The sequence below is a fragment of the Canis aureus genome, chromosome 10 (assembly GCF_053574225.1).
Source record: "Canis aureus isolate CA01 chromosome 10, VMU_Caureus_v.1.0, whole genome shotgun sequence".
NCBI classification, from domain to species: Eukaryota; Metazoa; Chordata; class Mammalia; order Carnivora; family Canidae; genus Canis; species Canis aureus.
This window is the reverse complement of record NC_135620.1, coordinates 49762568-49906746: the sequence shown is the minus strand read 5'-3', so window position 1 is coordinate 49906746 and position 144179 is coordinate 49762568. Positions and strand designations below refer to the sequence as shown.

The window sequence follows — 144179 nt, the reverse complement described above, 5'->3', positions numbered from 1 at the left end:
TAATCTCTTGAAATCTAATAAGGGTAACATTTCAAGAGAAAGGAAAAGTCAAACATTTTTTAATGCTGCTAAATTGTCAGGTGAAATTATATATATAATTATATATATTATATATATAACTATGGTAATCTATATGTTATAATTATGTAGAAAACAGTCAAAATTAAGGAGATATATTTCAGTGGGATGATATTGAATGTGGGGTGTTATGAAGAGTGAGAAGATGAGAAGTATCAGAAGTAGAAGTCTTAATAGAAGTCTTAATAAAAGGCTGAAAATGAGTTTGGTAAAGATAACTGATGTATGGAAAGTTATTTTTTTCCTTTTCTTTAATATTTTTCATTGTTATTAAAGAAAACTTTTTGATAAAGGTAAGTTGAAGATAATTTGATATTGATATCATTTCCTTAAGCCTCTTTTTTTTTGGAATTTACTTGTGGCAACAAATAAATGAAGAAATAAAGAAAGAAGGAAGGAAAGAGGGAAACAATAAAAGAGGAAGAAAGGGAATGAGTAACAATTTTCATGTTTTAATAAATAGGAAAAGAGCTGTCATCCATAATCACAAAGTGTTACTTGTGTGTGCCATATACTGGAATAGATGGGTCAAAATGAAGGAAATATTGAGATAGAACAATACTTTCTCAGATATTAAACAGTAAAGCCAATTATTTTTTTAGTATTCATTTGAGAGAAAGAGAGAGAGAGTGCATGAACAAAGGGGAAGTGCAAAGGAAGAAGGAGAAGCAGTCTCTATTGAGCAGAGGGTCCAATGCAGAGCTCTCCTAGGACCCTAGGATCATGACCTGAGCTGAAGGCAGATTCTTAACTGACTGAACTACCTAAGCACCCCTAAAGCCAATCATTATACAATTAAATGTCACCAAACATAAATATATATCAAGGAGCATTTGAATAGCTCATTTGGTTAAGCATTCAACTCTGAATTTCAGCTTAGATCATGATCTCAGGATTGTGAGATAGAGCCCCATGTTGAGTGTGCTGGACAGGGAGTCTGCTTAAGATTCTCTCTCTCTCCCTCTGCTCCTCCCCCGCCCTCTAAAAAAAGAAAGAAAAGAAAAAAACAGAAATATGTATCCAAAAATTATTGTTTAAAACAGTGAGATCAAGGGGCATAGACAAACCCCAATTCAGAGACCTAGATTTACATGAATATGTGATTGTGGATGGGAGATAATGCCATGTTTAATAGTCTGTGGGTCAGACTTCCAGACTTTCTCAAAGTGAAAAACGAAGAGATGAGGTAGCAAAGGCCAGATAACATCAAGTGCTTGAGGTTATAAGAAGCTTTTCCAAAACAGCAGTGAATATTAAATGCTAAAACTGAATGAAAGTGAACTTAGAGAGCAAAGGAAATCATATTTGGTGAGATGTAGTTGAGTACAAGTGTGAATTGAAACATTTTTTCTTTCAGTCTTCATCATAATAGTTTTCAGGAAAACAAACCCCATTCAAAAGATGAGTAATAATGATAAAACAATTTCTAGAAACTTATATATGGATATTGGACAAAAGGCAGGAACAAACAATTGCAAATGGCAGATAAAAATATTTTTCCCAAGATTGTTTTCAGTGAAACAAGAGTAGAGTTCAGGAGAAATATTTCTAAAATTTCAAAGAAATTCCAGGTTAATTTTTTTTTTCGAAGAGTATATGACCTCAAAAACAGATTCTGAGAAAAGAGGGATTAAAAAAGTGAAGGTGAAAATATAAATATTTATTTAAAATTTAAATGCTAAGAAGAGTTAAAAGGGAAATTAGAAATAAAAAACCAAACTGACCACAAATACAGTCAGAAAATTATAAGACTTTAAATGGGAAAGAAGAGACATATAATAATTGTAGTATAGATAATAGATGTGGAGAACTACAATATAAAATAAGTATAAAACTTATGTTCCTGAACTAAAAACAAAAAACAAAAAATGTAAACTAACACTTATATATTACATGTAAAGATATAAAAGATGGAGATACAGGCATTAGTGGAAATGGTAGAGCAAGTATCTCTAAACTCTTCTCAAAAAAAGCAATTCATTGGCAAAAATTGTCATAACCAACATTTTCAGAACTTACGAAGTCAATCAAAACTTGCAGCAATCCTGGGAGCATTTAGGTTAAATCTCAGTAAGAATAGTGAGCTTTGTGGCACTGTAACTTTTTCTACTTTAATCCTTTTTTAATTCAGTTCTGGGATAGCTTTAAAAACCAACAGCCAGAAATTATTCTGTAAACCAGCAGCCTAGAAGCCTAGGCGATAATAAACAGATTTAATCTCCTCTGATGCCTCATCCAGAGAGTGATCATTAGTAGACCTGTATGGAACTTCTTTGGAAAACTTTACTTACTGGACTTGTCTTTATTTGATCTCTCTCAGAGACATTCCTGAGCTAACAAATAGCTTTTACCCTAAGTGCTGTCTCAGCAACAATCAGCAGCAATTGGTTAACATTGCAGCTGCCTCAGACAGTAATAAAAGTTGGGGAAAATGTCAGACTGACACTTATTTAAAAAGTGAAAAAAAAAAAAAAAAAAAACACAGGTAAGATGGATGTCCATAGGAGACTTTGAAAAGCTCCAACATATTCCTGGGAATCTAGAAAACTACATGCATGTGTAAGATTGTGCCTGTCCAGAGATGTGTGTATCCTAAGGAAAGCTAAGAAGGCCCTTGTGACTATAGCTGACTTTGAGTCTCTGTGGAGTCAAAAATGAAATCTAACCAAAGCCATAAACTGCATTCCTAAGCAATGAAAATATGCCTTAAAGTGCTAACAGAGTCCCTTGGCAAATGCTAGAAGACTTATTTATTTGAGGCATTTAAGGTAATCTCTATTCACTCATAATCTGACCACTAGACTAATTGAATTACAACTTCAGTAGCTACTGCTAACAAAGGATATAGACTGTACAGAATTAGTTCGGGAAAGGAAATAATTAAGTAAACAACAATAACAACAAACCGTATAGAGAAGAGAGATCTGACTTCCAGGGTTGTCACACTATATTATTTAAAATTGCAAATTTTCAATAAAAAAGATATTAGATATATGAAGAAACAAATTATGGCCCATACACAGAGAATAGAAGCAGTCAACAGAAACTATTCTAAAGTCAGTCCAAATATTGGACTTAATTTAAACAAAACAAAACAAAAACAAAAACAAGATTAAGTTGCCTGTTTTAAATATGTTTAAGAACATGGAAACCATTTCTAAAGAGCTATTGGAAAATATGAGAATGATATCTCAACAAATAAAATGTTATAAAGATACAGAAATTATAAAAAAGAACTAAATAGAAATTATCAAGTTGGAAAGTACAGTAACTAAAATGAAAAGATTCATTGAGTACTCAACAGATTTGAGCTAACAGAAGAAAGAATTGGTGACCTTGAATATATTTCAGTATATATTTTTCAGTCTCAGAAACTGAGAGAGAAAAATGAGAAAAGAAAAAAGAAAAAAAAGACAACACTTCAGAGACCTAACTGGCACTAGCTAGCATACAAACAAAGGCATGAAGGAGTCTCAGAAGAATGAGAGAGAAAGTAACTGAAAAAAAATTAAAGAAATAATGGCTTAAAAAGTCCCAAATTTGATGAAAATCATTAATCTACATAACCAAGAAACTCGATAAAACCCAAGTAGAATAAATTCAAAGAATCATACCATAGAGATGCCATAATCAAACTCTCAAAACCAAAGACTGATGAACCTACCCAGGAACTGAAAGACCTGTACTCTGAAAGCTATAAAACATTGATGAAAGAATTGGAAGACAACACAAACAAATGGAAAGATATTTCATTGTCATTGATTGGAAGAACAAATATTGGTAAAATATCTATACCACCCAAAGCAATATACATATTTTATGCAACTTACATCAAAATACCAACAGAATTTTCACAGAATTAGAACAAACAATCTTAAAATTTGTATGGAACCACAAAAGACCCTGAATATGCAAAGCAATCTTGAAAAAGAAAGCAAAACTGGAGACATCACAATCTCAGATTTCAAGTTATATTATAAAGAGTAATATAGTAATATAGAGTAACATAGTTATCAAAACATATGCTACTGGTACAAAAATAGACACATAGATCAAGGTAACAGAATAGACAGCCCAGAAATAAATCCACAATTATATACTCAATTAATCTTTAACAAAGGAGACAAGAATATGCAATGGAAAAAAAAAAACAGTCTCTCCAACAAATGGTGTTGGGAAAACTAGACAGCTACATGCAAAGGATGAAACTGGACCACTTTCCTACACCATAAACAAAAATAGTCTCAAAATGGATTAAGGACTTAAATGTGAGACCTGAAAGCATAAAAATCCTAGAAGAGAGTAGAGGCAGTAGCAGTAATTTCTCTGATTGGACATTGAAATATTTTTTCTGAGATGTCTCCTGAGGAAAGGGAAACAAAAGCAAAATTAAACTATTGGGACTACATCAAAATAAACACTTCTGCACAGCAAACAACAACAACAACAGCAACAACAAAAAACTATCAACAAAGCTAAAGGCAACCTACTGAATGGGAGATTTTGCAAATGACATATCCATTAAAAGGTTAGTATGTCAAATATATAAAGAACTTATACAATTCAACACAAATAATCCAATTTAAAAATGAGCAGAAGACATGAACAGGCATTTCTTTAAAGAAGATATACAGATAACTTACACATGAAAGGATACTCAACATTACTCATCATAGGGAAATGAAAATCAAAACTACAGTGAGATATCACCTTACACCTGTCAATATGGCCAAAATCAAAAACATAGGAAACAACATCATTGGCAAGGATGTGGAGAAAAAGGAACCCTTGTGCACTGTTGGTGCAAACTGGTACAGCCCCTGTGGAAAACAGTGTGAAAGTTCCTCAAAAAATTAAAAATAGAACTACTCTGTGATCCAGTAATCACTAGGTAAATACTGAGTATTTACCCCAAAAATATAAAAACAGTAATTCAAAGGAATACATGCAACCCTATGTTTATTGCAGCATTTTTTACAATAGCCAAGATATGGAAGCAGCCCAGTGTCTATAGATTGAATACATAAAGATATGAGATATGTATATACACATACACACACACACACACAATGGAATCTTATTCAGTCATAAAAAAAGAATTAAATCTTGCTATTTGCAGCAACATGGATAGAGCTAATAGTATACTGCTGAGGAAAGTGAATCAGAGAACAATAAATACCATATGATCTCACTCATATTTTTTTAAAAAATTATTTATTCATGGGAGACACACAGAGAGAGAAAGAGAGAGGCAGAGACACCAGCAGAGGAAGAAGCCGGCTCCATGCAGGGAGCCTGACGTGGGACTCGATCCCAACTCCAGGATCACGCCCTGGGCTGAAGGTGGCCATAAACCACTGAGCCACCCAGCTGCCCAGAAACAAACTCTTAACTATAGAAAACAAATAGATGATTACCAGAGGGAGGAAGGTAGGAGATGGGTGAAATAAGATAAAAGGATTAAAAGTACACTTATCTTGGGATGCCTGAGTGGCTCAGCAGTTAAGTGTGGCTGCCTTTTGCTCAGGGTGATCCTGGAGTCCTGGGATCAAGTCCCACATTTGGATCCCTGCATGGAGCCTGCTTCTCCCTTTGCCTGTGTCTCTGCCTCTCTTTTTCTGTGTCTCTCATGAATAAATATATTTTTTAAAAAGTACACTTACTTGATGAGCACTGAGTAACATATATAATTGGTATGTCACTATAGTATATACCTCAAAAAAAATATAACACACTATGTTAGCTATACTGGAATCAAAATTAAAAAAAAATAAAATTAAAGAAATACATAAATATGTATAACTTCAAACACTAAGAAGAAAAGGAAGAAAATATTGAAATCAGCCAGAGGGTAGCAACTCATCATGTAAATGGAATCTTTGAGATTAACAGTGAATTTCTCATCAGAAACCATAGAGGCCAGAAGGCAGTGGGATGGTATATTCAAAGTGCTATGATAAAAAACCATCAACCAAGAATTCTATATCCACCAAAACAAACTTCCAAAATTGCAAGATAAGTTGAGACATTCCAAGAAAATCAGGAAGTGGGCAGCCCGGGTGGCTCAGCGGTGTAGTGCTGCCTTTAGCTCATGGCATGATCCTGGAGACCCAGGATGGAGTCCCATGTTGGACTCCTTGCATGGAAACCTGTTTCTCCCTCTGCCTGTGGCTCTGCCTTTCTCTCTCTCTCTCTCTCTCTCTTTTTCTCTGTGTGTGTGTGTCTCATGAATAAATAAAATCTTAAAAAAAAGGAAAAGAAAAACAAGAACTGTAACTATTAGTAGCAAATCTATTTTACAGGAAATACTAGTGGGAGTTTTTCAGACTGAAACAAACTCAAAACTGGGCCATAACTCAAAACTATGTAAAGAAATACAGAGCACAGTTAAAGGCAACTATATAGGTAAATATAAAAGACAACACAAATATATTTTTTGGTATATATTCCCCTGTTTTATTCCCTCCTATGTATGTGAAAGGAGAAGTGCATAAAGCAGTGATTATAAGTATGTGTTACTATACATACATAGTGTAAAGATGTAATTTACTTCACTGTAACTCTACAAAGGAGAGAATAGGGAAAGGAACTTATACAGGAGCAAAATGTTTGTATATCATTGAAATTAAGTTGGTATATATCTGAATTATATTGCTATAAGTTAAAAGATTAAGTTCAGGTATATTGCTAAGACAATAACTGAAAACTATTTTAAAAAAGGAATTAAATGGGTACATTGTAGAATATATCTTTAATGATAAAGAAGACAGTGTGGAATAATGTAAAAAGAAGAGGAAATAGGAAGAAAATGAACAGCATAGTGTCACAACACTACCTTATCTGTAATCCATCTTAAATTAAAACATATTGAATGCTAGTAAAGCAGAGGTTGAAAGAATAGATTTAAGAAATGATGCAAGTATATGTTGTCTATAAGAGACAAACTTAGATTCAAGGATGAATAGTTTGAAAATTAAAGACATACCCTGCAAACAGTAATTAGGCAAAACAAAGAGCAGGAGTAATGATGCTAATATTAGGTAAATAGACTTAAAAGTTGTTACTATATACTCAGAGGATGTTTTTAAAGACTTACTTGTTTATTTTAGAAAGAGAGAGCACACAGCAGGGGGACGGGCACAGGAAGAGGGAGAGAATCTTAAGCAGATGGCCTGCTGAGTACATAGCCTGATGTGGGGCTTGATCTCACAACCCTCAGTCAAAATCAAGAAATGGCTGCTTAACCAACTGAGCCACTCAGGTGCCCTGAGAGGATGTTTCAAGTAAGAAAGATGTCAACCAAGAAGATATACCAACTGTAAACTATATAAATACAGTTAACACCAGCTGTCCTAAAATATATGGAGCAGAACTTCAGAATTGAAAATAGACAATATAAGAGAAACACATCACATTTGATAACTAATAGAATAAATAGATAAAAACAAAGTAGAAGACTGGAATAACACAATATTATAACACAATTAGAGAGAACAGACACATATAGAATACCCTCACAACATTTGCAGGATATATATTCTTGTCAAATGTACACAGAACTTCTTTCAGGATAGACTATATATGACGACATAAAAACATTTCAAGTCTAAAAAGTTTGAAGTCATGCAAAGTATGTTTTTAGGCATCAGTGCAAGAGAGTTAGAAAATAACAAAGAAATTTGAAAAAATCACAGTTTTGTGGATGTTGAAGACAACAATCATAAAACAAAACAAAATCAACAGTTTAAAGAGAGAACCAGAACAGAAATTAGGAAATAACTTACTTGTGATTAATGAAAACAAAACACAGCATACTAAAACTTTATGGAATGCAGCTAAAGCAATCCTAATAGGGATACTTATCTAAATAAACTAGCTATATTAAAGAAAAGAGAAATTTCAAATTGCTAATTGAATGGGTTCAGACACTATGGAATACATTAAGGAAGTTCCTCAGAAAAATTAAAAATAGAACTACTATATAGTCCAGTAATTCCATGTCTGAGTATTTACCTCAAAAAAAAAAAAAAACACAAAAAACAAAACACCAAAACGCAGAGACACCCCTATGTTCATGCAGCATTATAATACGATAGCCAAGATATGGAAGCAATCTAATGTCTATTGATAGAGGAATAGATAAAGAAGATGTGGTATATATAAACAATGGAATGTTACTCCATTATTAAAAATAATGAAATCTTGTCACTTATGACATAGATATATCTAGAAGGTATTATGGTAAGTGAAATAAATCAGAGAAAGACAAATACCATATGATTTCATTTATATATGGAAGCCAAAACAAAACAAAACAAAACAGAAACAGACTTAGAAACACAGAATACAAACTTTTGGTTACCAGGGGTGGAGAGTTTGGGAGGGTAGGCAAAATGTATGAAGGGGATTAAGAACTATGAGCTTTCAGTTATGAAATAAATGATGGTGATATAATGCATGGGGAATATAGCTAATAATATTGTAATAACTTTGATGACAGATGGCAACTAGAATTATCATGGGGATCATTTCATAATGTGTAATAATATTCAATCACCATAATGTACACCTGAAACTAATAGGATATTATATGTTAATTACCTTTCAACTTAAAAAGGAAAGAAACAAAAAACCTAAAAGACCATGTTAAGAAACTTGAAAAATAAAAGCAAACAACCACAATAAATCAAAAGGAAATAATAAAATGAAAACAAAACATAATGAAATAGAAAATAGAAACACTGTACATATATTAACAAGACAAAGTTACTAAGAAAAATACTAGTAAAATTTACAAACCTTTATTCAACTGATGAGCATTCGTGTGTTTAAACAAATAGGATAGTTTGAGTATAGATATCACTATACTTACATGTCTGATGGTTGAGAGGATTTGCATCAAACAGCTCCAGATTTCTATAGAGAGTACAATGTTAGACAATCCTGTGCCAATATGAGACATAGGGTGGAGATCGAGATGCATACATGGGGATTTGAAGAAAAGCAGCTAAGAGTGTAATAGCCATTGCAGTTTTTAATTCATAAGCCAAAAAAAGCATAGTAGAATTTATAGGCAAGCTAGGTTAATGGTCATGAATATTATGATATGCAATTTCACCCATTAGTTCAAAACTGTCCTAGTGTAAATAAGCACAGAGAGATTAGATATTTGTAATTTCTCAATTTTTTGTTATTAATTTAGTTATATGTGTATGTATTTTTTTGGTCAGATAACATGAGATGAAAGGAGTGATAGAGTACTTTTATTGAAAACCAGATACTCAAGGATATTGATTAACTTACAGAAGGACAGTTAATAAGTAATGAAGCTGAAATGTGCATGAAGAGACAGTCTGACAAAAAGAAAAATGGCATAAGCATCTCACCACTATTCCTCCCATAGGAAAATTGACAGGGATTAACATGGCAGCTGCTGCTCAGATTCCATCATCATGTTTCTTTCTCTCTTTCAGAACACAGGTAGGTAATTGTTTTGATAGGATCTTTCACTCTGAGGGTAGAAAACACTTATCTTTATGATGGTGCCAATGCAGTGATTTACCCAGGCTTGTCCAAGGCCACTTGAGAGTCATGATGCAAAACTCTAAAGTATAAAAGTAATTTTTTGAGCAGCAAAGCAAAAACATGTGAGTAAATGCACTGCGTATGAATGTCAAAATATCAGGGACAGCAGATGTGCACAAGAGACTATTAAAACCATCTTTGGAGTTCTAAAATGTAATGTAGCAGATAACAGATAAAATAATGTGCTTTATTTTAATTGAATAACATGAGGGAAGTAAACCCTACACCAAAAAAAAAAAAAAAAGGATTCATCTTCCAATATAGCATTAGAACTACATTTGTATTTTACATTATTTTATATAATAAAATTACAACAGTAAAGAAGTAGATGATATTAGAAGTTTTAGTTCTTCAATAGGCACTTTTAAGGCATATATAAAATACATATCAGCCTTTTCAGTGTTGTATTAAAATAACCAGTTAATAATGGAGATTCCTGGTAAACTGTCTTGACATAGTGATAGGTACAATGTGAGTATAAATCATTTCTTTAAAGCCCTGCTTAAAAAAAAAAAAGACTGAAGAATAAAGTTTTATAGCTTGCCTGCACAATTATTTATGAGCAGATTGTTTATGTTTCAACAGAGGAAAATAACAAATCTTTCAGCAGGAATCTGGACCTATCACTATTTTTATCCTCCCGTTTGAAACACAGCCTAGGGCATCTTTTAGTACTGACATTTTGTTACTTTTTTTTTTTTAAATCTGACTTGACCATTTTCTTTTTTTTTTTCTTTTTTTTTAATTATTTTTTTTGACTTGACCATTTTAAAGAGATAATTAGATGTACACATTGTCAGTTTGTGCAGAATTCCTTGTGTATACATGCCCTCTTTATGTGTTATATTTCATTCTTCCTAGAATTTGAAGTGAATATAAGATTGTGGCAAATTGGGATGGAAGAATAAGATCCCAATAACGCATTAGCTACAGAGTGCATTTCGAATACTCTAGTGCCCTCAGTGTGGTAATGTGCAAATTTTACATTAAAAATATCATAGGACCTCAATATATCATATCTGGAGGGATGTTACTCTGATTAAATTGTCTCTAGTCATCAGACGTTATTTGCATTATTAATATTTCAATGTATCATTAATGTTTTTGAGATTTATTGAGATCTAATTCACATATAATTTTGTGTTAAAGTTGTCTAACATTTTGATTTGATATTCTGAAATGATTACTAGAGTAACATTTGCTAATATTTCCATGACCTCATATCATTACCATTTCTTGGGGCACCTGAGTGGCTCAGTAGTTGAGCATCTGCCTCAGGTGGTGATCCCAGGGTCCTGGGATCAAGTCCTGCATCAGACCCCGTGCAGAGAGCCTGCTTCTCCCTCAGCCTGTGTCTCTGCCTCTCTCTTTGTGTCTCTCATGAATGAAAAAATAAAATCTTTAAAAATAATAATAATAACAATTACCACTTCTTTTTTATGGTTATAACATTTAAGATCTCTTCTCTTAGCAAGTTTCAAGAATATAATATTGTAAAGTATAATCCCCATGCTGTATATTAGCTCCCAGAACCTATTTGTCTCATAACTTGAAGTTTACACCCTTTGACCAACATTTTCCCCACTCCCAACCCCAGCAAGCCCCATCCCACTTTCTCATTCTGAGTTCTGCTTTTTAAAATTCCACATATATGTGAGATCATACCATATTAGTCCTTTGTCTGATTTATTTAGCATAATGTGCTCAAAGTCTATCCACGTTGCAAATGGTAAGATTTTCTTCTTCTTATGGCTGAATGAGATCTATATCTATCTATATCTGTATCTATATCTATATCTATATCTATATCATCTATATCTATATCTATAATCTATCTATATCATCTATATATATCAGTTTTCTTTATCCTTTCATCTGTAGAATACTAAAGTTGTTTCCACAGCTTGGCTACTGTGAATAATGCTGCAATAAACATGGGAATATGATATCTCTTTGAGATAGTAATTGTATTTCCTTTGGATAAATGCCCAAAAGTAGGACTGCTAGATCATATGGTAGTTCTGTTTTTATTTTGAGGAAACTCCATACTGTTTTCCATAGTTGCTACACCAATTCACATTCCCACCAACACTGCACAAGACTTCTCTTTTCTCCATGTCCAGCCAAAACTTGTCCCTTATCATTTTTTTTTTCTTTTTTGATGGCCATTCTACCTGGTGTAAAATGATAACTCATTGTGGTTTTGATTTGCATTTCCCTGACGATTAGCGATCTTGAATATCACTTCACATAAATGTTGGCCATTTGTATACCTTCTTTGAAAAAATATCTATTTACTTCCTCTACCCAGGTTTTAAATCATTGTCTTTGCAATGAGTCTTTTGTTCCATACAAATTTTAAGACTGTATGTTCTATTTTTGTGAAAAATGCTATGGGGATTTTTTATAGGGATTGCATTGAATCTATAGATGAGTTTAGGTAGCTTGGACATTTTAAAAAGGTTAGTTCTTCCAATCCATGGAATATCTTTCCATGTATTTGTTTCTCCAGTTTCTTTAAGCCAGGTATTATAGTTTTCAATGTACAGAACTTTTACCTCCTAGCCTAAATTTATCTCTAGGCTGTTTTTTTTTGTGTGTGTGTGCTATTGTAAATGGGATTGTTTTTCTTTATTTCTTTTTCATATATTTAATTTTTATGTGTTGGAATGCAATTGATTTCTGTATGTTGATTTTGTAACCCACAACTTTCCTGAAATTTTGTATTAGTTCTAGCAGTTTTTGGAGGGTTTATTAGGATTTTATATACTTATCATATCATTTCCAAACAAAGACAGTTTTACTTCTTTTTCTTTTCCTGTTTGGAATGCCTTTTATTTATTTATTTTGTGTTACCTGATTGCTCTGGCTAAGACTTACATACTGTGTTGAGTGGGCACCCTTACCCTGATTTGGAGGAAAAGCTTTTAACCTTTCACCACTTTGTATGATATTAGCTGTGGGCTTATCACATATGGTCATTATTATGTTGAGATACATTTCTTTTATGTTCAAGTTGTTGAAAAAATGGTGACTTTTCTCAAATGTTTCTTTTTTTCTGAATAAGTTGAATCATATGGTTTTTATCTTTCATTCTTTTATTATGATATTTGACATTTCTCAGTTTTGTGCTGAATTATCTTTGTATCTCAGGGATAAATCCCACTTAATCATGGCGTATGATCCTTTAAATGTACTGTTGAATTTGGTTTGCTAATATTTGCATCTATATTTATCAGAAATATTGGCCTATACCCTTATTTCTCATAGTGTCCTTACCTGGTTTTGATATCAGGGTAATTACTGGCCTAAAATGAATTTGAAGTGTTCACTCCTCCTCATTTCTTTGGGAAAGTTTGAGAAGGATTGGTGTAAATTCTTTAAGTCTTTGGTTGGATTCACCAGAGAAAAAATCTAGTCCTTGATTTTACTTTTTGGGAGATTTCGGATTATTGCGTTATTGAGTAATCTCCTTACTCATTATTGGTCTGTTCAGATCTTCTATTTCTTGAATAGCCTTAGTAGGTTGTATGCTTATAGCAATTTAATAATTTCTTCTAAGATTATCCAGTTTGTTAACCTATTATTGTTTATAGTAATCATTTATGATCCTTTATATTTTTGTGTTGTAATATCTCCTCTTTTATTTCTAATGATACTCATTTGATTCTTCTTTTTGTTTTTCTTAGTCTAGTTAAAAGTTTGTCAATTTTATCTTACAAAAACAGCTCTTAGTTTTATTGGTCTTTTCTATTGTTTCTCTGGTCTCAACTACATTCATTTATGCTTTTATTTTGTTATTCCCTTCCTTCTGTTAAATTTGGGATTAGATGTTCTTTTTCTAGTTTGTGGAAACATAATGTTAGTTTATTTGAGATATTTCTTTTTTTTTCTTAAAATAGGCAATTATCACTGTAAATTTCCCTCTTAGAACTGCTTTTATTACATTTCATAGAATTTGGTATATTATGTTTCAATTTTTGTTTCAAGATATTTTTTCTTTTGATTGATTTTTTTAATACATTGGTGATTCAGGAGTACTTTGTTCAATTTTCACATTTGAAATTTTTCAGCTTTTTTCTACATTATATTTAGTTTAACATCATTGTGGTGAGAAGAGATACTTGATATGATTTCAATCTTCTTAAATTTGCTAAGACTTCGTTTGTGACATATTAGAAACCTGTCCTGGGGGATGTTCCATAAGCACTTGAGAAGAATGTGTTCCATTGCTGTTGGATAGAATGGTCTGTATATGTCTGTTAGGTCTATTTGGTTTGACATATGGCTTGAGTCCAACATTCCCTTATTGATTTTCTGTCTAGATGATCTATCTCTTTTTGAAAGTGCACTATTGATGTCCCCAATATTATTAGATTGTTGTGTATCTCTCCACTCAGATCTCTTGGTATTGCTTAATATAATTGAGTGCTTTGATGTTACTTATATATTTAGATTGTTATATATTCTTAAATGGATTGATCCCTTTATCTTTATATAAAAAATGTCTTAGTATCTTGCTACAGTTTTTGGCTTAAAGACTATTTTTCCTGAGGAGCACCTGAGTACATTAGTCAGTTGAGCATCTGACTCTTGATTTTTGTTCAGGTCATGATCTCAGGGTGGTGAGATCAGGCCTCCGGGTAGGCTCTGTGCTCAGCACAGAATCTGCTTGAGATCCCCTCTCTCTTTCTCCCTCTGCCCTTCCCTGTATGTGCTTTCTCTTAAATAAATAAATAAATAAATAAATAAATAAATAAATAAAATCTTTAAAATAAAGACTATTTTTTTCTGATATAAGTTTATCTACTCCTGTTCTTTTTTTGTTTTCCACTTGCTTAGGATATCTTTTTCCATGTCTTAGCTTTGAGCCTATGTGTGTCCTTAAAGCTGATATGAGTCTGTTTTAGGCAGTAGATAGTTGGGTGTTATTTATTGTGGTGGTTGTTGTTCTGTTTTTAATACATCCAGCTACTCTATGCCATTTGAATAGAGAATTCAATCTATTTACATTTAGAATAAATATTGATAGGTATAGACTTAACTAATGCTTCCTGATAGAATCTATGACATAGTTCATAGGTTCTGTGTCCCTTTCATACTTTTTTTTCCCTTTCATACCTTTTGAGAATCTTATCTGACAGTCAATGTTACTGCTCTTCAGTCTTGGAAGCCAGTGATTCAGTAATTTTGATGGAGTGAGAAAGAAATGAGCTCCTTTGGCAGCATTTCACATTGTTGAGTAAGTCTGATGCTCACTTACACATTCTCTTTCCTTCAAAGGGAGATTTACTGGCCAAGAAGGTCCTTAGCCCTGAGCTTTGATACCTTTGGATGGTGGTGATGTGAGTAAAGTCAAACTATTCCTCTTGGCCCTCTCCAGTGTAAACAAAGTCAGTTTGTGGACCACTGCACAGTCCTGTGCCGGGACTGAGATATATATGCTTACTACCTGACACACAGCTAGGCAAGACTTCTCCTGATATTTTGGCATATGATGCTGGATCCCACAGATCTCACATGGGCACTTTTGTCCATGGATGTTTGTCACTTTTTTGTAGCTAAGATGAGGGTCATGTCCAAGGGATTGCCTTATTTGGCCATGAGGCTGATGTCATTCCTCATCATTATTTTTTTAAGTATTAGTTATTTAATCCGTGGTTGTCTGTGTTCCCCCAAAATTTATATGCTGAAGCCTTAATTCCCAGTATGCTGATATTTAGAAGTGGGGACTTAGAGATAATAAGGTTTAGAGGAGATTGTGAGGATGGGGCTTATGATGGTATTTATGTCCCTATAAGAAAACCAAGACACCAGAGCTCATTCTCTGTTCCATGTGAGGGCAGTAAGACAGTGTCCATCTACGAATCAGAAAGAGGGCCCTCACAAGTGGTGAAATCTTTACTTTGTACTTCCCAGGCTCCAGAGTTGTGAAAAACAAATGCCTGTTGTTTAAGTAACCCAATATAAGGTATTTTCTTAAAGTAGCAGAGCAGACTAAGACAATAGTTATTTCCATAAATAAGTTATGAAATATTATAGCCTTCCTCAGTTGCAAGTCATTTGAATGAAGATAATCTAGTTTATACAGGAACAGGAAGCTATAATTGTGTGACAATTTATAGCTGATATTTTAGGCCTTTAAGGATATTAGATACAATCCCTATATAGTAGGTAAGATTCAGAATTTAAAAGGAAGAGGACTTATCAACATTTTCAGCATCATGCATCTACCTGTCTTATTCACTGAAGAGGGATAAAGAAGTTCTTCTGTATAACAGATGTATAGGAATCTCTATAGGGAAACAATAGTATGATTTTGACTGTATTTCATAGTCGTGTGCCTCCATATTTCACTTGCATATTTACTGTTCTGGGTATTCAATTTTTGTATTTAATACTTTTTCCTATTAACTTTCTTTTTATTATTTTATGTTGGAAAGGACATAGTGTGGGATTTATCCTCTTAATTTTTTTAAAATGTAAAATGCATTATAGTTGACCATAGGTACAGTGTTGTACAGCCTATCTCTAGAGCTATTGATCTCACTCAACTGAAACTTTATGCTCATTGATTAATAACTTGTCATTTCTCACTTCCCCCTACTACCTAGAAATGACCATTCCACCCCCGATTACATGAATGTGACCATTTTAATACCTCACATAAGTGGAATCATGTAGTATTTTTCTTTCCTTGATGTGCTTATTTCACTTAATAATGTCCTCGAGATTCATCTATGTTGTGACATATAGCAGAATTTTCTTCTTTTCTGAGGCTGTATACTATTTCATTGTATGTACATACCACATTTTCCTTATTTATTCCTCTGCCAATGAACATTTGTTTCCACACCTTAGCTATTGTGAATGCTTCTACCATGAGCATCGGTATGGTAATATTTCTTCAAGATTCTAATTTGAAATTCTTTTGGATTGGAATGCCTGGGTGGCTCAGTGGTTGAGCATCTGCCTTCAACTAAGGGCATGACCCTGGAGTCCCGGGATCGAGTCCCATATCGGGCTCCCTGCATGGAGCCTGCTTCTTCCTCTGCCTATGTCTCTGCCTCTCTCCCTCTCTGTTTCTCTCATGAATATAAAAATTAAAAATCTTAAAAAAATATTCTTTTGGACTAATATATAGAGGTGGGATTGCTGGATCATATGGTAGTTGTATTTTTAATTTTTTTGAGAGATCTCCTCAAACTGTTTTCTGTAGGAGATGCACTGTTTTTTTTATTATTATTATTTCTGTCAACAATGTGCAAGGTTTCCAACTTCTTCACATCCTCACCGATGCTTACTTTTTTTTTTTTTTTTGGATAGTAGACATCCAGTCAGATAGGAGGGGATCTCTCATTGTAGTTTGATTTGCATTTCCCTGATGATTACTGGTGCTATTTTTTCATATATCTGTTGAAGATATGTCCTTCAGCCCGTTTTTAATTGTGTAACTAGTTTTTGTGTGTGTTTTTTTTTTACTTTTTGTTTTGTAACCTGTTATCAGATACATGGTTTGCAAATATTATTTTTTCCTCTGACATAGGTTGTCTTTTTCCTTTGCTATGAGAAGGCTGTTAACTTCAGTTTTACTAAACTTGAAAAATGTTTCTATTTTAGCAAGCCAATCTATTTTTAGTGCATTTGCTTTTTTCCTTTTTCATTTCTCACTCACAAATATTTTTAGAATGAATTCTCTGCCAAATTAGTTGTGCTACTGTTGAAAGGAACAAGATCAAGAATAGATTTTTTTAAATTTCTTTAAAATTATTCTTCAATCCTTCATAGTATTTATTACTTGTAAGTAATAATATAGTATATTGTTATTACTTCCCATCATATTCACTAGGCTATAATTAGTGATCATTTGGGGAAAACCTAGCTTTTAATGTGTTGGATCTAATAGCAGAAGAAAGGAACTATACTCAAAGGGAGTATAAAAGCCTGGGCATCATAATTTGAAGAAGCAGGAGGGTGCATGTGTAGCAAAACCTAAAATTGCTTAATGAAGGAAGCCCAAATATAAAATAGGGGAGATAATTCTCTGAAGAGACAGAATTGAAAGAATATATCAGTATTTAAGAGATAATATCACTCTAGATCCTAGAAGATGAAAAAAGTGATGATGGCATATTGTCAGAAAAGTTGAAATAACAGGATCACAATGGAAGATGGTAGAGGAAGAAACTTAAAATGTCCAAGAAGTGGCCATTATAAAACAGATAAACTATATAAGTCTAGAAGACACACCAGACTGCACAGAGGATTCCTTATTTACAAAGTATATAAGGTGTTTGTTGGTAAAAAATAATTAGTGGTGGCTCTTTTCTCTGTGGCAGGATTATAGGTAGAAGAGACTATTACAAAACAAGAGTCACTGAAAGCAATGACAATGATAAAACCCTAACATTACAGAGGCCATGTTGTTAACCTAAGAAGTCAGATGGATATAATTGTTTAATTGTTATAAATGACATAGTTGGAGTGATAACCAAATAATCAAGAACTGCAAAGCAGGGCAGCCCGAGTGGCTCAGTGGTTTAGCGCCACCTTCAATCCAGGCCCTGATGCTGGAGACCCAGGATCGAGCCCCATGTCAGGCTCCCTGCATGGGGCCTTCTTCTCCCTCTGCCTGTGTCTCTGCCTCTCTATCTATCTATCTATCTATCTATCTATCTATCTATCTATCTCTGTCTCTATGAATAAATAAATTTTAAAAAATTAAAAACAAAGAACTGCAAAGCATAAGGACATGGTTAAGAGAACATAAAATCCCTAGGACCAAATATATAGTGATCTCCAAAGAGTTATAACTCAACTTTGTCATCAGAAGATACAAGGATGCATAACCAAGAGCCTTGGAACAGTCACCAAAATAAGAAGTGCTGCTCCATTGCCCAATTTCTAGTTCTGAGTCAGTTTTCAATTCCAAAACCCATTTGACTAAAAAGAAACTGAGTCCTAGGAAGAAGGACCTTATAACATCATAAGAGGTATATGCTAGAATTATCTCCCAGTCCTTCCTAAAGAGATGTTAAAACATTTACTCAGGTAACTGTACAAGGGCAATATAAAGTACCCAAAGGTTTTGAGGATTATGAAACATAAGTCTGATTTGACATTGATACTACTGATGGCCCTTCTCAAATTTGGGACAAATTAGAGCAGGATAATATCTGGAGTTCTAGACAGGGTCTGGTTCACATATGATTACATACTCATTTCCGGAATGCACATACTTGGTAGTTGACACAATCCACCCATTGGGTTCATGGCCTTCAAAGTAAGGGTTTGAAGAGAGCATGTGAAAGCCTCTGAAACTGCTATCTCTGGTCATTATAGTAAGTAAAAATTAATAACGTACCTTCAGGAGATTCTGGAAATGAGGGTCACCTTTAAAGATCTAATGATGTATGGTGGTTATCCTCATTATATCCTCATTTTATTAACAACTCTGGTCCTTCAAAATCAGATGAATACTGGAGTATGACAGCAGCCTACAAACTCAATGAAATAAGCCCTTACCACATCTCCTCCACAGTTGAAGCCACTCTGCTAGATTTAAAATGCCTCAGGCACATAACATGTGGCCACTGATTTGAAAAATGCATTATTTTTTTATTCAGGTCAGAAAAAGAGATGAGAAATTTTGCAATCACATGGAGTTTTATCCCAGAAGTATGATTTTATCCCAGAAGTATGTTAATTATCCAGCTATATGTCATAATAGAGTCTGAAGAGATCTGAACTTTCTGAATATTCTGTAGAACATTATATTGCTCAGCCTCTTTCATGGTATTATGCTTATTAGGTTAGATGAACAAAAAGTGGAGAACTAGATAAGACATATATATTTCAGAAATGAAAGATAATCCTTATGAAAAATCAGTAACCTGCAGCATCGATAAAATTTTTAAGGGTCCAATGATCAGATATGAACTGGAACATCCCTTTCAAAGTATGAGTTAATTTATTATACCTTGAATTTCCTTCCATGAAGACAGAGTATAGTAAATATAATACCCAATAAGGCTTTTAATATTCTGGAGGCAGCATATCCCATATATTGAAATACTATTTCAACACATATACTGGGTCACATGAAAGACTATTGCTTGGGTGGGGCTCATAACAAAAAAGAATCAATGAAAGATAAAGATTGGAAACAAGCTTGATGCAATGAACAATAGGCTAGACAATGAACAATAGGCTGGAAGAAGCAGAGGAACAAATTAGTGACCTAGAAGACAAAATAATGGAAAATAATGAAGCTGAACAAAAGAAAGAAGAATTATGCAACATGAGAACAGACTTAGGGAATTCAGTGACTCCATCACCTGTAATAACATTTATATTATAGGAGTGCTAGGAGAAGAAAAGAGAGAAAATAGGGCAGAAAATTTATTTTAAGAAATAATAACAGAAAGCTTCCTTAATCTGGGGAAGGAAACAGATATCCAGATTCAGAAGCCACAGAGAACATCCATCAAAGTTTCTCAATAGCAAGTCAGAAAAGAGTGACATGATATATTCAAAGTGCCGAATGGGAGATATAAAGAGTTTCCTAGAAAATAAATAAATAAATAAATAAATAAATAAATAAATAAATAAATAAAAAATACAGAACAAAAACAAAAGCAAACTAAAGGAGTCTGTGACCACAAAACCAGCCCTGTAGGAAATATAAAAGGGGACTCTTAGAGTGCAAAAGAGATACCAAAAGTGACACAGACAGGAAAGAATCAGAGAACTCTCCAGAAAAAATGACAAAACAAATAAAATGGAACTAAATACATAATCTGTCAATAATTACTTTGGATGTAAATGGACTGAATGCTCCAGTCAAAAGATAGTGTCAGAGTGAATTAAAAAAAAACAGAAAACAAAAAACAAAAAACAAAAAACAACCCATTTATATGCTGCCTGAAAGACACTTATTTTATTTATTTATTTTTAAGGATTTATTTGTTTATTTTAGAGAGAGGGAGACAGAGAGAGAGAGAGAGAGAACAAATGATGGAGGGGCAGAGAGCAAGAGAGAGTGCCCTCTCCCTTGTGCAGTGCCCTCTAGACTCTATCCCAGCTAATCCCACTGACCTTTAAAACTCCAGGCTTTAAACCCTGCTGGTTGCAAGAACTCATGAAATTCAGCCCCTCTCTTTTTCTAAGCCAATGACTTTAGGGAAGTGTTCTCCTTATGAGTTTCCTTGTGTGCTCCTCTCTCTCATCCTTTTCCATGATCACAGCTCCCTCCCCACCACAGCAAAAGCAATCCACTTTTCCCCTAAACTACATCTCTATACTTCCTATCTTCCTTGATGTGGCCTCTTCTCTCCCTTTAGTTGTTGAGTTTGTTCTGTCAGCCTTCAGATCAATTTCTGGGATGTTTAGGATGATTTCAAAACTATATTCATTTTTAAAAGTACCCTTGCTTGCTTTTGAGCCCGTTAGAAGACCACAGTCCACCAAATGACAGTGCAGCCAAACCGGTGTCACAAGAATATGCGTGATATTCAAGTGATCATTGCCCAGTTTTCAGTATGAATGAGCAAGTGCAGCAGCCCTGGTGTTAAATAGGCATGATGACTAGGAGCACAGACTGTTTGGCTTGGAGGGTCTAGGTTGTGCCACTGGTTGGGTCACAAATACCAATAAAAATGTTAGCTGATAATGAAAGGGATCTAGAATGAATGGAAAATAATATAAGTTGACACCTCAAGACTAGTGTCAGTGATGGGGTTGTGGTTTTTCTCACCAGCTTTCTTAGTTTCCCACAGGGAGCAAGGAAACTAGAATGTTGTAGATCCTTTTCCTTGATTGTGTATGAAAAAGTGCATCTGAATAATAGAAAGAGAAATGGTCTCTCCAGAACTCCTCGGTGGTTTGGCTTAGGACTTATTTCTCCAGCAGACGTCACATGCTGGCTACTCTATCTACCTAAACCTTATTCCCCCTTCCTTCTGCAGTTATTAATTCCCAATGAATATCCAGCATGCCAAACTTCTCAGTGTCTGCTTACAGAGAACTGACTTATAACACAGTAATGTAGAGATATGTCTAGCATAAGGACTATTCATATCACATCTAGACTTTTGTGATTGGTTTTAGGAAGAACCCTCTATCTAAGCTCTCCAGTGCAGGAGAAATAAGACACATATAACTATTTAAATATAGTTATTAAATTAAGTAAAATTTAGAAAATTCAGTTCTTCAGTCACATTTGCCACATCTCAAGTGCTCCACAACCACATGTCACCAGTGACTGTCATAATGGAAAGAGTATATCTTGAACATTTCCATTTTCATAGACCTGGACTGTTCCATATTGGACAGTACTCATATAGATGATATAAAACATCTGACACAGATTGTGATAGGTACCAACTCAAATAAAAATGGCTAAAAGAATAGATTGTATTTAACCAAAACAAGATAAGCGTCAGGAGAGGCATGTTAAGTCACTATAGGACATGAGTTTTCAGGGACTTAATTATTATCACAGATTTTCTTACTGATTTCATGTCTCTGTCATGTGTTTGTTTATTATCACTAGTGGTGAATATTCTTATCCTTCTGGACGTAGGTACAAATTAGAGGAAACATGATTTCTGTGAATTACAACTTATATTGCCTTGGATATCTCCAATATAAAAATGGTAATAGTCTACATAGTTAATAATTTTGGTAAGTAAAATATCCTATCAAAAGAAGTACCATCACAGATATCACTATCTGCAAGTTTCTATGTTTTATTAAATAAGAAATGTGATTTTTGAGGGATTCATTAAACTGTTAAATTATCTATTAATCACAAGGGCCAAAAATATAATAGAAATAAACCTATGAATTATGTAAAAGAATCTCTTAAGTAATTATTAATTTTCATAAAATATAAATCCTTACAATTTACTTAAGTGTGTATCAAAATGAATTTCCATTTAATGTGTCTGACTGGAAATTTCTTTTATAAAGAGGCTGCAAATACTGTAAGAAATATCTTTAACATTTCATTGCTACAGATGTATGGATAGTCTATCTTTCATAGATGAGGAAGTTAAATGGTGAAGACAAGTGTGACATACACATGTAAGCATATTACATGTCTGTATTTGTTTATTTTTCTAAGAATCATTACTGCAGGGGCACCTGGGAGGCTCAGTAAGTTAAGCATCTGCCTTTGGCTTGGATCATGATCTCAAGGTCTTGGGATAGACCCTTCATTGGGTTCTCTGCTCAGCAGAGGATTCTGCTCCTCCCTTTCCCTTCCCCCCCCCCCCAGCTTGTGCTCACTCCCCTTCTCTCTCTCAAATAAATAAATAAATAAATAAAAAGAATCATCTTTGCAAAGGGAATTTGGGGTTTAAGTACCACATTTTTCGCTTACAGCAGAATAAAATTTACTTAAACAAGAAAAAAAAATCCACCAAATGAGAAGTTTAAACACATGGCACTGTTAAATATTGCTCTACAATTTTACAACATATTGAAGTTTATTGATTATACCTGAAAATATTTACAACATGATACAATTGTCAAAGCTCTTAGTGACACTGTATAAAAATAAGCCTTACATCATTGATAAATGTTTACTAACTGTTTTCTATTGGATTAGGGCTCAAATTGGGCTTCATAAATAATCCAAGTATTTCACAATAGCATTAATATCTATGAATATCACAAGAATCAGCAAGTATATTTTTGTTTTTTAATTTTGTCTTATTTTTTATTTTTGATCTTCTATTGAAGCCTGATAAATAATGACTTAAAATTAGGATCAGGAATCTTCTAAAAATAGTTGTACTTTTGTGCAAGGCAAAACAATATTGCTTTTGATATTTTAAAATGACTGTAACAGCAACAACAAAAAAGACTGCAACAGGTACTTTGAAAGCTGGTTTATCCTCTGCTATTTGATATAATTGTGGGTTAGTTAAACAAGAAAGCAATATATGGACAAATTAGTTGAAGGTAAATAATAATAGTCTTGAAACTTGCAAATGACCTTTGAGTTGTACATGAAAATGTAGATTAAATAATAAAAGTTATTTATTATCCTGAATAAGTTATAAAGTGATAAGTGAATTAAAGCCTTGAAGATCATATTTACAGTTATGTTAATGTTTCCTTTGATTTCAACTTTGGTGGTTATACAATATGCTATGATGATAAGTAATCTATGGTTGTTTGGGGGGATAAAATTATTTAAAAGATGCCCATCAGAGATTATGGGGAAAATAAGCATTTTTTTCTATCTGGTTTACCATAAGCTATGGAATCTAATGTAGGAAAAAAGTCCTTTGACTAAGGGTGATGGCATTTGAAATCTTCAAAAAATGTTTTCAACTGCCTAAAGAACATAAATATACATGGTAATCTAGGAGGAAAAGAACCAAAATTTGAGACATGAAACAGAAGTTTGAGAAAGGGCTTCATGTTTGTAAAAATATAAAAATATATATCATAGGAAATCGCTCTGTGTCTTACATTGTTGGAAATGCCTTATTTATTATATTATTATTATTTGAAGTAATACTGTGTTGTTGGTATTTTCTTTTCATTTGAAAGGTGATGAACTATCACATAGAAGGCATCAGAGCTAGGACTCTAACTTCAAAACTGTGCGTATTCTCTCCTATCAACTTTAATTTGTATTAAGGAACATACCTTTAGGTTAGATTTACATGTTAGTTTAATATGCTAAGCATATCACATATTTAGGATACATAAAATTAACTTAGGATAATGCTGACAATTGTATTAGAAAGTTAATAATAAAACTACAGTTGTCATGATGATGACAGTTGAGTTACAGTCATAATATCTGTGAAGAATATGCCCTTAAATATCTAAGGTAGAAACAAATTTTTGCAATGGAGCATGTTAAAGGGTTAACTCTGTGAATGCCCAGACTATTTAGAAATGACTTGCATTGATTTGGCTTCTCAGACAGAAAAGTAATCCTCTCCTAAAAGTTTTACCATTAATATACCCTAACTCCCACCAAGAATTACAGTGCCTTAAAAAATTAAATCTACTTTAAATATAATAGATTCTATTTCATTCTAGCAGTGAATAGTCCAGTGGTTACAGGGAATTCAAGGTTTGCATGTCTTCACTTATCATAAGCAGACATAGTACAGAGATTACCTGTGAATGGAATAGGGAAGAAAGGGGGGAAAAAAGCAATTGCTGTTCTCCAGTATTTGAACAGACAGTTGCAATTAGCTTTCTAATGAGTTTGGACAGAGCCTAAGAGGAGATAGGAGCTGTGTATTCTATATGTGAGTACAGGATTCTCATAGACGGTCATTCTTTGCTCGGGTTCATTGCTTCTTTCACTATTACAGAAAGTCTTTCTCTTTCCATTTGCATCAAAATGCTCACTCCACTCCAGTGACCTGTCCTTGTTTAGCTTGGATCTAATTTTAATACTTATTTTCCACGACGTTAAAGAGATGTGCAATTGGACATGGATTGCTTGCCTTGCTTCCCAATAGTTTAACATTAGAAGTAATTTTAAAACTGGAAGAAAAATGCATTTTTAACTCAATTGTATTTTCACATAATGTGCTTAGTTACTCAGGGCTCCATCATTCATATCTTCTATATGTATTAAGAAATAGATGTAGTGAGCATGTAGTTTAGAAAGACAAGTCTCTGAGATAAATTCTGTTCTATAATCTCTTATGAAAACTACTTAGAACAAAGTAATAGATAATCTGTATTGTTCTTCTGTTAAAACAGCAATTGAATTATGCAATTATCAATCTGTTTATTTAATAAAAGCTGTGTAGTTCTCACCAGTCCCTCAAAAATCTTTTTCTCATTCTTTTATTATATTCCAGTTTGGGATTTAAGAAAATTAAAAAAAAAACAATTTAATCTCTCTAACACGAAATCACAAAATGAGGGTGCTTTTCATGTCATTATGTATTGAGAGGTTTCAAATAAAGATTCTGTTTTTACAATTTCCTGCTATTCGAAACAGTTTCTAAAATCTAAGAAAAGAGGCACTAAAACTGAAATAAAAGAAAATCAAACAAGAAAACCCACTAACATTATGTGTCTCACACAGTGCCCTATTCTTGTATACTTAATGTATTTTTTGTTACTTCCTATTATGTATTTTGCTGTTAGAATGATTCATACTATGTACATTAAGCTTTCAGGAAATAAAAATGAATAGGTTTTCTTATAATGAACTGCATTATATTTGAGTGATAAAAGAAGGCTGATATATTGATTCCCATACCCAGCATTTCTTATGACTTCCAAACTTTGACTCTGCAAAACATACTATTTATTTAATTTAGTCTACAATTAGAAATATATCGAACATCAGTAAAACATTTTCATTAATTTTTGGACTCAGGTTTCATTGCAGAATTCTGATACATCATAACACATGCTTAGTCAAGTAATGAATTTCACTAATCTATGTGGTGAAAACATTGAATCTTATAACTGCAGAAGTAGATATCCTTAAATCTTATCCTTAAAAATGTAGATAGCTTTAAATCTGAATATCATAAAAGATTATCTTAGAAATTTCAGCATAGATTAATGCAAAGATTATTAACAGAATAATTTATAAACAAATATAGTTTAAAAGTATGCTCTAAATCCAATTAAAGGAGTCAGTTAACTAACCTATGGTTCATGCATGTAATAAGTTATAATACAGGTATTAAAATATAATAATCACAGAATTTTAAAATACTTTAAAATTTCACATTTAGCTTTATGTTTATATTATTTTTTATTTTTACTTTTAAATAAAGACTTGATAATAAGACACAGTGAACAGACTAAAATCTTTATCTTCCATATGGTTCACATTATACCAGCACTTTTTGTGAATACATATAAACAGACATATACCTATTCACAAATGTTTGAATTGAAATACACCAATATTTTTTTACACTGGAATGTATATCCCTATGTTTGTAGGAGTACAGTTGATTTTTAAAATTGGTTCTTTACTCTTTTTTATATTGTGTACATTTCTTATCAGTGGGTATATATTACTTATATATTACTTTTACTTTAAAAAAGAGTACAAAAATGAGATGGTGAATCAACGAATCAGTTATTTTCATTTAAAGAAAATAAACACTTTGCTTTCATAACAAGCACTTAGAGTCTTACCTTATAAATTAATTTCAGATGAGTAAATTCTCCTGTTGTGCTATTTTGACCTTTCCCAGTACTGATAGGATCAGTGATAACAGAGTGGAAGCCCCCATTTTGCATATTTGATTAAATTTGTATATGTACTTAGGATATGTAGCATGTGTGCCTTGGGTTTGTATTACTCTAATGTGTATGTATTTATACTATACCATAATTTTGATAAAGTGATATGAATTTTATTTTTGATAGAATTGACTTTTGAAAGTTATTTATTTTATTTAGAGTGAACCTGTATTTAGTCAATAAATACATACTGAACAGGTATGCCAAGCTTTGTCCTTAGAGCTAGGAATATAAATAAGAAGAGATTTATCACCTCCTAGTAGTGCTTCCAATATCAAGGGTGTATCTTATACATGAATTCCACTTGATATGTCATTATTGTATTTCTGCACAATCATAGAAGTGTGTGTGAGGTACAGTAGCAAAGCAGAAAAATATATGATTATTCTGAGAAAATGAGAGGTAGGAGTTACTTCTGTGAGGAAAATTTGTAGCTGTCAAAGGTCATTTTGGATAAGTATGGTAAACGAATGTACAAAGAGATGTGAAAAAAATTAAGATAGAATATTAGATATATTTTCTATTATTAAACAATTTACTTTATGCTTCTTTGTTTGCGTGTGTATGTGTGTGTTTGAAGTTATGTTTATGGACAATCTCTGTACCCAGAACTGTCAAAAGAAACATTTTATTCACATATAATAGAACATTTAATGCATAAATTTATCCGTATAATTTGGATTAAATTGTTCTAAGTGATTGTAACTTCCAAAGTGAACTCATTCCTGCATTTTTACAATTTCCTTTCATTGGAAAGAAATGATGTAATTATCCTGTATATGTGTAAAACTATGACAAGTTGTAGAAAGCAATTTTCGCAGGTAAAATTATACTCTCAATTATATGTTAGTAGTTATGCAAAGAAACCTGTGTTAATAACATTCATTTCACAAGTGATAGTCTCTAGGTTTGCAGTATCCTTGTTTTGTGCCAGAATGAACATTTAAAATTAGTAACACTGTTGTATTTATCATTGAAATAACATAAGCATAGGACTAGAACTAGAATTGTATTTATTTCTCATTTACTTATAAGATGATGAAATGTACAAGAAAATTGATAATTAGATTGTTTCTAAAAAGGGAGTAAACAGGAACAAATTGATTTATTCTAGTACTAATTATAAAGAGCACAAGAACAGTAAAATATGTCAAGAGTTTTAAAAACTGATAGCTTAGTAACTATCCAACTTTCCTTTCTGCCTAGCCTCTGGGAACCACCACAGCACTCTTAATTCTATGAATTTGACTATTTTAGGTACCCCTTTCTTTTTAAGTGGGCTCCCAACATGGGGCTTAAAGTCATTACCTTGAGCTCAAGATCTGAGTTGAGATCAACACTGACTGAGGCACATAGGTGCCCCTTTAGATACCTCTTGTAAGTGGAATTGTGTAGTACTTGTCTTTCTTAGACTAGCATATTTCACTTAGTGAAACATCTTCAAGGTTCATCCATGTTGTGGCATAAAGTAAAATATTTGTCTTTCCTTTTTTCTAAGGCTGCAAAGTTTTCCACTGTGAGTAAATATCACATTTGCTCTATCCATTATCTGTCGATGGACATTTAGGTTCCTTTCACATCTTGGATACTACAATTAGTGCTACAATGAACATGGCAGCATTTATATCTCTTTGAGATTCTGATTTCAGTTCTTTTGGATAAATAACCAGAAGTGGGATTGCTGGGTCATATGGTGCAGTTATGTTTTTAATTCTTTGAGGTACTTCAGTATTGTTTTTCACAGTGACTGCAACGTTTTGCTTAAGATGGATAAGCTCTTGAGATCTGCTGCACAACATTGTACCCATAGTCAACAATAATGTATTGTACATTTAGAAAATAGTTAAGAGGGTAGATCTTTGTTGAAAGATTATGTGTTCTTACCAATATAAAATAAAAATTTAAAACAAAAACAAAAACTTTGGGACGCCTGGGTGGCTCAGTGGTTTTAGCGCCTACCTTTGGGCCAAGGCGTGATCCTGGAGTCTGGGGATCGAGTCCCACATCAGGCTCCCTGCATGGAGCCTGCTTCTCCCTTTGCCTATGTCTCTGCCTCTGTGTGTGTGTGTGTGTGTGTGTGTGTTTCATGAATAAATGAATGAAATCTTTAAAAAAAAGAAACCCAAAAGCTTTTGTCAATAAACAAAAATTATTTTAAGATATTGATTGTAGATTAAAAAGCAGGTAGTATAAGTGAACATTTGAGAAATGAAATTGCATTATTTTTAAAAAGCTGTCAGCAATAAGCTGAGTAGCCATCAGTTTGAGGAAGAAAATTTTTCTGGTAGAAATTGGAATTGTAGTAATTATTCCCAATTAGTTAATTTACTAGTGTTTATTCTCTGCATAACAGCATTTGCTCTATGTCTAAGCAACATTATGAGAACATTTTTAAAAAATCAACATCTAATGACTTGTATTTTTTAAAGACATAAGGCCACACTTTTTTGTTATAATTTTTATTAAACTATATTTACAGAAAAGCCCCCAATTTATAAGTATATTCTACATGATGATTTATTTTACAAAGTGAACATTTGCATGTAACCAGCATCCAAAGTATTAGCAGCATCCCAGACCATGGCTTTGTATGTCATCCAATTCATGCTACTCTTTTCCTCCAACTTCCCATAACCACTATATTGAGTGCCAATAGCCTGAGTTACTTTTGTGTATATAAAAAAGAAATCGAATTTTAAGTTAAAAAAAAACAGCAAGAATACATTTGGTAGAATTAAAAGATACAAAATCAGTTTAGCGTTCCTGGAATGCTATATATTTGGATAAATATGACATTATATCTGGTACACTTTCATAGAGTGTACCAAAAAGATAATTCTTTAAATTTCCTATGACAATTTTAGTTCAATTTAATATACATAAAAATACTACGCAAACCCATAGGCGAGGACAGATATTGATTCCCATTCATGCATTCTTTCATTCATTAATCAAAACTTAGCAGAAGACTATGCAAGATTGTGTGAGTTAAGAAAACCCAACTAACATTCATTTTCCTGCTCTCAAGAGGCTCAGAGAGAAGTCCAGAATGACAGGTAAATAAATATTTGTAATTTAAAGAATTGAATGCCATTATAGTCCAGGGATATGTTGCAGATGGCAGAACAAAAGAGATAGGTTAGCAACAAAATGAAACATTAAAAACTTTTTCTTTAAAGATACCTCTAGGGATCCCTGGGTGGCGCAGCGGTTTGGCGCCTGCCTTTGGCCCAGGGCGTGATCCCGGAGACCCGGGATCAAATCCCACGTCGGGCTCCCGGTGCATGGAGCCTGCTTCTCCCTCTGCCTGTGTCTCTGCCTCTCTCTCTCTCACTGTGTGCCTATCATAAATAAATAAAATAAAATAAAAAATAAAAAAAATTTATAAAAAAAAAAAATAAATAAAATAAAGATACCTCTAGACTAACTTTTTAGATGAAATTAAATTATAAGAGATATTAAGTATTAAAACATATAGTAGATTCTTAGCTTATAGGAGTTTTAAGTATTAGATTTAAATAAATGTTAATGCATATGTGTTAAGATAAAAAATACTGCATAGATAAATATGCATAATAACCTTTGTTTTTCCAATTTAAGAAGATTTATAAAGCTCCTGAACTTTTTTGTCAGCTACACCAAAACAAAATTGTATATAATATAAAATATCAGAAAGATTAGTCAATACATAGAAGGAATAAAATAATTGACCATTTTTCCATAAACATTATTTTTTATATTAATTGTTAAGGACAAATAACATTTTCTGATGAGTGGTTTTCCACTTGAGTAACTGCTGGATTATTAAATGAAGTATAACATGTAAGATGCTCTTTATGAACTTAAAAGACATTGTGTATTTTTATTCCTTTTAAAAATTTTTAATTCTTAATAATTCTATAAATATAAGATCATCTAAAAAAAAAAACCAGAAGGAACAGGATGGTAGGTAAAACATAGACAAACCTAAGAAAGTATTTCATATGTTAAAGATATCTGGACCCCCATGTTTATTGCAGCATTATTTACAATACCCAAGACACGGAAGCAACCTAAATGTTCATCACTGGAGGAATGGGTAGAGAGAGTGTGGTATATATCTACAGTGGAATATTATTCAGCCATAAAATGAAGGAAATCTTGCCAGGTGACAGCATGGATATACCTTGAAGATAAGCTAAGTGAAATAAGTCAGAGAGAGAAAGGCAAATGTTGTTTGATCTCACCTATATGTGATTTATTTTACAAAGTGAACATTTGCATATAACCAGCACATGGGAACATGTGGGTTCCCTCCTGAGAACCTTAAGACACTGAAATTTAGGTATAAGACATCGTGCCCCAAATATTATATTCTTATTTGTACTGGATGTTCACCCTTATAGTTTTATCTACACCCCTAACAAAACTCTGCAATAGGTCGCTCTTGTGAACTTGGATGTTCCTTATACTTTGAATGGTCATTAACAGTGTCAATAAAAATATATATTTTCTTAGTTCACCTAAACAGATAGAAACAAAAAAGGAATTCATAGATAAACTGAACAAATTGGTGGTTGCCAGAGGAGAGGATGAGTGGTGGGTGCAATGGGTGAAGGGGGTCAAAAGGTAAAAACTTCCAGTTATAAGATAAATAAGTTCCAGGATATAATGAACAACATGGTGACTATAGTTACTAATACTACATTATATGTCTGAAAATTTCTAAGAGAGATCTTAAAAGTTCTTATCAGAAGGAAAAACAAAATCGAATCTGTCTGTGGTGATGAATGTTGACTAGACTTACTGTGGTGATCATTTGGAATACACACAAATATCAAATCATTCTGTTGTACACCTGAAACTAATACAATGGTAGATGTCAATTATATTTCAATTTTAAAAATCATATTCCAAAGAACTTTTGAAAAATATATGAAAGGAAAAGTTGAAAAAAAAGAAAGAATTTTGCTGAGTCTAAAGTCATGTCTCGACTTGAAAACAGACCAAAAAGAATATTACTATGGAGTTATATTTTAAAAGATTAAAGTATTCCTCCTGAACTAGGGGTGGTGGAAGGGGAGGTGGGTGGGGGGTGGGGGTGAATGGGTGACGGGCACTGAGGGGGGCACTTGACGGGATGAGCACTGGGTGTTATTCTGTATGTTGGCAAATTGAACACCAATAAAAAATAAATTTATTATTTAAAAAACAGTATTCCTCCCTGAAATAAATAAAACTATGGAATTTGAAATGGATGACATCAGCTGGAAAAGATCTTAACATTAAATAGTTGATGAATTGTATTTTGTATTATTTGTGAACTCACATGAATTATCTCCCAGGTTAGCCTTAGTTAAATGTAGATTTTAATAGTGCATAGTGAAGGGCTCTGCACACAGTACTTCCTAAATAAACATGGTTGTTTGAGGGACTTTTGCATAATATGAAAGCAGTTAGTCTTCGGAGTGTAGGCACAAAGGTACAGTAAGATTTTCAGTTGACAGTTGTGTGCACTGGTATCCACCAATATGTACTCACGGAGTGGAATAAGAAGGATCAAATCATCATACATTAAAATGCCAAAGAAGCAGAAAGTAGAAAATGTTGGAAAATGGAGAATATTAGGGAACATACACAGATACTGAGTTGCATGTAATATTTAATCCTTTTTATTCATTGGATGAATTTTCTCTTCAAAAATGTTTGTGTGTGTGTGTGTGTGTAACTTCCAATACACATGGGGAGCACTGAGAAGAATATTTCAAAATAGTTCATATACTGACAGTCTCAAATTTAGGTTAAGGGGAAAAGTAATGCACGTGTTTTTACTCATAAATATTCAACATTCTACCATCCAAAATCAAGTACCACTAATTCAATAACACAGGTACAAGGTGGAAACTAGAAAGACAATAATGACTTCTTTGATATGTAGAAATTAGATTCAAGCTTTTGATTCTTAGAAAATATATGTCAGGGGCACCTGGGTGGTTCAGTCAGTTGAGCATCTGCCTTTGGCTCAGGTAATGATCCAGAGGTCCTTGAATCAAGCCCCTGTGGAGCCCTGCATCGAGCCCCTAGTTGGGCTTTCTATTCAGGGAGGAATCCTGCTTGTCCCTCTCCCTCAGCCCCTCCAATTGCTCATGCTCCCTCTCTCTTACTCTCTCTCTCAGATAAATAAATAAAAATCTTAAAAATATATATATCTTCAGCAATGCACATGAATAAGTAATTACCTTAAGATCATTAATAATCTTACTTTATATTAAAGTCTTACTGATGACATAAGAATAAGTAATGGCCTTAAACTATTAATAATTTCATGTATTAATAATTACCAATTTTATTAATAGCTAATTATTAACAATTTATAATCTGTCTACGTTTTTCTGTATTTACCTATCTACAATTCTCTCTCACTATAAATCTATTTATTTCCAGTGATTACCTTGTCCACTTTCCTTTTAAATCAGTGTCAGTTTTAATTCTTTGATTACTTAAGACAGGTTGGTGAGAAGTAGAACAAGAGAATCATCCACCATGTGTTACAGAAAAATTATTTCTCTCTTTCATCAGTATTAGTTGTTTATATTTTAGTATATGGGTCCTCTGTTGTTTATTCTATTGCAAATATACTTATACATATTGAGACTCATTTTCACTCTCTTCGTGGTATCTTTTACTGAAAGTTTTAAATTTTAATGGAATGTTATCTTTCACTTTGTGGTTATTGTCTTGTTTCACTTGTGTAAGAAAATTAAGAGTAGGAAGGTAGTCTTCTAATGTTTCCTTTTAGAAAACTTATCATGTTTTCATTTGGATCTAATATCAGTTAGGAATTGGTGATGCATGAAGTAAGGTTCATGGTCAAAATTCAAGTTTTCAGGCAGCCTGGGTGCCTCAGCAGTTTAGCATCGCCTTTGGCCCAGGGTGTGATCCTGGAGACCTGGGAGCAAGTCCCATGTCAGGCTCTCTGCATGGAGCCTGCTTCTCCCTCTGCCTGTGTCTCTGCCTCTCTCTCTCTCTCTCTCTGTCTCTGTCTCTCATGAATAAATAAGTCAAGTCTTTAAAAAAAAAAAAAAATTCATGTTTTCCATTTGAAAAAGACACTAGCACTACAGTGCTATTTTTTTATCATAAATGAAATAAAATAAAAAATAAAAATTTTCCTAATTTGGTCTACCTTGATTATCTTTATATCACATTATCTTAATTATGCTAACTTTACAATAAATCTTGATATATGGTAATCTAAAGTTTTCAGATTTAGTCTCCATTTTAAATATTGTTTTAGCTATTTTTAGACCATTTTGTTTCCATATAAATTTTGAAATCACCTTCACAGAAAATATGCACTGGTACTTTGACAAGGATTGCATTAAATCTATATATTATTGAGGGAACGGTATTTAACTACTAATATTTTGTTACCCATACCATTATGCAAAAGACTTTTTTTTTTACATAAGATAAATAAAGAGATAGACAAATATTAGCAATAATGATTCTGGAAGAGTAAAATGTAAATCAAAAGCTATGAGTGTTAAATAGGGCATAGAAGTTTGAAATAAGGATAAGTTTGATAAGCATACGTGGAGGAACAAGATACAGTTGAGGTCATGGGAGTGGAAAATAAATCTGTGTGGTTATTTAGAAAAATAGAAAAGCACAAGGCCAGGATAGTGAAAGAAACATTTTTGAGTGTCAGGCAGTAGAACAGGGTCCATGAAAAAAGTCAGAAAAAAAGTAAAATGAAACTTGTCCAGAAATACCCATAAACTTGAAATTGTCCTTAAAGAAACACTAACATTAGGATGGAAATGAAGAATGGGGACATGTTTTACCTTGGAAATTGAATGAATAAATAAACAGAGGGGGATTACAAACCATAAAACAAGTTGTTATAACTTTTTTGAATTAGCATTAATTACATGGAGCATGAGGTGCTGGATGAGAAAATGCAGTTCAACAACAGACAGCGAGAGAAAGTGAAATGGACAAGTTTATTAGGCACAGGTCCTGGAGGAAGTACACAGCACCTTTTGAGGAACCATTCCAGGAGGTCAAGGCAGGTTGCAGGCAGAGAGAGATAGGATCTGAGGCACATACCTTTATTGAGGTCTGTGGTTGGGTGGAGTGCTTTTGGGTTCCTGGGCTGACTGGATTGGTCAACTCAAACCAAAGAGAGCAGAGTTTTGGTAAACTCTAAAAGGTGCAAAAGAGGAAGACACTGGGAGGCAGGAGAGACTTGATCACAAGGGCTGTTGGGGAAGTCATATCATGATCTTACATTTGCTTGTGACTTTGCAGTCTCCTCTGCAGGGCATGCTCTTGAGTGAGAGGGCTGGTGTCAGTGTAAAGTTCCTGCAGGCCTTTTGGCCAAACAAAATGAATACTGAGACAGTAATACTATGGAGTTTAGCCAAACTCTCAACACAAGCCATAAGTTTGGGAGCTGGTTATGCAATTTGCAGGACTCAGTCCAAAATAAAAATTTGAGCCCCTTATTTTAAAATCCAAGAAAAATATTGTTAACAATACTACAAAATAAAGCTTTTTTCCCTTTCTTCAGTGATCTCTATCTTTCAAATTGTTGTGCTGCTTTTTACTTGCTGTTTAAAATCATTCAAAGTAATGGAAAATTAAAATTGTAAATAATTAGCATGAATTTTACTGTTCATCCTTATATTGTGGAATTCCAATTTTAAATGCAAATATAAGAGCATTTTGCTTATAATGTGGAATAACCAAATTACACAATTTGTGTTTGGTAGCTCATGCATACAAGTATATTGGAAATGCTGCACAAAACTAACTCAACAGTTTATATTTCACTATGTGATTCATGTAAATTCTACCAACACTCTCTACCTTCAGCACACTGGTGAATAAAGAAGGACAGAATAGAAAAGGAAGTAACTACAAGTTATGTTTACTGTGGCAGACACAGTTACTGTACATATCTCCTCTGCTCATGCTCTTGTTTCACTGTCCCAATAGACTTCACTGACAAACACACAGTTCAAAGATTAAGTTGTTAAGAATTTAAAGATAGTGAAAGCAGAGCAAGAAACACAGTGTGAGACATTTCTGAGCCAAGAGCCTGCATAGGTCATGTGTTCATGAAGCTGGCCTGGATACAGTTAGAGTATCTCCATAAATCTGGATGATAGGAGATTCTGAAATGTAGCTGGCTGCCTGACCTACTTTTCATGTACTCAACATTTTATTTACTATACGTGGTCGTAGTTCATTCTATAGCTTCAGTACATTTTTTTTTAAATTTTTCCCAACCCATTTGCTCTATTCATCTAGATTTCACTTGTTTGTTACTGTTTTTGTTTTTCAGTTTGGGCTAACTATAATTAGAGACAACATTTAAATACAATATAGGTGATATATCTTGCTTTCATATTACTTTGAATTTCCAAATGCTTTCAATTTGGCTGAAGCCAAAGGAACAAATGTTGACTCTAAGGTGAGTATGCAATCCCAGGTATTTAAGAAGAATCCAGTTTTACCAGTAAATGAGTAAAGAGTTATGCAATTATTATTGTCAGTTACTTTCTCAACAAATGTGGCGATGAAGATTTTGTGAGGCAGGTTTTTATAATCAATTCATTGATGATAACAGCACTTTAAAACTTAGGTGCCTATTTTACAGCTTTTTGAAAGCTGTGCACTAATTTAAGATTTATGAACTTTGCAAGATGCACTTTGCAAGAACATATTTGTCTATTTTTTATACTTCTAGTAAAACTTTATTTGTGCTGAATATAGAAAATAGGTGAAAAATGAGACCGTCTATTTAAAATTGATGCATTTTACTTATCTGCCTTGTAGTTAGACAAAATTATGATCTAGAAACATTGGTTAAAACAACTCATGTATTTACAACAAAAAATAACTTTGATGGAAATTCTTTGTAATGATACACAATGTGAAAGACATTTTTCTTTATTTCTTCTTTTATCTCTTTAAAGTGTTTGGAAACCTGCATGTGAATGTTAGAGTGGAGAATTTATCCTATAATTTTCTCCTAAACTGCTCTTGGTATTCAAATTATTCGTAAGATTTTTTAGAACTGGGCCTTCTTGAGAACTCAAACGGTAATCATAAGACAGAAATACTAGGTAGGCTTTCTCAAGATGAATATTTCTTTCAATTCAGCATCAGTGAAAAACACAGATAGTTTTGTGACAGAAAACACTTCCAAAGATCTGTTCTTACCACTATATTTTGTTAGGCTTGTTAATTAATAGTGCTTAATAATGATAATCCTTTAATCCACAAACTTTCTGTAATTAAAATAGAATTCATGTTTTCTGGGAAAGTGTATCCCAGTTGGAGTCTCTGGTTGTATATTCATTTTTTATTCTCTCCTCATTTTCATTTTTAGTCAGTATATACTACACACCAACTTTAAAAATTTCTTTGTGGATAGAATGGAAGTAACAACATAGTTTATGATTTAAATAATGAGTTGCCTGTTTGGTTGAACTAATCACTATTGATTTTTTTTTCACTGCTGATTATTTTGGGTCATATAAATGGAAAGCATTTGAATTTTGAAACTATTTAAGTTTTATAAAGAAGTATTACCTACCTTTTTACTTTTACTTATTATTAGATGAATTTATGAAAAAATATTTAGAAAGTCAAATGTTCATTAACATAAAATAAGTGACTTTACCTTTACATTAATGAATAATGGTAAATACACAAAATACATGCTTAAAATATTGTGAACTTGTGATTGAGAAAAACTGACCATGTATCAAATTTATAAAGTCTTTTATTCTTTATTTTTTTATATAAAGTCTTTTAAAATGGAAGACAGGAAAAATTAGAAATAAGAAAAAAATCATCTAAACATTTCTGAAAAATAGGTACAAATATAATGCTTAAATAGTTGAACAAATGCTTAACCATATTGCTCTCAACTTTTTGATAATAAGGTAGAAAAGTGGAAAAATAGGTTATATTTTCTATTATGTTTCAGTTAAATTGTTCTTTAAAACATCTCATTTTCCTCAAATTGCTTTTCTCCATTTTTTTACACATATTGGCTATGGACAAAGAAGATAATATGCTATTAGCTACTACAATTAATGTCTTCTAATAATCAAATGAGTTCAATAAAAATATAAATAACCAAGTTAAGTCCATTTCTATTTTAGATTAAATTGGGCCTTGATTAGGACGATGACCACAATTATGTCAACCCCATGGTCTGAACCATCCAGTGGGTTGTAGAATAGGATTCCTTAGTATTAGCCTTGAATTCGCATTAGAATTATATCTATAACTTAGAATGAACAAAATTTGTGTGTAAGCTAACATGAGTTTCTATTATAGAAGTAAAAATGTAGATTCTATATGATCTGCCATTCAATTTATCTGTAATATTCAGAAAACTACCCAATTGCAGTCAATTTCATTATTATGATTTATCACTTTGAGTCACTGCATCATGATTTAAAATATATTTCCAAATGTCTCCACTTCTCAAGGCTTGCTTCTCTTTTTTTAGTCATCTCAAAGCTTTGACAAAAACTAAATTTTCTAAACTATCTTTTTTTTTTAAAAAATTCTATATTAAGAGTGAAGTATATTCTCAGAATCCTTGGATCCCAATTATCCTTACTTGTGAACTGGTGGATATTTTAATACCTATGCTGAAGATATACAAGTTATTCTTATTAAAAATACAACCAAAATGAAAAGAGATGCATATTTATTGAAAGGTATAATAAAAAACAAGTTTTCCATTGCTTTCAAACATTTAAATGATTTAGACTTCTACTTTAATTAGGAATGTATAATGTTGCAAGAGACTTTACCTCTTACCATATAAAGAATCTGGACAAGCTACAGTATTGTAGTTCTTTTTTTTTTTTTTTTTTTGACTTACTAAGACAACAAATCACAGAGCAAACCTGCACCTATCTGCTAACTCTTCCCCCATTCATTGACTTAGTCTATTCTGAAAGTTTCTGCACAGAAGAGCTAAAAACAAACAAACAAACAAAAAACAAAAAACATTGGAAACTTGTAGGAACTTGCTTAAGTGCAAAACAGTGGCCTAATAATGGCTGTATGCAAAGCAGTAAAGGTATCAGAAATCCCATCAATGCAACTTTGTCCCTAACCAAGCATAAATTAACAGTTTCTGATAGCTGGGGACAAAACAGCAAGAGATGATAAGATATTCTGTGGTCAAAAAGCTGGAATAAGATTAGATAGTGAAGAAAATTCATCTGTGATCCAAAGAGCTGAAAACTGGGTTTTAAAAAATGCAAAAAGCAGAGACTGAGAGGAGAAACACTGATTTCTAGAGTCTTGTTGATATTCAGATCCCAAACACATCTGAAAGGATAGTGATGTATAATCTTGCTACATGTCTAAAGCCAATATAAAAATAAGTCCATCTGAAGATGAAGAAAAACACAAAGTAAGAAAAATACTAATGAAAGTAATTGTTCACCCATACTAGAAGGCTGACAAAAGACAGAATGTCACTTTCTGGAGATAAATATTACTTACTTTGATCTCAGCTGTTCACTTACTTTATTAGCATAAATAAAAAATAATGAGACATGTGAAGAAGCAAGAATATCTAGCACATGGTTAACAAAGGAAACAAACAGTAAGAACAGATACAGAGATAGCTGAGATGTTAATATTAGCAGATAGAGACTTTAAAATAATTATTACAAATCTATCATAGGATTATTTGGAAAAGGAGAATATCATGCATGAATATATGGGGGGGAGGGGAATTGGCACAAATGTAAATGAGAATACAAATGAAAATTCCAGAAAGTGAAATCCGTAATAAAAGGAATAAACCCCATGCCAAGGAATTCAATGGGAAAGGATAGTTGTTTTTCTTTTTATTCTATTTATAAAAATGGTGTTGGAACAACTGGATAAGCAGATGTAAAAGAATGAGGTTGGAACCTCCACACCATATAATAATAAATAATAATAATAAAAGACAAAAATGGAACAGTTATAAAGTTATTAAAGTTTATCATGTTTATAAAGTTATAAAACACTTAAACAAAAGCCAATGAGTACATTTTTATGACTTGAGATTAAGCAAAGCATTTCTAAATACAACACAAAAAGATAAGCAACAAAGGAAAAAAAAGATAAAGATAAAGTGGACTTCAAAATTAAAATATTTTGTGCTGCAAAGATACTAACAGTAAAATCATAACAACTCACAGAATTGGGAAAAAAATTCATGAATCTGATATCTGATAAAAGACTTGTATCCAAAACATAAAAAGTACTCTTAGAATTCAGTTATAAAAAGAAAACATGCTAAGTGAAATAAGTCAGTCAGAGAAAGGCCATATGATTTCACTCATAGGTGGAATTTAAGAAACAAAACAGATAAACATAGGAGAAAGGAAGGAAAAATAAAATAGGATGAAAACAGAGAGGGAGGCAAACCATGAAAGACTCTTTTTTAAAAAGATTTTTTATTTATTAATTTGAGAGAGAGGAAAGAGAGAGAGAGAGCATGACTGGGGGAGAGACAGAAGGAGAAGCAGACTCCCCACTGAGCAGGGAGCAGGACAAGGGGCTCAATTCCAGGATCATGACTTGAGCCAAATGTAGATGCAGAGCCATCTGTGCCCCAAGAGACTCTTAACTATAGGAAACAAACTAAGGGTTCCTGGACAGGAGGTGAACAGGGACATGGGGTAATTGGGTGATGGGCATTACGGAGGACACTTAATGTAATGAGCACTGACGGATCACTAAATTCTACCCCTAAAAATAATAATACACTGTAAGCTAAGTAAATTGCATTTAAATAAAAAAAAATTAAACAAAATTAAAACATTTGCAAAATGTTAGACATTTCTTCAAAGAAGATATACAGGTTTTTAGTAACCATATAAAAAGATGCTTAATATCTTTAGCTATTGGGAAAATAAAAATAAAAACCATAATGACATGCAACTTTACAACTTCTTTGATGGCTGTACTAAGAAAGATAATAAATAGAGTTAAGAAAAAATAGAAATCCTATACACTGCTGCTAGGAATTAAATGGCGCATCCATTTTAGAAAAATCTTTGGCAGTTACTCAAAAGGTTAAACATTGGATTTCATGCAGTCAGCATATCAACACTTAATTATCCTCCCAAGAAAAATGAAAACATGTCCATATAAAAACTCATCTATGAAAGTTCTTAGGAGCATTATTTATAATAGAAAGTGGAACAATGCAATATAGATACAAAATAAAGAGGTATTGCTACAATGGATTATCAGAACCCGACTCAGGGCTCAGTTTCACAACCCTGAGATCATGACCTGACCCAAAATCAAGGGTCAGACACTTAACTGACTGAGGCACCCAGGCCCCCCTAGTCATGAAACGTTTTTAAAAATTTTTTAAAGAATGAAGTGCTAATGAATGCTACAACATGGATGAACCTTGAAAACATCAAGCTAATTGAAAGAAGCCAGCCACAAAAGACCACATATCTTATGAATCCATTTATATAAAACGTTCAGAATAAACATATGTACAGAGAAAGAATAAAAGTAGTGGATGCCTATGGTTGTGAGGTAGAAGGGTAATGGGGGGTAGCTGACAATGAGTACATTGTTTCTTAGGAGGTTGATTTAAAAAATTTTGATTATTATGATTTTACAACTCTGAATATACTAAAAAAAAACATTAAAATGTACATGTTTATCCAATCAATTCTATGGTTTGTAGATTATATCTAATCAAGCTTTTAAAAAGGAAAAGGAAGGAACGAAAGAAGGAAAAGATCAGATCTGGCCCAGAGAAGAAAGTCTTAGTAAATGCGTTATCAGTAGGAATTATACCACACTATGTAATTCATGCCCCAGAGGAGAGAAAAGAGAATAGACCTAAAAATTTTTAACAGATATTTGAAAGTAATTATATTAGTTTTCTGGGTTGCTTTAACGAAGTACTACAGACTGGGTTGCTTACACAATATACATTTATTTTATCATAATTCTGGATGCTAGAAGTCCAAAATCAAAGTTTTAGCAGGGTTGGTTTCTTCTGAGGCTTCTCTCTTTGTTTTTGTTTTTGTTTTTTTTTATTTATTTTATTTATTTATTTATTTATTTATTTATTTATTTATTTAGAGAGAATGGCTGGGACACAGGCAGAGGGAGAAGCAGGCTCCATGCAGGGAACCTGACATGGGACTCGATCCCAGATCTTCAGGATCACACCCCAGGCTGTAGGCAGCACTAAATCGCTGCGCCACCGGGGCTGCCCCTCTCTTTGGTTTTTATATGGCCATCTTTTCCCTGTGTCTCTGCACGCCTTTTCCTCTGCGTCTGTGTCCTGATGTCTTTTTCTTATAGGGGCACCAGTCATCTTGTATTAGGGCACACTCTAATGACTGTCTCCAAATATAGTAACCTCTGAGGTACTAGGAATTAGACCATAAAATATGGCTTTTGTGGGCATACAATTTAGCCCATGACAGTAATTTTTCAAATTTATTAAGGCTACCAACTCAAGAAGCTGGATTCTTAGAGACAGAAATCTTTTTCAAATGTACCTAAACGTATCATAGTCAAAATTCTTAAACTAATAAAGAAAATGATATTAAAAGCAGAGTGGGGAAAATATGATATACCAAGACACCATGATGAGTATCATTATCTTCTTATTAAAAAACAAGGGAGGTCAGAAGAGAATGGTATCATATTTTTCAAATGATGACAGAAAAGTAAATGTCAGTCCAGAATTCCGGATTATTGAAATAGCTAACAATGAAAGTAAGGGAAGTCAGGTTATGAAATGCATTAACTCTCCTTCACATACTAGTTGTAACACTGGACAAAATATAAACAAAACAAAAACCAGGAAAAGAACACCCAACTATTTGAAGTTAGTGAAGTATGAAAAAAAATCTTTGGTATGGGATACCTGAAACTCAAATGAAAGCTTCAGTCTACCTAGGGAGTCAGAAAACAGAGTACAAAACTGTATCTGGAAAGTAAGGGTGGGTAGGGAGGAGGTACTTTAGGAAGGGATATTACAGAGGAAATATCCCCAGAATCTTTATATGAACTAAGTACAGAACTTTGGCTGACCCTTATACTGTTCATGAGTGAAGAAAACTATAAGAAGTATCACAGAAAGTTATAGTCCAAAGGTGGAAAATACTGAGCAGAAGACCCAGAATTAGGAATTTAGATCCAGCCAAGGTAACCACCCATTAAAATGGAAATAAAAGATTTACAGAGGATAATAGCAGTGTCTGGACTGTCTACAGCCCACCATATGTTGTATATATGAAAAATTACTAGACGAGTGAAGAAACAGGAACAATGTGATTCCAGGTCCAAAAAACAAAACAAAAAACGAAAAATAGTCAATGAAAACTGTAACAGGCAAGATAAGAAGCAGAATAGTTAGGACTTCATTTCTTTTTGTTACATAGTTTATCAACCTGAGTTTCATTTTGATGTATAATTTATTAGCATGATAAAATATTAAATAATGATTTTACTATTTTGCAAACTCTCAAACTTGGTACAAACTTTACACTAAATTTATGTAAACATTTTAGATGTTTAAGGTCAGAAAGTGTGCTTGTTTGTATTCATTTCTCTATTGAATGCTTCTTTACTTCCAGGATGTTGAGGGCTCATCTTCTGAAACATATACTTTAACTGTAACTTCTAAATCTACTTTATTTAGAACACACAAAGTCATTTTCACAGACTTAACCACTTACAACTTCTTATTTACTTTGAAGCAATTGGAAATGTCCAGTCTTGGAAATGCTTTCAACAGTTAAATTTTGACCTCTTATTACAGGTATTATGAAAGATTAGCTTTTTCCTTGTGTTTTCGTATTCCGCATTTACCAGCTTTAGAGGCATCATTTTGTTCTCTAAGTACAAGAGCATAGTCTGCTGTAAGAACATATTTAAGACAATGGATATCAAGCAAGTCCTTAGATGAATCTTTTAGTCTATTCCAAATTATACCATCAATGTAAATGATGGACATTTACTCCCAGCTAAACTGATATTAGTAAAAGAGGCAGTTTCAGAACTATAAGGCTATGTTATTACAGCATTTCTAAAATTTGATCTCATATAAATCCATCACAAAATAATTCTGTCAAGACAATCATGGCACATAGATATTGGATAGTATACATTTGTAAATCAGAAGTTTCCAAGAATGGGAGTTGCATGAGAGAAATAGAGCTGTAGTAAGATAGGCTGAAAAAACAGAAACCTAGAGTCCAACCTCACTGTTATGAATTAAATCTGCTTGTGTATGGACCTCCAGTTTTGGAATATGCTCATGAGCCTGCAACATATCTGAATACTCCTTAATCAAGTCCATTCTTTGAGTTTTAGAAAACTGTTTTGTGTTTTTCCCTGTAAATCAATGAAAGTAGACAACCATAAAATCATAAAATCACAAAGGAACAAAATGAGCTTAATCACCTACTTTTACAAAATAGGAAACCAAAGTAATGGAATAGATTTTTAAAGATAAAATTATATGGATATATACATCCACAAAACAAGTATATTTTGAAAACTGAGTTCTTGTTTCATTCTTCTGCACGTGGCTGTCCAATTTTCCCAGCACCATTTATTGAAGAGACTGTTTTCTTACACCATACATAAAGAGAAACTCAAAATGAATGAAAGATCTAAATGTGAGACAAGAACCCATCAAAGTCCTAGAGGAGACCACAGGCAACACCCTTTTTGAACTTGGCCACAGCAACTTCTTATTTTTTTTTTATTTTTTTTTAAGATTTATTATTTATTTATTTATTTCTGATAGACATAGATGGAGAGAGAGAGAGAGAGGCAGAGACACAGGCAGAGGGAGAAGCAGGCTCCATGCCAGGAGCCCGACGTGGGACTCGATCCCGGGACTCCAGGATCGCGCCCTGGGCCAAAGGCAGGCACTAAACCGCTGAGCCACCCAGGGATCCCGGCCACAGCAACTTCTTCCAAGATACATCCATAAAGGCAAGGGAAACAAAAGCAAAAATGAATATTGGGACTTCATCAAGATAAGAAGCTTCTGCACAGCAAAAGAAACAGTCAACAAAACTAAAAGACAACCTACAGAATGGGAAAAGATATTTGCAAATGACCTATCAGATAAAGTGCTAGTATCCAAGATCTATAAAAAACTTATTAAACTCAACACCAAAGAAACAAACAATCCAATCATGAAATGGGCAAAAGACATGAACAGACATTTCACAGAGGAAGACATAGACATGGCCAACACGCACATGAGAAAATGCTCCGCATCACTTGCCATCAGGGAAATACAAATCAAAACCACAATGAGATACCACCTCACACCAGTGAGAATGGGGAAAATTAACAAGGCAGGAAACCACAAATGTTGGAGAGGATGTGGAGAAAGGGGAACCTTCTTGCTCTGTTGGTAGGAATGTGAACTGGTGCAGCCACTCTGGAAAACTGTGTGGAGGTTCCTCAAAGAATTAAAAATAGACCTGCCCTACGATCCAGCAATTAGACTGCTGGGGATTTACCCCAAAGATACAGATGCAATGAAACACTGGAACACCTGCACCCCAATGTTTATAGCAGCAATACCACAATAGCCAAACTGTGGAAGGAGCCTTGGTGCCCATAGAAAGATGAATGGATAAAGAAGATGTGGTCTATGTATACAATGGAATATTACTCAGCCATTAAACAGGACAAATACCCACCATTTGCTTCGACATGGATGGAACTGGAGGGTATTATGCTGAGCGAAGTAAGTTAATTGAAGAAGGACAAACATTATATGGTCTCATACATTTGGGGAATATAAAAAATAATGAAAGGGAATAAAGGGGAAAGGAGAGAAAATGAGTGGGAAATATCAGTGAGGATAACAGAATGTGAGAGACACCTAACTGAGAAATGAACAAGGGGTAGTAGAAGGGGAGATGGGCGGGGGGTTTGGGGTGACTGTGTGACTGAGCGGAGCACTTGACGGGATGAGCACTGGGTGATATGCTATATGTTGGCAAATTGAACTCCAATAAAAAAAAAATAATTAAAACTAAAAAAAAAACAAAAAAAAAACTGAGTTCTTGAAACTTATTTTTAGTCACACCCATACTGAGATCTGCATTAAACAAACAAACAAAACAGAATCCTTGGGGCACCTGGGTGGCTCAGTCAGTTAAGCATCTGCCTTCAGCTCAGGTCCTGACCTCAGGATCCTGGCTGGCATCAAGCCCCATATGGAACTCCCTTCTCAGTGGGGAGTCTGCTTCTCCTCCCCCCCCCCCCAGCCTGTGCTCTCTCTCTCAAATAAATAAAATCTTAAAAAAAAAAAAAACACACAGAATTCTTGCTTTCAGTAATAGAAGACATTGCAATGACCCAATTCTATATAATTTCTTTAACTTTATAACATGATATAATCATAGATGTGTGTAAATGGAGACAGTATCAATGCATAAAAGCACTCCAATATGGTTTAGAGCTCTTTATAGTCATTGTGCAATGACATGGAAATCCACATTAAAAGAAAAACCTAGCTTTTCAACTTAATATGATATAATATTTAAAGTTTTTTTAAAAAATCACCTTAGCACAGTTCTTAGCATACAATCTACAGTATGATTTTAAGTTTGATTTGCAGCATCAACTTTTATTTTATTTCTTGTTTTGATCAGATCATAGAATTGCTGGATTCTAATCAAATGGCAACCTCTATCACTATGAAATGCTCTTTAATTTTGCATAAACATAAAAAACGTTTCAGAGCTTTAATGCTATCTTTGAACTAAGCAATTTTTAACATGCCAATAAAGACCTATAAGAAGAATGATCTTGAAAATGGTGTGCTAAATGGAATAAGCATTATATATATTATTGCATTTATAAAATACTGTGTTATATGGAACTGCTTTATGTCTGTTTATTTTAACTCATATAAGATAAAATAAGTGTATAAAAATACTTGCATAAAAGTATTTTAAGGTGTAAGACAACATAACACCCATTCTAGATTACAAAGTATCATCTATGTAAAATGAAAATGAATCATATATTGGAAAAAACTAGTTTAACTGAAATCAATACAAAATGTATAAAATAAAATACATTATGAATCTCGTTCTAAATTTTTTTTAATGACCAATGATTAAATTATCACTCCACTAGATTTGGAAAAGAAATACTGATTTAAAAAGCAACTTCTTAATAAACTATGATGTATATAAAAGAAATTATTGCTTAGAGTTAGATAAGCTGAAATTCCATAAAGCACTTTATATTTGAATCAAATGCTTAAGCACTTTGTGCTTTATATCTAGCAAATTATCAAATTAGAAGAAGCAAAATAGATCTATCATTTCCAAATTCAGTTTTCTGTGTGTGTGTGTGTGTGTGTGTGTGCGCGCGTGTGTGCTGGCTTTGCAATTTAAAAACACGTTTTGTATGGATGTCTAATCTATTTGCTAAGAGTTAAAAGAAGTAAATGGTTTAGGGTAGGAGAGTCTGAATTCCTATGAAATGTATTTCTGTCACACCTAGAGGGAGAGAGTTTTAATAGAAACAACAAGCTTTCAAAAATAGATTTTTTTAAAGATTTTATTTATTTGAGAGAGATAAGAGAGGGGGAGAGAGTATAAGCATAAGCAGGGGGAGGGGCAGAGAGAGAGGGAAAAGCAGACTCCCTGCTGAGCAGGGAGCCTGATTCAGGTGGATCTCAGGACTCAGGGATCATGACCTGAGGCAAAGGCAAATGCTCAACTGGCTGAGCCACCCAGGCACCTCCAAATTAGATTTTAATTAGAACATTAACATAGAACAAAGGAGTATGTAATACAACAGCTTATAGGTTTAAAAGAATGGAATTAGTTACCAAGTCTTATTATTATGTTTTATTAGCTAGTTGAATTGAAGGAAGAGCATGATATTTGTAGCTAAAGGACCTGAAGTAAGAGCTTCATGCCAGCTCCTATCTCATATATGAAGTGTAATTTTATAAATGAAAGAAACAATAGAAAATTTCGTGGGAATGTTGGTTATGATTTGCAATGTGAGGGCACAACGGTTGAGAGTAATGATACTTACGTGGTACCAAGAAGAGGAACAGATACAAAGAACAGAGGAAGTCTATTTTGTGTGATAAGATAATGCTAAGTGATAGAATGAGAGGAGATGGGATGGCTTAGATATAATATAGTTATCAAGGAGAGGAGGAACTCTGTACTTACATTTGAGTAGAATGACAGGAGAGGAGTAGCATTTTAAGTTTAGTGTGCTGCTTGTATGACTATTTTAGGGTATAGCACAAGGCAGTATTCAATGAGGATAATTAGTATTTTTCTTTTTTCAGTGCAAACATAAAGTAATAAAACCAAGAACTGAGCTTTAAGGAGAAATGGAGTAAAGAAGGGAAGCTTTAATGAATAAATCTAATTAGGAAATCTTTCAAAGGAAGAAATGGCTAATTTAGTAATGGATTAGATGATAAAGAAAAGGGAGAGGTGCCTGGGTGTCTCAGTCAGTTGAGCCTCTGCCTCTTGGTTTCAGCTCAGGTCGTGATTTCAGGGTTGTGAGATCAAGCCCCGTGTTGGGCTCTGCACCCGCTGGGGAGTTTGCTTGGGATTCTCTCTCTCCCTCTGTCTCCTCAACCTGTGTACTCTCTCTGTATTTTTTTTTTTTAATATTTTATTGATTTATCCATGAGAGACACAGAGAGAAGCAGAGACACAGGCACAGGCAGAGGGAGAAGCAGTTCTGTGTGTCTCTTTTTCTTTTAAGATTTTATTTATTTATTTCAGTGAGAGAGAGAACACAAGCCAGGGTGGGAGGAGCAGAGGGAGAAGCACACTCCCAACTAAGCAGGGAGTCTGAAGTGGAGCTTGGTCCCAGGATCCTGGGATCCTGACCTGAACAAGAAACAGATGCTTAACTGACTGAGTCACCCAGGTGTCCCTAGTTCTATATATCTTTTAAATTATCTTTGAGAATTCCTATTAATCCATGGATTGTTTAGAGATGTGTTGTTTAATTTCCAATTGCTTAAAAAATTTCCTGTTTCTCTGATTGATTTAATTATGCTTAGGTAACATGCCTTATATGATTTCATTTTTTAAAAAATACTCATTGGAACATGTTTTGTTGAGATGCCTGGTGGCTCAGTAGTTAAGCATCTGCCTTAGGCTCGGGGCATGATCCTGGGATCCTGGGATCGAGTCCCGCATTGGGCTCACCACAGGGAGGCTGCTTCTCCCTCTGCTTATGTCTCTGCCTCTCTCTGTGTCTCTCTCATGAATAAATAAATAAAATCTTTTTTTTTTTAAAGGAATTTGTTTCATGAACCAGAATATAATCTCTTGTGGTGTCAGAATTGTAAATTATTTGCCTAGTAGTTCCATCAGTTACTTTGAGTGGAGTATTGAATATACTGTTTCAATTTCTTTTCTTTTAGTTGGTGTATTTAAAACATTCACATTTAAAGTAATTATTGATATGTTAGATTTAGGTCTCACGTTTTTATCTGTTTGGCTTGTTTCATTATTTCTCATGTCTTTGTTTTCCTTTTTTCTGCTTTCATGTGGGTTATTTGGGAATTTTTGTAGAATTCCATCTTTTTATATTTATGGTGCTTCTAAATATAGCACTGTGTTGAGTTTCCTTAGTGGTTACTCTAGGGATATAATACATAACTTATCACAGCCTATTCTTCTTGACATTTTCCAACTTTTAGTAAATGTTGAGATCTTATGTCCACTTAGGTTCCTTTCCTGTCCCCATTTCTTAAATGCAGTTGTCTCAATATATTTTCTTAAATACGTTGAACACCACAATATATGTCATGATTTTCTCTAACCATCAAATATGACCTAAGAAATTCATGAAGAGAATATTCTATTATATTTATCCTTCTAGTCCCTAATCTTCTGCTTGCTTTTTTTGTTGTTTTGGTTTGGTTTGGCTTTAGTTTGGGGTTTTGTTTGTTGTTTTTTGTTTTTTGCCATTCCAACTCTCTGACTAGGCAGCTTCTTTTAGACATTTTTAAGGGAAGATCTGCTAGTGACAAATTATTTTAATTTCCCTTCTGAGATTGTCTCTATTTCTCTTTTACTTCTAAATGCATATTTTTGTCAAAGAAATAATTTCCGTTTGGCTGTTGTTTTTATTCAGCAGTTGAAAAATATTGTCTCACTTCCTACTGGTCAGCTTGGTTTCAGATGAGAAATCTGATGTCATTTAAGTTAGCATGTTCCCTCAGGTAATATGTTATTTCTTTCTGGCTCCTTTTAACATTTCTTTCTTTGTCTTTAATCCACAAGTTTAATTGAGTATATTGGCATAGATATCTTTGGATTTATCCTGTTTGCAGTTCTTCCAGCTTTCTGAGCCTCTGTCTTTATGTCTTCAATTTGTCTTCATCAAGATTTTAGCCGTGTTTCTTCATCCTTTTTGTCAGTCTCATGTCTCTCCTGTCCTTTGGGACACCAAAGTATAAATGTTAGTTCTTATATTCAGTAAGACCCTGAACCTTTGTTAATTTTCTTTTTAATTTACCTTCTTTCTCTCCTTAAAATTAAGTAAGTATATTGATCATTATAAATTTTTTTGAGTCTTCTGTCATTTCCATTCTAGAATTTAAACCATCCAAAAAATTTTTTATTTTGGCAATTTAATTAGTATTTTTTAATCCTGCAGTATTCATTTATTTCTCTTTTAAAAACTTCTGTTTATTTTTTGAGAGTTTTCCCCCCTTCATTTGTTTCAGAAGAACACGTAATTTATTGTTGAAGCACTTTTTTGATAGTCTTAGTTAGATAATTCCAGTATCAGATTCATTTTAGTATTGGCATTTGTTGATTGTATTTTCTCATTCATGCTGTGATTTTCTTGGTTCTCAGTTTGATGAGTGATTTTCAAATACTTTAGACATTTTATATATTATATTAGGAGATTCTTAGTTCTATTTTAATCTTTAATTTTAGCAGGCATTTGCCTATTTAATATGTTGGTTTTGACTTAATTTGTGGGCTATAGTTCTGATGGCAATTTAGTTTATTGGGCCCTTACAATGCTATTATCATCTGGTTTCACTGGAGCTCAGATGAGATTCTGCTGGTGCATCCTGTGGGAAAGAAGGTATTTTCCTGACCCACAGCATCCATAGGCTATAGGAAGGTGCTGATAGATTGCAGAAATTCATGACTGAGAGTGTTTCCTCTGACCTTTCCCTGGCCATCCAGCACTGATGGTATTTCTACTCTATCTTTACCAGTAGTACTAGGGAAGAAAGCATGCACCTGAAAAGCCTTCTGACACCAGATGGAGGACCAGGAGCTGTGGAGTTGGGTGGTTCTCTGTTACTGGGTGGAAGTTCAGGAGATTATGGAAGGAATTGCTTCTGCCATTGAGTGGAGTGTTGGTGGTGCTTGACCTGAATCATCATTTGCTTCTGCTAGAATGCAGACGTTACCGTGTCTGACTACTACTCTAACATAGAGGATTGGCAGACACCAGTGTAAGGTTGCTTTTGGCAAGCGGATAGAGGTTCAGGAGGTATTGGGCCTGTTGTCATCTCCAGTTCTATAAGAAGAGCTTGTCTTCTGTCTATCGATGTGAGGCATGGGTTGAATCAGCCTGACCAATTCCACTGTTGTACTATTGTGGGAACATCTTGGAACAAATATTAGCCCTTGTTCTTCTGGCAAATTCAGGGTACTGCTGACACTAGCTATAGATCTTCCATTAGGCACCTCCTCAATTCCTCTTTCCTATTATTTTGGCTAGAGAGTAAAGGCTTTTTCTTCTCATTTTTTCCTTTATTTCCCCTCCTTCCATCTTTCCTCCCTCCTTTCCTTTACTCTTCCTTTCTTCTTTTTTCTCTCTCTTTCTCTCCCCTTCCCACTCTTTCCTGCTCCCTCTCTATCTCTCTCCCTCTTTTTTTTTCTCCTATGCCTGCTGGCCATTCATGTTTGCAGATCTCTCTGATGCTCAGTCTGTACTATATGGAAGATTTTAAAACCCTATGGAACTCACCACAGTATTATTCTTTAAGTGTCAATGTTCCTAGTCAGTCCACTGTCTTCTTTCCAGCTTTTAGATTACTTCTTCCTTTCTATTTTCTGTGATTGTTGGATTAGTCCTAGAGTATTAATTTGTATTTAAAGTGGAAGAACTGTGAGTCTATATCATTTTGTTCCAGAACCAAAAGCATACCCTATCATTTATATTTTAATAAGTCAATGTGTATCAAGAATAAACTTGCAAACAATCATTCTGCAACCACCCCAAATAAATGTTATCATTGTATTGTAATTGATGCAGATACTATTTATTAAAAAATAAAACATTGGGTATAAATGTTAGGTTCTTTATGTTACCTTTTTCTTCACAGAGCTCTCTTTTTCTCCCTAGAGGCAATCGCTATGATGAATTATGTATAGAGCTGGAGATTTCATACTTCTATTATAAAAATATGCATTCACATGTAATATTATTGTTTGAACTTTTAGAAAAATGAATCAGTGGATAGCTTACTATGTATACTATCAGCAGTTAACTGACCAGTCTTACATATGCTCCCACATTCTTCTAAGATACTACACGTGGAATTATAAGAACTACCAAAGAAATCCATATTTTCTGAAATAGCATTAGAGCCTAAGAATGAGGCAGATTGGAACAGCCATGGACCTAGGCCATCTATGCTATGCTTGATGCTTGCTTTACTGTCAGGTACTCTGCTTGGCGGTCTTTCATTTTCATAAATCTTTACACAAGAAGAAGGTGTCAGTCTCTGTGGTCATATATGTCCCCCAAATTCCAAAAGACACATGTTCTATTCCTAAAACTATTTCATCCTACTCTGATCTTTCCTCTGAATGCAAAATGTTAGGCCTGGAGATTCCACTTAAAAAAGGGGTTCAGGGATGCCGGGGTGACTCCGAGGTTGAGTATCTGCCTTCTGCTCAGGGCGTGATCTCGCAGTCCGGGGATCAAGGCCATATCGCGCTTCTTGCATTGAGCCTGCTTCTCCTGTCTCTGCCTGTCTCTCTGCCTCTTTGTGTGTCTCTCATGAATAAGTAAATAAAATCTTTAAAAAGGGGGGAGGGGTTCAATATTAATCTCTTCACCTTTGATTCTTCCACCTTTCCACAATTTTCTTTTATAAACTGTAATTGAAGTGATTTTCTAAAAGCTGATGGTAATATAGTTTGTTCTATTGTTATAGAAAGAGAGAGAGAAAAATCCTGCCGTAATATTTGGATCCTATATATATATAATATGAACTGCATATATTTGGGGGTAACATTTGGGGTATCCATTTTATAGCTCTAAAGATTTAAATTTAAAAAATCTATCTGCAAGTACTTTTCTGGTAAATAGGTGATAAGAAGCACAAAGTTCACATTTTGAAACTCCAAAGTTCTAATGAATAATGAAGACTTTAACTTTAAAATGACTTGCTTTAAAATTAGAGCCATCACGTCTTAGAATCCCACTGGGAGATCTTGTCTCATTTTGAATGCCGTGATGACTACAATTCCTCACCCACCTCACTGTTACCCATCCTCCATGAAGTCTTTGAAATGAAATTTCCTGTGAATTCTTCAACTATTCTGACTTGTAATGGGGGAGATATATTTAGTCATCACCTTACAATTAGAGTGAAATAGCAAATTCACTCCAACTGCAGAATACATCTTTTGTTCTTTTGGCAAAATGTCCTATATAGATGTCTACTGGCACTAAAAATGGTACCATGCTCAGAGCCATGTTTGCCCCCAAGAAAGGAAAAGGGGTTGCATTGCAAGCTATAGTCTCAATCTCTATACAGAAATCAATGCCTATTTCCTAAGGTTAGGATTTAACAATTTTCTTAGCTATCATACTCCTGTTTAAGATTATTTCTGGTATATGCTCTGGAAAGCTGTTCTTCAGGAAAAGGAGATGTTTTAAAATGTGTTGTTCTCATTTCCTTTCATTGTCTTACATCTGGAAGACTTGTGTGAATGCTTTTATTAGTTAATTTTGCAAATGTGTCAGAAAATTGTCCCCACTCTGCCACTGGGAGGAGGGTACGTAGCAGCACGTTTGTGCACAATTTATAACACTGTGCATTTCCAAGTCTGGCAAACTCATCAAAGGAAGTACGAGTGTTAATGTGACATTTTGACTTTGTGAGTTAGAAGGTCACTTAAGTAATTAGTGCTAGATAAACCCAGAGGACATGCTGTGCTAGTGTGATCATTCTAGGAATACCCACTGTGACTAACAAGCACAAAGTTGAAGAAACTCATTTATGAATTATGAAAATATTCTTAGCAATATTTTAAATACTTTGGACTTGCTTAAACTTCAGTACTCTTTGAGAGAAGGGGCTTTGTCTAATTTGATAAATAGCACAAAGAGTTTCAAAGAGTGTTATGTACATCAGATACAATTTGAAGGTAGCTAAAGATTTTATTAATGTTGTGGTTGACCCTTTTGCTCTTCAAAATAGAGCTTTTAATAATAATTTCTCATAAATTGTTTTTTTTTAATTCTTAGGACTCCACAAGGAGTGTGAACAGATTTGGGGGATTACTTTATTCCAGGTAATTAGCAAATATTTACCACTCTCAGTTGAGCTTAATTATATATCTGACCTGTTCTTTTGTATTAATTTTTATCTTAGATATATTTATAAGGATTGTTACATTACTTTCTAGGAACATGAAATAATGAGATAACATAAAATAATTAGAATAGAAAACTAGCAATAATAATAAGAACACACATATACCAATATAGGACATTTTCTTTAAGGAGATTCAGTTAATTTACTTTAAAAAGATTCAGTTAATTCTGAGATTCTTAAAATGGAGGGAATGTATATATATTCACCAATGTTATTTTCCCCGAATCACAGGGCCAGGTATACAATGTATTATTCTAAAGACTACGTTATAATCAAACATATATACTTGGATGGTAGCAGCAAAATAGCAGAATAGGGAGCTCAATGTAGGCTAGATCTTATTCTTCGGATGGGGGAACAGAAAAGATGAGCCCATATTTTTGTAATAAAATTTCTTTTATTTCTTTTCTGTTTTAATCTTTGTGGTTCTAATTTTATAAAATATACTATAATTAGAGAATGAATATATGAATACACTTTTGTTTTATAAATATAATGTACATATGGCTGTGTATGCATATATGTATATTTGTTGATGTGTGTATATGTATGTATGCATGTGTATGTATACACATTCACATGTCATAGCTAAACCAAAAGTTCTCCTTGTCACTATATTTTATCCATGGGATAGAACATTACAAAGCAAGGAACATGGTACTGGTGAATATGAAAGCATTTAGGACAGTTTTTTCTCAAATTAGGATGCATACATCACCTCTCTGATTTGTGAGGTCTGTATCAATTACACATTTCATTTGGAAAAGTTATATTTAAGAATGATGAAATGGATTTCCAGGTGCTGTCAACATGAGTTTGTTTCTGTTTACAAAAAATCAGTAACTCTTTCTGACATGACTCATAATAATAAGAATCCTTGCAGTAATCCACTTTCTTAGTGGCAGACAGATAGGTATACTTTGGATTCTTTGAAACTGCTACTCAGACTAATTGTTGTTCTAGTGAGCATTATTTCCTTGGTCCAAAGGTCAGTGTTCACTTACGTGATGAAGAAAAACAGTTGCTATTTTTATTTTTTTTATTTTTTAACAGTTGCTATTTTGGAAGAAACAAAAGGAAGAAAAAAACAAAACAAAACAAAACAAAAAAAACAAACAAACAAAAAAAGGAAGTAGTAAGGGCAGTAGTCATGCATGCCGAGGTAAACTAGAAAATAAACTGATGGATTCAATTGTAATTGATAGAGAAAATTCAGATGGCAGCTCAGAATATGAATAATTTTATTGACATGTGAGAGTGAGCAACTGAGAGAACATTATATACTGGTCTCTCAACCTTTTTGAAGTGGTTTATATTTTGAATACCTACTCTCAGAGGTAGATATTATGACCTTAGATAATAGAGGAGGAAACTAAGTTAATTAAGATCTCACACCCTGAAAATGGCAGAATGAGGAGTTAAATTTCAGGTAAAATACTGATAAATTCCATAGTTGAGGTAAATTGCTAATACAGTACAACAAACTAATGATTTATTCTTCCCAGTTAATAATCTGTGGTGCATGTAAAGACATTCTGCAAGGTATGACAAATGCTAAGTAAATACATGTTACTACATGTTTGAATTTTTTTTAAAGATTTTATTTATTTATTCATGAGACACACACACACAGAGAGAGAGAGAGAGAGAGGCACAGACACAGGCAGAGAGAGAAAGCAAGGCTCCATGCAGGGAGCCCGACATGGGATTTGATCCCAGGTCTCCAGGATCACACCTTAGGTGGAAGGCAGCACTAAACCACTGAGCCACCTGGGCTGCCCACATGTTTGAATTTTAAGTTATTAATGCTTTAGCAGAAATAATTTTATTTACTTTAGTGGGGTAGTGAAGCTTTATTTGTTTTTGATTATCAAATTTCACACAAAAAGATAAATTCTTGTTAACTCTACTTTGTGTCACATTCTGCATGCTGTAAGTATTTTCTAACAAATCCCATGTCCATGACTGTGCTTCATTCCCCCTCTCTCTTAGCTTCTGGCTTTTCAACTCTAATAAATCTACAATATATATCTAGAAATTTTGCATAGTTAGAGGATAGGGTGTCTTATGGAAATACCTGAGAAGTAGTGGAAGCTTATCTGGGGACTGAGAGTCATGGAGGGGACTTTCGTTTATTCATATCTCCAGAGTTTAGTTTGTCAATAAATATCCTGAATAGGCTTGATGGTTTTGCCTTTCAAGATTTTGTCCTAGTTTAAAGGTTGTAGCATTCAGTAGTGGCCAGATTAATTTGGAAAATCGGTTGTATTGACTTTGACCACACATATAGCATAGCTATTTGTAACAAATCAACCAAAGACAGCTAAAAGTATTAGTAGCAAACTTTTGCAGAAATTTGTGTATCTAAGCCTTTCCAACATTAAAATCCATTCTTATTATCTTTCATCAGATAGCAACCTATACTCTGTAATGACCAGATCTAGTAATTAAAATGGCTCATTGCATGACTTCACACATGCTCAGTCATTTCATATTATTTTGGAGTGAGATGAATTTCCGGGGGTGCTGGAGTCTGCATTTTAATTATGTATCTGTCATTATTATCCTAACTTATCATTGGGTATAATTTTCTGCGCGCTGTTAATGTTAATATTAGTCTTCTGCTGGCTTTCTGAACAATCCAAATACCTTCTTATTTAGAAGTAGACATCTCTTTCATTTAATTTCTTTCTTCTTATCTTGCATAATGGAAAATGCTGACCACTAAAGCCAAATATAAACAGAACAGATGTGTGGCAAAAATTATCCTGGCTCTAATACTCTCCACTCAAGCAATATCAGCTATTCCCAATATGAGTGCGACGCATGTGTCCCCAAGGAGGTATTACTTATCTCTTGATGAATACAAAAGGGAGCTTTAATGAGCATTATGTGCAAGTGTGTCTGTGATACCATAGACATTCAGGGTACATATCTTTATGACACTTATTCTCAAACTTTAGTGGGCATGCAAATTACCCAGGGCTCTTATTAAAATGCAAATTCTGATTCAGTAGATCTGGGATGGAACCCAAGATTGTGCATTTCCACCAAACCTCCAGGTGATATTAATACTGTTTGTCCAAGGACCAATATTATGCTAATTTCTGTAGAAATCTCATGGACTTTAAACTACTTGAATATAATGATTTTCTCTTTATTCTTGGTGTTTTCCTATCTTGTCACAATGCCTAAGAGCTAGTCAAGAAATTTTGATTGGATAATAGGTGAAAGAAGAAACAGGTTAATTATAAGTGAAAATATATTTTCTTTGTTCTGATCTTATTTAATAATTGTACCAAAAAATTAGTTCCTTTTTTTTTCAATTCCTTTGTGAAAAATAGTAAGACAAAGTGAGGAAAATCCAGTATAGAACAAGAAGACAGTATGATGCAACAGAAAGGCAGTATGGCAGGCAGTTGATTGAGAGCACAGATTCTGGAGTCAGATTATTTTGGTTTCAATCCTGACTTCTAAAATTACTGGAAGTGTGATATTATATAAGTAATATAATCTGTTAGTGTCTCAGATTTTTCATTTATAAATTAAGGGTGGAAAAGAAATTCCACTTATAGGTTAGATTTAAATAATTCATGTAAAATGCCTAAGAGAATGCCTGGCCAATAGCACACAATACATAATAGCTATTTTTACAACTGATATATTAATGCTTACTCTTCAAAAACTTCAGTTATGTTCAAAGTTAAGATAACGAGGTTCACAGGTTATGAGGTAACTTGCATACCTATCCTATAGAATCCTATTGAATCAACATTTCTGTTTATACAACTAAGGAATATTTCTAGAGGCTTTTCCATTGGCAAAATTATGCTAGCCTATTCACCAATCCAACAGAATAAATATATCTCTTTATACAACTAAAGACTATTCTTGGAGACCTTTACCATTGGCAAAACTATGCTAGGACTTTATTTATTCACGTATTTTTTTTCTAGTACCTTATTATTTAAAACACTGTAATATAGATAGGGTCAAACCACAAAATGAGTGTGAAGATTTTTATTTTTATTTTTATTTTTATTTTTATTTTTATTTTTATTTTTTGAGTGTGAAGATTGAGAAGAAGTTAAAGGCAGATACTTTTCAAAGCATTACAAATTCCAATTATATCTTAAACCTTCACTTTTGCATATGCATTTAATTGATTCAATTATAATTAGTAGGTGCCTTTGAATTTACGTTGATCTATGGATATGTTCTTTATGAACTAATTGGCAAGGTTCACTGTGATGTATGTTTAAGACAGTTACCTGGTGCAGTATAAAATTTCTCTTTCTTGCTGAGTCATTATAACAGTGACATCACATTTAATAAGTTATATCTGGTTGAGTGTCTTATTTTCAGTTTAATTTTTGCAAAAATGCTATTGTATGAGTTATGAAAGGATTATCTAACACTTGCAAACTTCTAAAGAAACTAGAGTCTAGCTTGCAGCTCATTTTAAAAGTGATGAGGAAAGGGAATGCTATATATAGATAAGCTTGAGGTGGAAATATCTTATTTTCATGCATAAATAAAAATGCTCAGAAATAATAGAGTGAAACAAAGTATAATGATGACTGAAGGGCCTGACTGTTACGAAGATCATCAAATTTTGAGCAGTGATAATGCTAACTTTGTACCTTTGGGCAATTTTTATAATCTCTCTGGGCCACTTTATTTATTTGTTTGATTAACGTGGCAATGAGTTAATTAATCTAGGAGCCCTCTCAGGTCTTTTCTCATAAAATAATGTTCATCAGTTAGCTTCCCCCTCTCCCTAATTTCCCCAGTCAGTTATGTCAGGAAGTCATTCTCCTTCTATCTCTAAAAAAGTTCTCAATGTATCTCTTTCTTTCCTTTTTCACTGCTATAGCTTTAATTCAATTCTCATCTTCATTAAGTTATTCTAAAAGATTCTTAATTAGTCTTCCTTCACCTGCTCTTACCCTAGAACATTTATTATTCCACAAAGTAGCCAAAGCCACTTTTTAAAAGATGAGCCAGACTATGTCATTCCCCTGCATAAAACTTCCAGTAATTTTCCAATATATTTAGAGGAGAATCTATTTTGTATCATGACCTAGAGTAACCTATCTCTTTTTGCCCCCTTCTACATCATTAACTTATTTTTCTGATACTCTCCCACTCACTTGTTGTGTCTAAGGCACACTGACTTGGAACTTGCTAAGCTCTTCCTTCTTATAGGCATTGGGTATAACGTTTGCTTTGCATAGAACACTCCTCCCCTTTATTGTCACTAGACTAGAATTGCTTTGTCATAAAGGTTTGAAATTAAATAGAACCTACTTAGCGAGGCCTTTCCTAACATCAAAAGCAAATTAGACTTTTATTGAGCTTTAAAGCATAGAGTTTGAAAGTTGTCATTCTCATCCTTAAAACAAGAAAAAGGAGGACAAACCAAAAATTTAATTTGGGGGGCCTACCAAAGAACTGATTTTGCAACGCAAAAATGTATCCCAAAATCTGGAGAAACAGGCAAATCTAGAGAGAGCAAAGATCCATTTGCCTACAGTAAATACTGCTAAAGAAATAAATTAGTGGAAAAATTAAATAGTAAATTTGGAAAAATTGCTAGAGGCTTAGTGTGAACTAGTGAGAGAGTGGGAAACTCCTGGAGGCTGCAGTCATAGGTGGGGGAGGTCACACTTTATCTCCTTGAATGCCACCATGTTCTTAAAGAGAAAATTTGGAAAAGACCCCTGCTATGACAGTGAGAGGGAAAAAAGTAACCCTAGTGAAGTATACCCACATTTTTCTCCAATAGAAAGCCTACTACTCTAGGAGAAAGACTTGATCAGAATCTTGTCCCAGAGTGGTAGGGGAAGAGCACTCTTTTCCCTACAGTCCTCTCACATCTTCCTGACTGAACTAAATGAAGGAGAAGAGAAAGCTCTATGGAAAAAAAAACACTTGTAAAGTTCACAGACCAGAGCCAGGGCCCCTCACTCTCACCTGACAACCACATCAACAAGGTTCTAATATATTAAAAGTGTGTTACATCTAAAATTGCTACAGGGCAGACACTGGGGCGGGGGGGGGGGGGAGGGGGCAAGAGTATTTGGTGAAACCCACACAAAGGAGAGGAGACCAAAACAAAGACACTAAAGGAATTTTAAGCCTCTATCATCTACAGCTACAGCAAATATTAAACACAGCCTAAATTCCAGTGAGATCAACATAAATTTCCCCATTAGAGGCCTATTTACCTCAGTTCCTATTATCCAATATAAGTCTAGCTTTCAACAAAACATTATAAGGCATGCTGAAAACAAGCAAAACACAATCTAAAGAGATACAGCAAGCATCAAGACAAGTCTTAGTTATGACATACATGTTGGAGTCATCAAACATGGAATTTAAAATAAATATGATTAATATGTTAAGAGCTATAATTGGAAAAATATAGATGACATGCAAGAATAAATGGATATATAATCAGAGAATGAAATTCTAGGAAATAATCAAAGGAAGCATTAGAAATCAAAAACACTGAAACAGAAATGTAGACTGCCTTTGATGAGCTCATCAGAACATGAAATATGACTGAAGAAATAAGCAGTGAGCTTGAAGATAGAAACTTCCAAAAATGATGAGAACATCTAAGAATTGTAGATCAGTTTCAAAATATGTGATGTATATCATTGGAATACCCAAAGGAGGAGAAAGAAAAAATGGAACAGAAAAATATTTGAACTCTCTAGGCCGAGAACTATCAAAATTAATGACAGACACCACACCACATATCTGGGAAGCTCAGAAAATAAATACAAAACTAACTACACCAAGTCATATCATAGTCAAAGTGCAGGAAATATAAAAATGAAACCTTGATAAAAGCTGGGATTGGTAAGTAGATGGGGAAACCTTATCTATAGGGGAACAAGAATAGGAATTACATCAGACTTTTCATCAAAATTACATCAAAAACTTTGAGAGCAAGAGAGAAGAGTGAAATACTGATAGTGATAAAAGAAGAAAAAGTACACCAACCCAGAATATGTGTGAAATTCTCCTTAAAAATTGAAGGAGAAATAAAAACTTAGACAGTAACCAAGGTAGCTCATTGCTAGAACACTTGCCTTTTAAGGAGTGTTACAAGTTTCTTTGGATAGAAAGAAATGTGATTCTGCATAAAGAAAGAAAGAGTACTGCAGGAGGAATAAATGAAGGTGAAATAGAATACTTGAGTCTTCTTATTCTTTTTTTTTTAAGATTTTATTTATTCATGAGAGACACAGAGAGAGAGAGAGGCAGAGACACAGGCAGAGGGAGAAGCAGGCTCCACACAGGGAGCCCAATGTGGGACTCAATCCTGGGTCTCCAGGATCACACCTCGGCTAAAGGTGGCGCTAAACTGCTGGGCCACCAGGGCTGCCCAAGTCTTCTTATTTTTAATTGATTTAAAACACAATTGATTCTTTTAAACTAATAAGAGTGGCAATTTATTGAATGATTATAGTGTATGAATACCTGAAATAAATGGTATCAACATCATAAAAGACAGGACAGATGAATTGGGAATATTTTGTTATTTGGTATCTGGACTACACATGAAGCAAAATAGTGTTAATTGAAGACAGACTTAAATTAGTTAAAACTGTATACTGTAAACTCTAGGGCAGCCACTATTTTTTTTTTAAAGGAAGTATCACTAATCCACTTAGAGAAGAGATAAAAGTGAATCATAAAATACTCAATGAAAACAAAAGAAGGCAGAAAACCTCTGGGAATGAGTAAGAAACAGGTAAAAATATGGTATATGAAGTATATTAAATCTTACTTTAAATATGAGTTACTTAAATATACTAATTGAAAGAGATTATTAGAATGGATATATATTAGAATGGATATGTGTGTGCAAATATATATGTATATATGTAAAATATCTCCAAGTATATGCTGCCTAAGACAAAACTCACTTTAAATACTATTCTGAAAAACTAAAATTCAAAGGATGAAGGAAGATACACCATCCAAAAACTTTCTAAACAAAATAAAATAGCTATAATAATTCATACAATACAGTCTTTATAACACGGACATTTATTGAAAATAAAGAGAAGAAATATATAATGATCAAGGGGTCAATTCTCTCCAAAGACATAACTATCTTAAATGGGAACACACTAATCAGCAGAACATCAAAATATGTAAGGCAACACAGTTTAATAAGAAGAAATAGATAAATCTCCAATCATGGTTGAGGACCTCAGAACTGTCCCCCATCAGTAACTGGTATATCCAGCAGACAGAAAATCAGTAAGTATACAGTTGACCTGAACAGCAATATCAATCAATGTGATCTAATTGACGTTTATAGAATGTACCGTTCAACAACAAAAGAATATACGTTCTTCTCAAGCTCTCACAAAAAACAGTCGTTCACCAGGAGAGACCATTTACCAGGCCATAAAATACACCTTAATAAATTTAAAAGAATAGAAATCATACAGTGTATGTTCTTAGACAGCAATGAAATTAAACTAGGAATCGATACCTGAAAGATAGCTGGAAAATTCCAAAACATTTGGAAATTATGCAACACGCTGTCACATGACACTTGGATCAATGAAGTCTCAAGTTAAGTTAAAAACCATTTCAAACTAAATGAAAATAGTTGGGATGCAGCCAACAAACAAAACAATTCTTAAAAACTTAGTGCATCAAACACCTATATTGGAAAATATTTGAATTACTAAGCTGAGTTTCTAATTCCCTCTATAGTTCCAAAACCCAGAAGAGTCTGTCACACGTGCTTCTTCCTGATATCATCACATTGGCGGCAAAATATTGTTTTAATTACCTGTAATGATAACCTGAACACAGACAACAGGTCTTGAAGAGGTTATATAATGATAACCTTAACAAGACAACAGATCTTGAAGAAAACAGACTTTCTGAGAGAGTACTTTTGCTTGGCCCACAAACTTAAATGTAAGTTACAGATACTTCCAGAATCTAAAATTAAAGCTATCCACTGAAGAATATAATTTTGTTTGACAACTTTTAGTATCAACTATTTTAATAATATTGAGTCCATATTGTAAGCTACATGTTTGGCCTATTTAACAATATTTTAATTATTTGACCTTTATTTGTAGATAAGTTTCTTTTCTTTCACCATAATTTTATTTTATTATTATTTGTTCTCCCTTTCCAGCCTCAATTTGCATTTAGAATGCTTGTTATAGAAGTACATAGATAGAGTGAAGTTTTGCAAGAGGCCTGAAATGCTGCAGAGGCTGTAGAAATGAAGCCTTTGGGGAGCAAGCAGAAGCTTCTTCTGAAATAAAGCTCGGTTGTAATCTTATTGTGAAATCCAGCTGTTGTCTATGAAGAGTACAAAAAGCTCCTTACTACTCAATAAAGGCAGGTCCTCTTGATTATTCTTGATTTTTAATTTTGGTGCATGATCCAGTGATCTATAGGATTGATGCAATTTAAGATCACAGGCGTAGGGTACTTGGGTGGCTCAGTGGTTGAGCATCTGCCTTTGGCTCAGGTGTGATCCCAGTGTCCTGGGATCAAGTCCCATATTGGGCTCCCCGCAGGGAACCTGCTTCTGTCTTTGCTTCTGTCTCTTCCTCTCTTTTTGTGTCTCTTGAATAAACAAATAAAAACCAAAAAATAAAATAAAATAAGATCACAGGCTCTCATCCTTGGCTGACTAAGCATATAATAAACAAAGAGACAAAGTGAAAAAATGGCATGAACTGCCCTGGGTTATATTTTTTCATCTTCCATAAGCTTCCTCAAATAAGTTCTATAGATCAAATAAAGAAGTTATCTAATTCTTTATATTTGTTGTCATAAAATACGTCATCTTATGTTTTAAACTGTCATAACTTCTTATCCACAGCATTAGTTTGGAAGAAGCTAAAAAAATAGTTCCACAAATAGCTGCACAAGAAGAAAGACATTATCTGTCTCTTTTCAGAAAATCTGTTTTTAAAATATTTTCAAGAGCAATATGTGTTGTTTAAAAGATTCCAGCCATGTGAATTTAAAAGTTAAATTTCTCTTCATGTGGCTCTGGGCAACTTTACTGCCCTCTTCAGAGACAACCTAACACCTACCAGTTTCGTTTGTATAATTGATGACTTTTTACTATGCATCTTTTTTTTATATTTATATATGCACGTATAATATTGTACATATTTTATATTCAGTTATTTAAATAGCTGTAAGTTATTCAATGCTGTGGCAATGATATGAGTTTGGCTGTTTCTGTAATAAGCCACTGTGATAAATATATAAACTGCTACAGGATACACACACACACACACACACACACACAAGCACACACATCACATACCACACATAAATGTTCTTTATAAGAATCTCTATTATATAGGTTCCTGGAAACATAGTAGCAGCACCAAATTATATGTGAAGTTTATACTACTATTGGCTGAGATTATATTGAATACATACAATTTGGAAAAAAACAACAACCTGGTGCCTTTAAAATTAAATTGTCTCATCCAGATAATCATTTGTTTCTTCATATATTCTCCATGTCCTACAGAAATCTTTATTAGTTTTCTTATAAATATCTTTTTGGCTTATTATAAATTACTTTAAAATTGCATTGCTGTGTTTTTTATGATATGCTGAACTCTGCTATGGGTATTTCATGTTATCATAAATGCAGTTACAACTGGTATACTTTAAATATTATTGCCCATGTAATTTTAGACAGAAGTAGTTTTTTCAATTTTTAATTTATCTTTTGATGATATAAAATTGCTAAATATATATATATAGATTAGGGGTTTTGGAGGGAAGAGAAGTGGGAATACAGTTATTGAAATCTCAATTTATTTTAAAAAGGGGTTTGGGAGAAAGTGCCTCAAATATTATTTGTTCAAATAATCAAATTGCTAAGGTGCCTGAAACATAATGGGTGGAAGATAATGTTTATTAATACAATTAAATGAATGAGTGAATAATGACTAAGTTAATGACTAGATATCTGAATATTTCTACCAAACTACACTCTCAGGTTACTATGTTTTAAGATTATCTGTTAACCACAATCTTTCCTCCCTTATTTCTAAGGCAACATGATTAGGCTTTATTTTTGTATTTTTCTTGTAGTTACAAATAGCTAAATAAGTAATTTAGCTCCAGTGGAAGTAGAATATAGGCCCCAAAGCTATTGGTATGGCATCTTCATTCTTTCTCCCATTTCCATTGGCTACAACCTAAACATAATGGAATGCCCTTATGAACCATGCAGTGCCCTGGGTGATGACAGGGCTGCTTGCAAACTTAGGATACTCATACTCAGAGTTGGACATAAGAGCAGGAAAAAAAACCAAACAAGCAACAAGAACAACAAAACAATCTTTCATTGGGTCTTTTTGTGCTAGTCCCCTGGTTTAGTATAATGCTGTAATACCACCTATTTTAGCCTCTCAATGTTATGACCCAGTTGAATATCCTCTACCTGAAATACCTCTAATTTGATTTCATGACACTATACTTTCCAATTTCCCCTTGTGTCAGGATCCATTGTTTCTTAATCTTCTTTTCTACCTCCACTTTTCTACCTAAATTTTAAGCCCAGAGCTTAGAGGTTGGCTTCCTTATACTTTCTACAAACACTCTGGCCTGACAATATCTCATTCATACTTATGGACCAAAATACCAGTTTATGGAAGTGGTTCAAAGTATCTTTCCAGTCTTATCTGTGGAATGCAAGATTCATATAGCCAACACATTACTTAAAAAGTATGATGTAGTTTATAAGAGCATGGATTCTGCATCCAACCCAGCTGATACTTAATATTAAGTGTGAGTTGGGGCAAATCAGTTAACCACTTACTGCCATAGTTTTTCCTCATTGTAATATTATAATAGTAAAAGGTCTCATTTCATGCAGCTTTATTAGGAATGAAATGAGTTTATGTAATCCATCTGTATATAAAATACTCATAAAACTTATAAAACATTAATGAGTTCCTTGATCAGAAGCAGTGCTATGTGGAATAACATAATGGTGAATAAGGCATTTTGTAAGTCTATGACTGATGGTTTTGGCAGAGACATTTGTGCAAGGAAGACAAATGTGTATCCAGAGTAAACATCTATTGCAGTAAGAGCAAAGCAAAACATTGTCCCCTTCCATGATAGAAGTGGCCTGATGTAATCAACTTGCCATCAGGTAGCTAGCTGATCACACTGGGGAATGGTGTCATTGTGTAGGGTACTATGCTGGCCAGTTGGGCACCCACTAGTGTTTATAATTAGATTTGCCTTGGTGAGTAGATTTCCAGGTTACTGAGTGCATGCCTAATCTCCATATCTGCCAACATGGCCACTTCATGAACCCACTAGGCAATGACAGAGGTAGCTGGGGACCGAGGCTGACTGGTAGCCACAGAGTGGGTCATCTTGTTCATTTGATTATTAAAATCTTCCTCTGCTGAGGTCACTCTTTGATAAGCATCTACATGGGGTACTGTTATGACTTTGGTAAATTAAGAAACTCAAGCAGTTCTTTTGGAGTATAGTGTACCTCCTTATGTGTCATACTTTGTATCCACTTTTAGGAGCCTGCTGGGACTTCAGTCTAGTAAGAGGTAGAAGCAAAGAGATGAGGTATGGCTAGGTTTCAGAATTTATCCCCTCAATGGAGCAGAGAGACCACTTCTACTGTGGGTGGAGAGGGTACCTCACTGGATGGGAGTAGAGAGGCCTCTTTCACTGGCAAACACTTATCAGAATTTAGGAGCTCAATGCCCCAGCTTCACCAGCGTCTTCCCCACACATCATCCCAACTTTCAGGATCCTCATTCTTTTTTTCTAAGGTAGTTAGGGAGAATTCAGTCAACTAAATAGTAACGGATTTTTACTTTTTTCATTTTTATGGTTACATTTGATAGCCTTAACATGTTTATGGCAGTATGCTACCATTTTCTTGCATGTATCGTAGAGCTGGCTTACTGAAGGATTTAACTTAAAATTAGTTCTTCTTGGGATGTCTGGGTGGCTCAGTGGTGGAGCATCTGCTTTTGGTTCAGGGCATGATCCTCAGGTCCTGGGATCGAGTCTCCCTTCAAACTCCCCACAGGGAGCCTGCTTCTCCCTCTGCCTATGTCTTTGCTCTCTCTCTCTCTCTGTGTCTTTCATGAATAAATAAATAAAATATTTAAAAATAAAAATAAAATAAAGTTAGTTCTTCAGCATCAGCTTTACCTGTCTCTGCATGCCTGTGCCTTCTGTAGGTCTCTCTCCATGTCTCGTGGTAAGCCACTCACCACTGCTTCGTAACCTGGTGCTAGGTTCCAGCTATAGCAATGGAAGTGGGCTATGTGTTGCCAGCAGAGCCTCAGCCTTAAGTAGGTTCTTTGTGCTTGGATCTCAGGATGGGACTTTGTTCCTGACTATCTCCCAGTAGCAGCCAAACCATTCCTGTGTCTGTGTTTGTTTCTGGCATGGGCCTTCCTACTATTCTCCCAATGTTATTAGATTTCTGACTGGCCCAGGAGACTTTTCTGCTCCTCTTCCCAGGATTAAGTTTTTCTTCCCCTCCCTTTTTAAGCCACAATGATTCCAACAATGTTGTAGCAACTACAGGGTTCCCTTCTACTTCTCTACTAACTGAGGCTTGTGTTTCACATGACAGAGAAGTTAAGGTGATGGTTTGGGTTTACAGGCTTTTTATAAAGTGGTAGCCATTCATTTTCATACCTGAACCACAGAAAGGCACTCTCTAATTCTTCCTTGTAGATTTTTCTTATGATCACCTAATGACAGCCTGTGGAAAAGAGACTGTGAATTCATGCAAAGTCCTCTTGTGTTTGGATACCTGCTTACCCCAAGTGACACATCAGTCCACACGTGACCCCAAAGGGTTCATTAATATTTTACCTTATTATATACTACCTTATTATAGTGCAGTTTCCCTTGCTTTCTAAAATCTACAAATCCATTCATACATCCATTCAGTTATAGTTACATTCAGTTATAGTCATATAGTTTGATATATATTTTTTGATATGTCATTCAATATATAGGGAATTGCCTCATGAATTATAAAGGCTGACATCTCATGATCTGCCATCTGAAAGCTGGAGGTCCAGGAAACCTGCTGGGTAGTTTGAGTTCAATCCCTGCGAGCCAAGAGAGATGATGGCGTAAATGTCAGTCTAAATGCAGAAGACCAATGCCCTAGCTCATCCAGTCAGAGAACAAATACTTCTTTACTCTTTGTGTTTATTCCACCCTCAACAGATTAGATGATGCGCACCCACTTTAGGAAGGACAATCTGCTTTACTCAGCCTGCAGATTCAAATGCTAATCTCATCCAGGAGGATATTCTCAGACACACCCAAAAATAATGTTTGGACAAAGATTGGGATGCTTTGTGTCCTGGTCAAATGGACACATAAAATTAACCATCACATTGCCCTTGGGCTTCAGACTAATTGAGTAGCCAGTGTTCTAAACTCTGTGATGAGCTCTAGAAAATTCTAATTTGTAAATCATCTTTTTGTTTTGTTTTGGTTTTTTTTCAGGAGCAATGCACTGCCTAGCTTTCTACATAATAGGTGTAAGAGGAAATCCCAGATTTGTGTCTTAAAAGCATAAATGATATCATGGCATGTCCATTTACAATCAACCAGTGAATTCCCATTGTGCTTAGCACAAAATTCAATCTTGTTACCATGGTTCTGAGAGATTTTTCTTATGCTTTTCTCTCCTAGCTCTCCCCCTGGCCCTTTTAACCTTTTTTTATTCTCACTCATTCAGCTCTAATATATTGTCCTACCTGTGGTCTTCAAATATGCCATTGTACATGTTCTCTCAAAAATTCATTCTTCAAGTTTAAAACTCCTTTATTGATTACAACATTTAATCTTAATTCTTAGTTTAAATATCATCCTAAAAGCTGTAAGACACTTTAAGTCCATAGCAGTTTGTTTTCTTTAGAAAATGATTTCTAATAATTGTACTTCTTTTTATGTGAGCACTTCCTTGTTCTCCCAAAGCAAGCATCTTGAGAATTGGGATCAATTACATCTTGCTCAACGTTAAGTCTACAGAGTCTTGGGGATCCCTGGGTGGTTCAGCATTTTAGCACTTGCGTTTAGCCCAGAGCATGATCCTGGAGTCCCAGGATTGAGTCCCACATCGGGCTCCTTGCATGGAGTCTGCTTCTCCCTCTGTCTGTGTCTCTGCCTCTCTCTCTCTCTCTCTGTGTCTCTGTCTCTCTGTGTGTCTCTCATGAATAAATAAAATCTTAAAAAAAAAAAAAGACTACAGAGTCTTGAATAGTTTTCCATGCATAGTAGACCACTGACAAATATCTATTACCTGTTTCGGTAAGATAAACCCCGTAATTTTTGGAATTCTAATTGTCTATCCTCTTGTTTCATCAGAGCCAGGGATGATCTTGAAGAAAATAACTTTCCTATAGAACGGTTCATCATAAAGATTAATTTAAAAGACCAAGTAACATGTGGTATAGCTTTTGTTCCTGTTACCCTTGACATAGCTTTTTGTAATCCCATATGCTTAGAGCTGTTAAGTATTCCCTATCGTACTTTATTGTATCTGTTGTGTCTATTTATACTGCGCAGATTCTCAGAGGAAAACACAAATAGGCCAGATGTGAGAAATAAGTACACACACCATATCAGAAATAGTTGGGTATTTTGCAATATAGATTGCATTGAAAGTTATTCATATGCCAATGTCATATGTTCATCAAACTTATCTTTTAAGACAAGTCTGATGACTTATTTTTTTACAGATACCTAAGCCATACTTTCCAGTTGTGTATTGATTTTTAATAATATTTAAACTAGACAGAAGTTCTTTCATAATGATATCTGTTGTTTTATTTGACAGTGCTAACTTTGCACTAAGTGATTCCTGAAAATTTAGGAGCAATGTAGATTTGGGAAGTATTTCTAAAATCTTTTGCTCTTATTTAAACTTCTCTATCATAATTTAAAATTTTCTCACCAGTGGTTAAAAGAGTACATGCCTCTTATATAGACAACATCCAAAATTATGTTCCAAGTCTTGCAATCTATCATAAGTTCTATGTCCTGCAAGTTGAACCAAAATTAAACACTTAAAAACTCAAAGACTTGAACTAAAATTGTATTTTACTTTTGAAATACTTTTTTCTTATTGTTATTCATTGCCCATTATACTACTTCATTTTTCCTACCCCACTCAACTCCCCAAAAGCAAGAATCTGGAAATTCATTAGGTATTTTTTGTCCCTTGTGAATTATACTTTTATTTTTATAGTAAGTTTTATTGGTTCTAATCCCTCTACATTATTGATATGCATCTCCATATCTCTATTTCCAGTACCACATAATACAAGGTGATCAGTCAGGATTGCTTATCTAGACTCATAATTGTCTCTTCAAATTTGTCTCTTCTCTTCCTCAAAATTATTTTATCTTCAATGTATTTAAAAATTCTGCTTGATTATTTATGATTTTTTAAAAATTGTTATTTATTTATGATAGTCACAGAGAGAGAGAGAGAGAGAGGCAGAGACACAGGCAGAGGGAGAAGCAGGCTCCATGCACCGGGAGCCCGACGTGGGACTCGATCCCGGGTATCCAGGATCGCGCCCTGGGCCAAAGGCAGGCACTAAACCGCTGCACCACCCAGGGATCCCTATTTATGATTTTTAAAAAGCCACTCAAGTTTTTTTAGTCTGCTAAGTAAATATTTATACGCTTAGCCTTCCTTTCAAAGCCTATTATATCTATATTAGGAGATGTTATATCTCTATATTATGAGATATAATAGGCTTTGTCTTAGTGGTGTATTTTAGACAACTTCTCTTAAAAATTACTTGTTATAATCCAACCATCTTAATGGTAAAGGGGGAATTATGATCCAAAAAGGTTGACTAGTATCATGAGTTGAGAATCCATTCTTTAAAAAGGCTCCGCTGGAATAAATGCTATCCACTTAATTTTTTCCTATAAAATAATAACTGAACTGTTTTGTACTTTCTGCATTTTAATGAGAGGTAAAGTTATAACAAAGTTATAAAGTTATAATTCTACTTTCACTAAAATTTAAGATTCATTTAGCGCTTGATGCACATACTCTCTTCTATTGTGCTAAGTGCTTTCTATCACTATAGTATTCATTTCTTACAGGAATTTGGTTGAATTAGGAACTACCGCTACTTCCAATTTACAGATGAAACCATGGCTAACGTAGTTTATATCAACTTTTATTGAGCTAATATGTAATAGCAAAAATTTGGACTCCGGTCTTTCTGATCCCAAAGCAAATAAAATACTGTCATGAATCCCTGCTGTGTGTTAGAGAACTACATGTTTTAAAAATGTTATATTATCTAATCTTGATATTAGACAATAATTTTATTTTGTATTTTTATGATTTGTTTATTCATTTTTGAGAGAGAGAGAGAGAGAAAGAGAGGGAAAGTTGGGGGATAGGAGGAGGGAAGGGAAAGAGAAACCTCAAGTAGACTCCTCATTGAGTGTGGAGCCTGAAGTAGAGCTTGACACAGAGCTCAATCTCAGGACCCTGAGATCATGACCTAAGCCAAAATCAAGACACAGAAGCTTAATCAAGTGAGTCACCCATGTGTCCCTAAACTCTGTCAGTTTAGGTTGGGAATTGTAAGGGCTTATTGAAGGCCATATGGGACTAAAGTGTCAGAGGTGAAACTCAAGAGCAGATCTTCTGAGTGCCAAAATCATATGCTATATCCATTACTCAGCTCTATAGTTATGACTCCATAAAGATAGGCACAGGCTTTTTTTTCTACTTTTCTTCACTAGCTTGGAAGAATTCACAGCCATACAGCTTCTTTAGTTAGTCCACCACATTTAGTTCAAAGGGCTTTAATGATGAAAGGTTAGGGGGAAATTATATGGGAATAAAACATTAATTTCCTTTTCCCCATATCATTGTGTCTAACACTGGGATTATAAACCTAAATTGTTCCTGATTTTTAAAACTTTACTATTATAATTTACATACAACTTTTTCATGTTTCCCCAGTGATATTTATACTTTCTTAAGAAAATAGCAAGTCTACACAAGTAAAGGAGTTGAAGAACATTCAAGGAGAAGACTGATCAGATTTGGGGGGAGAATTCTACTTTCACTAAAATTTGTATATCAAGTCTTCTAAGTTGAATAAGATTTATTTTTCAGTTCCTACATTTATAGATTTACTCAATATTTTGTTTTCTCAAGAGACAGATCTCAGTTGTTTGGCATCCTGTTGGCACTGTAAAGAGGATTATAGAGATAAGATAGTTTTGGAAGAATTGCAACTTAAGAGTGTAGCAAATGAGTTTAAATGGTTAATTATCAGATAAATAACTTGCTTTTGTTTTGTTTTGTTTTTATGATTCCATTTTTTAAAGGTTTTACTTCATTTATTTGGGAGAGAGAGAAAAGAAGGTGAGTGAGAGGGAAGGAGAATCTAAAGCAGACTCTGTACTGAGCACAGAGCCTGATATGGAGCTCAATCCCAAAACCACACGGCCATGACCTGAGCTGAAACCAACAGTCAGACACTTAACCATCTGAGCCACCCAGGCACCCCAATAACCTGCTTTTGGATATATGATACAAGTATAACTGTAGAAGATGGAGAGTCAGAATTATGTAAGATCGGAGACTAAATGAAAAAAAAAAGGAATTAATAGAAAGTAGAAAAAATCATATATATAGTTTTACTAAAAAGCAATCATGTGACATTTTGAGGTGGATAGAAGAGAAAAATATGTAAGAGGTCTGCAAAGATAAGATCATGTTAATGTCATGAATATTTTTATATCTTAATACATAGGTATTTTAAAGACATTTATATAGCAATATTGCTCTCAAAACTCTTCTAACAAGTCAATGGATTTATGGATTTTGCAAAATACAGTCTATTTAGGAATATGGCAATGGTCACAAATAATTTTGAAGTGAAAATATGATTTAAATAACCAAGGAAGCCGTCATTACTCAAAAAATAATGCAACCTACATGGATGACTATTTTACTCATAACCTCTTCATTTTAAAAATAACACAACCATTATGATAGGTTAATTTTTATTTTACTTTAAACTTCTAATACTCTGTATAAACCATATGTGAAAAAAATCAGTATCATTAGTAATCAAGAAAATTCTAAAACTAAAAAAATATAAGAGTTGTACTGGTACAGTTGTGGCATAATTAGCATACAGAAAATGTATAGGGATGCCTGGCTCAGTTGTTTAAGTGGCTGCCTTGGGCTCAGGTCAGGATCTCTGGGGCCTGGGATCCAGCCCTGCATCAGACTCCCTGCTGAGTGGGGAGCCTGCTTCTCTCTCTCCCTCTGCCTCTCCCCTTACTGTGCACACGCTCTCTTTCTCTCTCTCTCTAAAATAAATAAATAAAATCTTTAAAAAAAGAATATGTACATTTATTATGGATCTGAAGCTTCAAAATAGCTATGTATTTCTCCTGAGTAGAACATAAGTAGATGATTTTTTAAATAAATAAACCATGGTTCGTGACCACATCATAGAAAAATTAACCAGCCAATTCTATCTCTCCCTATGATATTAAATAGACCTTCTTGGGATCCCTGGGTGGCTCAGTGGTTTAGCGCCTGCCTTCTGCCCAGGGCGTGATCCTGGAGACCCGGGGTCGAGTCCCCTGTCGGGCTCCCTGCATGGAGCCTGCTTCTCTCTCTGCCTCTGTCTCTGCTTCTCTCTCTTTCTCTCTCTCCCTCTCTCTGTCTTTCATGAATAAATAAATTAAAATCTTTAAAAAAACAATAATAATGAAAAATAAATAAATAGACCTTCTTTTTTTTAAGATTTTATTTATTTATTCATGACAGACACAGACAGAGAGGCAGACACATAGGCAGAGGAAGAAACAGGCTCCTTGCAAGAGCCCAACCTAGGACTCAATCCCAGGACCCCAGGATCATGCCCTGAGCTGAAGGCAGATGCTCAACCACTGAATCACCCAGATGTCCCTAGACCTTATTTTTCTCAAATTTAAAAAGAGCTACAAAAAATTACCCTTTTGACTCTGTATAGATTGTATGCAAAAAGTTATGAGGTAGTTTTGGCTTAAAATAAACATTTTGATATTTCAAATTATGTAAGTATTACGGATTCATTACACAAAAAATTTACTCTTTTGAAGAGTAATATTGAATAATAGATGAACAAGTGCACTGAGAAGACCTAGGGTAGATTCTAGTCTTTGCTTTTATAACCTAGTAAACACTAGGGAAGTCCCTTAGCTTCTCTGAGCCTAAGTAATGACTATACAATGGTTCTGATTCATGTTTGTCTGACTCACAAGCCTTTGTGAGAAGTAAATGATATAAAAGGGATAAAAAGAATTTATAACCATGAAACTATGAAAATGTATGCATTCATATTTTTTTCAGCAAACCAAGTTTTCCAGACTTATGTTTCATAAGAGTGGAATTTAAGGGTAGTGCTTTTTAAATTCTTACTAGGATAAAAACACTGGGAACAGCATGTTCCATTGTTTAATATTTTAGTTGGGGATAGGGCTAACAGAAATCAGAGTCTTGTAGATTGAGTGGTTTAGAAAAAGTAACTATTCATTTTTTATACATAAAAATCAGATGTCATTTGCCTATTTTAAACTTCCAATAATATTAATACTACAACTCTTTCAGTGTGCCATGTGAAAATCATTTTGCTTTAGAGCTATTTTGAACTAAAGATTGGCTGTGAGGAAAGCCTGGGCACATACTTCTATCATGAGTAAGCATCAGAAGTGAAAAATATATATTGGTACTTTTCTCTAAAGATAAAGGTTTAAGTCTCATAATGGTGGATAAAAAAAAAAAAAAGTCAGAACTTTATTTCTTAGTTTGTTTTGGATTTGTGTGGTGTAAAGCCCAAAAGATCTTGCTAGAGAATGAATGTACTTTTTTTCCTGCTGGATACAATGACTCAAATCTTATAAGGCAGACATAATAACATGACATGCTTCTCAATACCTTTGATCCGATTTGATAAAAAACAAATCTTAAATTTCCCATATTTCTAATGAAACTACAGCTGACTCCACACCAGAGATTCTGAAATCCTAAAGATCAGATAGCTAGGGAAAAGCTCTCTAGCACTCACTGGTATATCAGTGCTCTGAAGAGAAGTGTGGATCTGAAAGCAAGCCGAGCTTACCTGGGTGATTTCAGTTGAGTAACTCAGAAACATAATGGAATAAGTAAGAACTAAAACTTTAGCTGAGACTACATTTTCAAAAGGTGTTTTTCTTCTTCAACAACCTCTTTTATGTATTCTTTCTGCCTACATTCTCAACTATGTAAGTAGTATGTACAACTGGTTAAAAGTTCAGGTTCTGGCAACCCGGGTGGCTCAGCAGTTTAGCACGGTCTTCACCCCAGGGCCTGATCTTGTAGACCTGGGATTGAGTCCCTGCTTGGAGCCTGCTTCTCCTTCTGCCTGTGTCTCTGCCTCTCTCGCTCTCTCTGTCTTTCATGAATAAATAAATAAAAATCTAAAATAAATAAATAAAAGTTCAGGTTCTGGTATCAACACACATGGCCCATAAAGAGGTTCTGCCCTTATTAGGTTAGGTATCTTAAATGAAGGCTCAATTTCTGTATATATAAAATGACAAAAAATAACAATCGCTACCTCATAGAGTTAATAAAATTGAGACCACGTTTCTAGTGCTTATTAATATAGTTTAATGCATGGCATGACATGAAGTACATCGTTGGTAAATGTTATTAATAAGGGCACCTGAGTGTCTCAGTGAGTTAAGTGTCTGCCTTCGGCTTGGGTCATGATCCTGGAATCCCTAGATGGAGCCCCACTTTGGGCTCCCTGCTTGGTGAGGAGCCTGCTTCTCCCTCTCCCTCTGCTCTCCTTTACTCATGCTTGCTCTCTTTTGCTCACTCTCTCTCTTAAATAAATAAATGAATCTTTTAAAAATAATAATTATATATATTTGATAATATTAATTATAAAAAGACATATGTACCCACTTTTGGGTGGCTCTAATAAACAGATTTTACTTATTTTGTGGTTGATGAGGATTATACTGAATATTTAAGGAACTAATGATTGGCTAGGATGTGGGATGCAAAAGCTTTTTGCCATTTTAGGTCTAATTGGAGAGACTCTGAATGTTGCACTATTAAAAAGTGGACAAGGAATCTCCTTAGTTGTCATGTGATCCACATATTCTCTAAAATGTGAAGAAAATTAGCTGATTATCTCAGCATTTAAAAAGCCAAACTACCAGTTTCAAATAAACGGTTTTGATTTAAAATGTTGTAGGTGGATGATACTCTTACTGTTCAAATCAATCTTGTCTTTTACCTCTCTGTTAAATTTCCTCAAATGATACCTACTATTTTCAGAGCAAACTAAATGGATCTCTGTATGATTGAACCCTATAGTTAGGTTAAATTCTAAGGGGGAAAAAAAGGTAGCCATATTCTAATACCAATATTTTCATTCTCTGCCTCTTGGTTGAAACATTTTTTTCAGAGCATGAAAAAAGAAATGAGAGACCGAGAAAATTATAAGAAGTTTACCTCATATGAACATTAGATGGTGTTTACTCAAACACATTAAGAATGGCACTGAGGGAAATGTCAATTGTCAAAGTACTTATAGGAAAAAAATACAGATTCTAAAGTTAAGCTGATGAGTTTAAATTCTACATCTGTTAAATGCTAGCTGGATGATCTTAGGCTAAGTAATTTTATTTAAATAGATCTGTGCCAAATTTCCTTATCTTAAAAGATGCAAGCACCTACTATCTTACAGGTATGCTGAATGAAATAACTAAAGTAGCATTAATGTTAACTAAAATGCAAATTAAAATAGATCTTTTAGAAGTGTTCATTATGTTCTTGGCACTATGCTTATTAATTGAGCATATCACTTTATTTATCTATAAATGCCTTATACAGTGCCTGAAAATAAGGACTTTTTAATACATTTTTGTCACTCTCTGTATAAAGTCATAGATTACCTCATCTATGTGTGGCTCTGTGACAAGGGAATACAATGTAATACAATTATCTGTTTTTTTATATCTTCACTACTTGACTAGGAGCTCTCGGAAAGTAGGAGAAAGGTGGTTTTATGTGTGAATTTTCAGGGGACTTTTGGCAGACTTTTAGAATATATTATGTCCTCAATGTTTGTTTAGTGAATAAATACAAAGAAGTAAACTCTGGATTGGTAAAATCCAGGAAATAGATTTAGTGAAAGATAGTGCTTTAAAATTCAAGAAATACTGTAAAGAAACAATTACATAGAGCAAGGCAAAGCCTATTTAAATGCTGCACAGCTGGCATAGAGAGAAGTATGATGGATTCAAAGAAGGAAGTCATTGTTATGAGTCAGAATTAGATTTGAAAAAAAGCTCAGCAAGTAGGACCCCAAGATCTGAAAGAGTGATACAAGACAGGGAGGAAGTGTATATCAAAACTTCTCAGGAAGACTAACTATGACGTATTCGTAGTGTAAGGAGTAGACTGCTGTGGCTTCCTAACACTATCTATTTGGGCACGAATGGGGAGATGAGGTTGAAATGGAAACTGATCAAGTTTGACCATGTTACTAATAGTTATCTATTGGTGTCTTTTGAGCAAGAGTTTGCCATGAAGATTGTGTGTGTGTGTCTAACTATTTTAGCTTTGGTTAAGACAGATGGAGAAGGAAATAATTTGGGGACCTAGGACCATTTAAGCTCCTACTAAAATTCTGTATTTGTGGAAATACAAGTCTAGGCTTAGATGATAATACTGAAAACACAAAGGGAAGCATAGACACAGGAGGTAATGAAGTGAAGACACAGAAAGAGTTGATGAAATAAGTCCAAAAAGCTAGAAATATACTTCTATCCAAATGGAAATCCATTAGCAAATTTCATCGTGAATTCAATGATTTCTGAATGTGGCGGCCTAATGTTTCTCACATATGTCTGCCAAATACAATTTTAGGGTGGTAATACAGTTGTTATATGAACAAAAGAGAGATCCGTGGTCAAATAAGCTTAGAAATTCACAATTTAAAAAATAAAGCTGATTTCTTAACTCAGTGATCACTATCACTGATAGTCTAGGAAATTAGTACAGTTATTCTTCTTACTATTAAAACTATTTGGTTACATTAAACTAACCCCTTACTGCTCTTTTTTGTCAGAGCATTTCATATGGGTTGAATCTAGATTTAGGAAATGCTGATCTCCATTACAAAGAATAATGCATTTTTTCTTACAGTCTATTCTCAACCTGACACTTTTATTTTTCAGTTGGAGTTGATGTTATTGCCCTACCTGTCTCCTTTAGGTCTTGAAAGATTTTTTCCAGCTTTTAAATTATTGGAGAAGAACGAGTCAAATTTTCTTATGGAAAAGAACCTTAAACTTTAAGGAAGCTGATTTTCATGTTGTTTCTAACAGAAAACCAATTAGTGAATCATTCACTGCCATGAAAAATTTTTTGTACACCTAGTTTTTGAACGTGTGTCTGAATTCATATTTTCAATATAACAAGGAAAAGGACATAGGAACTTTTTAAGGTGTTTCCATTGAAATTTAATAAGTTTTCGTTGTGTCATAAAATGAAGTGCTTAAACTGAAAATGTATTATCATTATCCTTACTTATTTTTTTTCTTGAAGGTTTATATCATTTATTTGGGAGTGCTCTAACATAACTGAACTTCACTTCTATAAATCGCATTTTTCACTATTCCAGGTATTATATCAAGTGATTAGTGAGGGTATACTTCAGAACTTCCTATGTACTTCTGCAAATGATCCAAAATATTTGCTTGAAATTTCGTCTCTAGGTCCAATTCCACTCAGTCTAAAATGCTGGGTTCATTACAGATCAGATATAATATCTGTTAAAGAAGGCATGACTTAAAATTAAATGATATTTGTATTGTCAATATTGGCTTTTCATCTTCTGTGGCATTCAAAAGATGAGTGACAGGACATTCCTGTACCCTTAGAACCCTGAGTCCCAGGAAACTCTTTAAAAACGCTACCTACTGAAGGCATTGGTTGGTCCCTTTAAATGTTCAACTATTCTCAAGGTATAGAACCAGCTAGTCACAAATTAAGCTATTGCACATCAGCTTTGGTCCCAAGGATAGTGTTAATATTAATTAGTTAATAATATTAACCTCTCAAATAATTCAAGGCAGTTTAGCAAGTTGGGCTTTCACTTCTGTAATGGACTACAGATACTGTCCAGATAATACATATTTCTACTTTTATTTCAAATAATTACTTGAAAATATTTTTGTCTTTTTTAATAAAAGTATTTTTCATTTTTTTTCAACTTGAATTTAGAAACCTTAAAACCATATTTGTAACAATTGCTAGGAATGACAATGGATATTTTATTTTTTTATTTTTTGGCAAAGGTTGTTCATAAGCAGTGAGGATTACATTTGAACACACAGAAGTAAAAGAATATATTTCTTCTCAAGATGATCTTTATTTTTTGTTTTTTAAACCTCACAAAGCTAGAGCTTCCTGTGCATTTTATAGTACTAGTAATTGTTAACCTCTTTTAAATTTATCCTTTGCCAAAAAAAAACACCCCACACATGATTGTATATATATTGTATATATCCTGTCATCCCCATCCCTAATTGTACAATAATACAGTAAAATTCATTGGTAACATTTTACAAACTGTGGCTTCTTCAAGAGAGGCTATATGCAGATGCCCAATATTATATACATTTGCCCAGGGCCAAAATATTTTTTAGTTCAATGGCACTTGGAAAATACATGGTAAAAATCAACTATCACAGAGAAAGAACATTGGAGCCATAAGAGCTATGCCTACACAAAGGCAAAAGATGACTATGTAGTTCTGCAGTTGGCATGTGGAAAATTTTCAAGTGTTTATGAAATTACATTGAGAAAGGAGACAGGATCCTGCATAGTAGATGGAGAGAAGTGGCTCTCCAATATCCTGCCTGTATTCCAGGATCCTTTGTTCTTTGAGACTTAAAATCATAGAGTTGGGCACAAAGGAGCAGTAGTGTGCATTCATTCATAGGCAGCATCTGTCCTGATCTCTATCTCTTGCCCATTCTGAACACTGCTTGTACTTGCCTTTTGGAGTGAATGATCACCATTGCAGAAGATATCTCAAAAGGGACCTCTCACTCATTCTGTTGTTCCTATTACTTCTCCCATGTCTACTGTTAACTTCGTTCTTATTTTAAAAATATTTTGGATAATCACATCCATTTCAAATGCTTCAGATACATTTCCCTTTTACCGTATCTTCTTAGTTCCAGGAAACTGTAGCCAAGTCCAGATTGTCTATCTTTAATAGGATGCTTCATAGACACTTGGAACACAATAGTTCTAAAATAGTATCCTCCCTGAAACTCTAGCCCTTAAATATGCTTCTTTTCTTGAAATTCTGTAAGACTCAGTATTAATGCTATTAATTTAGTCATTCAAGGCAAACAAATCATTGATATTAATACTCCCTTCTCCGTATCAATAGGTGATTAAATTCTAACCATTATATTTGCACACTTTTAATATGTTCCATGTGTGTTATCCTCACTTGTCCTATTCCAGTTATTCTTCAAGGATAATCTCGTACTCACATTACAACTTATTTTGCAGTTGTCAGAAAAATGATAACTTTGGCATGTTCAGAGAACAGAGAGAGAATAGGATGTCTTGAGGATAATGGAATGTCTTCAAGATAGGTGAGTAAAAGTTGGGAAGAGTAGGTCAGGGAGTGGTAGAGGCTGCATGTTTTAACTCTTGAAGGACTGAGTAGATTTTTTTTTTTATAAATGTAACAGTAAACCATAGCAAATTTTTGAGCAAGAGAAAAATAGAAATTTAATTTGACTTATGCTTTATAAGGATCATCTAGTCATATGTATGGAAAAGGGACTGAATAGGGTGTTGGAGAACACATGAGAAGATGGTTAAGAAGTATGTGGGACAGACGAATTAACATGATTCTATAAAAGTTTTATAATCATTTACTAAATTAATTCAGCAAATATTTAGAGATATTTTTCCATGTAATAAAGAGATAAAGCTTTAGCACCCCTACCCTCAGGATAATTACATGCTGATGAAGGAGCCTGCAATAGATATCTGCATAGATCTCAATGTGGACACAATCAGGGAATAAAGAAAACCTCTTTGGAAGAGAAGGCACTTGAGCCCAATTATGAAGTGTTTATATTTGTAGAATTGAGTAAATACTTATCAAGAAGAGCACATGAAATTTATATGGATGTGGAGATAAGGACATTCAAAGGACCTCAAATCAGTGTATTTACAGTGATGTACAGCTAAGGATACACTTTGGTTTCATCAGCGGAATTAGAATAAATATATTCACTAACCTAAAACTCCTTTTAAGAATGAAAAATTGGTAAAATATTTAGTAGAGTACTTGACATAGAGAAAACAATAAATGGTAGTATAATTTATTATTATGGCTGGTACAGTGAGGAATGTTTGTAGCAGATGGTTTAGAGAAGTGGTTGAAAGGAGCAGGGAAAGTGACACAAGGCAACTTTTGGAGATGATGGATATGTTTATTACTTTGATGAGGGTGGTGATGGTTACCACAAGTGTATGCATATGTCCAAATTCATTAAATTGTATATTATATATATATGCCGTGTTTTATTTTTTAATTATGCCTTCAAAAATAGAAGACTAACGTATAATTAATAAGGCAGATATACAAGTATAAAGTAAACTAAACCATAATAGCTATTAAATCTTTTAAAAAGAGAGAAAAAGTAAAACTAGGATCAAGTAGGAATGGTTGTGTTTGCTATGTTAGTATTGACTTAATCATGAAAAAAAACCTAGTAGTCATTCATAGTTTCTATGCAAAATTTATATAATGAGACAGATTTCTCAGAAAAATCATGTGAAAGACGTGGTGGAGAATGTTACATGGCAGAAGGAGGGCTTTTATCAAACTGCCTGGTTAGAAATCTGTGCTAACTCAGATGTGAGGTGCTGACAGTCTGCCCTAAGTTATAGGTCATGTAGACAAAAAGATTATATGCAGAGAAATTTTAGGACACATACTTTACAGTTCTTGGAATTACATAGAATTTCTGTTTTAAGTTGCTGCCAGGACATAAAAACGAAGAAATGGAGTATTTGTTAGAAGTCTGAGTTGACTGAAATTCCATGAGGTTAAATAATAGGTCAAAAGTCATTCAGAAAATAGAAGAGCAGTAATTTAATTTTGATCTGACTCTGGGTCCATATTCATTGCCTTGTTCTTTGCCTTACCGGTCAGTTTGGTCATTAATCTCCCTAGAAGAAATGCTTTCTTCACCCCTTGGTCCAACCACATAATTACTTTTCCTATTCTCTCAGTAATTTGTATAAACTGTTACTAAAGCTTTAATCTCATTATGTTTCAACTGTTTGCTTAGTGTTTTTTTTTTCTAAATAGTTTGGAAATGTCTAGAATTTTGCAGTAATAATATTTATTTTATATAAACACTGTGGGTTCTCAGGTTCATAAAAAAATTGATGAAAGAGTTAAAAATATGGTGGCCAGTAACCAGGAAAGTGGGATATTTTATAGAATCCATTTTAAAATGGCACCATTATGTCCTACTGTTCAAAAGACAGGTCGAACTATCTGAATTCACAGCTCTGCCCTCTTGTATGTAAGCTTTGCCCTGTGGAGAGAAAATATCTTATGTCTTTAGAAGGCTGTGCTGAAGTTCAGCCTTTGCCATTCAGTATCACAGCAGGAATATCACAGCCCATCACTTCTAAAAGTTAATGTACCATCCTTCACAAGATCCTCTCTAGACTAATATTGCCAAAGGTTAAATGACATTAATACTGAAGTTCATGACTGCATAATGCAGTTTATAATCCTGAGGACATACTTTAACAGCAACAGCCATTCTTCTCATATTCCCCTCGTCTTTTGGACATAAAAATTGCTCTTGTGGAAAATTGTCATTTCCCAGAGGTATAGTTCTTGGTGATGGGGCTACATGGGGCACAGAATAGCTAAAACCTGAGTAAGGAAGAAAACAGTAGATAAAGAAAGCAACTGAAATCTCAGGATAGTTAAAGTCTAATAATTGGTTTTCTTATGTTCTGTCTTCTCTAAAAAACAGAGAATGTGAAGCTGTGTTTTATTTTTTCCCTATATTCCTGTGAGTGCATCCTGTGTTTGTGTGTGTTTATGTTTGTGTGATACATCTTGCTGTTTTTCTAGTTATTATCCTCTGATGATAGCAGATATTAAAAATCTCCTAATGATCCTGGATCTCAAGTGACTATGACTTTGTCAATATGTACATTGTAGAGAGAGAGGGATATGAGGAACTCAAGCTGCTTGAAACTCATTATTCAAGACAGGGACATTTATTTAAGTTCCTAAGCACTTCCCCACCAGGAAGTAGACATATAAAGTCTTCAAGGAAACTCTTCAGGCTATACATTCTAGGTAACAGACAGGAGAAAGGGATCTTTAGGATTCTGTTAATCTGGGTATTCCTTGGCCTTGCAGTAAGGAGTGTATTTTATTAACAAATATCACATTTTACTAATCTAATAGCTTATGAGAAAACAAAATCACTCTGCTATAATAACTATTTATTTCCTCCTCCTATAATGCCATCACATTCCAGAATAATGGCCCTAGTCAGTGTTCTTAATAATACCATTTAAAACTTAAAAATATTAACAATATATGCCAAATTGTAGTTAGAAAGTGGCCCCCAAAATGTGTCTTTTTATGCCCATTTGTATAGTTCAAAATCATGATGGATAATTCAGATCATGATAATGCTTACAAATTAGTAGAAGCAAGTGAAGTACAAACATAATTGCAAGAAGTATTTAAAAACAAATACTCAAACTGCTTAAATAACTTAGAAATATTCAGTCTCTTTATTTTCTCATGACCAATTTCCTCATTTATTTCTTTTAATTAAACCAAATAGAAGAGTGGGGGAGGGGGCAAGATGGCGGAAGAGTAGGGTCCCCAAGTCACCTGTCCCCACCAAATTATCTAGATAACCTTCAAATCATCCTGAAAACCTAGGAATTCAGCCTGAGATTTAAAGAGAACAGCTGGAATGCTACAGAGAGAAGAGTTCATGCTTCTATCAAGGTAGGAAGACTGGGAGGTGGGAGGAATAAAGAAACAAAAGGCATCCAAGGGGGAGGGGCCCCGCGAGGAGCCGGGCTGAGGCCGGGACGAGTGTCCCCAGGACAGGAGAGCACCGTCCTGGAGAAGCAGGAGCTGCACCAATCTTCCCGGGCGGAAAGGCCTCGCGGGGAGTTAGAGCAGGACCCAGGAGGGCGGGGATGCCCTCAGGCTCCTGGGGGGCACTAACAGACACCTGAGCCTGGGGAGAGCGCCCCACACCCCGCAGCCGAGCTCCCTAAAGGGCTGCAGCCGGTGCAGGGCTGGACCCAGGAGCTGCTCGAGGGGGCTCCGGCGGCAGCTCCGCGGAGGGGGCTGTGTGGCCCGGGAGTGCGATTCCAGCAGCGCAGGCCCGGGAGCTCAGGGCGCGGGGGACACAGCCCAGGATCCCGTGCTCCCTGCGGGACAGGCAGAGGCCGGGACCCAGGACCGCTCCTGCCGCTGGGCGGCCCGGAGCTGTGCAGATCGCCCCCGCCCCCGGAGCATCCAGGCCCCTGCGAGCTGCGGTAGTTACTGCGGGAGCTGACTCCAGGGCTGGAGAGCTGGCCACCCACTTTTTCTGTTCCTCCTGGGGCCTCACAGGATAAATAACCCCATTGAGCCTCACAGTGGCCTCACAGGATAAACAGGATAAGCAACTCCCACTGAGCCCTGCACCAGGCAGGGGCTGAGCAGCTCCCCCAAGTGCTCACAACTGAGAATCAGCACAGCAGGCCCCTCCCCCAGAAGACCAGTTAGAAGGACAGGGGAAAAACAAGTTATTGACCAAGCAGCACTGGAAGGTTCCAGAGGAAGTCGAGGGATTTACAGTATATAGAATCAGACAATTCTCCCCCTTGTTTTTTTTTTTTTATTTGCTCCCCCCCCCGTCCTTTTTTTTTTCTTTTCTCTCTCTCTCTTTTTTTTTTTTTTCTTTTATATTTTCTCTTCTTTTTCTCCTTCTCCCAGTACAACTTGTTTTTGGCCACTCTGCACTGAGCAAAATGACTAGAAGGGAAAATTCAAGTCAAAATAAAGAATCCGAAACAGTCCTCTCTCCCACAGAGTTACAAAATTTGGATTACAATTCAATGTCAGAAAGCCAATTCAGAAGCACTATTATACAGCTACTGGTGGCTCTAGAAAAAAGCATAAAGGATTCAAGAGACTTCAGGACTGCAGAATTTAGATCTAATCAGGCTGAAATTAAAAATCAATGAAATGAGATGCAATCCAAACTAGAGGTCCTAATGACAAGGGTTAACCAGGTGGAAGAACAAGTGAGTGACGTAGAAGACAAGTTGATGGCAAGGAGGGAAACAAGAAAAAAGAGAAAAACAATTAAAAGATCATGAGGATAGGTTAAGGGAAATAAATGACAGCCTCAGAAGGAAAAATCTATGTTTAATTGGGGTTCCCAAGAGTGCCGAAAGGGATAGAGGTCCAGAATATGTATTTGAAAAAATCATAGCTGAGAACTTCCCTAATTTGGGGAGGGAAACAGGCATTCAGATCCAGGAAATAGAGAGATCCCCCCCCCCCTAAAATCAATAAAAACCACTCAACACTTCGACATTTAATAGTGACACTTGCAAATTCCAAAGATAAAGAAGATCCTTAAAGCAGCAAGAGACAAGAGATCCCTAACTTTTATGGGGAGAAATATTAGATTAACAGCAGACCTCTGCACAGAGACTTGGCAGGCCAGAAAGGGCTGGCAGGATATATTCCGGGTCCTAAATGAGAAGAACATGCAGCCAAGAATACTTTATCCAGCAAGGCTCTCATTCAGAATAGAAGGAGAGACAAAGAGCTTCCAAGATAGGCAGAAACTGAAAGAATATGGGACCACCAAGCCAGCTCTGCAAGAAATACTAAGGGAGCTTCTGTAATAGAAAGAGGAAGTCCAAGGGAACAATCCACAAAAACAGGGACTGAATAGGTATCACGATGACACTATATTCATATCTTTCAATAGTAACTCTGAACGTGAATAGGCTTAATGACTCCATCAAAAGGCACAGGGTTTCAGACTGGATAAAAAAGCAAGACCCATCCATTTGCTGTCTACAAGAGACTCATCTTAGACATAAGGACACCTACAGCCTGAAAATAAAAAATTGGAGAACCATGTACCATTCAAATGGTCCTCAAAAGAAAGCAGGGGTAGCCGTCCTTATATCAGATAAACTAAAGTTTCTCCCGAAGACTGTAGTAAGAGATGAAGAGGGACACTATATCATACTTAAAGGATCTATCCAACAAAAGGACCTAAAAATCATCAATATTTATGCCCTGAATGTGGGAGCTGCCAAGTATATCAATCAATTAATAACCAAATTTAAGACATACTTAGATAATAATTCACTTATACTTGGTGACTTGAATGTAGCGCTTTCCACAATCGACAGGTTTTCTAAGCACAACATTTCCAAAGAAACAAGAGCTTTAAATGATACACTGGACCAGATGGATTTCACAGATATTTACAGAACTTTACATCCAAATGCAACTGAATACACATTCTTCTCAAGTGCACATGGAACTTTCTCCAGAATAGACCACCTACTGGGTCACAAATCAGGTCTTAACCTATACCAAAAGATTGGGATCGTCCCCTGAATATTTTAAGACCAGATGCTTTGAAATTACAACTAAATCACAAGAAGAAGTTTGGAAAGATTTCAAACATGTGGATGTTAAGGACCATCCTGCTAAAAGATAAAAGGGTAAACCAGGAAATTAGTGAAGAACTAAAAAGATTCATGGAAACTGATGAGAATGAAGATACAACTGTTCAAAATCTTTGGGATACAACAAAAGCAGTCCTGAGGGGGAAATACATCGCAATACAAGCATCCATCCAAAAACTGGAAAGAACTCAAATACAAATCTAACCTTGCACCTAAAGGAGCTGGAGAAAAAACAGCAAATAGATCCTACACCCAGCAGAAGAAGAGTTAATAAAGATTCTAGCAGAACTCAATGAAATCGAGACCAGAAGAACTGTGGAACAGATTAACAAAACCAGGAGTTGGTTCTTTGAAAGAATTAATAAGATAGATAAACCATTAGCCAGCCTTATTAAAAAGGAGAGAAAAAACTCAAATTAACAAAATCATGAATGAAAAAGGAGAGATCACCACCAACACAAGGAAATACAAACAATTTTAAAAACTTATTATGAGCAGATATACGCCAATAAATTAGGCAATCTAGAAGAAATAGATGCATTTCTGGAAAACCACAAACTACCAAAACTGGAACAGGAAGAAATAGAAAACCTGAATGTGCCAAACATCTGGGAGGAAATTGAAGCAGTCATCAAAAACCTCCCAAGACAGGCCTTCCAGGTAAGATAACTTGATCTAGACTACAGCCTTTGGTTCTCCTGAAGGCAAGAGACAGCACATGCTCTAAATAATTTTTCTAAAACAAAGAAAGGTTCGCTGAGATCGTCAGCCTCTTGTGGTCTAGGCAATGTGAGCTGACCAAATTATTTAAGTAACACTTTTTTTCTCTAGTTTTTCCATCTCCCTTCCTCCCTATTTTTTTTTTATTTTTATTTTCCAGCACTTTGCTTTGCCCCAAATCTCCAAGCAAGCCTCATCAAGTTCACCTCGAGTCTCTTCAAGGACAACTTCATCAAGGAAACCTTGAAACCTGACAAAAATTTTATTTATTTATTCATGAGAGACACAGAAAGAAGGCCGATGGAGAAGCAGGCTCCATGCCGGGGAACCTGATGTGGGACTCAATACCAGGACCCCAGGATCACGCCCTGAGCCAAAGGCAGACTCTGAACCACTGAGCCACCCAAGCATCCCTAAAATGAAAGTAATTTAGAAAATACTTGAAGAACTCCCACCCACCCACCTACCCACCCTGCAACAATGTCAGAATACAGTCTCCAGGTCTAAGCTGCTCGACTCAAGAGTGGATTGATCCCATTGTATGAAACACCTTTGAAAGGAAAATTCTCCACCACTTCTGCCAGAGGTTGAATAGACGGAAACCTGTGGAATGTCAAAAAGACCGACTGGTTCCAGGAATGGCCAGATTCTTATGAGAAGCACATCTACAGCTCTGAGGACAGGACTGCACAACGGCATCTGAGCAGCTGGGCCATGCGCAACACCAACAACAACAACTCCCGCGTCCTCAAGAAGTCCTGCCTGGGTGTGGTGGTGTGCAGCCGCGACTGCTCCGCCGAGGAGGGCCGCAAGACGTACCTGAGACCTGCCATCTGTGACAAAGCCCGGCAGAAGCAGCAGAGGAAACGCTGCCCTAATTGTGATGGGCCTCTGAAGCTGATTCCTTACCGAGGCCATGGGGGCTTCCCGGTCACCAACTTCTGGAGGCACGAGGGATGCTTCATATTCTTCCAGTCAAAAGGAGAGCACGATCATCCAAAACCAGAAACTAAATTGGAAGCCGAGGCAAGAAGAACAACGAAGAAAGCACACACAGCATCTTCCTCTGTCTCCTTAAAGCTGAAGGGGCGCCCAGAGACAAAGTCTCTTTCAGGTGAAACTCAAAGTTGGGGAAGTTTACCTTTAACTTGGTCTTTCCAGGAAGGCGTCCAATTGCCTGGTAGTTACAGTGGACCTTTAATAGCTAAGCCTCCCCAGCAGAAGTCACTGAATGATTGCTTATTCTTCTCCAAGACTTATTGTTTGGGGGGAACCACTCATTTGGCAGACCCCACTTCCACCTTGGGCCCCACTAAGCTCTATGAGAAATGCAAACTGTCCAGTAGTTGGATCTATAAGAGTGGGGACCTGCTTCATCCTGTTTCTGGAGTCTTCTCTACGATGATTGGCAAACGTGGAATAAAAACACTGCTTTGGGGAGAAATTCTCTTAATGACAACTGTTGTCCCAATTATCCTTTTCCTCTGACCAGCTGGCCTTATGACTTTCCCCCTCCTGGAACTCTTCAGAACCCTTTACCCAGCAGATTCCAGTGGAACCACCTGCAGCTGAAAGTAGCTATTGTCCATTATGGCCAAATCCAGGGGGGGAGCTTTATGTAGAGAAGGTACATGTGGATTATATTTTTTTAAATTTATTTTTTATTGGTGTTCAATTTACTAACATACAGAATAACCCCCAGTGCCCGTCACCCATTCACTCCCCTTCCCCGCCCTTCTCCCCTTCCACCACCCCTAGTTCATTTCCCAGAGTTCAGAAAGGGAGACAGAACGTAAAGACTGCATGTGGATTTTAGCAGCTGCTTCCACCACATTCCATTCACCTCAGGAAGACCCCTTTCTCTTTACCGATACCTCCCATCCCCACCATCAATATTCATTGACAGGCAAGAGCCGTAAGTGGGATTTTGATGAAGAAATGAGGGGCATGGGTTTGGATTACTACAACAATGAAATGCTTCTAAACCTCTGTCCTTTAAGATGATCCAAATCTAAATCCTTGTACGCTATTAGCAGAAATGTAATTTAGTGCAGACACTATGGAAAATAGTATAGAGGTTCCTTAGAACATTAAAAATAGGACTACCTGCACTCCCATGTTCATTGCAGTATCATTCACAATAGCCAAAGTATGGAAACTACCTAAGTGTCCAGCAACAGATGAATGGATAAAGAAAATATGGTGTGTGTGTGTGTGTGTGTCTGTGTGTATACATATATACATATACAATGGACTATTATTCAGCCACACAAAAGCAAGGAAATCCTACCACTTGTGACAACATGGATGGACCTTGAGGGTGTTATGCTAAGTGAGATGAGTCAGACAGAAAAAGACAAATACTGTGTGATCTCACTTACATATGGAATCTTAAGAAACCCAAATTCATAGAAACAGATCAGATTGGTGGTTGCCAGATGTGGGGGGTGGGGCGAGAATTTGGTGAAGGCAAACAAAAGCTACAAACTTCCAGTTTTAAGATAAATTAAGTCCTGGAGATGTACAACATGATGACTCTGGTTAACAATATTGTATTGTATTGTATATTTGAAAGTTGCTAAGAGAGTAGGTCTTTTTTTTTAATAATTTTTTAAAATTTTTATTTATTTATTTATGATAGTCACAGAGAGAGAGAGAGAGGCAGAGACATAGGCAGAGGGAGAAGCAGGCTCCATGCACTGGGAGCCCAATGTGGGATTTGATCCTGGGTCTCCCGGAGCCCAAAGTGGGATTTGATCCTGGGTCTCCAGGATTGCGACCTGGGCCAAAGGCAGGCGCGTCCTCAAGAAGTCCTGCCTGGGTGTGGTGGTGTGCAGCCGCGACTGCTCCGCCGAGGAGGGCCGCAAGACGTACCTGAGACCTGCCATCTGTGACAAAGCCCGCTAAACCGCTGCACCACCCAGGGATCCTGAGAGTAGGTCTTAAATGTTCTTATGACAAGGGGAAAAATTGTAACTAGGTGAAGCGATGGATATTAACTTATTGTGGTAAAAATTTGGTAGTATATATATATATATATATATATATATATATAGGGCCATTATGTTGTACATCTTAAACTTCTACAATGTTATATGTTAATTATATCAATAAAACTGGAAGAAAAAAAAAAAACCTCCCAAGACACAAAAGTCCAGGGCCAGATGGCTTCCCAGGGGAATTCTATCAAACATTTAAAGAAGAAACCATACCTATTCTCCTAAAGCTGTTTGGAAAGATAGAAAGAGATGGAATACTTCCAAATTCATTCTATGAGGCCAGCATCACCTTAATTCCAAAACCAGACAAAGACCCCACCAAAAAGGAGAATTATAGACCAATATCCATGATGAACATGAATGCAAAACTTCTTAACAAGATACTAGCCAATAGGATCCAACAATACATTAAGAAGATTATTCATCATGACCAAGAGGGATTTATCCCTGGGATGCAAGGCTGGTTCAACACTTGTAAAGCAATCAATGTGATTGATCATATCAGCAAGAGAAAAAACAAGAACCATATGATCCTCTCAATAGGTGCAGAGAAAGCATTTGACAAAATACAGCATCCATTCCTGATCAAAACTCTTCAGAGTGTAGGGATAGAGGGGACATTCCTCAGCATCTTAAAAACCATCTACAAAAAGCCACAGCAAATATTCTCAATGAGGAAACACTGGGAGCCTTTCCCCTAAGATCAGGAACACAACAGGGATGTCCACTCTCACCACTACTATTCAACATAGTACTAGAAGTCCTAGCCTCAACAATCAGGCAACACAAAGAAATAAAAGGCATTCAAATTGGCAAAGAAGAAGTCAGATTCTCCCTCTTCGCAGATGACATGATACTCTACATAGAAAACCCAAAAAGCCTCCACCCCAAGATTGCTAGAACTCATACAGCAATTCGATAGTGAGGCAGGATACAAAATCAATGCCAGAAATAGGTGGCATTTCTATACACTAACAATGAGACTGAAGAAAGAGAAATTGAGGAATTAATCCCATTTACAATTGCACCCAAAAGCATAAGGGACCTAAGAATAAACCTAACCAAAGAGGTAAAGGATCTATACCCTAAAAACTATAGAACACTTCTGAAATAAATTGAGGAAGACACAAAGAGATGGAAAAATATTCCATGCTCATGGATTGGCAGAATTTATATTGTGAAAATCTCTATGCTACCCAGGGCAATTTACACGTTTAATGCAATCCCTATCAAAATAACATGGACTTTCTTCAGAGAGTTGGAACAAATTATTTTAAGATTTGTGTGGGATCAGAAAAGACCCCAAATAGCCAGGGGAATATTAAAAAAGAAAACCATAGCTGGGGGCATCACAATGCCGGATTTCAGGTTATACTAAAAAGCTGTGATCATCAAGACAGTGTGGTACTGGCACAAAAGCAGACACATAGATCAATAGAACAGAATGGAGAATCAACTCTCTGGTCAACTCATATTGGACAAAGCAGGAAAGACTATCCAATGGAAAAAGGACAGTCTCTTCAATAAATGGTGCTGGGAAAATTGGACAGCCATGTGCAGAAGAATGAAACTAGACCATTCTCTTATACCACACACAAAGGATAAACTCAAAATGGATGAAAGATCTAAATGTGAGACAAGAATCCATCAAAATCCTAGAGGAGAACACAGGTAACACCCTTTTTGAACTTGGCCACAGTAACTTCTTATAAGATACAGCTATGAAGGCAAGGGAAACAAAAGCAAAAATTATTGGGACTTCATCAAGATAAAAGCTTCTGCACAGCAAAAGACACAGTCAACAAAACTAAAAGTCAACCTACAGAATGGGAGAAGATATTTGCAAATGACCTATCAGATAAAGGGCTAGTATCCAAGATCTATAAAGAACTTATTAAACTCAACAGCAAAGAAACAAACAATCCAATCATGAAATGAGCAAAAGACATGAAGAGAAATCTCACAGAGGAAGACATAGACATGGCCAACAAGCACATGAGAAAATGCTCCACATCACTGTCCATCAGGGAAATACAAATCAAAACCACAATGAGATACCACCTCACACCAGTGAGAATGGGGAAAATTAACAAGGCAGGAAACCACAAATGTTGGAGAGGATGTGGAGAAAGGGGACCGTTTTGCACTGTTGGTGGGAATGTGCACTGGTCCAGCCACTCTGGAAAACTGTGTGGAGGTTCCTCAGAGTTAAAAATAGATCTGTCCTATGACCCAGCAATTGCACTGCTGGGGATTTACCCCAAAGATACAGATGCAGTGAAACGCCGGGACACCTGCACCCTGATGTTTCTAGCAGCAATGTCCACAATAGCCAAACTGTGGAAGGAGCCTCGGTGTCCATCGAAAGATGAATGGATAAAGAAGCTGTGGTCTATGTATACAATGGAATATTACTCAGCCATTAGAAACGACAAATACCCACCATTTGCTTCCACGTGGATGGAACTGGCAGATATTATGCTGAGTGAAATAAGTCAATCATAGAAGGGCAAACATTATATGGTCCAATTCATTTGGGGAATATAGAAAATAGTTCACGGGAATAAAGGGGGAAGGAAAAAAAATGAGCGGGAAATATCAGAAAGGGAGACAGAACATGAGAGACTCCTAACTCTGGGAAACGAACAAGGGGTGGTGAAAAGGGAGGTGGGCAGGGGGTGGGGGTGACTGGGTGACGGGCACTGAGGGGGGCACTTGATGGGATGAGCACTGGGTGTTATGCTATATGTTGGCAAATTGAACTCCAATAATAAATAAATAAATAAATAAATAAATAAATAAATAAATAAATAAAAATAATAAAATGTAAAACACAATTTAAAAGTGAAAAAAAAAAAAAGAATTATGTTAGGTCAATAGTACCTAGAGGGAATTCTTAGAACCATGTCATTTTAAAATAGAGTTCTAGAGGTGCCTGGGTGATGGGAGTGGCTCAGTTGTTTAAGCATCTGACTCTCGATTTTGGCTCAAGTCATGATCTATTGGTCATGAAATGGAGCCCTAGAGGGGACTCCATGCTGGGAGTGGAGCCTGCTAAGAGTCTCTAGCCCTCTGCCCCTCCCTCCACTAATGTGTTTTTCCTCTCAGTAAATCTATCTATCTATCTATCTATCTATCTATCTATCTATCTATCTATCTATCATCTATCTATCTATCTAATCTCCATAATCCTTTTCTATTATTCCCTTTAAGAGGTGGGGCTAAAACTCGCTTTCATCAAAATGGATTGTACTGAGTTCACTGGCTTCTAATGAATAGCATATGACAAAAATGTGTAAATTCCCAGATTAGTTTATAAAAGACATTGTAGCTCCCTCCTTGCTTCACTCTATAGATTGCTTGCTTTCAAAGAATTTAACTATAATGTTGTGAAAACTTAAGCAACTCTGTGGAGAGATCCATGTAACAACTGAGTCCTTATGCCAATGATCTGCACAGATTTGCCAGATGAGTGAATGAACGATCTTGAAATCAGATCCTCCAGCTTCAGTCAAGCCTTCAGGTGACAATCTCACCAGGGACTGATCCAGAACCAGTTAACCAAACTGTTCCCAGATTTCTGATCCAGAGAACCTGTGGGAGATATTACTTTTATTGTTTTTCAATGCTAAGTTTTGAAGTAACAAAAATATGCAGCAATAGATAATAAATACAGATACTGGTACTCTGAAACTTCTCAGAGACTTTAATATTGGTGTGTTGTTGTTTTAAGGAGGTTCTATACCCAATGTGGAGCCCAATGGGAAACTTGAACTCAGGACTTTGAGATCAAGAGCTTGAGATCAAGGCCTGAGCAGAGATCAAGAGTTAGACACTTAACCAACTGAGCTACCCAGGTTCTCCTAACATGTTGATTTTTAATTCTAAAGGAAAGACCTACAATGCATTGTCTAGTGCAAATATATTTAACCGTAGTACCCATTCCTCAAGCCCATTTCTTGGAATTATAATTTTGTAGAACATTCTTTGCATAAAAAAGAGTATATATAAAAATACTATTTATTGGCAGCTAATATGTGCCAGTAATTTTATATGTGTAATATCATTTAATCTCATCAAATAATATATTATTTATCCCACTTAGAACTTAATAATGATATGGATAAAAGATAAAAGTATTTTTTACCTGATAAACCATAGTTATTTTTTTCAAGCACTGTGGTTTAAACCCAAGTTTTACTTAGTGACATAGGGACAAAAGAAGTGGCTTTTCAACTAACTAGATTTGGGTATAAGTTTTCTTTTAGTTAAATAGAGGTGCCTGGGGTTATTCATATGTATGTTCTTTATAAGCACCAAAATTCATTAATTGTAGTATATGAACTGAAAATCAGAAAAAAACCCTATTTTAATCAATATGCCATTTCAATATATATGTAGATGTTAAATGTCAAAATAAGTTAACATTTTGCAAAGTCAAGAACCCACTAATTTGAATCACAAGTCATTGTTTTAAGTTATTTTTCCAACATTTAGTGTCTATGTTAGGTGCTTCTACTGGAAAGTAAAAGAAATTCTGATGATATATTAAAGATACCTATAATCTCAAATAATCAGATGTCCAGAGATAATCTGTTATAGGATAAGTTAATACAATTAATATAAAGTAAGTTAATGATACAAGAGTCTGATCAACTTCTATGTAATTCTCTTGACATGTGTTGTATGGTTGCTCCTTGGATATACCAGCTCTCAACATCATATCTGAACAAAAATATGTGCAAAGCCTAAAAGATAGCCTTTATTTTGTGTTGCTTATAAAAGCAAAGAAAATATTCCTAAAACTCTCCTTTCTATCTCATTAGTTTAGGCTATGTCATCTCTATGATCAGAGGAATAGAATTACCAAGACTGGTTTCCAGTAACATTTAACCCCTTGGTCTGGGGAGGGACCAGGAAACATACATATTCCAATAACTCATCAAAATTAGAGTTGTATTTTTTAAAAAAAGGAATTTGGTGACATGAACTTACAGATTAAGCAACCAATGTCTGTTGAAATATTGATGTTGAATATTACACAATTTAAATATTCCCTTTCTTCATTTTAAGTGAGAATAATGTCTGCCTGAAAGGGCCATTGTGATTATTACATAAGTTAGTATGCTTTTTACTATGCCTCAGGACAATCTATATGTGTAGATGAATTCATACATACATAATGCATGTATATGTGGATAAATGAATATGTGAATTTCTGCTTTCTTTTATTAATGGAGACTGGCTTTCCCTTCCATTGTCCTAAATTGGAAAAATTTGATTCTATTGGAGATATTTGGGCATAACAAAGTATATGGTAGTTTTCTGAATTCATTTTCTCAATTTGCATTTTCTTTTATTTGCATAACCCCTCCCTAGGATCTTAAATATAACTAAAAGGCAAATTTATCTACATGTGAAATCCTGTTCACATCCTTTACTTTCCCCTTTAACATCTGTGACTTGAAAACACAGATTGCTGCCTTGCTGCAAAAGTTCACTTGAGCATAGTTTTATTATTATCTATGAGAACAGGTAGTCTGATACTTATGTACACCCAGGAGAATGCATAGTAAATGCTCCATCATATACTGAGTGGGAGATGAACTGAAAAGAGATCAGTGCCAACATCAGAAAGTGACTAGTGTTGCTATTAGAAACACAATTATGAGTTCCTGCCTTGAATAATAGAATTTCCATTTTAAAACTAGTACATCTGATGAGAAGTGATACATTGTGTATATTTAATTCAAGATGGAAAAAAATCTATGACCTTGAGAGCATGAAACTTAAGGGATTTTGTGAAGAACTGATGGAATTAAGAGATCATTGGAATGTCATTATGTCAGACATTTGATTAGCTATCCTCCCACCTGAGGAACCAGGTTGTTGCTGTTTTGCTTATGTACCGTTACTTAGCAATACCTAGAGGTATTATTTAAATTCAGAAATTTACGGACATAAGTATAATTGATTAGGTGAATTAAACCTACACCATGGTATGAACGAAAGACTTGGCAAGTAATTTAAAAACATATAATTTATATAGCCAATTGAACATAATTAGAAAACTGTAAGTATTTAAACTGGCTTTGCTTTGCCAATCATTCATTTAATATGATTCTCTTAAAATCCAAAGACGTGAGTGACTACAAGATTATGATTTCAAAATGTATTGAACGCTATTTCTACATATGTTTTGGAATCCAAAAAAATTTTGCCATTGAGTAAGTGTCACCAAAACTGTTTACTAGAAGCTCCAGGGAAATTCACAACATTCATATATTGGAAAGTCTGTTTAGCATTATTCGAAAGAGATGTGCTCAATATTATTTAACACAGCATTGCTCAAACTCACTTGACAAATTAATATTTTTCCATTTGTATCTTATCATCTTTAACTCCTTGAAAGAACCATTTGTATGCCCATTCTCTCTAATGAGACCATCAAATTTTTTTTTTGTCAAAATTATCAATGACCTTCAAGTTATTAGATTTAGTGAATATTTCTCAAGTATACCCTTCTATGACATCTAATCCTTATACAGTCACTCACAAAAAAAAAAAAAAAAAAAAAAAAAAAAACAAGTCCCTCACTTGGCTTCTTGGACCCACTCACTCTCTGGTTTTCTTCTTTCCCTGGTTGCCTCTCAGTCTCCTTAGTAGTTCCAGATGTCACAGACCTCTTGGAGTCAGAGTTACTTAGGACTCATTTGGTCTTTTACTGTTGTCTATTATTATCACTAAAAATTCTATTTATCTGTTGATTGTCCATACATTTTATGTTATCTCCAGCCTGAAATTAACACAGGTTTGTCAACTAACATCTCCTTTTGTGTGCCTAATTAATACCTCTAACTCAGCATATCTAGCTGGTCTCCTAATCTTGTCACCATAAACCTGATCCACCTGTACATTCCTTCTCTTCACATGTTAGTAACTCCATCAAACCACAAACCTCAAGCCATCTTTGACCTCTCTCTGTCTCTCTGGACAGTTTCCCCATCACACCCTACACCCAACCCATGTATAAACCTTATTGACCATTCTGATCCGTACTACAATGATCTCTTCTCTTTCAACTAGTTTAATAACTTCCTAATAGTTTTGAGCATATCAGATCACTCTTTAGCTCAGAGCCCTATATCCTGCACTCATTTACCATTTTACCCAGATTAAAAACCTGCATATAGGACTGGCGCTACATAGTCTGGCCTCATTTCACCATTTCCAACTCACGTCTTATTTTCTCCCCCTTGTATACTCTCCACAGCCATACTGGTTTCCTCTGTCTGGCTCAATGACATGTTTCAAGTGCTTATAACAGTTCCTAGTACATGAGATATGGTCAATATGTATTTGTTGAATACATAAGTTAAAATTTATTCATTAATTTATTTAGTACTTAATAAAATCTCCTAAGAGAAAAATACAGATTTTTTCAAAATAATGAAAATATATATAACAAATGATATACTTCTTACTGGAATTACAAACAAAATGTGATTCAATTTTTTTCAACTTTCATTGTTATTAATACTGTGATGTTTTCCTCAATACAATGAGATTTAACAGAGATACAATGCAAAATTATTATCAATTTTAATTTTAGATAATATGAATGAAGATTTGAAAATCACAATAAACTTACTTAAAATATGTGAGTAAATAGAGGAAGTAAATAAATATTCTAGGATGTATTCCATTTTTCCATTTTTCCAGTTTTATTGAGATATAATTAACATATAACATTGTATGCATTTAAGGGGTAGACCATATGATTTGATAGATGTATATTTTGTGAAATGATCACCACAATAATTTTAGTTAACCTCTATCACCTCACATAGTTAGAAATTTGTTTCTTGTGATGAGAACTTTTAAGATATACTCCCTTAGCAATTTAAAATATGCAATGCAGTGTTGTTGATTGCAGTCACTTAGTATACATTACATCTTCAGAACTTACTTATCAGTGGAAATTGGTACTTCTTGACCACTTTCACTCATTTTCCTCACACCTCAGGCCTTGCCTCTGCAAACCATCAATCTATTGTTTCTATGGATTCATTTTTTTTCTAGATGCCACATAAAAGTGAGATCATACAGTATTTGTCTTTCTCTCTCTAACTTATTTTACTTAGCATAATGCCGTCAGCATTCATCTATGTTGTCACAAATAGCAGGTAGTATTTCCTTCTTTTTTATGGTTGAACAGTATTCCATTATATGTAATAATATATATGTAATATGTAGGATAATAATATACATTAGCCAATGTGTTCATTTCTTTTGGCTATATTCCCAGAAGTGGAATTGCTGGATCATATGGTAGTTCTATTTTTAACTTTTTGAGGAAATACCATACTATTTTCCACAGTGGCTGTGCCAATTTACATACTCACTGACAGTGCAAAAGAATCTCCTTTCCTCTACATCCTTGCCAACAATTCTCTCTTGTCTTTTTGATGACAGCCATTCTAATACCTCATGATGGTTCATATTTTCATTTCTCTGATGATTAGTGATATTAAGCACCTTTTCATGTACCTGTTTTACCATTCATATATCTTCTTTGAGAAAGCTTCTCTTTGGTCCTTTGTCAATTTTTAAATTGTCGTTTTGTTTTTTTTTTGTGATTGAGTTGTTAAGTTCTTTACATATTTTGGATATTAACATCTTGTCAGATATGTACTTTGCAAAATTTTTCTTCCATTTCCTAAGTTGTCTTTTCATTTTGTTGATTATTTCTTTTTCATTGTAGAAGATTTTTAGTTCAATATAGTCTCTCTCTTATTTTTTATTTTGTTGTATCTGCTTTAGGTGTCATGTCCACAAAGGTCAAGGCCAATGTTGAATCAGAAGAGCCACATTCTTTTCTCACAGAGTTAAAGAATGAATCTCACGGACTAAGGAAAGTGAATAAAGCAGTAGATGTTTATTAAGTGAATAGAGAGAAACCTCTCAGAAGTGAGTGGGGTCCTGACAAGGTTGCTACTTAAGGTTTTTTAGGCTGGTCTTTTATTGAAAACTTGACCAGGGAGCTTGTGGCCTTGAGATTCTTGTGTCATCTTAGTTTGAGCAAGGACTATTGATAACACCCATAATGACTTACTTCTTTGTAGTCTGGTTATTTTCTGCGATTACACTGTAGCCACCAAAGGAAAATACTCCCTAACATATGGGGCCAGGTGGTGTGGTCTATTCCTTTCTCTGGTTTCCTTACATCTCTCCATTTTTGGATTTCTGCGAGCCTGATCAATAACCACCTGTCTAGCTCTTCCTATCTAGTGCCACCCGGCCCTTATTCAATGTCAAGGAGCTTTCCCCCATATGTTTTCTTATAAGAGGTTTACAGTTTCAGGTCTTACCTTTTACTCTATAATCTATTTTGAGTTAATTTTTATGAGTGGTGTAAAGTAGGAGTCTAGTTTTATTTCTTATTATGTAAACATTTCCCAACACTATTTATTTAACTATCTTTTCTCAGCACTATATTTTTTTTCAGCACTATATTTTAACTATCTCTTATCCATTGAGTATTCTTGACTCCCTTGTCAGATATTAGTTGATCATATATGTCTATGTTTATTTCCGTGATCTTCATTCTATTCTATTGATCTATCTTCATGCAACTACCATACTGTTTTGATTATTATGGTTTTTAAAATATGGTTTCAAAGGATAACATTAAGCAAAATATACCTAACATCATATACATCAATGAATCCATATGAATAAAAATGATCACATATTTTAGAAAGGCATCATCAAAAGAGTTGCCTGAAATGGATATTCTATCAGGCACAAGAGAGAAATATTTTTATTTGTATGTAATTAATGTGGTTGTGAGGAAGTCACTGAGGCCTGAAATTCTATATTTGTAAATTGAGGGGACAGAAACCTATCAATGGTTAAAACTCTATTCAGCAAAGTCTCTTAGAGCCCACAGAGGTGGGATACATAACAGAACATATGGGAGAGGGTTAGCTTCCTCTTCCATAGTTCTCCTAGAGACATTATGCCTTCTAAGTTAGAAGTTACTTTGGTATGAAATTTTCTTCTAAGAAAACTTTTGCTAAAATCCAAAATTTGGACACCACTGGATTATATGATACCTAAGATACCTTGAGACTCAAACATTTTTCAACAAGTTGAATTACCTACAGCCCACAATGTACGATAAGTTATGCCAAACGATATAGGAAGAAATCTAGGTATAGGAGTGGATATCTTCAATCAAGGAACCCATAACCTTTTCTTGCACAGTATGACATTGAAAGTAGAGAATATTTAGTTACAATTTAATTGAAGAGTACAGAAGGGAAGAGACTCACTGCCTGAAAGAAAAGCTGTATTATTTTGTTTCCTTTCCTAGAAAGAAAAGGAAAACCCAAGAGCTAATCTTACATAGACTTCAAGGAAGTGAGGCTCTCAAAGATTGGCAGACCTTGAGAAGTGGGAATGTTTAGGGATTGGTCGAACCCTAGCTATGAAAGTATATTATCAAGTGGAGTGTCTTTCTAATTGGCTGACGCTTTAAAAGGCTGGACTGTGGAAAAAGGCTATTGCTGCTTGGCTGATTACTAAGAAATGTACTACTGAAGGAAGTTATCATTGATCAAATTTGATGGGCTTAAAACTGACTCAGGTTGTTACTTATTGCTATGGCCAAAAGCAATCAGTCTTTTCTTAGGAAGACAGAAATGTGTTATTCTCAAAAGAAATAGAAAACATGTTTCCTTCCACATCCAGTAGTGTGTTAGAATCATGTTTTCTCACCACTTTCTCTTTTCATTAAAAACTAAAACATTGGTAGAATTCTGGTAAAAAGTAAAGATGGATGTAATGTATGAATTGAGAAGAAGGGCTAGTTTGCTGCTAGTTGGCAGGTTATTTTGTTTCTTCACATATGGTGGATATGAAGGAGCAGTCTGAGTAAGAACATAGTTCATGGCAATAAGAATGGTCATATTTTCAAAAGAATAAGCCATTTGCAAACATTACATAGCTTTGGTGCTTGTCATAATATAAAGTTTTAATGTGATAAGAAATGTTCAAGGAAAGGAAAACAATGGAATGATAAGACTGAGATCTTGTTCTGGATGTTATGCTCAGAATTTTAACAATGGACAAACATTAAGTTGAGAAAAAATAATGAGTTACATTGCATCAGTGTAACCCCAAAATGGCTTTAGGGCATACATAAAACATATACACATGAATAGCATCTATAATTCACTAGAGATTGGAGATATCTTCAGAGAACATATTCTTATTTGGTTCCGACATAGAGGATCTATAGTCTTGATTCATTTACCAAAAAATTACTGTTGTGATTTGTTTCTCTAGCAGAGTAGATCATTGCTTTCAAGCCTAGTCCACAAGAAATCCTTTCAGGCTAAGGTAATTTTATTTATTCATTCATTCATTCGTTTTTTTGTTTCTAGTGTTTTAAAAACATACTCTAATTGTATGATTACAAGATTATAGTTCAAAAGATTTGCCAAAATACATATAAATATACATATATGCATGCATACATCAAATATATTTGGGTGAATATATACACAAGTACATTTTCTAAATATATATAAAGAAAAATTGGTTTAGAAAACATTGGTGTTTAGCAGTTATGTTATTTGTTTTATACATTTTACTAGTTTGGCACTCCAAAAATATTAAATATTCTAATATTAAAATATTAGACCAAATTTATCTATTATTGTATTTATTTATATGTTCCTTTAGTTTTCTAATTAATTTGAACTTTTTTATATTATATAATTGTTATCCATTAATCATATACTTAAGGTTCTATAATAATAATTCAATTTTATTGTCTCCATTATAATTATAAAACAAAATTATCTTTATTATGTGTTCTTATTTTTAAAATATGATCATTATAAATCAATAAAATGAAAAAATAACCCATCAGTACAAAGAATAAATAAAGTTATTTTATATTAAATGAACCACTGAAGCTTAGTACCTAAACTATGTAGTCAGGTTACCTGGGTTGAAATCCTAGTTCCCCACTCATTTGCTATAGTATACTGGGCAAAACACTTCATATTTCCAAACATTTGTTTTCTCAGTTGTAGAACAGAGATGATGTTAGATTATGCTGCATCAAAAGATTTTAATGAATGTTAAATGGGAAGATTAATGTAAAATATTTCACTGACTCCTTACACATAATAAGCAATCAATAAATGGTGACTTTTTATAAAATACATAAATGCAATTGAGTTAACTCACATTTCAATTTTTAACTGGATAAAAATTAACACAATAATGTAGTCTTCCACCTATTCATTGGACAATAGTCTAAATGTCCAATAATAGAGTATTGGGAAGTAGTCATATATTATTAGCGAGTATACAAGTTAGTTGAATGCAATAAAATTCATTCTGCACAAATAGCAGAAAGTAATTTATTGAGAGTTTACTGGATATCACACCAAATTGCTGGAAATTTTTAGAGTAGTTTGGAGGCTACTCATCATCAGAACCACAAGCAAAATGTGTCATAGAATGAGTCTATTGAGCACATCACTGCTCAGAACTCTGAGCACTAGATTCAGCTGACCCAATATTAGAGGCACTAGACACTCATCATCTCTGCTGGAATTATGACAGTGCTGCCAAAATTGATGGATATAATCTTGCTCTATAGTTTGGTTGTTGCTCTAACTCTCACTCTTTCAGTATTCACTGCTGTTTTGTATTACTTGTTCCTGATTCAAAGCCAGATAGGTCACAAACCCTCATGCTCATCCCATGAAGAGCTCAAAAGTGAATATTTATTTTCTTTAGTGGGAGGTTCATTAAGATACACCAGACATTTTCTGTCAATCCCTGCCCTCCCCCCCCCCGGCAAATTTGCTTATCTATAAACAACAGAGAGCTGGCAGACCAAGAAGAAATAGAAGCCTAGAGCTTTTTGTACCATCATAGGGGTACAAACATTGAATGCCAGGGCATCGAAAATAGGTAGAAACTTAAAGACCAAGGTTCTAAAGAAAAGAGAACAGAAAGGACAGTTCAATACTCAATTCCATTTATCCTTTTGTGGCATTTTCATATTTTGTATCTGCATGGAATAAAAGGCCAAGATGGCAGACAAAGTGAAAGCTAAGATCCTTGGGAATTAAGCAGAATCTTTGGTTGTCTTATAGAATTTGGGGTTAAAAGGTACTGAAGATGCTCAGTATGAGTACTTCTAATCTGTATTCTGGGCCTCTAGTTGAGCCCCCTAAAAACTATGTACTACTAGTAAAGAAACATAAATCGACCAGACTCATGAAGTCTGAATTTCAGGTTCTAGCTAACTATTACAATTGTCAGATAAAAATTAAACACTTTCTAGAGGAATACAACAGTCAGAAACTATAAAATTATTTATATACAGTGACCATCACTACATGAAAAACTACTAGACATCTAAATGCAGTACTAAGTTATCTAAAACCAACAAAAGTACATTCAACAGAAACAGACCCACATATGATCAAGACTTGGGAGTTATTAAAAATGTTAAAATAGCTGTAACTCACTGTACAGAACAAGATGAAAACTTTCTTTAGAGAAGCAGAACACGGAAAATAATAAATTGAATAATCTAGAAATAGGAAAATACAGTGATTTATAACTCAATAAATGGTTTTAACAGCAAATCGGAAACACAAAAAGAGAGAATTAATAAACTATAAGATAGGTTAGCACAGCCAGGAAGAAAAATGATGGAAAATGGAGAAAAGAGCATAAGAAACATTTGGGACAAAAATGAAAGTGCCAACTATCCTGATTAAAGTACTAGGAGAAAACGCCAAGTGGAGTGAAGCAGGAAAAAACAATAAAAACAAAAACAAAAAATCAAAGATTCAGAGGAAGCTACAATACTCAAACATGATGAGTGCAAAGAAAACACCTAGGAAAATTCTTGTAAATTGCTAAAAAAAAGAAAAAAAAATTGAAAAGCAGAGAAATCTCAATCCTATCTTCAAATAGGTGATCATAAGGTTGACAGATGAATTTTCAAAAGAAATATCTGTATGTGGACTTTATATATTTAATTTAGAAATAGTTTATTAAGTGTTATTTACATTACCATGTTATTTTGAGCAATAAATACTTCTTTTAGCAGTGTGATAATCTTGAGCTGTAATGCCTTTATTCCTTCCTCTCCAGAAATAAAGTTTTTACTAGCCCAGCTGCTATGAGTGCTGCTGGCATCCAGCATCAGCTGTCAGCCCTTATCAGGGATTACTTTCTTGATGTTGTGTGATTGCCTCAGTTGCAAATCATCACCAAAGCTCATGACACCTCATCCTTGATTGATTCACATCCAGTGATTGCTCAACAATAGGTAAAGATATCCTGCTTTCCTGTTTTCATCTCATTTCTGGATGTCTGGATGAATCTGGATGTCTCTGATGAATCTTCCTATCTTCAGCATTCCTTGAAAAGATGGCTGAGCCATTTCATTGAAGCTGTTTTGCAGCTTGACTTCTTCCTCTGGTTCAACTTCCTTTCCCCTCATCCAAGGCTGTTGACCCCAGGAAAATCCATTAATAAATCTCCTGCTCCTCTTTCCCAGAGTCTACTTCTCAAGAAAACCAACCTGTGACAAGTAAGTTCCATATTTTTCTCCACTATTTGGGGCATAAATATTTATGGCTAAATTGAAATAAATTTCATATTGTGTTTCTGCTGTTGAACTATTTATGATATTTTGCAGTAGATACTCATATAGAAACTAGAATAGAAATTTTATAGCCACGTGATAATATTAGATAGAAGTAATAGACTGTTAGAGGAACAAAGATAAAAGAATTGCAAATTGGAATCTCTCTAGTCAGCTAAGTGTATCAGCCTGGTACAGGTGTACTACATTTGGAAAAACAGAAAAGGGAATTGATTTCCAAGCATCTGCACAAGAGCTTTTAAAGAGCTATTGACTATCACTAAGAAATGCTTTATTTGAACTGTCAAAAGTTCAGAAATAATAGAAGTAAAACCAGTGAATCACCGAAGTAGTAATTAGTAAAAGTTTATTGTGCACACACCAAAAAGACAGGAAAGAACAGGAAATACTTGAACATGGAGTGAGGCTCCCGGGTATGTTGTTCTCAGGCAGTTTATACATTGAGGAGGCAGTGGCTGTTTGTTCTTCATAGCGATTGGTTATAATGTTAAGTTTTCTTTAAATGATAGGGAATTAGTTAGAGGTTACTTCATATTATTTTGGGGCAACAGTTTCAGTTTTGCTTATGATTTCCAGAGGCATAAACAAGAAATGACCCGGGTGAAGTTAGTCTTGCAAAATAGTTAAATTAAGTTTTGCTCATGTAATTTAACTGATTTTGTCTGCTCAGGGAACTTTCAAGGTTGGTCTCTGTTTATTTTTACTTTAAGGATGAGAAAGATAGGAGTTAGAATTAAGCAAACATAGTAAAAAATGGTGGACAAAGAGATATCAATTTTGATACCAAGTGTTTTTCCTTGGGCATTGGTGGGAGGTAGAATTATCAAATGCTGTCTTAAGACAGAATAAGCAAGTCTGGGAGAACAGCAGTTAATTTCAATGAGAGATGTATTACGTGATGTAATATTTCCAAGGTGATGTAAGTATTTCCAAGGTGATATTCCAAGTTAAATGGGTCTGAATAACAAAAAGTGAAAGTTCCCTTAATCAAATTGTATTGTTTTTCTTTATTGTATATGACTTTGGAGTCCAGAAAATAGGATATAAACCATGCCTCTATATTAACAAGTCAAGGTCTTTACTTTGAAACTGTTCCCCTATTTTTAAACAGATATGACAATTTCCAATTTGATGTTTGTGTTGAGAACAAAATAGGGTAAAGTATGTATGATGCCTGGCAAAATGACCAATTTATAAAACTAGTGACTGATTTAGTGGCACTTTGTCCTGATCTCTGAACGATGGCTTTCATTTATTTTTGTTTTTTTTTTAATTGAACTATAGTTGACACATGATGTTACATTAGTTTTGGGTGTACAGCTTACTGATTCAAGTCTCTGCATTATGCTATGCACAGTACAAATGTGGCTTTCATCTGTTACCATACAATGCTGATATGATACCATCTTGACTACAGTCTCTATGATGTCCCTTTTATCCCAATGACTTATTATTCCATAACTCGAAGCCAGTATCTCCATGCTCCCCTTATTTTGCTCATCTTCTCCACCTCTTCCTCTGGCAACCATAAGTTTGTTCTCTGTATTTATGAGTCTATTTCTGCTTTTTGTTTGTTTTATTCATTTGTACTTTTTAAAATCATATGCTATTTGTCTTTCTTAGTCTGAGTTATTTCACTTAGTATAATACCCTCTAGATCTATCCATATTGTCATGAATGGCAAGATCTCATTATTTTATATGGCTGAGTAATATTCCATCAAATATAATTTTCTTGCTCTTAAATAGATAATGAAATGGCAAGTCCTACATATAAAATATGACTTAACCTATTCAATCCAATCAATTTTATGGAACCATGAGCAATGATTCAAACCATGTCTATTGTTACAAGAAATAAATTAGTATTTTATGTTGGTTTTGACACAGGACATGTGTTCAAATTTGTACATTGCTTGAGATTAGCCAGAGTTGTATAAAATTTGTTAACATTATCAAGTAATTGATTGAGGAACCAAAGAAATAAAACCTAGCACAGCAAGATTCCTTTTCTACTCTTTATTGTTTGTGCCTGTGATATGTGATTGTTAAATATCTGATTGATCACAGCTTCCCTAAAAGTGTGAGAGGTTATAAACCATAAATACTGCCTTTTATCTTCCTCAAACATTGCATTTTCAGTGTTATATCTCTTCCACATAAATTTTTTCCAATTACTATAGCCCAGGCATCTAATAACTCTCCATTCCCTATGTCACTATTATAATTTTTGTTAGATGGAAGTTTAGAATTTAATTATTATGTAGCCTTATTTTTTCAAATAAATTGTAAGATCTTTAACTGTAGCAGTTAAGCATTATCATTATGTAGTATCTTTTGCAGTTGTAAGCACAAGGGTGGACACATAAAGGATATGTTCTGATTATGATGTAAGCACAAACTCATGTATTTTTTTTTAAATAATATGCAGGTATATGGGAATATTGGCCAATAATTTCTCATCTGTTTTACTCAATTTTCTAATAGTTATATGAAATAGAGATTATAATAGGAGTTAAAATAACTAAGACTGGTTGACATAAAAACTAGGAAAAAAGAAAAAAAAAACTTTTGTTAAGAGCTGTAGAATAATTGCATCAATAATCCAAACAAATCTACAAGAAATAATGACTTCTGTGGAATTAAAATCTAAAGTGAGTATATGCACATGGGAGTATGTACATACTCATATGTATATTATCTATCTTATTTGACTTCCAAATGAAGATAGAGTAAAAAGAATTGAAACTTTGATCAGAATTTATATAAATATAGTTTTTCTCACTGGTTGCTATATAAGTTGACAATTACAACCCATTCTCATAATTCCCATAGGATCTTTCAAACTACTGCATATCTCATTAGTTCTAGAGTTGTTAGTTAAGAGATAACTTCAATGAGACATTTTTAAAAATGTCCTTATAATAGATGCAGTAGTATATGAATGGTGCTTCCACGATTTTAGAATAAATGTATATTGTATTGGTCAGCTCATGCTGCCATAACAAAATATCATAGGCTGGATAGCTGAAGAAACAGAAATTTATTTCTCACAGTTCTGGAGACTGAAAGGCCAAAATCAAGATGGCATCAGCATCATTGTCTGTTGAGGGCTCTTTCCTTGGGTTGAAGTCATTTGTGTTCTCACATGACCTTTTCTTAGTGCATGCAGGTGGAGACAGAGAGCGAAAATAAGCTTTCTGATGCCCCTTCCTGGAAGGGCACTAATCCCATCAGGAAGGTCTCATGACCTCATCTATACCCCATGATCTCAAAAGACCCATCTCTGACCACCATATTGGGAGTTAGGGTGTCAAAATATAAATATGGGAAGAATGATTCAACTTCTAGGACATATATTTCAAAAGCTGTTAAAGCATTCAGGCCTTGAGAAATTTTTTTTCAAGTAAGAGTTAGAAACAGAGTAGTAAAAAACAATTAAGGTAAGTGTAGCTTCATGATCACAAAATTCATTTTGTCATAGCTTTAGGATATTGATTAGAAAGTGACAGTTCATGTCACTAAGCAACAGTTTGACAACAAAACACTAAATAATTTTCAGGATTCTGTCTGGTAGGTTTATTCAGTGATCTAGTGGTGGTTGTAAGTCAAATATTTGCCCAACTATTTTTTAGTGTGATAAATTATTACTTTTTTTCACCCATGATTAATTTAAATTAGTTTTTAAAATAAAAATTTCATATAAAAACATGAAATCAGTAAGGGAGCAAATTGACCAAGTCTTGACTAATTCATAGAGAGAATATATTTTATGTGACTTGAAAAAAAGTCAAAAGAAAAGTAAAAATGAGAATTTTCAATAATATTAAAATTACCATCCTAAAATTATAGAACATGTCCGAAAATGAAGTATGAGTACTTGTATGTAAAATACTCTATAGATATGCAAAGTAAATGAACAATTCATAAAAGAAATTAATATGTAAACATGTATTGAAAACATACTAAAATACCAAAATATCTGTCAGGAGAATTACGAAAGATATCCTCAATTTTTCCTAATATGTAGAAACTAATAGGTTAGCATTTTTTAAAAGATTTTATTTATTCATGAGAGACAGAGAGAGAGAGAGAGAGAGAGGCAGAGACAGAGACATAGGCAGAGAGAGAAGCAGGTTCCATGCAGGGAGCCCAATGTGGGACTCGATCCCGGGTCTCCAGGATCATGCCCTGGGCTGAAGGCAGCGCTAAACCACTGAGCCACCCAGGCTGCCCAGGTTAGCATCAGTATACCTTAGCCTGGCTCTATTAGTAATAACTGTTACATTGAACATTTTTTAAAAAATAACAGGAATTTAGAAGAGCTATTATGAGTTCGATTTAATGATTAAAATTGCTGTTTTTCATAAGACGGGGTCTTGTCATTTCATATTAGAGTGAAGACATTTTAATATTTGTTTTCATGTTTGCAATTTGATGTGTCAGGTATTAGAGCATAATATTAAATCGCACTTTTCCCATCCACATTGTTCTTACTTCTTTCTCCTTTTATTTTACTGTCATTTATTATCCTGCATCTTCTTTTAACATGCTAATTTTGGTTTATATGTATTTGTTCTTCCTCGAGATGGAAGAAAGTTGTCATTAGCAGGTAGGAAGTATTATTTTCGTCATTTTTGTCATTTTGCCAGTGTACCAGAAAAATTGCTCATATAATGAGGATTGACAGCAAATATAGAGAATGCAGTCTCGAAAATCAATTTAGAGGATCACTTTTCATTTATTATCTGATTGTAAAGCAGTATAATGATATTGCACACCATGTCAAAATTGGAGTAAACAATTTCAATAACTCAGTACTATTCTAAAGCATTTTTTACTAGTTAGTATGACACTAAAAAGTAATTATCAGCCGCTGTGAAAATAGTGTGTCCAGTGTTCAAACTTAATAGGTACTTTAGTAAACTAACATGTGTATGATATTTCTTATGCCAGAGGTATCTGGAAATTTGCACATTTCTAACATTGTCACTTCTTAAAATCCATTATTGGATGGATTTGAATTAACCATACTCAGAGTTAATCAGGGGGTTGGGTGTTAGGAAGGATGTGTCTTTGAGTGAAAATACTTACATTCAGAGCTAATTTTAATCCAAGCCAATGATAAGATATTTTTTGACTGCTTTCTCTAAAACTTGAAAACTGCACAAGCATAATAAAAATCCCATAAACCTTCCTCTGGTTAATTTTTTCATGTTGTGAAATATAGTCATCTACACGCCTGTTCTGATTCTCCAAATTGTTAACCTTAATAGCATTCTTTTATCATAGACAATATTCTTTTAAAGATCAGTCTTATTTTCATGGTTTTTAAAAGCCAATGATATTTGTGAGAAGTATTAATATTTCAGAGTCCAGGATTAAATAGTGATGTTTAGGTAGGGGGGCTTCCAAATGTGTCATCATCATCATTAAATTATATTAGACAATTTGAATAAATCTTTTATAACCTAGGTTTGAATATTATGCCACCAGATGGAGTTTTGCATTTTGTATTGGAGTATTCGATATATGCTATAGAATTTCCAAAAAAACAAATTATGTACTTACTGAAATACCAGGAAGCATTCACCAACATAGTAGATTAGATTTCTCTGAGCATTATTAGGATCTGTAATAAAATTTAATTTTAACTTCTACTTTTAGTAAGGGTCATATAAGTGATTAGAGAAACACTCACAGGGCAGCCCCAGTGGCTCCGCAGTTTAGCGCTGCCTTCAGCCCAGGGTATGATCCCAGAGACCTGGGATTAAGTCCCATGTCAGGCTCCCTGCATGGAGCCTACTTCTCCCTCTGCCTGTGTCTCTGCCTCTCTCTCTCTCTCTCTCTCTCTCTCTGAATAAATAAATAAATAAATCTTTAAGAAGAACACTCACAAAGAAGTGCATAGCATTAATCTTGAAAAGATGACATTAAATTAATCAGTGTGGGAACCTGTTTAGTTTAATGGTAGTCTGGAGCTAATACTCTGGAATCACACTTGCTTTTGCTTCAGGGTTGTTTTAGTGACCACTGACCTGAAGATTAAAAAAAAAAAAAAAAAAACTGTTTCACCTGGTTAGTCGCTGTTATCAGCAGCTAGCACATGGGTCATATGTGTGCTGGTGATGGGCACCAGTAACTCACACCATTTCTTTTCTTCACCAGAAATTGATTTAACCAACTGGATCTGCTGGAATTTTAGGAAAGTAGCTATAAATAGTACTCTGAGCACAATATCTAGGATTCTTACTAGATGGTATACACCTATGCCATCATGAACAAAAAAATTAAGCCGAAGTAACAGGCAAGAAAACCTCCGTGTATTAACAAACTGTGCTTAGATAGCACAGCATAACAAGAAAGTATAAATAAGGTTGTAAGGTTAAAAAAAAATTGGCTTTATAAATTAAGCCAGGCTTGAAAATTTCAATATCTCTAAATCTCTTAATCTCTCTAGTTGAATTTGGACACTAATTTAAAGAGGCTTCTTAAATAATTTCCTAAAGTAAATGGAAATAGCTCAATCCTGGAGCATATATAGGTGAGGCACCTGGAATCTATAGAAATGGAAATTTATTTAGGAGTCAACGTCTAAGTGAAATGAGAAACATAAATTCATATATTTTATGCATAATAATATATTTATTTTTACACATTTTATATAGCAAATGCTTATGTAGTTATTCTAGGATTGTTAGTGGGACAGTTTAGAGACTGAACTTATGACTGTTCAGGTACCTTTCACGTTTTCTTCAAAGTTAGATAACATCTGAAAAGAAGAGGAAAAAATTAAAATTGGCTAATTGGTTTCCTATCGGAGTAGGAACTGAAGGAATTATAACCACCTGGAGTAAATGCACATCAGTTCATCCCTGCTTGAAATGACCTCCTCTACAAGTTTGCTGCATTCCTATCTCTCAGAAAGGAAGTTACTGAAAACATAAAGATGTTTGAGTTTATACCATGCAAAGAGTACTGTCCTAGACTGAAATTAACATATCCATTTATCTGTTGTAAAGGAAGTGAAAAGCATATCAATTCTGGGCTGACATTTATCTGCCCGTTCCTCGTCTGTCAGTCTTTAATTGTTCTATGCTTTATAATTTGAAGTATAGACTCAAGTCAGTCTATTATATCTTTGGCCAAGATTCTTTAAATAATAATAAGCCAAAATGACATCATATTAAACACTCAACTTTTAAGGGAATAAAAGAGAGAAAAATTACAAATATGCATAGTTTAAAATTGTACAAATCTTCCTAAAACTTGTATTATCGTGGTGTTATTTTTACATCTTGTTTTGGGATAGATATTCAAAAATTTTATTGAACAAAATAGAAAAAATGTTGATTAATCTATACAGATATGTGTGTAACCCAGAACTATTATATTCAATCCTGAATTTCTAGGATTTCTCTTTTGTAGTTTCAAAAATAGCATTGATTCCTGCAATTTATTTCCTTTCTAAAAATTTTCTCCTTGAGATACAAGTAAATGTATGAGTGTAACTTCGAGGAGGATGACTTTAAAATGTTCTAGGTAGAATGCAAATCAAGATTTATTTAGAATAAATATGAGAAGAATATACATACTGAAAGTCCATAAAATTCAATGACTTTGACTTTAAAATTCACATGAAAATAAGCATTAAAGCTAATATTGATACTTTAGATGAAAATAATTATAGTTGAATAATCTCATTTAATGTATATCTAAATAGCATGCTTAAGAATTAAGACTTGGATTTATGACTAGAAAGCATGAGAAAGGCAACCAATGCTACTATGATTGTATCCATAATATTTTAATAAGAATATTAATAAATCTCCATTTCTAACTTTTTAAAAAATGCTCCGGATAACAGCCTTTAAAAAAGTTTTCTTCAATTTCTAACCAAAATACCTTTGAAAACAGAAAATGAAAAAATAATTGACAGAATTAGAAACTTTCATTAATTATAAAACTCAGTGACCAAATAGTAAAATAAAAATAGCACACCAAGTTATTCCATTTATAAAAATGCACATCTGAAATAAGTAGAGATAAGCTTCTGGTTTACAGACAGTCAGTAAATTATTTGCTAAGTTCTATTTCAACTTTTTGAGGATCTAAATGAATGATTTCCTAAGAAATTATAAATTATATAAACTGACTTAAAATTAACTAGAGAGATAATGGACAGGAGAAATAATTTTTAAAGGCTAAAAATATAACAAGGAAATGATAGTAATATTATGTCCATCATATTTTTGTAACAGCATTCATAAACTTACATTTCAGAATTTTGGTTTAAAATGCCCTGGATAACAGCTCAACAGTCACCAAATGCAGACAGTTTAATAAGAGGAATTCTACAAAACTTTTAAGAATCTTTAATTCCAATATTTTCAGAATTTTCTAAGGAAAATTATAATTAAAAGCCTCAAAATTAATTTTTGAAACCAGAAAACATTAATAATACATTCATAAACTTCCTACAGTGATAAAATACCAAACCAAATCTTGCCACTAATATTGGTGAAAAAATTATTATGAAAAACTCAACAAACCGCTTTATCTCAGAAATCCAAACATGGTTCAATATAAGAAAATATATTAAGAGTTTAACATAGTAAACTGTGAGGTCGCACAAAATTCATTAAATCATTTATTTAAATTTATTTTATAAAGTTCAAAAAGGAAAAGTATTCTTGATTTAAAAGCCTTTAATTAAATAAAAATAATGGATTTATAAACATATATTAATATATAACCCAGAATCATGTATAGTAACATAGGAATTACCACAAAAGGCAGGAGGATTAACTAGGATGTTCATTGTTAATACTGAATATTCTAGGGACTCCCTGGTGGCTCAGCGGTTTAGTGTCTGCCTTTGGCCCAGGGCCTGATCCTGGAGTCCCGGAATCGAGTCTCACGTCGGGCTCCCTGCATGGAGCCTGCTTCTCCCTCTGCCTGTGTCTCTGCCTCTCTCTCTCTCTGTGTGTGTCTCTCATGAATAAATAAATAAAAATCTTTTTAAAAATAATAAAATAAAAGTTTAAAAAAATACTGAATATTCTACTGGAAAGCATAGTAAATGCAATTAGAACAAAGAAGGAAGCAATGTAGAGACTTTAAATTTAAATACAAAAATTAGCTTCAAATGTACAGACAGTGAGTTTGAATAAAGAAGGAAAGCATAGATCCCATTTATATCAGAATATAAGATCTAAATGGAGAGCACTTTTAAAAGTTTACAATAAGCATGTATAACCCATTTAAAAATCAAACACATTTTTTTAAAAAAACAATGATTTTGGACATAAATAATGCCATATTTTAATAGCAACAAAATATAAATATATACTGAATATTTTAACCAAGAATTTGACTTTTGTGATTAAAATCTGTAAATCTGTAAAAGCTTTTAAAGAGGATTTTAAAAATGGAATGACATACTGAGTGTCTGGGAAAGAACACTCATTGTAAAGATACCTGTTCTTTCTAAATCAACTTGTAAACAAAATTGAAAGACTTTTGAAAATGGAACCTAGAAATTTGATTCTAGAATTTATCTTTCCCTATCAAATACATACATGAAATTTGATTCTAGAATTTATTTACATACAATGTACAATTGTATTTACATACAATCAAATGAAATTTGATTCTAGAATTTATCTTTCCCTATCAAATACATACATGTACTATAAAAGTAACTCACTACAAAGAAAGTTACTAGTCCAAGTAATTGACAAAAAGAACAATAGGGACAAAAACATTTTCTGTAAGGAGACTCAAGTCTACTAATAATTTCAAATATTGGAGCAAATGATGAGGAGGGCTTTATTCAATTTAATTTCACCAGTAAAAACAAATTTTAAATACAGACTCAAAGTTAAGTATACAGGTAAGAGAATGTGACATACTTCTAATCCTTGTGGTTTACTTTATGATCTATTGTGATGCCCCTGAGTACAGCTTTTTCTTAACTCTGTCCAGAAGTCCCATATTACAATCCAGGTTCTGAAAGGGTCCAAAGTGGGATGAGCTGGGAAGCACCTGCCAGAGGAATGGGTGAGCTGTGCTCACAGCCTTTCTCAATACAGGGTCTCTAGGATGTATTTGGATCTGTGGGGCTTTGCCCAGGGATGGTAAAGACCTAGCCAAAAGTGTTGTCAAAACACTCTATTGGGGTGATGAACTTTGCACATTCTGTACCTTTTCAGAGCCCAGTTCAAGACCTGGAATTCATAGACAGATCCAGTTTAGCTGTGGCATTGCCATTGGATCCAGCAGATACCATAGGCTTTCTTCACAGAGGGCTCTAAAACTCCATATCTCTTCTCCTGCTATTTTTTTTTTAACTTCCAAGCAGGTTCTTAATTGTTCCTGAATGCCAGGCCCAGAAACCTTGAGCAGGTCTGACTTAAAAAGAAATACTGATATGGGAACTCCCTTGAACCAGGTGACATGGGAGGTTTACCCAGGAGAGCCTGGGGACAGGTGAGAGTTTTAGTCCCACCAATCTCACTTCTAGCTGGCTGCTCTCTCTACTTCTAAATGGTTTCTTTTAGGACTCCTTTTGGAGTGTCAGGTTTGGTCTAGTTTGAAATGCAATAATACTGAAAAAAATTCCTGAATCCGTGAGGCACTCTTGAAGAAGACTCCACAGAATCTGTACACAGATCACTTACTCCAAACTATCAAGACTTCTCCATGGGTCCTCATCCGTATTGTTTCTAGGACCTGGATGTAGCTAAGAATAACTCTGGAAATGACACTGGTGTTGGTCTCAGTCTGGCTCTGGGATTAAAGACCTCTCATTGCTGATACTGATTGCAATCAATAGCAGATAACTACTATGGAAGGTAAAGCAGGTAGCTAACTAGGTGGTAGTGACATTGGGATTGGTGTTAGATAATTGGCTCTTGGAATCTATATTCTGTATAATGAATCTGAGTGTAATTATTGGTGAACAGCAAGGACATGCCAAGGTTCATAATAGTTCTGAGACTTGATATTTAGTTAATGGGAAGGGAATCATCATAAGACATTATTGAATCTAATTTATTTAAGATATTATTATATATCTACCAGATAAATAATGATAAAATAAAACTTGCTATTAAAATCAAACTTATTTGGAATATAAGGCAATCTATATGCTCATTATAGGGAAGTTAAAATACAAGGAAATGATAGTGAAAGCAGCTACCATTGTAGAGAATTTTCATTTCAATTTTCTTATCTTAGTGTTGCAGTTAGTTATTTTGATTAGTAAAACAAATTTCTGCTAACTAAGTAGTCTAAGACTTTTTTAAAAATAGCAAATATTTTTAAAATAAAAATACAGAAGAACAATCATCATCATCATCATCATCATCATGCACAGTACCCATTACTACTTAGGGATCTTTTCTTCCTCCTATATCTTTACTTAGGTAAAATGATTCTATATGTCCTGACCTCTTTTTTTTTTTTAAGATTTATTGTTTATGTTTAGAGCATGCACATATGCTTGAAAGAGAGAGAGAGAGCAAGCAGTGAAGAGGGACAGAGGAAAAGACAGAATCTTTAGGAGATGCCACGTTGAGCATAGAGACCTATGAGGGGCTTGATCCTAGGATTCTGAGATCATGACCTGAGCCAAAACCAAGTCAGAGGCTCGACTAACTGAGCCACCCAGGTGCCTTTATATGTCCTGATTTTAAACACAAATATATTTTCAGATGCTCACTGGAAGAAAATACGGAGATGTTTACAATAATGATCAGTGTGTGTTTGGTGGTTTACTTACCAGTCTTTGTTAATTAAAATAAGGAAGCCCCCCCCAAAAAAAAGTACATAGTTTACATCTAAAATCTTGACAATGAAAATGACTCTTGAAGTTTAATTTTGTTCCCTACAGCAATGATGTTTTTGTAAAGGAATGTAAGTAATAAGAGGTTAGACATTAAATAGTGGGGTCTAGGAGAAAAGGCATATTCACTCTCATTTTAGTAGTCATCAAGTATGTACAGAGATTCTATCTATACAATAAAGATATGCTTATTGGATCATATGTCTTGATAAGAGGAGGGAAACAGGAACAGATGAAGAAGAGCAAGCGGGGCAAACTTTCTTCTTGAAAATCTTCTTTAGTTACAAAAGGAATAATAACACATGCTAGATCCAGAATCTTTAGTCATAGGGAATCGACAATTTCTCCTGTCTTCAGTAGCATTTCTTCTTGTGTAATTGGCATCCCTTTGCATGTATTTCAATAAACAGAATATACCTTTATTTCTAGATTTTTTTCTTCTCTAGTTTCATAAAATACTATGTCCTAGCTTTGTAAGAAATATGGAATTGGAGTTATTCCTCTAACAGTCTTTGTTTTACCAAGATCAATGCCTGAAAATGTGGAATTCCCCTGTATTTTAATTCCTTAAGGGTCCATATTGAGTCTATAAATTAAAAAATGGGGATATGTGTAAACCATATACAGGAAAACTTAAATATTTCTTACTGGTTCTGCAGTATAATTAATCTGTAATCCAGTTGTACGTCAGAGGACAGTGACTCTTAAATTCAACCAAAGTTTTCTTTTTATTTATCAATTCAAGACCATTTGTGAGCCCTATTTCTTATATCTATAACTGTTAACAGGAAGTGAAATATACATTGACACTAACTATGCCATCCTGTCAGAAACTCTTTCATTGCTATTCTTTTTATTTTATACTTACTATATACTTAAGATGGTGAAAGAATACAGAAGAACAGATTTAATGTGACTGAAGTCTCCCCACACAGAATCTTAAATAGCACACAGACTTCTTTGGAAAAGCAGATACAAGATTGCTACCATTAAGAGGCCATGAAAAAAAGGACAAAGAACTTAACAAACATTTAGATTCCCCCACAAAGCATTTCATCTTTGTCAGAATTTAATTTAAAACATTTCTGACATTCAATTATTCACTGTAGACAGACTCTGAATCAGATCATCTGCTGCCAAAGCTAAATTATCAAATAGAGACATAAACCTGAGTGTTTTCTGCATAATGATAGCCCATAATGATAAAAAATTCTTCCTAAAGGCATCATGTACTGTAGATATTAAGACAGGATCTCAGAAAGAAATGGAGACCTAAAAAAAAAAATCTGTTTGCATACTCCTGAATATAGAAATACCTTGAAAAGCAAAGTTGAAAGTCTTAGAAAGATTTTAATTGGATCTAAGCTTAATTTAATAAATTTCATGTTATTTTACCAGTGTCATCCATTTATTAACACCCTTTCAAATTCTTATCTATTTGCATTTTATCTTGTTGACATGTTTTAATGAATATTCAAATTTGATGTATTAAAATAGATTAACAACTAAATATAGCAATACTGCCACATACTCAGGGCAATATTATGAGGCATTAAAATGGAATCTCTATTAACCACATGTGGCTTATATATATCACAGAGGGCTCAAATGTCACACAAGAGTGTTTCTCAAATCACAGTTAAATATTCTACTAATCCAGAACCTAAACTTTCCTTTAATATGAGTTTCATTTCCATAGTCTAGCTGCCTATGACATTTAGTTATGAAATGGCAGAGTCCTAATCTCAGAACACTTGAAATATCTTGAGCATTTGATTTAATTTTAAGTGTTTTGGCCAGAGTTATTTGTCTGCTGATAAAATGATAATTAGATAAGCAATATTTATCATCTTCATCAGCAAACCAGGTGTTTTATTATCAGAACCAATCATTCTTTTAAGGTTAAGCAATGTCTCAACTAAATAGGGTGCACATCCCATTTAACATAATAGAGTGTTTCTAATCCTTCAGTTCCATATTTGATGTCAATGAAAGTGACTGTCATATAACCAGAAACCCTGTTTGCTTAAAAAAAGATCTCAATTTAAACTAAGATAAACAAAAAGAAGAATTTAATATAAAGATACAGTAGTGTTGAATATCACCACCTAGGCTTCATGAGGTATCAGGAGAGCCTCCTTCAGGAACTTCCTGACTGTCTCCTCCTACTGATGCACCAAATACAGCTATACAGAAAGCAATTCCCTCTGAAAGAAATTCAGAAACTAGCTGAATGAATTCTACACATCAAGCAAATAAGAAAATACCCACATTGGAATGGATAGGAAAGGCTAAGACATCCCCTTGCCATAAACCACACCCCTGGTACAGTGCCAGACGATTAGGTGGGAGCCCCCAGATCCCAGGATTACTGACAGTGATTCTCCCCAGAGCCTGAAAGAGTTGGTGACCACTTTATCTGCATTATTCCTTGAGCCCATTCTAGCAATAAAACTATATTGCCAGCATCTCCCTGGAAGTAGCTTGTCCAAATATCTAGTGCCCCAACTCTTATAGCTGCTACCAAAGGACTGGGCCCCCAAATTGCCTAGCTCTGATAGCTTAGGGACCTTACCTTTACAGATCCCATAGGAGTAGAACAAAAAAGTGGTTATTAATGGGCATGAGAGTCCTAGCTTTAGCCTGCCAGGGCTCAATGCAAAGGAGGCAGGCAAAAATGTGCATCTCCTAGTTTTCGCTGAAAGGGATGGCACACTTTACAAGCTGCTATCAGAGGATCTGGCTTCTAATTAGCATGCATATGGGGCTTATTGCAATCCTCTCAGAAGCCTGAAAGAGCCAGGAAGCATTTCTCCCACCTTCTCCCTCTGGCTCACTCCAACAATAAGACCAAGTTGCTAATATTTCTATAGAGGGAGCTTTCCATACATTGACAAGTCTTAAGTTAACATCCAAGCGAAGATGGCCTGTCAAATCACCTAGCTCTGGTTGATAGTCAAAGGGTCTCACATTCACGAGTCCCACAACACTATATAAACAAAGATACAATTTTAAACTTCAAACCCCACACCTCCCTTCCTGCTATACATCAGGGCCAGCCTAAAGGGCAAAGGTAAAAAATTGCCATCTCCCAGTTTCTACCTGCAAGAGACTTAATCATATACTTAACCAAGTGCTATCGGAGAGTCCAGCTTCTAATCAGCTTGCTTCTAGATGTCCACTGATATTCTCAACTTTGGGACACTGACAGGTTTTGGCACATTCTCAACTCTCAGGAAGCCAGTAAGAACAAAGATGATGGTTTAGACAATTAAAAAAAATTAAACAACTAGGAGCTCAGGATGGGCTGATTGACAACATTCATCTCCTGCACAAGACCAGTCTGTCAAGACTAAGAGAGGTAGCTTTGTTATCCAATGTGTAGAAACCAACACAAGGAATCAAGGAAAATGAAAAATAGCAGACTCTGTTTGAAACAAAAGAACAAGATAATTCTCCAGGAAATGATCTTAATAAAAGAAAGATAAGTGATTTATTCTATAGAGAGTTCAAAATTACAGTCATAATGATGCTTACTGAGGTCAGGATACTAGTGCATAAGCAAAGTGATAATTTCACTAAAGACATAAAAAATATAAAGTATTGAATGAAAGTCCTAGAACTAAAGAGTACAATAATTGAACTGAAAAATTCAATGCAGAGGTTCAACATTAGACTAGATGAGATGAAAGGGCCAGTGAGTTCAAAGGTTGGATGCTGGGAGTCATCCAATTAGAGGGGCAAAAAAATTTTTAAAAAGAATAAATAGAGCTTAAAGTACTTATTGAATGCCAAAAGATAGACCACTGTGCACACCATAGCATCCCAGAAGAAGAGAGAGAGAGAAAGCTGAAAGCTTTTTCAAAGAAATAATGGCTATAAATTTCCCTACCTGGGAGATCCAGAACTAGCAAGCCCCAAAGTTACCAAATAAGATGAATCCTACAGAATGGGAGAAGATATTTGCAAATGACATATCAGATAAAGGGCTAGTTTCCAAATCCATAAAGAACTTCTTAAACTCAACACCAAAGAAACAAACAATCCAATCATGAAATGGGCAAAAGACATGAACAGAAATCTCACAGAGGAAGACATAGACATGGCCAACATGCACATGAGAAAATGCTCCGCATCACTTGCCATCAGGGAAATACAAATCAAAACCACAATGAGATCCCACCTCACACCAGTGCGAATGGGGAAAATTAACAAGGCAGGAAACCACAAATGTTGGAGAGGATGCGGAGGAAAGGGAACCCTCTTACACTGTTGGTGGGAATGTGAACTGGTGCAGCCACTCTGGAAAACTGTGTGGAGGTTCCTCAAAGAGTTAAAAATAGACCTGCCCTACGACCCAGCAATTGCACTGCTGGGGATTTACCCCAAAGATTCAGACGCAATGAAACGCTGGGACACCTACACCCCGATGTTTATAGCAGCAATGTCCACAATAGCCAAACTGTGGAAGGAGCCTCGATGTCAATCGAAAGATGAATGGATAAAGAAGATGTGGTTTATGTATACAATGGAATATTACTCAGCCATTAGAAATGACAAATACCCACCATTTGCTTCAACGTGGATGGAACTGGAGGGTATTATGCTGAGTGAAATAAGTCAATTGGAGAAGGACAAACATTATATGTTCTCATTCATTTGGGGAATGTAAAGAATAGTGAAAGGGAATAGAAGGGAAGGGAGAAGAAATGGGTAGGAAATATCAGAAAGGGAGACAGAACATGAAGACTCCTAACTCTGGCAAATGAACTAGGGGTAGTGGAAGGGGAGGAGGGTGGGGGGTGGGAGTGAATGGGTGATGGGCACTGAGTGGGGCACTTGACGGGATGAGCATTGAGTGTTATTCTGTATGTTGGCAAATTGAACACCAATAAAAAATGAATTTATTATTAAAAAAATTAATAAAGATGAATCCATACACACCAATACATATTATAATTAAGTTGTAAACAGTTAAAGATGATTTTAAAAGCAACAGAGCAAAGCAACTTGTTACATTCAAGGGAACACCCCTAAGACTGTCAATAAATGTTTGAACAGAAACTTTGCAGGCCAGAGGAGAGCTTCTGTTATAAATTACTACACATTTGTGTCTCAGACAACACAAATACATTGTCTTACAGTTATCTATTTCAGTGGTCCCACTGTCTAAAATCAAAGGATTAGCAAGTTATGTTCCATTCTGGATGCTCTAAGGAAGGGGCCCTCTCCTTGTTCATTCAGAGGGTTGGCAGAAATTTGTTCATTTTGGTCTAAGGATTGAAAACATACTAAAAACCACTGGGTCATATACTTTAAGCGAGTTCACCAAATGACATATGAATTACACTTCAATAGAGATGTATTTTAAAACATGCTGACCCACCTATATGTGTGTGTGTGTGTGTGTGTATAGTAATCATTGTTAACAAATGTGTATAATGGTTCAAGGGATCTTTGATAATTTTCACTCCTGGCGGTTGCCCTCTATATTGGCATCATCATTATTTGTATATTCTGTTATGGAATCCCTTAAAAGTGTGTCATAATCTTCACCTACAACTAAAGTACTACTTGGCCTAGTTTATGGCAAAAGTCATATGAGAATGAGTGACCATAGGAGCTCAAAGGATGGTAATTCCTTTTTGTTCAGATGGTCAATGAAAGCTACTTAAAGGATGCAATGGCTTCCATCCAGAGTCAATAAAACTCTGTCATTGAAAAGTGTCAACTTTTCAAACTGTCAAGGAACTGAAAATTGTATGGTACTGTGATTGTAAGAATGACAATAGTAGTAATAATGAAAATGTTTGTTGGAAGAATAAACTGAACACATAACACCTTGATTCCTGCACTAATCTCTGCATGAGGCTAAAAATATAATTAGGTTGGTAGCTTAAAAATGGAAAGTAAGAAATACCTTTTGGAGATGCCATGAAGAAGTTATTAGACACTTGCTCTACTTTCAACCATCATTTTTTTCTTCCCCCATTAAAAGTTTAAGAAATAAATTCTACATTTGGCATAAAATCTTGCATCATATTTGATGAAGTACACATTATGATACATGCAATATTTTTTAAAGATTTATTTTAGAGAGGAAGAGCACATGCCTGAGCCAGGGGAGGGGCAGAGGGAAAGAGAATTTCCAAAAGACTCCCCATGAGCACAGAGCCTGATGTGGGGCTCCATCTCATGACTCTGAGTTCATGAGCTGAAATCAAGAATCAGACAATTGACTGAGCCATTCAGGCACCCCATTCATGAACCATTATAAATCACACAGAAAAAAAAGTTCAATAATTTGAATGTTATTACCTACTTATATGACTTAAATTTTCTTCAAGCAAAAGAGAGGTTTTAAAATATTACAGAATGACTTTCAGAAGGTTAAGGGGAAAAAAAAAAGACAAAAGCGTGAGGAAACAATTATACCTGTTTGTCCTTAACTGGGCAAAAGTAGTCCTCCCTGAACTCTTCACACAATAATATGCATTATTTTACCTCATAACTCGTAAATCATTTGCAAAGCTTAAAACTTACTTCTTAGTTTACAGTTTAGGCACAAATCTTTGAAATGCCACTTGAATGGATGGTTGGAACAAAAAGGGACTGGATTTAGAAGAAATGAGTAAAAGACTATGAAGAGCTATGGCATGCAGTAAATACTATGTAATGAAAATGTGTGTGGTTACCTTAAAGTAAACTTACTATTGCATTGAGGATTGTGATAGAATCACTATTCCTTGCAGAGCATTAAAAAAAAAAAAAAAAAAAAAAAAAGGACAAACTTGTCTTTTAGGTTAAAACTCATATTTGAAATGGTGTTTAAAAATGAAAGAGAAGTTTAATACTTCTGAAAGTCCAGTTCCCACTGGCTAAGAATAGTCAAAACAGGTCAGTTTGACATAGACTTTCCAGGCTTTCCAGGGATTAGTGAAAGGAATAGATGAATATATAACTGGTAATAATTGAGCCTGTAGTAGCAATTGACTATAACCATGGATTCTAAACTACATTAAGGAAAAAAAAAAAAACTTGGAATGGTATCAATTTCAAAATATATCAAAACGACTGTATTCTTGTTTTTCCTAAATTTTTGTTCATAATAATCTTGTTTTAATCCTCCATTTAAAGCATTATTTTAAGCAAACTGGAATGCTTAGCATGTTAATATTTTTAAAACCTCTGTGTAGTTAGTAATCTGTATTTTTAGTTTGCAATACAATTCATTTTAAAGTGATTTAGGAAACATGAATCTCATGACACTTTAATTTTTGTGCTGTGGCCTCAGAGCTTGATTTGTCTTATGATCTGTCAGTCTTACAAAATTTAAACAAGTCACTTAACTTCCATGTACCTCAGTTTTCCCAGGGAGAGATTATATTTAATAGGACAGCAAAAATAATCCATATAGGGGATCCCTGGGTGGCTCAGCAGTTTAGCGTGCCTGCCTTTGGCCCAGGGCGCGATCCTGGAGTCCGAGGATCGAGTCCCACGTCGGGCTCCCGGCATAGAGCCTGCTTCTCCCTCCTCCAGTGTCTCTGCCTCTCTCTCTCTCTCTCTATATATATATCATAAATATATAAATAAATAAATCTAAAAAATAATAATCCATATCATCTCATGATTGTAAGACATATTACCTACTCGGTATCTGAATCTCCTCAAAACCGGCTGTCATTTTGGTAATACTCTGTACAAAACCTCTGACAAATGTACAGTGCATTCGATATTTGGACAGCCCTGAATTTAGGAAGCTCTTTTATAATGATGAATATAATACATTGATTAATAATTGATTAGTAATACATTACCCATTAATTGATATTGATTATTTACATAGATTGAGGTTAGGGCCAAATACATAAATTAAATTTCTGTTCTAAAGAGAAGATATTTATGTAACATATTTACAAAACAGCTTTATAAAATAAATGTCACTAACATACAAGTTGTTATATTTAAATTCACTTAAGACAAATTAATTTAAAATGTCAAACTGGGGCATTTAGGTGGTCCAGTCAGTTAAGCGTCTGGCTTCAGCTCAGGTCATGATCCCAGAACCCTCCAGCCTCAGTCAGGTTTGCTGCTCAGTGGGGAGTCTGCTTCTCCCTCTGCCCCTTCCCCTTCTCATGCTCCTTTTCTGTCTTGTTCTCTTTCTCTCTCAAATAATTAAATAAAATCTTTAAGAAAAATAAAAGAAAATGTCAAACTGAACTCGACTGTGTGAATTACTAGCCCATTTGAATATTAATTAACACATCAGGCTTCTCAAAGTACAGCTTTCAAGACTTTGCTAAGCATTTTTCTTTTTTTTTTTTTTTTACTTCCAGGACTTAATTATCTGACTTCATTCTCTCTGTCCCTCTAAATCCCACTCTTCTATCAATGAATATAGCATTTTATACCTCTCCTGTTATTGTTTTTTTTTTCCTAAATCTGAAAAAATAACTCTTAGCTTAGAATTAGTACATTTCCTTCCAAACTATGGAGTCTGTTCTGATTAGGATGCTAACTGACATTTATACAACTTAGTGGGGTATTCCTGTTAAAGAATTTAGAGTAAAGATGTCTTTCCCTTGTTCTCCTTGGTAACATTTAGGATAAAAGAAAAACAAATGACACCTTTGGGAAAATTGGAAAACATCCAGATACTAAAAATCGATATAAAAAGAATAGCTTTTTTCTTAGATTTATTTATTTTGAGAGAGAGAGAGAGAGAGAGAGAGAAAGACAGCGGGGGCAGAGAGGGGCAGAAGGAGAGAGAAACTAAGCAGATGCCATGCTGAACACAGAACCTGACACAGGGCTTGATCTCACGACCCTAAGATCATGACCTGAGCTGAAACCAAGAGTTGCATGCTTAACTGACTATACTATTCAGGCACCCCAAGAAGAGCTTTTAAAGTCAGTAAAAATTGAACTTGGCTAAGGCTACATATTTGCCTTTGTAGCTCACCAGAAGCAGGAAAATTCCTCTAAAAATATATATATATGAGAAGCCTTTGGAGACTCATTTTAATAACCCATTGCTTGAAAATCCATGCCAGCATGTTAGAGTAGGCTGTCCAATTATACTTGATTCCTTACTGAAAATATGAAGGAGAAATAAATGGTTGAGCTAACAGATGACATATTTATATATTATCTTTGTATTCTATAGATATGAAAAGACAAGAGAGAAAATATACCGATAGCTTGTAAACTTGTATCTTGGTCATAGATATAAATAATAGTAAATCACTATATAAGATATTCTAGATACACAGCAGTACATAGTTTGTAAGATAGTATATAAGATATCTAATTTAAATCTAAGTTGTGAGGCTGTTCCATTTGCCCACATACACTCTCATTCAACATATAATTGGTCCTTAAATAATGCTCCCACTTATAATCTACTCTAAAGGAAGAAACATAGCAAGTGGAAGGAAAATTTTCCGAGAACAGATGTTAATTTGGGATAAATATTTTACTATGAAATAAAGAAAACTTAAATAAAATCTCTTTAAAACATATCCAGAAAAGGAGGGGGGAGGATCAAGCAGGAAAGGTTAGTTAGTACACAAAGTGGAGAGAAAAATTTGAATTATAGAACTTAGAAAAAATTTAAAAGAAAGTAAAAACAAAATGAATACAGCATGAGAAGCGTCAAAAGGAAGCAAAGACATCCTAAAACATCAGAAGCACAGAGGAAGGACTCAAGGCAAATAAAGCCAAGTTCACTGAAAAAAAAAAATAGGATAAAAAATAGATATAGAAAACAGATAAAGAAGAATCTCTGCACACCTAATTTATATACCCAGTGAATAGAAAAATTGAAGGTAACATACCAAAATAAACCAGAAAGAAAGCTTTTTCCTCTTGAATGAAAGACATGGATCCATAGATTTAAAAAACATTTTTAAAGAAAGTAAAAAAAATGATTAACATCAGGGGTGCCTGGGTGGCACAGTCAGTTAAGTGTCCAACTCTCAGTTATCAGCTCAGTTTGTGGTCTCATGGTCATGGGCAGGGCTGCATGCTAAGTGCAAAGTCTGCTTGAGTTTCTCACCCATGTCTCTCTACTGCTCCCACTCGTGCTTTCTCTCTCTCTTAAAAAAAATTAAATGATTAATATCAGAAACTATTAAAATAACATGATTTCCACTTTTAGAGGTTAATGAAAAACTTGTATAGTAATCAGAGTCAAGAAGAACAATGAAGATTTTCATAAGCAGGAGAAATTATCTTAACCTCTTGAGGTTTTTTTTCCCCATAGAAAACTTACTATCTGTAAGCAAGCTCCAGAAAGTCACTGATGAAGAAAAACAAGAAAAAAAAAAGGCATTTTTCTCTAGTTCTATTGAGAAACAGCTGACATATATAACTGTATAAGTTTAAGGCATACAGCAGGATAATTTGATTTATATATTTTGTGAAATAATTACTATAGCTTTATTAACATCCATCTCGCATATTGATACAATAAAAAGAAAAGAGGAAATATTTTCCCTTGTGATGAGAACTCAGGATTTACTCTTAACAAGTTACTTGCATACAGCAGAGTTAACTGTAGTCATCATGGTGTACATTACATCCCCAGTACTTACTTATTTTAAAACCGAAAGTTAGTACCTTTTGACCATCTTCCCCCAATTCCTCTTCTTCCCACATACTACTTCTGGTAACCACAAATCTGGATCTCTTCTTCTGTGAGTTTGGTGGGTTTTGTTTTGTTTTGTTTGATTTGTTTCTTTTGTTGTTTTTTAGATACCACATATAAGTGAGAGCATATAGTATTTGTCTTTGTCTAATTTATATTTCACTTAGCATAATACCTTCAAGGCCAATCCATGTTATCACAAATGGTAGGATTTCCTTGTGTGTGTGTGTGTGTGTGTGTGTGTGTGTGTGTGTGTTTTATGGCTGAATCATATCCCATTGTACAAAAATTCCACACCGTCTTTATCCGGTGGACACTTAGGTTATTTCTATGTCTTGTTATCATAAATAATGTTGCTATGAACATGGAGGTGCAGATATCATTTCAAGTTAGTCTTTTCATTTCCTTTGGATAAATTCCCAGAAGTGGAATTGCTGGATCACATGGTATAATTATCTATAGTGGCTGCACCAATTTATATTCCCACCAACAATGTGCAAGGCTTTCCTTTACTCCACATCCTCACTAATACTTGCTATTTCTTGTTTTTGATGATGGCCATTCTAAATATATATATTATATTCATATAATATATAATATATAATGTTTAAATAATATAATTATATATAATATATAATACTATCTTTGTGATTTGATCATTATTATCATTGAGTGGATATATTAAATTTTCTCTTTTTTTTCTGCTTATAAAAGATATAGATCTTTACCTGTCTTCTATGGGGCCCATGCCTAGCTATTCTTTGGTAGTTAGCAGTGACATGTTTCAAAAGTAAAATAGGAAAAAAAAAAAAAACTGAAATAGAAGTTAGTGGAGAAGTGAAAAATGGTGTGTAGGTTTGACCTTGGGGAGATACTGGCTTTTAAAAAGGAAAACAAAATGGGGATCCCTGGGTGGCTCAGTGGTTTAGCGCCTGCCTTCAGCCCGTGGTGTGATCCTGGAGACCCGGGATTGAGTCCCACGTCAGGCTCCCTGCATGGAGCCTGCTTCTCTCTCTGCCTGTGTCTCTGCCTCTCCCTCTCTCTCTGTGTCTCTCATGAATAAATAAAATAAAATAAATAAATAAAATAAAATAAAATAAAATAAAATAAAATAAAATAAAATAAAATAATAAAATAAAATAAAATAAAATAAAATAAAATAAAATAAGAAAACAAAGTATGACCAAAACAAACATAATTAAGTTGTGGGTAAAAGAGTTTGATAAAAGAGGTACTATGATGGATGTGGAGTATAATAAAAACTAATAAGTGATAAAAGAAAATTCTTAGAACTATTGCCATGTGATATAAAATTATTGGTGCTAGAAACATGCAAATGAAGAGTTTCTGTAATTTTGATATTATTTTGGATACTATGTCACATTGCTGTTATTTTAATTGTGGAAGAAGCTCTAACAGATTAGACAACTTGAGTCATGGCTTCAATCTGGTTACATACTTTAACAATAACTTAGGAATGTAATTGGATGTGTAAAACATTGCTGGAGTATTACAAGTGAACTGAAAGTTCTCATCTTCTATTTCTGGAGAGTCGATCAGTTAAGTTAAATTTCATAAGTTAAATAATAGAATTTTAGGCACATTATTTAAAGGTGAGGAGATAAGAATAATATAAATAATCAAAATGGGTTTTAGATTAGGAAAGCATAATTAGAATTACAAAATTAGTTTGCAGCAATGTGGTTGTGCCAATTAGTATTTGTCGTTAATGCAACCTACCAGTCCTTCTTACCAAGCTAGTCATCCTGGTACCTCCCAGGACTCCATACACCTTATCAGCTGGATCTGCCCGGAAGCCTACTCCAGAGTTAGAGCAGGCATCTTACAGATATCTTAAGACCTCTTAAGACCTCTTACTGCCTGAGCTATGGCAGTTATAAAGATTTTGAATAACAGTCTTGAACTTTGGTTAAAAATACTGATTTCTTCATTTTCAGAAAAGAAAATCTATAGATATCTTCTAAAGTTGATCATTTAAAATTACAGATATATGAAGGAAACAGGCTGTAGATCATCCACATCATTATGATGAAAACAGGCACATTCATTCAGAGCTTTATAATTTCAAAAGCATTTTCACACACGTTATATGATTCTTAGAACAAACTTGGGGACAGTCAAAATGCATGAGTAAATGGCAGAGCTGAGATTAGAGTCTAGATCTGTTGTCACTTAAATCTGTAGAACACTGCTTTGTTCATATATACTTTTAATAGGATAAGACAGTTCCACTCAAAATGGATTTAAGATAGTATCCATTAAAGAAACAGGAAAGCAAAAGACAAGGTAAAATATATAATGTGCATTAAAGGAAAACATTGCCTAGTATGTTTTATCTTCCTAATAAATGAGTCTAGTGCTTACGATTAGGTACCACATGTTACATAGTTCCTGATATTCTTGGTGGTGAATAACTCAAGAGATGTTCCAATGTGTGTTGATCATTTGTAATTCTGCTTTTTTTCAAGGTTGTACACTTATTTTAGCTATTATTCAAGAGAAGACAAAACAGCAAAGTCAATGGCTAGTTGTAAAGACATACACAGAACTTTTTGCCACTTTAAATATTCAAAAGTCTCCTGTAAAATATATTGGCTTGTTTTAATTAGCTGAATTAAGTTGTAGAGTTAAAATGTATTGATTATCTTTTTGTACACTTAAAATTTAGATACAAAATGAAAAATTATCTATAAACTTTCTTAGTAAGAACATTTAAATTTAAACTATAATAGGATATTTCTTAAAGAAAAAAGATTTTATTTGCTTATTCATGGGAGACACACAGAGAGAGGCAGAGACATAGAAAAAGGGAAGAGAAGCAGGCTCCATGAAGAGAGCCCGATGCAGGACTCAATCCCAGGACTCCGGGATCATGCCCTGAGCCAAAGGTAGACGCTCAACTACTGAATCACCCAGGAGTCCCTATAATAGGATATTCCTAAATTAACATTACATTTCAAAGTAATCATAATTTTATTGACATTTTTAAATTTTAGTTCCACCATAGTTAACATATAGTGTCATATTAGTTTCAGGTATAAAATATAGTGATTGAGGGATCCCTGGGTGGCGCAGCGGTTTAGCGCCTGCCTTTGGCCCAGGGCGCGATCCTGGAGACCCGGGATTGAATCCCACGTTGGGCTCCCGGTGCATGGAGCTGCTTTTCCCTCTGCCTATGTCTCTGCCTCTCTCTCTCTCTGTGTGTGTGTGACTATCATAAAAAAAATATATATATATATATATATATATAGATATATTTTTTAAATATAGTGATTGAACAATTCTATACATTACTTAGTGCTCATCAAGATAATGGTACTCTGAATCCCCTTCACCTATTTCACCCATCCCCCCACCTCCCCTCTGGTGACCATCAGATTGTTCTCTATAGTTAAGAGTCTGTTTTTGGTTTTGTTCTCCTCTATAGTTAAGAGTCTGGTTGTAGCTTGTCTCATTTTTTCTTTGTTATTTTGTTTTGCTTTATTTCTTAAATTCCATATATGAGTCAATTTTTAGTAAATATCTGCTTTTAACGACATAAATCTACTTTGAATGTTTTGCGGATATACATCATGTCATTTTCATTATTTGATATCTGCTATTGGTGCAATTATGTCTATGCATAGTATATTGAAACAACTTTCAAATACTAAGAAAAATAAATGTTAGATAAATGGAAAAATGGTATGGATTTAGTGAATTTGGCTAAGTACTACACATTCCTCTTAAGAAGCAGTAATAGTCTATTAACAACTAAGACAAAACTCATGTCCCCAAAGAGCATATAAATCTGGAGCAGATGGGATCCCTGGGTGGTGCAGCAGTTTAGCGCCTGCCTTTGGCCCAGGGCCCCATCCTGGAGACCCGGGATCAAATCCCACGTCGGGCTCCCGGTGCATGGAGCCTGCTTCTCCCTCTGCCTGTGTCTCTGCCTCTCTCTCTATCTGTGTGACTATCATAAATAAATTTCAAAAAAATAAATAAATAAATCTGGAACAGAGAGGCTGGGCAAGCTGGCAGAGGAGTAGGGTCCCCAGGTCACCCGGCCCCACCAACCTCCCTAGATAACTTTCAAGTCATCCTGAACACCTATGAATTCGACCTGAGATTTAAAGAGAGAATAGTCTGACGCTACAGAGAGAAGGGTTTTGGCTTCTAACAAGGTAGAAAGGTGGAAAAAAATAAATAAAAAAGCATCCAATGGGGAGGGGCCCCACGAGGAGCAGGTTAAGGCCCCCCGGCAGAGCCCCCAGGACAGGAAAGCTCCCTCCTGGAGAAGCAGGAACTTTAAAAATCTGCACAGATTCTTCCCGGAGGGAAAGGGGCTCAGCAGGGAATTCGAGCAGGATCCCAAGAGGGGCAGTGGAGCCTCCAGCCTCCCGGGGTCACTAACAGAGGAAGTGCACGGGGCGGGGGGAACAGCGCCCCACACACCCGCTGAGCGCGGTAAAGGGCTGGAGCGCACCCGGCAGGGCCTCGGGGGTGGGAAGCCAGGAGGTCCAGGGGCGGCTCTGGGCGGAGGGCGTTGCGCCCTTCGGGAGCCGCTACCCCGGGAGCGCGATTCCAGCAGCGCAGGCCCCGGATCCCAGGGAGCGGGGGACGCAGCCCAGGATCCTGCGCTCCCCCACCCCCCCCACAGGCGGAGGCCCTCAGAGAGGACAAGGATGCTCCTGCCTCCGGGAGGCCCCGAGTTGTGCAGGTCAGCGCCCTCTGCCCTGGAGCATCAGGCCCCTGCGGACCGGGAGCTGTGTAGTCACTGCGGGAGCTGACACCAGAGCTGGAGAGCTGGCCGCCGCCACTGTGGTTGTTCCTCCTGGTGTCACCTTGTGCCTGGGATGGGGCGGGGCCACCAGGGAACAGGGGAACAGGGGGTAAACAGCTCCCACTAAGCCTGGCACTGGCAGCCACTCTGGAAAACTGTGTGAAGGTTCCTCAAAGAGTTAAAAATAGATCTGTCCTAGACCCAGCAATTGCACTGCTGGGGATTTACCCCAAAGATACAGATGCAGTGAAACGCCGGGACACCTGCACCCCGATGTTTCTAGCAGCAATGTCCACAATAGCCAAACTGTGGAAGGAGCCTTGGTGTCCATCGAAAGATGAATGGATGAAGATGTGGTTTATGTATACAATGGAATGTTACTCAGCCATTAGACACGACAAATACCTACCATTTGCTTCAACGTGGATGGAACTGGAGGGTATTATGCTGAGTGAAGTAAGTCAATCAGAGAAGGACAAACATTATATGGTTTCATTCATTCAGGGAATATAAAAAATAGTGAAAGGGAATAAAGGGGAAAGGAGAGAAAATGAGTGGGGAATATCAGAGAGGGAGACAGATCATGAGAGACTCCTAACTCTGGGAAACAAACTAGGGGTAGTGGAAAGGGGGGAGGTGGGCGGGGGGGATGGGGTGCCTGGGTGACTGGGCAGAGGGGGGCACTTGATGGGATGAGCACTGGGTGTTATGCTATATGTTGGCAAATTGAACTCCAATATACAAATATACAAAAAATATACAAAGAAATCTGGAACTGAAAGAGTAGAAATAAAAAAGGAAGAATGCAAGCAAACAATATAGCAGAAGTTTTTAACAAAAGTATGTAACAAGATCCCTGTGATTTGGGAGATCTTAACTAAACAACATATTTATCGTGTTAAGGAATGAGATAAGAATATGGCTTTGTGAAGGAGATAGCATGTGCTGGAGATATCTGGGAGCTATCTAAGACCAAGAGAACTATAATATCAGAGGTTGAGGTGAGCACAGATTGGGCCTGACTTTTACTTCAAATACCAACTGTGACAAATTGATGGTGTTTACTTTGTGGGTATAGTATCTGGCATGCATCAGTCAAAGACTGGCATTATTAATTATCTCACCATAATGAAGTAATGAATCATGGTAATTTTCTTGCTGTACCAATTATAAGGAATACACAGGATATACGAGTTGTCCCACTCAGCTAGTTTAGAATGAAAGAGAGAAGATTAGTGGTAGTCAAAATGCAAAGTTTGGGCATGTTTAAAAGAAAGCAGAATTACTGACAATTTCAAAGGTAATTTGCTCTTCCAACTCTCTGGCTATACTCCCAAAGGCATGCTCTATATCTTATATAACTTTGAATTCCAAGTAACTGACACAGCATCTAGTTTGCAGAATTGCTTCTGCTTGGAATACACCCTCTCTTTCCAAATCTTCCCCATAGGGTAATGCAAAGTAAGTTTCCTATGAAATTATATGTGCAGAAGCAATTCAAGAAGTGTAAAACATTGTGTAGGGACTATATTGATAACAGAGTAACTACATCATTAAGCTGTTCATTTTATGACTCTTTTGAGATTATTAATGCCCAGAGAAGAGGTATCATCATTTGTGGTCTCATTATGACTCCTGATTGAGCCATATACAGTCTTTAATACCCTGAGGATTTCCACAAAAACAGAAGGAATGTAAAGCACACCCTGAGTCTTTGGTGGGAACTCAACATCATATCTCTGCTTAACTTAAAGTATTCATCTAGCAATGAGATCAGGATCATAGCTATCATAGGAAAGGATTCCTTTGGGAAATAAGCCCCATATTCTCTATTTTTCCTCATCCTTAAATGTCTCTTCAAAGCAGAAATGAAGTACAGTGTTAGGAAATGCAAACAAAATAGAGTCCTGTTAAAACTAATAGCAAAATACCAGTGCTTCTTTTGAATAAGCAATTTCAAACATTTACTTCAGTTAAAATGGGTAAAATGTCCCTCTATCTAATTACAGTTTTTGTAAGCACATTGTCTTGGCAAGGAATTGAAGATAATTGAGGACAAATAATTTTAGAAACAAATAGAATTTTTAAGGCTTATTACAGATATCTAAACCAAAGATTTGCAATTAAGAAAATGAGAGTTCCTGTTTGGGTGACTCTGGTTTCTATAGGAATCAGCTGTAGAATCTAAGAGTCTGATAAAGATGATCTGGATTATAATGTGGGGCTGAGAATGTGGGTACACCATATGAAATGATAAAGCATTGGTTCTTCAGGTCATGTCAGCACAACCTCAGAGACTGTGCACCTGCTTTCTCACCCTTCACTTCACAGAGGGATTATTAAAGCACATCATATTTTTGAAGGAAATACATAGTTAGCTGAACAGTTCTTGCTCATAACACATTTATTTAAAAGTAACAGGAATGGGAGCCTCTTCAAAATGATTTTTAGTATTAGTACAGTATTCCAAAGAAAAGTTATTTGAACTCTTTTGTTTTTTAAACACCTGAATGTCAGTAAGCTGGTTTAGCTTTTATTAAAGTACTTATTAACTATGTTCTAATTATTGTCTCACCATCATAACACATTAACTATCCTTATAGCCAAACAGCCAACTGTGCAAGGAGGAGACTGATGTCAAACCAGAATCCTTGTAAAACTCCCCATTGTACACTATTGTCCCTTTAATATTTCATAGGCCTATATGTAGCTGCTAAATTATTCAAGCCACCTCCGTTTCTTGAACATTGTATCTTTTTTTATATGGGTTTTGTCAAAGGGCCTGAAATGTGGTCGTCTACAGGAAACCTGATGATGCATTAAGATGCATGAGCAGAATTCAGGAAGAACTGACAATCTTTTCCAGAGCATTAAACCAGCACTCTCTTTGTGTACCTTTGCTAGGGAAGGGGATACCTGCCCTGGGAAAAATATCATTCCAATAAAGTATTGCTTTTCCCAAAGCAAATTAGTAAAGTCTTCCTTGATCAAAAAAAAAAAAAAAAAAAAAAAGAAGAAGAAGAAGAATAGAGATACTTGTGTCTTAAGCATTTTCTCTAAAATCTTCTCATTTATTTTACTCTAAATTATTAAATAGAGATGTCTCCTGTGGCTGTCTCTTTGTGTCTCCTGCAGTTTTGGAGGGTTGCTTAAGGCTCATAAATAAGCAACACTGAACTATTTTGCCTTTTGTAATCATGTATTTTCAAACTAGAAGTAAACTAAAACCAACTGGAAATTTAAATCCTAGGGTTGTTAATGCATTAAAGAAAGTAGGATCTGAACCCAAATTTAAAAAATGCCTAATAAGAGGTCAACAAGTATGCTGCACACTCCATCAAATATTATGGCAATTTATTTGTCTAAACAGTCTTCAGAAAGAGGGCTATCTAAAATTATTACCTTACAAATAAAGAAAATGAGACTCAGTGGCAAATTTTTTGCTTAAATTCACACAGCAAGTAGTGGCAGAGCAGGAAATAAAAATTATCTTTTCCTCCAAAACTAACTATGCACATGTTTGCTGCTCTGTGCTCTCTCATTATTACCATCATTACTGCAAATCACCTACATGAAAACTAATTAAAACAATCTTAAGCAGGTTATTCACTTATTGTGGGCATGGTCTGCTCAGACTCAGACTCTGTTATAAATGGTGAAATCCTAATTCTAAATGATAGTGATAATTTGCAATGAATGTCCATTTTTTTCAACTTATGTTTAAATATTGTTTATACTAGTCAGTATTCTGATTCAATCGCAGTAAATAGTATTTCCAACTCATATTTTACCTTAATCCTTGACATTTCTTTAGTTACATAATTTAGATACACGTATCTTAGTTGCTTATTTCAATTTTTCAGTTTTTAGTAAATGCTTATAATTAAAAATATTTATTATATTTTAGAAATATAAAGTATTATTCTGAAACTTACCATCGACAGCTTGCTAGAGTGTATCCAAACTGCATTATTTTTGCAGTAAACCCAGGATCATGTGAAAGGAGAAAATATGTTAAGAACCACAAGCAGCATGGTTTTCATTTCAATATTTTATTACCACAATGGCCATTCTGAAGCACTCCTTTTAACTATTAAAGATGGTTTATGAGAGGAGAGATTATAATTTGTTAACAAATTCATTGATTAATAAGTATTTTTAAAATATCATATATATACCTTGCTAAATTCCAAAAGCTTCACACCTGAAACATTCATAATTTGATGAATCTCAAAATCATCACTATGTGTGTATATATACATATATATGTATATACATATACATATATATGTACTTATACATATGTTACTGTGTATATTCTGTTGGTGCATAATAATAGGCAGATGGATTCTTTCTGTTCCTAAATGTAAATTAAGGTATTAATTTTGTCAAGATGTCAGTTTTCCTCAACTTGATCTATGAATTCATATACCAGTAATAACCCAGCAACTTATTTTGTGGCTATGACCAAACTGATTCTAAAGTTGATACAGAGAGGCAAAAGACCCAGAAGAGCCAACACAATATTGAAGGAGAAAAACAAATTTGGAGGACTGACACTACCTAACTTCTGTATTAAGCTACAGTAATCAAGACAATATGATACTGGAGAAAGAATAGCCAAAAGATCAATGGAACCAAATGAAAGCTAAAAATAGACTGTACAATTGTGGTCAACCGATCTTTGACAGAAGGTCAAAAGCAATACCATGAAGCAAAGATATGCATTTCAACAAATAGTGCTGGAAAAGCTTGACATCCACGTGCAAAGAAATAAAACATTTAAAAAATAAATTATCCACAGACCTTATTCCCTTTGCCGAAATTAACTCAAAATGGATCACAGACCCAAATGTAAAATGCAAAGTTATACAACTTCTAGAAGATAACATAGGAGAAAACTTACATGACCTTGAGTCAATGACTCAATGACTTTTTTAGATACAAACACCAAAGGCATGATCCATGAAAGAAATAATTCATAAACTGGACTTCATTAAAATTTAAAAAATCTCTGCTCTGAGAAGGACAGTGTCAAAAGAATGAGAAGATAAGCCATAGACTTGGGGAAAGCATTTGCAAAAGCCACAGTTGACAAAGGATCGTTATGCAAAATGTACAAAGGAATCTTAAAACTCAACAATAAGAAAACAACCCAATGAAAAAAGTAGGCCAAAGACCTTGACAGACACCTCACCAAAGAAGATCATATGTCATTGGGGAAATACAGATTAAAACATCAGTGAGATAACATTATATGCCTGTTGTAATGGCCAAGATCCAAATAACTGACTATACTCGATGCTGGTGAGAATGTGAAACAAACTCTCATTCTCTAGGGTAGGGGTGTAAAGTGATGTACTCACTTTGGAAGACACTGGTTCCTTACAAAACTCAATGTACTCTCACCATACAATCCACCAATCACACTCCTTGATATTTATCCAATTGAGTTGTAAACTTATGTCCACACAAAAGCCTGCACACAGATGTTTATAGCTTTGTTTATAATTGTCAAAGCTTGGAAGTAAGATATTTCTGGCATGGGTACATAAACATCCAGACAATGGAATATTATTCAATGCTAAAAGGAAAAGAGCTATCAAACCATGAAAAGACATGGAAGAAACTTAAATGTGTATTACTAAATGAAAGAAACCAATATGAAAACACTACATTCTGTATGAGTCCAACTATATAATGCTCTAGAAAAAGCAAAACTGTGGAGACCATGAAAAAGATCATGGTTTGCAGGGGTTGGAAGCATAGGACAGAGGGATGAATGGACAGAGTATACACGACTTTTAGGGCAATGAAAACACTTTGTACACTGCTATACTGATGGATACATATAATTATACATTTGTCCAAACCCAGAAAATGTACACCAACAAGAGTGAACACTGATGTAAACTTGGACTGTAATTATGATGTGTCATTGTAGGTTCATCAGTTGTAACAAATTTTCCACCCTGACGGGGGTTGTTGACAATATGCAAGGCTAGAAATGCATGAGGGCAAGAGGAGTAGTGTATGTACATCATTGTACCTGCCCCCAATTTTGCTGTAAACCTACAACTGCACTAAAAATTTTATTTTATAAAAAGTCTTTAATTAAAAAAAAAAAGGTCCTTTCTATTTATCTTTGAAGAAAGAACAAAAGGCTTGAGATCAGAAGTCCTTGATTTAAGTTCAGACATTGTGTCTTATTTATATAAGGTACTTTCTGGGCTATTAATGCAAGTATCTTGAGGATTCATTCACTCATTTATTCATTCATTCATAATGACTCTCATTTATTATCTAACTAGCTATTATGCTATTTTCTGGGACCAGAAAAATCAATTAGACATGTTTCTTATTTCCAAGGAATTAGAGATCACAATCTGACAAGAAAACAGATTCATACGCCCAAAAGGTATTCAGTGTCATCACCAAAAAAATTGGGAAAATAAGTCCCATTGTAGGGATCAAGTGAAACACTAATTATAAAAGCACTTTCTAAACTATAAAGAGTCTATGCATCTGATGTATATGAGTTATTAAATAATAAATTTATACAATTTTAATTTTGTATGCACCACTACTAATAAAAAATGTAAATAAAAATATCAGCAAGTTCCTAGTACAGAAAGAATATGTTTAAAGTATATAATCAGTGATAATTTCTTGAAAGAATTAACATACATAATTATACTAATAACATGAGCAAAAATTTTCAAATATTTCTTAATGTTAATAAGCATGTGTTAGTGTAAACACTTTTTTACACAGCAAAAATGTGGTTTTTACACATAACAGTTTTTATGAAAAACAAAATTATGAAGAAAGCAGTTCTTCAATGTGACATTTACAATAGCTAACTTATTTAATGCATGTCTAGTAATACAGGTAATACCTTATTAAAGGAACATTTAAAGAAAGCATATTTACATGAAGAGATTGAGAGATAAGAGACAAAAATTACACGTGTATAATTAAAGCACTAATTTTTAAGAACATAAATACTTTAAAACTTTTTATAGGAAAATAAGAAATTTATATTTGTAAATACTATTTACAGTGATATTTCCATAACAGTTATTTATTAATGTATATTTTGAGTCTCACTTGTGTGCTGGCTTTTAGACCTTGCAGATGGAAATATGAACAGACTTGTTAAAGTACCTGCTCTTTTGGAGATTGCATTGTATTGGTAGTAAATAGGCAGTAATTAAATGGCAAGTCAATAAGGAATACTGCAGACAGTGATATTTGCTATGGAATGAAACAAGTCTATATATTGTTTGGGAAGACAATTACTGGACATAGGTACCCAGAGAAATTGTTCCATATAGTATGGTCAGAGAAAGCTTCACTGATTAATGCATTTTTAGGCATAATTAAAAGAAATGAAGGAACAAGATATATGGCCATCTGGGAAAATAGTATTCCAGGCAGAGGAAATAGCCAAGTGCTAAAGTTATGCAGTAGGCTCTAAAGTTTTAGAGCCTACTTGTCCTAGGAAAGCAACAAGAATAGTGTGGGTGAGGCTGAATGAGGAAAAAGGAGACCTTATTAAACTTGCAGCTTTCCATGTGAAACTTTGTCAGTGTAGACCACCCCATTTTCCCAGAGGACATTAGAACAGTAGAGTGCAAGTAAATATTTGGCAGACAGCTCCTGGAGGGGATGGAGGGCTAATATCATTTACCGGTTCCCATATTATAAACGTGTCGACTATAATGATTTTAACCTATCAATATGATACTGAACATGGAGTTCAGAAAAGGTATACCCAATCAATTCTTGAGAGCCAGTATGAGGCAGCTCCAACACACCATTGCACTCATGTCTCTATATCTATAATAAACTCCCATGAATACAGAGAATATTGTATAATTTTGTGTATATAATTGAGCAATTATTGACACTTTGAATAAATGAAACAAGGATAAGTCTTATAATTGTTGGCAACTAACAACTAAGATTATAAATATTTACTAAGTGTGGAGCACTGTATCTGGAAGACAAATGCAGTATTCAAGATGCATCTTTAATCTTGTCACTTTTGTGGTAATTGACTTGGAAAAACTTTAGGACTCTAAAGTCATTACCTTCACTGAATGACATCAAGTGTACTTCACTTTAATGGTCACGATATGATGTGGATCAAATTTAATGAGTAAATTGTATAGCAAAAAGTAGCTGGATGTGCTAATAGTAATTCAATTGATAGAAATTATTGAGACAAAAGTGGTCATTTTTCTAGCCTCAGTCATTCATTTTACTTTATCAAATGTGTTCAGGTGTAAAGAAAAATAACAAAAATAGAAAATACTGAAAATGTTCCATCATAGAACATAAATAAAGAGACATACTATCTGAAGGAAGAAAAGGAGATTTTATGTTTTAATTTAGCCTAAGAATCTGTATCAAAAAGGAAAACAAAAAGGATTTAGGGAAGATTTTAAGATAATGTCAGTGGAAATAGCATATTCTTGAGCTTTTTATTTAAAATATTTTTAGGCTTAGATAATTCCATTTATAGATACTTTTAATTCCCATAGCCATATATACATGTGTATTTATAACCAAAAAAATCTGTGTGCATATATAAACAAGTATACATATATATTTATAAATTATTACATTTATACATAGATAGACCTGTTTATGTGATTTTACATGTATATACAAACACATCTATATAAAATTCTGTGGATAGATAGATATTAAACTATAATAAAGTCATAGTTATACTTCTAATTCCAGTTGAATATCAGGTCTATTTTAGCCTTTCCCCTTCCATATTTATAATTCCCTACTCCAATGGTAAGAATCTTGGATCTTGCCAAAAAAAAAAAATAAAATAAATAAAAAAAAAAAAAAAAAAAAAGAATCTTGGATCTTATTGTCCACAATATACTTATTTTCTCAGTTCCAGAATACACATAGAATATTTCTGAAATCATTTCATAAGCATGAAAATATAGTTAAAACATTATATTCAAAATTTACCTTTCCCCTCCCTGTAATCAGTTTCATTTGTTTTGCTTGTATTGCATTCAATTCCATCCATCCTATTTTTGTTGATTTTCATTCTTTTTTGGGTATGTGAAAGATTACTATCATTCTAAAAATGAAAAGTATATAAAAAGCTGTATTCCAAAGATTATCCTTCATTCTCTCCTTGTTTCTGTCACCCTATCCTTTTAATGCCATTCTTTTCTACCTCTTGCATGTAACCAACTTCATTATTTTTTTATTCACCTTCTGCATATTTCACACAATTAAGTGAATACTGAACATTTTTCTAAATTCGCTTTTGTACATAGAAAAAATAAAGCATACTGTAAATGCACTTTGACTCTTATTTACTAAAAAGACCATTATAATGATAATGTCAGCATTAAAACATGAATTTGGGGTACCTGGGTGACTCAGGGTCCAACTTGTGATTTCAGCTCAGGTCATGCATGATCTTAGGGTTGTGAGATCCAGCCCCACATTGTACTCTGCACTGATTAAAATTCTCTCCCTCTCTGTCCTTTTGCCCCTCCCCCTACTTGTGCTCCTCTCTTTCTCCCTCTTTCTTTAAAATAAATAGATGAAACCTTTAAAAAATAAATGTCAATTAAACATCAAACTAAAAAATGTAACAGAATAACATTAAATTAAACCAAAAGAAGAGAAGCAAGGAGTTACTGGAGATAATAATGTAGAAAACATATTTAAAATAAAAAAGCAATAAGGCAAAGAAATATAATTGCTAGAACTAACAAATTAAATATAGAATGCACAATTAAATTTGAATTTCAGATGAAAAGTAAATCTTTTTTTTTTAAGTTTTTATTTCAATTCCAGTTACCATACAGTGCTATGTTAGTTTCTGGTTTATGATATAATGATTCAGCACTTCCAAACATCACCCCATGCTCATCATGACAAGCTCACTTCTTAATCCCCATCACCTATTTCACCCATTTCCCCCACCCACCTCCTCTCTGGTAACCATCGATTTGTTCCCTATAGTTAAGAATCTGTTTCTTGGTTTCTCTCTCTCTCTCTCTGATACCTTCGCTTTCTTTTGTTTCATAAATTCTACATATGAGTGAGATCATATGGTATTTGTCTTTCCGTGACTGACTTATTTTGCATAGCTTAATACTAGTTCTATCCATATTATTGCAAATATGGTTTCATTCTTTTTATGGATGAATAATGTTCTATCGTGTATATACACCACCTCTCCTTTATCCATTCATCAGTCACTGGACACTTGGGCTGCTTCCATATCTTGGCTATTGTAAATGATGTTGTAATAAACATAAGGGTGCATTTATCTTTTTAAATCAGTGTTTTTGTTTTCATTGGGTAAATATACATTAGTGGTATGGTAATCTACTTTTTGGAATAGTTTAAGAAGAATAAGTATTAACTCCTCTCGAAATGTTGGTAGAATTCACCTGTGAAGCCATCTGGTAGTTTTTTGACTACTGATTCAATTTCCTTGCTGGTAATTAATCTATTCAAATTATCTATTTCTTCCTTTTTCAGTTTTGATGGTTTAAATGTTTTTAAGAATTTATCTATTTCTTCTACATTGTCCTATTCACTGGCATGTAGTTTTTCATAATATTCTCTTATAATCGTATCACTATTGTGTTGGTTGTTACTTCTTCTCTCCCATTTGTGATTTTTATTTGAGTAGTCTCTATTTTTTCTTGATAAGTCTAGCTAGAGGTTTATCAATTTTATTGATTTTTTTTTTCAAAGAACCAGTTCCTGGTTTCATTTATCTATTATATTGTTTGTTTGTTTGTTTGTTTTTCATTTTCTATGTCACTTATTTCTGCTCTACTCTTCATTATTTCCTTCCTTCTGCTTCATTATTTCCTTCCTTCAGGTTTTGTTTCTTGTTCTTTGTCTAACTCCTTTAGGTGCAAGGTAAGGTTGTTTAATTGACATTTTTCTTGCTTCTCCA

The 144179-nt window shown here is 34.5% G+C and overlaps 1 pseudogene; it reads left to right on the top strand.

Annotated features, from left to right (window-relative positions):
• The first annotated feature begins 42569 nt into the window (after positions 1-42569).
• On the top strand, positions 42570-90227 carry LOC144321534 (chorion-specific transcription factor GCMa pseudogene; annotated as a pseudogene).
• Positions 90228-144179: the final 53952 nt, after the last annotated feature.